The 144,179-nt window shown below is 34.5% G+C and overlaps 7 protein-coding genes and 2 long non-coding RNA genes across 9 annotated transcripts; 6 read left to right on the top strand and 3 right to left on the bottom strand.

Annotated features, from left to right (window-relative positions):
• Positions 1 to 20,592: 20,592 nt before the first annotated feature.
• Positions 20,593 to 20,931, bottom strand: LOC109153917. The gene has a single exon (XM_019301813.1). It carries the CDS (start codon positions 20,929 to 20,931, stop codon positions 20,593 to 20,595), a length of 339 nt encoding a protein of 112 aa, XP_019157358.1.
• A 6,407-nt stretch (positions 20,932 to 27,338) lies between these two features.
• LOC109153916 lies at positions 27,339 to 27,905 on the bottom strand. Its single transcript, XM_019301812.1, has one exon. It carries the CDS (start codon positions 27,903 to 27,905, stop codon positions 27,339 to 27,341), a length of 567 nt encoding a protein of 188 aa, XP_019157357.1.
• Positions 27,906 to 62,210: 34,305 nt separating this feature from the next.
• On the top strand, positions 62,211 to 68,858 carry LOC109153915 (probable LRR receptor-like serine/threonine-protein kinase At1g34110). Its single transcript, XM_019301811.1, has 4 exons — positions 62,211 to 62,988; positions 67,456 to 67,671; positions 67,760 to 68,509; positions 68,686 to 68,858. Exons 1-4 carry the CDS (start codon positions 62,211 to 62,213, stop codon positions 68,856 to 68,858), a joined length of 1,917 nt encoding a protein of 638 aa, XP_019157356.1.
• Positions 68,859 to 68,896: 38 nt separating this feature from the next.
• On the top strand, positions 68,897 to 83,002 carry LOC109153949 (probable LRR receptor-like serine/threonine-protein kinase At3g47570). The gene is made up of 3 exons (XM_019301836.1): positions 68,897 to 69,766; positions 69,882 to 70,351; positions 82,988 to 83,002. The coding sequence occupies exons 1-2, from the start codon at positions 68,992 to 68,994 to the stop codon at positions 70,223 to 70,225; spliced, it is 1,119 nt and encodes a 372-aa protein (XP_019157381.1). The 5' UTR covers positions 68,897 to 68,991; the 3' UTR covers positions 70,226 to 70,351; positions 82,988 to 83,002.
• On the bottom strand, positions 72,857 to 77,945 carry LOC109153914. The gene is made up of 2 exons (XM_019301810.1): positions 77,466 to 77,945; positions 72,857 to 72,967 (listed from the first exon to the last, which is right to left on the bottom strand). Exons 1-2 carry the CDS (start codon positions 77,943 to 77,945, stop codon positions 72,857 to 72,859), a joined length of 591 nt encoding a protein of 196 aa, XP_019157355.1.
• Positions 83,003 to 100,843: 17,841 nt separating the features above from the next.
• Positions 100,844 to 101,165, top strand: LOC109153900. The gene is made up of 2 exons (XR_002049631.1): positions 100,844 to 100,900; positions 100,981 to 101,165. It is a non-coding gene; the product is annotated as an uncharacterized LOC109153900 (long non-coding RNA).
• A 10,948-nt stretch (positions 101,166 to 112,113) lies between these two features.
• LOC109153898 (probable LRR receptor-like serine/threonine-protein kinase At3g47570) lies at positions 112,114 to 116,673 on the top strand. The gene is made up of 6 exons (XM_019301796.1): positions 112,114 to 112,944; positions 113,183 to 113,398; positions 113,485 to 115,467; positions 115,543 to 115,891; positions 116,154 to 116,188; positions 116,499 to 116,673. The coding sequence occupies exons 1-4, from the start codon at positions 112,242 to 112,244 to the stop codon at positions 115,887 to 115,889; spliced, it is 3,249 nt and encodes a 1,082-aa protein (XP_019157341.1). The 5' UTR covers positions 112,114 to 112,241; the 3' UTR covers positions 115,890 to 115,891; positions 116,154 to 116,188; positions 116,499 to 116,673.
• A 640-nt stretch (positions 116,674 to 117,313) lies between these two features.
• On the top strand, positions 117,314 to 118,864 carry LOC109153899. Its single transcript, XR_002049630.1, has 3 exons — positions 117,314 to 117,356; positions 117,445 to 117,559; positions 118,778 to 118,864. It is a non-coding gene; the product is annotated as an uncharacterized LOC109153899 (long non-coding RNA).
• A 14,401-nt stretch (positions 118,865 to 133,265) lies between these two features.
• Positions 133,266 to 135,532, top strand: LOC109153913 (probable LRR receptor-like serine/threonine-protein kinase At3g47570). Its single transcript, XM_019301809.1, has 4 exons — positions 133,266 to 133,383; positions 133,485 to 133,628; positions 133,774 to 134,352; positions 134,832 to 135,532. Exons 1-4 carry the CDS (start codon positions 133,266 to 133,268, stop codon positions 135,530 to 135,532), a joined length of 1,542 nt encoding a protein of 513 aa, XP_019157354.1.
• The last annotated feature ends 8,647 nt before the right edge of the window (positions 135,533 to 144,179 follow it).

Below are 144,179 nucleotides of genomic sequence, written 5' to 3'. Positions count from 1 at the left end.
ATTCAAGTATGTGTGAATGATGCATGTCGGTAAATTGACATTGTATTTAAATTTGACCTAAAGGCGGATTTAAATGCAAACTTAAGGTCTATAAATTATAGTCTGAATAAAGGTTTGTTACTCAAAGCAATTGATATGTGAGATAACTGTTTGCAGTGAACACTATCGTATCACGCTATAATGGTGACAGTTTTGATGTCAGTAGTAATAGCAGCAAGTTTAAAAAAAGAAGGTCAAGCATCCTATGAAGGTGCAAGGTAATGTTCAGAAAGTGCAAAAATGCTATTCTGTAACAAACCTGGGCACAAGAAGGCTGAATGCCTGAAGAGGAAAGTTTGGATGGAAATAAAAGTATACATTCAGTTTCAGTATGCTTTGAATCCAATCTTGTTAAGGTTCCTTCTAATACTTGGTGGTTAGGCACTGGTGCTACAACACATGTTTATAACATTAAGCAAGATTTTTTGATGTTTTAACCTCACATGGAAAATGAAAGTGTCTTTTCATGGGAAACATGATGAAAACTAGAATTGAAGGTATTGGAACTTACAGAATTAAGCTGGATACATGTTTTTGCCTTGATCTTGAGAATTGTTTGTATGTCCCAAATTGTTCTAGAAATCTTGTTTCAACAGCTAGGTTGGAAACATTGGGTTTTTACTTTAAGATTGGAAACAAATGTTTGTATCAACAAAACAAAAACCTTTATGGTTCTGGTGTTTTGTTGGATACACTATACTGTTTCAATCTTAATGATGACTTTGTTAATTCCTTGTTTAATGTGATGTTTGTGTTAAAAGGAGTGCGCCAAAAGAATCTTCAGCTGACTTGTGGCATAAAAGGCTTGGTCATATATCCAAAGAAAGGATATTGAGACTTATTAAAGTTGGAATTTTGTCTCAATTGGATTTTACTGACTGGAATGGTGCATGTGTCGATTGCATAAAGGTAAAGCAAGTCAGACATGTATCAATACACTCAGCCACAAGAAGCTCATGATTACTTGATTTAATACAGATATCTGTGGTCTCTTTTGATGATCTGTCTTGGAGCGGTGATAAATACTTTATTACCTTTATTGATGATCATTCTGGGTACTGTTACATCTATTTACTGCGTGAAAGATCTCAGTCTGTGGATGTCCCAGAGACATTCATATTTGAAGTTGAGAGTCAGTTAAATAGAAAGGTAAAGACAACTAGATCATATAAAGGTGATGAGTATTATGGGAAAACATCAAAAGTTGGGCAAATTCTCGGCCCATTTAAAGAAATTCCTCGAATCTAAGGGCATTTGTGCATTATACACAATGCTATGCACACCACATCAAAATGGTGTGGAAGAAAGGTGAAATCGTACTCTAAGGGAAATGGTTAGGAGTAAGGTAAATAACTGTACATTGCCTGTTTCATTGTGGATATATGCATTAAAGACAACAGCATATTTACTCAATAGGGTTCCTAGTAAGGTTGTTTTTTTTAAAACACATTATGAACTGTGGACAAGAAGGAAACCTAGTTTGAGGCATCTTCACATTTGGGGCTGTCAAGCTGGAGTGAGGATATATAATCCACATGAAAATAAATTGGAATCCAGAACCATTAGTGGTTATTTCATTGGATATCCAGAAAGGTCTAAAGGGTACATGTTTATTGTCCTAATCATAAGTACAAGGATTGTTGAGTCTGGTGAAGCTCGCTTCATTTAAAATGGCGAAGTCAGTGGGAGTGTGGGAGCTCGTAATGTTGAGATTAAAGAGTCATTGATGGTTACAGATTCATCAAGTGATCCTTTTTTCATGTTGTTGTTCCTATTGCTGCAGTGCAGTGTAGCCTTATGGAAATACTTTGGAACAACAACAACTAGATGCTCAAATTCCACATGAGGAAGCTATTGTAAATGAAGATGAGGTTGAAACTCAAGATGATGATCAAGTGAAATCTCAGCAGGAAGTGGCATTAAGGAGATCTACTAGATAGAAAAGATCAGCCATTCCTGATGACTATATTGTTTATGCACTTGAGCATGAAAGTGACTTGAGCATTGATAATTATTCAGTCTCATTTAACCAAGCCATGCAGGATAATAATTCTCCTTGAGAATTATTTTGGTTTTGGTGGCTCATTCTGTTCTTGAGCTCCACCAAATGGTTGTTAAAATCGCCTTTCTGAATGGTAAATTAAAAGAGGAAGTATACATGGATTAGCCGCAAGCCTTCATGGCCACAGGAAAGGAAAATCTGGTATGTAGATTGAAGATGTCGATCTATGGATTAAAACATGCTTCTAGACAATGATACTTGAAATTGTCATTTGGTTTTGATCACTGTTGATCAGTGTATCTACATAAAGGTTTAATGGAAGCAAGTTTGTAATCCTAGTATTACATGTTGACGACATTCTTCTTGCTGCTAATAATAAAGGGATGTTGCGTGATATTAAGGAATATCTTTCTAAGAACTTTGAAATGAAGGATATGGGTGAGACTTCATATGTGATTGGAATAAGAAATATTCTGCGATAGATCACATGGGATTTTAGGTTTATCCTAGAAGACTCACATTAACAAAGTTTTAGAAAGATATAAATTGGAAAACTGCAAAAGAGGGTCCTGTGATACTTACAAGGCACTAAGGACCACATGCTCACCTATAAAAGGAACGAATAACCTGGAGGTTATAGGTTATTCGGATTCAGACTATGCCGGATGTTTGGATACCAGAAAATCCACATTCGAATATATTTTTTCCACTTGCTCATGGAGCAATATCTTGGATGAGTGTGAAGGAGCCTGTCATTGCTACTTCCACTATAAAGGCAGAATTTGTAGCATGCTTTGAGGCTACAATTCAATAATCATGGCTGCGTAATTTCATTGAGGATTCATTATGATAATACAACAGCTATGTTCTTCTCAAAGAACGACAGATATACTAGTGGTGCCAAGCACATGGATTTGAAATTTCTGTCTGTTAAGGAGAAGGTACAAAATCAAAAGAGTATCAATAGTGCATATTGGCACCGATCTTATGATCACGGATCCGTTGACTAAGGGATTGGCGCCCACGACCTTCATTGGCCATGTTGGAAGGATGGGCATACTGGTAAAGTCCTTGTATAACGGTTAACTCTGCCATACATGTATAGATTTATGTTTGATAGCACATCAGGTTGATGATACTCTTAGATATCTATTCAGGTTTTGATTTTGTTATGGTTGATGTTGATCACTTATTTATGCATAATTCAGAAGTGATAACAATGGTCTTGTTTAAGACATAAGGAATAAGGTACTTTCGGATTTTACTTTATTATTATGGTTCGAATTCTTATTAACTGTGATACATGAAAGGGAGCGGGACGCTATGTCAGGCCTGTAACCGCCATGATTCGGTTAATAAAGTTCGATAAGGTGGTGACTTTTACATTTTCATATTAAGTGAGCTCAAATTAAGGATTGAAAATTGTAAAGTCACACATATATGAATCAAGTGGGAGATTATTGGAAATAATTTATTCCTAACATTGATTCATATAATTAAGATGTCATGCTCATATGAATCAGTGGGAGACTGTTAGAAATAATTATTTCCTAACAATGATTTATATAATAAAGGTTGTAATTCCATAAGGTACTCACGTTGATGATCAGTGATGTGTAAAGGCGGAATTACTGGGTGAAATTCCCTCCCTCTCATTCTGTTAAAATTTAAGTTTATAAGGGTTAAAAGATGTATAATGGATAAGGTTATGGGTTTCACAATCCTAAAGGGATTTCTATTCCTAAAGGAGGTCACATTCCTAAAGAGATTTCTATTCCTAAAGGAGGTTCCCCATTCCTCTTGAAAGAGAGTTTCTCATCACATCTATAAATACCCAGGAAAACTCTAGGGATCTTAATAGTTTCAAATCTCTAAGTTTTCTAGTCTCTATATCATCAGGAGGTGAATAAGGTATATGGATTAGAGAGGTGAAGCATTATATTCTTGATTCATTCAATTTAGAGATTACATCTTCAATGGAACCAAGTAAGTTCTATCTTTTCCATTTAATTAAAAATCCATGATCATGAACATTGTTTAGTTGATTGATTTGATTTACATGCGATCATTGTTAATTGTGCTTCCGCATTCAAGTTATAGCGCATAAAGGATTATTTAACAATATTATCTCAAAACATACATTAGAACCAATCATGACCGGATTTTAAGGGCGTATAAGATGGGTAACAGCACAAAGTCTCAATTTTTAGAAGGTCCAATATTTATTTTTGACCTAGCTACTTAATTTAAATTGGAAGTGAATTGAATTGAATAGGAAGTGTGATTTTTGAATTGGTGTTACATCCTTCATACTTATTTAAAGTAAAGTCATATATTTTACGGTATTGATTTTAAAGATTGCGTTTATACTTTTGATAGGGTCTCATTTATTTATAAGAACGGGATCACAAAATTCAAAAAAGCATCCCTGAAACCAATACACCCTTAATTCATCTTGCAGTTAAATAAGTGTGATTAATTTATGAATTACGTAAAATACTTTAAAAGTTGATAAAAAAAGTAAAAGAATATGATTTTTTAAATTTTTTGGGTGATAAGGGTACATATTTTCTTTGTTCATAGAGTGAATATTTCTTTTGAATAAGAGTCAATAGAACATCCAACTACATGTGAAACTGAAATTGAGTCATTTAATTAAAAAATGCAAATAGATATTTAAATAATTCAAAATAGATAAAAGACTTTTTTTTTTTGTCTTTAGTGATGACTAATTGAATCCTTATTCCTTTTGTTTTGGGATGCCGATAAAACCTATAGCCATTAGCCCATTACTTGAAAATGTAAATTAGAAAGTCATTATGCGACTAGTACAATTTAACCAACAAGGTATTGACAATAACTAAACTTGTGACCTATAAGTACAAAAATCATGTTCTACTTGATCACCCCTTTCGAAATAATATGAAAGTGTGAATGAGATACCGTAATTCTCTACTAATTTAAAACTTATTGAGATCTTAGTATACCCTCATTTTCACAAATTCAGTGGCAAACAAAGACTTGATTAGTTCCAACTTTCCATCCCTATTTTCCTAGAAAATGGAAATTTTCTCATTTGGAGAATTCCCCGAATGGGGAAAGGAAATTTGAAAAAAAAAAAAAAAAAAAAAAAAGAGGAGTATTTTTTGGTCATATGGCATTTGCATGACATCTTACTAAAGACTAATTTCACATGTGTTTTCCTTCTTTCCATTCTAAAGACTCTTTTCTACTTTATACTCTTTTAGAAGTTTTTTGGTCATATGGCATTTGCATGACATCTTACTAAAGACTAATTTCAATTTGAATTGAATTGTGTATATGGAGTTTAACTTTACCTCAAAAAAAAAAAAAAAAAAAAAAAAGAAGAGATATATATAGATCCAAAACTCTTTAACATAGTGCACATATACAAGAGCATTACGAAGTTGATGATAAGAGCAAAGGCGTGGCTTCTTTCGATTCCGCCCCTACCAACTGTGTGCAGTTCTACCTCACTGGTCATCGGTGGGTCACCCTCTTACCAATTATCCCAAAAATTTTATATCCGATGCACTTGTTGTAATACTTGAATTTTCAGAACAATTTTTTTTAAAAATTTTTTTTAAAAAGAGTAAATTATTAAATTAATGATAAAACTTATGAATAAGTGCTTTGTCACTGTCTTATACGATACAAACGTGATTAGTCTTGACTGTCCCGTTTGTTCTTCGGTTAGGTATGAGAATGTATATATGATAATGGTGGGATGTGTATTTTTGTTCCAAGTTCTTTCCCCGTGGAATTGGATGTTGCTATCATACACTACCAATCCAGTTTCGTTTGTTCATTGGTTTCCAATACCTCCAATTTGAATAACGTACGAAACTGCTAAACCACAGATGGTGGAGTAGGTAAAAACACAACAGTGTTACGTACGTTGACAATCAATCAAACCAAATTATGTACAAATAATAATGTGTTTTTTTTTTTGGAAAAGAAATAAGGAATAAGGGTCAAATAGGCCATCAAATTGCACAAGATAATACAATTAGACCACTGAACTCAAAACCAACAGTTGGGTCCCTAAACTAATCAATTTCAAACAATTCTTCCAATTTAAAGGTTTCTAACAGGTCAACATGTCATCATCCCAAATTAATTATTTTTTAAAAAATAAAGTTTAAAAATTAATTATTAAAAAAAAACAGAATTCAGTTTTTGGGTTCAGTGGCCTAATTGCATTATCGTGCGCAGTTCGATGGCCTATTTGACCCTTATTCCAAGAAATAATAATGTTCTTCTCCCAAAATGTTGAATTCCCAAACCCCAAGGGCCCCACACCCCGACTCGACAGATCATTTAGGAGAATGTAAATCACGGTGACTTAATGACTCTATCAGCAGATATGACCAAATACCGGTGCGTACAATGAATCTATCCACTTTGACCATAATTCCACACTGCGATGCCGTTGTCCGAACCTGCCAACAAATAATAATGTTGATAACAGTACTCCGTAATATTTAGTGCATGGATTATTCCCTACCAGAAACATTTTTTTCTTCTTTCTTTCTTGTCTTATTTGTTTATTTTTATATATGAAAGATAGACGTGTGTTGGGGGAAATTAAATTATTAAACGTTTTAAAATAATTTTGTAGTTTATAATATGAATAAGAATCCACAATATATAAATGGAGAGAGAAATTCATTTTTACTTTTAATTTAATCATATTTAATCTTATGGATTTACTGGCATTGCTATATTTGGTTACTTGTTACAATTCTCATCCAATTGACTTTAATTTTTAAGACCATCTCATAATTTTACAATCTTAACATGTATTCCCTTATTGTTGAAAAATGTTCATAAACCAAAAAAAAAAAAAAAAAAAAAAAAAAAAAAAAAAAAAGAATCAAATTTTCATGAAAAATGTCTATAAATTGTTTTGTATTATGTTGTTTATATAAACATTTTTCAGTAGGAAGAGAATGTATTATGTTTTTTTATAAATGTTTTTTTAATATATATATATATATATATATATATATATATATATATATATATATATATATATATATATATATATATATATATATATTAAACTATTAAAATTTTAAAAATTTTGTGTTGTTCACATTGACTAGGGATATTAATCAGGCTAGCTCATTCGGTTTCAGGTAGGCTCAACTATAACTTTTAACATTTTCAAATTAATTAACATTCTAAACTTTCAATTTTGATACACTAGCACATTTACACTAATAAATATAAACTTATACATCATTCAATCAATATAAATCTTCATCTCTAAATTCTACCCAAAAATAATTAATATATTTATACTATAATGTAATAATTAAAATAAGTGTTTTTTAAAAAAAGAATTATTATTTATTTTGATACAAAATATTTTATTTTGTAATAAATTTATTAAAATTATAATTACAAATTTATTAAAAATGAGCTTACATATAAATTATATATGTAAGTGGCTTGAGTTATCGAGCTAGCCCCACAAAATTTTAGACGGCTCATTTAGACCATCACACTAATCGATTTTGGGTTTATCGAGTCAGTCCATCAATTTCAGACTAAAACACGCCCTAAATTATTAGTTTTTAAAACGTTGACCCCCCAAACTCGATGCGTCGAGTTTTCTACTGCATTGTAGGTTGTAGCCCTTCGAGTGTTCTTTCCAATGGCGCAAGAATCACCTGAATCGGACATTCCTAGCATGAGATATGATTAATTAAAATACTAAACTATCGCTAATTTGTGCGAGAATTTTTACTTTTTGCTCTTTTGTTTCACTTTTGCCTTGGTTTGCCCAAGTGATCAAGACCATTGAAGACACCACTCTTTGGCTTCACCTTGGAAGTATTTTAGCCACCTCTTTAGCTTCACCTTGGCTCCCATTAACTCGAGATTCATTCAAAAAGCACCGAAAGACATACGATTGTCTTTAAATCAATGATTTATGCACCTAAGGATATAAACAAATGAATTAAGGCACATTTTGCATACAAAACCAAAGTATCTTTCACTCAAAATGGGTCTATATATGGGGTAGAAATATGGACATAAACACAATTATCGAACTCCCCACACTTAAACCTTTGCTTGTCCTCAAGCAAAATCGTTGAACAAATCACAAGTCAAACACAAAAATTATTCATACTCTCTCTTGCACAACATAGCATACCACAAACCAACTTGCCACAAAACAACATGCCTCAAGAGTCATCTCAGTTTGGCACATAAGATCCATTCTCAAGCCAATAACCAAGCACCAAAATTATTTAAGCGCGTGAAGATCAAGTGTGCACAAATACTAAGTTGAGATTATACAAAACACGACTTTGTATGAGATCACATAGGCTTGCCTTTCATACTCCCACTAGCTCAATTCTAAGAATACATGCTAAGATCAAGTAGCTAGGTCTTTATTAAGCTTGTAATGAGGCTACGAGTGAATGACTAACAAAGAAGTGGAAAGGAAAATAAACAAAAGAGAGAATTTCACACTTATTCACAATTGGACTAGAAAAGACATGACAACTTTGAACAAGGGAGTAAATTACAATTGACACACAGCAGCTCTCTAAAGAAGTGGATTTTAAGCATAACTTTCAACACAAATTGGAATCAGACTTCAAGCTTTTATTATTCTTTTCTCAAATTCCTTTTCATCACTTTTTCAATATTTTTTTTTCATTTTTTTTTCTTTTCTTTCAACCAAGCAACGAACCAATTTATCCAAAGAACCAAGACTCCCACATCGAGACAAAATTATCTAGAGGACTGCTAGCAAAACAACTATAATAAAAATCTCTTCTATGAAAAAGAACAAATGCTATATTCTCTCAAGGGTGGAGGAAAACAGTTTTGACTAAAGGCTAGGGTTTCATGATGGGGGTTAACACAAAGAAAAATAATCACAATGAAGGGATAAATGCTTAGCACTTGTTAAACAAATAAAAGGCTCAAAGGGGACACAATGTGTTTTAACATATATAAGGGTAGGCTTAAAGGCTATGGGCTAAACAAAAATGGCCTAGATCACTTCAAAACATGCGATACTTAGACTTCGCTTAGGGAGTAATGAGGCAAGTTCTAGCAAAACAATCATGACCAGAATCTCACATAAGCCTTCACTAGCAATGCATAACACACAAGATCAAGAATTAATCTAATTATTGAGTGCTTAACAAGAGTATTGGTAGGAGAATAAATCAATCATGTGTTACACCTCAAATCATCAATCACAAATTGAATTGCAACAAGTACCACCAAAACTAACCACAAACCCACAAGAGAGAGCAATTGTAACTACATGCTATGACAAGTAACTTATTAACAAAGAAAACATGAGTCATCCAAGCAAAAATTTTGAAAATTACCCCAAATTTTGGCTCTTTCCCCACACTTAAAATTTTGCATCGTCCTCGATGTAAAACCAAAGAAAAGGAGAACAAGCAAAAAGAGAAAAATAAAAAGTAATAAAACAACACGAACTAAAAATATGCTAAATAAAAGACTAAACTACACAGAAATAATAGAAAGCAATAAACAAATATGAAAGATAACATGGGGTGCCTCATATGAAGCGCTAAGTTTAACGTCGCTAGCTCGACGTAACCTCTTTTGGAGTGCTCAACCTGGATGGACCACGAGACTAACATCATCAGTAGCCTCGATGAAATGCTCCACATAAGTCTCGAGTGCCGCAAGTTACTCCTTTCTCAAGGTCTCCCAATTTTTTATCTTAACTTGTATAACATGAGCTTTATCCCCAAATAAGATATTTGTTTTGTCAGCAAGCGTCTCTACCATGAGACTCCTCTTATTATGTGCACCTCCATTACTAAATAAACTCTTCCACATTTCATGCTCCTTGAATGGCATCTCAAGCTTTTCATCTTCATCACAATGCTTGCTATCAATCATACCAACACTTCCTAACCACATGAGATTTTGGTTCATCAAGAACACTGAATGCAAATTTCTCTTCTCCAAAATCAAAGATCATTGACCTCTTCCTTGCATCAATTATAGCTCCAATTATGGCCAAGAAATGTCTCTCCAAAATGATTGGAACATCAGGATCTTCTTGAATATCCATCACAATAAAATCACAAGGCACAAAGTACTTATCTACATGGACTAGGATATCTTCAAGAACTCCAATGGGGCTCCTAGTAGACCGATCAACTAACTGCAATGTAAGTTGGACCGGTTGTCGATCTCCCAAATTCAACTATTGGCAAAGAGATAGTGGCATGATATTGACACTAGCTCCTAAATCACTAAGTGATCTCTAAATGGTGTAGCCTCCAATAACACAAGGAATTGTGATTTTTCCCAGATCTCTATGCTTACTTAGACTCTTTCCTTCACCACGTGTCAAAACCCGGTACTCTTGTGTCATAGCAACAATCTCATAATCCCCAAATTTTCTTTTCTTGTCAAGAATATCCCTAAAAAAAATTTCATAAGAAGGAACTTGAGGAAACAAATCAAGCAAAGGAATTGAGACATTCAAATTTTCAAAAACATCCAAAAACATTTTCCATCTACTCTCCTTAACTTGATTTTGAAATTTTTGAGGGAATGACAATGGTGGTACATACCTCCTCTCGTGTTTCTCTACCTCATCACGGTCTTGTTGGTTTGGCTTCACAGCAGCTGGCCTAACTTCTTCCTCCTCAAGTTTCTCTTCAATCTCCACATCAACGATTTTATTTGAAATTGATGTGTCAATTGGAAGAGATGGTTCTCCAAGTACCTTCCCACTCTTTGTGACAATGGCATTGACTTGCTCCCTTAGATTTCGGGGTAAGCGGGCAACTTCCAAGTGACCTTGGTGCTACAAGTTGAGGCTTGATTTGCAAGTTGATTTGCTAGCATGCATCCTATTATGGGCACTTAGTTGATCCATCCTCTCAATCACTTGCTTGAATCTCTCCTCATTTTGTAGTTGGGATTTTAGTAGCATATTCACCATAGCTTCCAAGTTTGATTATGGTGGGGCTTCCAAATCAGGTAATGGTGGTCTAGGTTGAGATGACATACCTTGGAATTGCTTCTCTTGGAAACCTGGTGGTCCTCTATTGCCAAAATGTTGGGGATTTGCAACCCCCATTGGATTGCTCCATGAAAAACCAGGATGATTTCTTGAGAAATTTGGATTATAGGCCCCTTGAGGTTGAAAGATCACACATCAAAGCTTGTCCCAAAGGTGTAGAAGGAATAGAAACATAACTTACATTGTGATTTTGAAGAGTGATTTGAGCTATCTTTTGGACCATGGAAGCAACATTATCCACCTTAGCTTATAAGGCTGAAATTTGCTCCACCTCATGCATTCCTCCTACAAGTTTTTGTGAAGATCGCTCTGAGTACCATGTTGATCCATTCATAGCAATCTTCTCCGCTAGTTCTTTGGCCTGAGTTGGTTCCAAAACCGTGAATGACCCACCCGAAGAAGCATCAACTAGGACCCTTGAGTTGTCAGGCAAACCTTCATAAAATGCCATCATTAAATCCCAACTTTGGATCTCATGGTGTGGACACTGCCTTCTCATCTCCTTAAATCTCTCCCAAGACTCAGTTAGAGATTCAGTTGCCAATTGCTTGAAGTTTTGAATTACTCTCCTCATCTTTTCAGTCTTGGAAATTGGGTAAAATTTCTTCAAGAATTCCCTATGCAATTGGTCCCAAGTAACAAAGTGATTAGCTAGAAGTGAGATGAGCCAACCATGAGCTTTATCCCTTAATGAGAAGGGGAAAAGATGGAGCTTTATGGCTTCTTGAGGAATTACATTGATTTTGAAGGTGCCACAGATCTGGAGGAATTTTGTGATATGAGCATTTGGATCCTCCGTTGGTGCCTCTCCAAATTGATCGGAAGCAATCATATGTAGAATGGCTAGCTCGATTTCAAAGTTGTTGGCCTCCACACATGTAACATTAATGATGTCATGCTCCTCAACATCGGGAGCAATGTAGTCAGACATGGCTCTCCCCATGAGTAGTGGTTGATTGACTCCATCATCATCCCCCTCTCCATTGGGGTTCAGATTGATTTGGTTTCCATGTCCCTGTGTCATCCTTCTTTGATTTCTAAGAAACTTGGCTCTCTTTTCAATCTCAAGGTCCAAAGGCAACAATCCTTCTTTCCCAAAGATCGTGTGCGTATACAACACCAAGTTCTTAGATCCAAAACAAAATCACAACTCAACAAAAGCAACTTGTTAATGGTTAGCAAAAATAAAATAAAGTAAAGATGGATTAGACTCCTAGAATAAAACTTTCACTAATGTCAATACTTAAATGACACTTCCCCGGCAACGGCGCCAATTTGATTGCAGTATAATTCTCAAAAAAATAATTACCTGGAGTAATGAGTTATCGATCCACAGGTAAGTGGGGTGTATCAAGCACTAGCTACTAATTTATCCTTGTGAAGCTAATCCTAACGAAAATCACGGATGGTTGATTAAAAGCTAATTTAAAGAACAAAGTAGCAGGTTTGTGAAAACAATAGAGAGAGAGAGTGAGTTTCTTGGGATTCAAGTATTTAATCACTTAGTGTCAATCTTAAGAACAATATTAGATCTGGGTTTAAACAAGTGTGAGAATGCAAACAGGGGAAAGAGTTACTCTCGTAATCTATAACCTAAGTGAATATTCACTCCCCTGATATAAACACTTAACAAATTAAGAACAAACATTCATAATAAACTCTTAACTACTACCATCTCCCGATGTGCAATAACTAGAAATTAACTCCCTAATAAATATGTCTTCTCCCAAGGTGCAATAGTTAAGTGCAATTGTGAGTGCTCTCAATTATACCCTAACTCCTGTTAAGACATAAAGATAGCTGTGAAACAAGTAATCATGGCGGCTAAATACTAGCATCAACAATATGAGATCACAATTGCAACACAGGTAGAAAACCTAAATATAAATATATTAAAGAATATGAGAACTAGGCACATAGGTTCATAAACACTTTTACTCAAGAATCTTTAAAGTGTTTTATCCAAGCATGACTAAAATATTCATAGCAATAATATAAAAGAGTTTACAAGCAACAAAGAAAGTAAAAGAAAAGGTAAAGAAATTCTCCTGAATCTTCCTAACCTTTCTACTTCTTCCAAGATGACTTGTAGCTCTGGGTGTGATTATCTTCTCTTTTCTTGCTCCAAAAATGCTGCTTGATGCCCTAGGGTTGAGGGGATATGGGCCTTTCATAGTGGGAGCTCAATAGGAATAGATTGTGAAATTTCCGCACTATTTTACAAAATCTCGCCCAGAATTTTTGACGCGTCGAGTTTTCAGCAACAATCTTTGTGCAGCATTCTGAAAGTTTTCAACGCATCGAATTTTATGCTGCATCATAGGTTATAGCCTTTGAGTCTTCTTTCCAATGGCGCAAGAATCACTTGAATTGGACATTCCTAGCATGAGATATGATCAAAATACTAAACTGTCGCCAATATGTGCAAGAATTTTTACTTCTTGCTATTTTGCTCCACTTTTGCCTTGGTTTGCCCAAGTGATCAAGACCATTGAAGACACCACTCTTTGGCTTCACCTTGGAAGTATTTTAGACACCTCTTTAGCTTCACCTTGGCTCCCATTAACTCGAGATTCATTCAAAATGCACCGAAAGACATACGATTGTCTTCAAATCAATGGTTTATGCACCTAAGGATATAAACAAATGAATTAAGGTACATTTTGCATATAAAACCAAAGTATCTTTCACTCAAAATGGGTCTATATATGGGGTAGAAATATGGACATAAGCACAGTTATCACAACTGAACAATAACTAATGTGTAAATCCATGGACCAAACACATCCTAAATCTTGACTCATTGCAAACTTAGTGCATGGTTTATAAGGAGAGATGAAGATAATTAATTTGTAGAAGGTCATCGATCAAGCATGGTTATAGTAAAGTTGGAACTTTATCTCTTAAAAGACACAGGAGTTAAACTTCCAACTTATTGACATAGAGCATCCAGTAGAGGTTTTTGGGGAGTTTTTACACAATTGGAGAAGAAAGAAGAGATGAAAGAGAAAAAAAAAATTACAGTAATTAAGTTTTCAGTGATCTCCGCAATAAGAAAGAAAAAAGAAAAATATTGTCCTTTGCACCCCGATGGCGGGTGAATAATCTTTATATATTTTGTTTTCCTAATAGTTTTTTTTTTCCTTTTCTTTTTCTTTTTCCCTTTGTTTTGTTTTTTGTTTTTTTTTTTTTTTTTTGTTTTTTTTTTTGACTCCTAATTGGACTTTAAAAAGTAAAAACTTAGCAAAAAAAAAAAAAAAAAACTCCACTCTTAGAGTTACTCTTAGATTCAACTTCAAAGAAAAAAAAAAGAAAAATGTAAAAAGGAATTTACATTATATTATCAAAAACGACAAATTCATTATGATATTACGCTAAAATCACTTTAGGGATTATATTTCACTCTCGCAACATCTAAACTCAATATATGTATTATTAGAGAATTTTGAGAATCACTCTTTCTCCCATGATCCAGTTAACCTATATTAACTTAGTAATCCAGTACATTTATTCCCGTCTCGAAAGGTAAATAAAGGATTCTCTAATTTTTTTTTTACATCTTTTTTACTTTACAAAGTTTTGATTACCACTTTTCAAGTCTAATTCTATAATAATGCCACAACTCATGACTTTCGAATTTTCCTTTAATCAATTAGCTAGTTTGGATTAGATTCTTGTAATTTTTGAATTGAAAGCAATTCCACAAAGAACTAAACAACAAAATTAAAGAAAAGAATATTTTAAAGAAAAAAAAAAAATACAAGAAGAAAAAGTAGCATAATATCAAGCTGGCCAGCCTGCGTATGGATCTCTACCCTTTCTGGAATAGGCATTCTTGCTGCTGCAACTGAAATCAGCCATCTTATTATGGAAAATTTCTTTCCCAAGAATTCAAACTAAAGCTAAAATGATATATTCTATCCGATCTATCTACTCCGTATACATCAAAGATTAATTTTGTTTTATTCTAATAAAATTGCTATTGAAATCTAAAAGGATTCATACTTAGAAAATTTTATCAGGACACTTATGGACCGATATAACTAAAATTAAAAAATACTTGTAATGCTTATAAAGAAAAACGTAAATTATATCATAGTTAAATCCAACCAATGAACTAATTTACTATACTTCTTGCTCTTACAGATATATTGCTCGCTTTAACATGAATAAGATTATAAGAGATTAAATGAGATGATTTTCTTTCTCACCTATAGGGATTCAAGAGAGATTACATAAAGATGTGAGGAGTTTTCATACATATAATAGAGTGCAGGACATAGGAACCAACTTATGCAATTAGGGAATCCTTCCCTCTTTTGCAACAAGGGGGGGGAGGGGGGGGGGGGGGTAGGGGTCCCTTCCCTCAATCCCTCTTGGTTCAAAATAAGAAAATTCATTCATTTTTATCTAATTTTTTGATGTGAACTTTTTTCAACAGTATACGTTTTGAAACGCTATTAGATTACAATTTTTTGTGTTTGTTTTTGTTTTATGCTTAGGTGATCTCAACTTTATTAGGTTAAGTCTAAACCCACAGAAACTCATTCTTAGAACCACTGCTGAGGTAAATCGCGAGCCGAACAATCAGGCCACCGACCCTAATTTTTATGCATGCATAAGATATCCCATCCATATTTTTCATCACCTTGGACCTTTTTCTATTCATGTTTTAACTCTTAAAAAACAAATGGATAATGTATAAAAGATGAAGGAGAATGCCAAACAAATTTAAACAGAGAATGTAATTGAAATTCAAGAACCGTTTTAACGCGCGGTGCATAATCGATTATGCACCGCGGTGCACGATATAATAACTGTATGTAAATGGCTTGGGCTATTGAGCTAGCCCACTAAATTTTGAACTGCCCATTTAGACCATCGGACTAATCGATTTTAAGTTTATCGAGACAGTCCATCAATTTCGAACTAAAAGTGACATCATTAACCCTGACACAACAAAAAAAAATCAAACTCTAATGCTAAAGAAATTAAATTTCCATTATGCTTTGACTATAAGGTGTGTTTACTTTTTGAAAAAAAAAATCTTTTTTTTTTCTGAAAAATGGAAAACAAAAAACACATAAACACACAAAAATAAATAAATAAAAGAAGAGTTTTTAGCACTACTAGTTTCCATATTCCTATTTCGAAAGATTTTTCCATTTTAATTTTTCAATTTATCGAAGGATATGAAAAATATTCTTTTTGGTTTAATTTTTCAAATGTTTCCAAATACAAAACCATACATGCATAACTTCATGTATAATCACTACTCGTGTCATTTACCCAACCACCTATTGATATACATCGTCTACCACCACCTACATATTCTATCACCACATATATCTACTTATCTTAGTATCACTACTATTGTTTATATATCTATATATCCACCACTATGATTACATATTATATTTTATGTTTTTACTCTACCAATGTTATTAGAAATGACAATATGTTGGTACTTTTCTATTTAACAATTTTCAAATTTGAAATCGGAATACATTTAGAGTTATCCAAACATAAATGAATATTAAATATATATGAGAGGGTTTAAATGAGAACATACTTGCATTTAAAAATGAGGATTGATCTGATCCATCTATTTGGGCAAATCAATGATTGAGGATTACTCAAAAATAAGGAGAAAAAGAACAAGGCTATTTTTATAAATATTACAAACTTGAAAGTTTGTAATAATTATAAAATTGACCATGTGCTTTTTTTAATACAAAAAACCTCAATGATTAATGAACTCTAATGGACATCTCAATTCTCAAATCAGTCCTCACATTTTATAGGAGAAGGATGTTCTCATTAGAATACACACACACAAAAGTTAAATGAAATGTGTTGCGTAATTAAATAAATGTCCAATGTTAAAAAGTAATTGTATAATTACTTTATCAAAACAAATAAATACTATAATAGTCACATATAATTGGTAATTAAATTGTTGAATTTTATATCTATTTATCATATTGTATACTTACAAAATATTCATATAATATAGTAAGTAATTGAAATTCTCATCATTTTTGTGCAAACTTCAACAATTTACATTATCAAATATATCATTATATGTAGTTGACTAAAAAACTACTTTATTTTGTTGAAACTCAAAGAAATAAAGAAAAAAATATGAAATTTATTTTTAATCATTACAAGATTTGAGTTTAAAGTTTTATATATATACCCTTTCAAAAAAAAAAGTTTTATATATACCAAAACTATATCAAAAAAAATTATGCAGTTAAGAAATACAATTAAAAAATAAATTTCAATACAACCCATAGAAAAGGAAAAAAAAAAAAAAAAAAAAAGAGAGAGAATAATAATAACAAATTCTTAGAATTGAAATGGTGTAGGCAAAACTAAGAAAAAAAAATGATAAAATTAGATGGTATTTGTAAATGTACAAGAAAGTACGAAAGCTTTTTTTTTTAAAGGAGCCGTCATGGCATTTATTCAAGATACTGCGAAATAGTGTGAGGCGGGACAGAGTCCCAATACATAGTAGCATTCTAACATGGAATAGGTAAAGCTAAAGTATGAGCTAAATAATTCTCTGATCTAGGTATGTAAATAACTGAACAAAAATTAAAAGAAACGATACGCGCCCTGCAGGCATCTATGGCATAGCCAACATACGACCGAAGAGAGGTCGCTGAGTGTGAGAGGTATTGCTGTAGTGTCAAGCAATCCGTGAATAATTGTATAGAGTGATCTCCACGAGCCCATAACCATGATAGTACTTCCTTATACGCAAGTGCTTCGGCCATAAGTGGGGACTGACAATCTGGTAATAGTATAGTGCAAGCCGATACATACTCTCCTCCTCCAGTCAACAACACCGCCCCAGCGGTAGCCATCCCCGTGTGTCGCGAGAAACTGGCATCGAAAAAGCATTTGCCCGGCGCATGGTCTTCCGGTACCGGTGGTATATTTTCTGTCGTGGGCAAAAGATGGGGTGCAGCCAGCGTGTTTTCGACCGAGACAGCAGGTTGTTGCGCCAGCATGGGGATTCGGACAGAATGCGCTTGCTACCATGCACGAACTCCGGCAGCGGCTGCGGCAATCACCTTTCGCGGACGTGGGAGGCATGCATCCCACACCGCTCCATTTCTGGCTCTCCAAATGTAATACAAAATTGCAGCTGCGTGGATAATTTGGTTAGTGTCTAAAACATTTAATAGTTCACTAAACCAATCATAGAAAATATTTGTGTTGTTCATGGGGATTGGAAGGTGGGATTGACTCCAAATGGCCTTAGCATAGTCACACAATACTAGAGCATGCATTGTGTGTTCATTAGTCACTCCACACATTGCACATGTTGGTTGTATATCCACTCTCTTTATAATCAGATTTGTCATAGTGGGGAGGATATCACCCAATGCTCTCTATAAGAAAGTTTTCCATTTGGGAGGTATTTTGAGCTTCCATAGGCCTAGCCAATTATCAAATCCGGTCGTAGTATGGTCATGCTCTCCAATAATAGCTCTGTAGCCATTCTTCACAGTATAGTTTCCTCCCTGGTCCCCATACCAATACCACATATCATCATAGTCTGGTGATATTGGTATTTTCAAAATCCTGGGTATATCAATGGGATCAAAAATATCTGTCAATATATCTGGATCCCAAGTCTGTGTCTCCGGGTCCACTAAACCCTTGACAGTCGCACCATTCAAAAACACAGGCTTTTCTGTCTGAATCTTTGGCTCATGTTGATCCTGCAACCATGGATGGTCCCATATTAAAGTTGTATCCCCGTTTCCAATTCTCCTCCTGATCCCCTTACATATCATATCATGGGATGCCATAATACTGCGCCAGCAGTAGCTTGGATTATTCCCCACACACGCCTCATAAAAAGTCCCTTTAGGATAGTACCTGGCTTTATAAACTTTTGAAACTAGAGACTCAGGCTTAGTGAGTAATTGTCATGCTTGTTTACCCAACATTTCCAGGTTGAAAGCATGTAACTCCTTGAAACTCAAACCCCCATACTTCTTTGGTATACACATTCTATCCAAGCTTTCCAATGGATGCCACGGTCATTCCCAGATCCCCACCAGTAACGATTCATGGTTCGCTCAATGGCTGTACATATCCCCATTGGCAATAAGAACACGCTCATTGAAAAAGTAGGCATAGCTTGAGCCACACTTTTCAATAAAACTTTCTTGCCAGCCTGTGTTAACAGCTTCTTATTCCAGGATACAACCCTTTGCCTGATCTTGTCCTCAATATACGAGAAGGCTGCCTTTTTGTTTCTTCCTATAAAAGAGGGTAGCCCCAAATACTTCCCATAGTTGGGAGCTTGGTCCACACCTAAAATATGTGCCACATCATTCCTGTCATCATCTCTCGTGTTCTTACTGTAGCAGATGCTTTACTTATGATAATTGACTACTTGGCCAGATAATCTTTCATATCGTGATAAGCACTGTTTTACTACCTCAGCTTCCTGAATTTTTGCCTTAAAAAACAATAAGCTATCATCAGCAAAAAACAAATGGGATATAAGCGGTGCACCTCTCGCAACTCTACAACCATGAATTTTTCCTTGGGACTGCGCCTGTTGTAGCAATAATGATAAACCTTCAGCACGGATAATAAAGAGATATGGGGATAAAGGATCACCCTGTCTAAGCCCACGCATCGGAGTAATAGGCAAACTACGAGAACCATTCAGTAAAATATTATAAGACACAGTGGTCACACATAACATTAGTAGCTCCACCCACCTATCATCAAAGCCCAACGCCCTCAACATATTACGTAGGAATGACCATTCCATACGATCATATGCCTTTGCCATATCCAACTTCAATGCACCCCATCCCGTCATACCACACTGTTTCCTGTTTAAAAAGTGACCAACCTCCGCCGCAACCAGAATATTATCAGTTATTAGCCTGTCAGGTATAAATGCACTTTGCGTATCGGAAATTATCTCATTCATAAGGGGCTTCATCCTGGCTGAGATCATCTTTGCCATAACTCTATAAATCACGTTACTCAGCGCTATTGGTCGGAGGTCCGAGACTAGCTCCGGATTCTTCTTCTTGGGGATTAAAACTATATCAGTATCATTTAAATTAGTTGGGAAAGAACGAGTATTCAGACAATTCACAACAAATTCTGACACATCCTCACCCACCACATCCCAATAATTCTGATAAAAACCCGGATTCATTCCATCCGGTCCTGGTGCCTTATCAGGAAACATAGCTGTCAACGCAGCCTTGACCTCCGTTTTGTCAAAAGGCCGTAACAGGTCATCATTCTGTGCTTGTGACACCCGTGGCATAATACTTTCATAAAATTCTGTATCACTCTCAGTATGATCCGTAACAAAGATACGTCTGTAATAATCAACTATAACAGCCCCCATAGCCTCTCCCTCCACCTAATCCCCATCATCATTCATAATTTTAACAAGTGTATTCTTCTTTTTACGGTGAGAAGCCTACCTGTGATAAAATTTTGTATTCGCATCCGCTCCCTTTAGCCAGTGCTGCTTTGCCCTTTGTTTCCAATACGCATCCTCCTGTATTTCAATTTGATCCAGACACCCCTCCAACCACTGGTATTCTGCTAATGATGCCTGATCCATACACCCCCGTAAACGTAGTTGCTGTTTACGAAGATTCATTGCCTGCTCACCGAACTTATGAAATCTATCCCCTCCCCATCGTGATAGTCTGTCTCCACAGAGTTGAATACAACCTTGTAGCCCCTTATTCCTCCCTTCTAACCAGGCTTTCTCCACAACCCCCCTGCAACCCTCATCATGTAGCCAAGCCATCTCAAAGCGGAACCTTCGTCTCATTCCATTCCGTCTTTCCCGAAGATTCAGAATCCCAAGGAAGAAAGCAGAATGGTCTGATTATCGGGTCAGAATGTTTAAGACACTGGCATCCCTAACTACATCACGCCATTCCTGTGTTACCAACACCTTATCCAGCCTCTCTTCAATCCAGTCCACAGTCCCTTCACCCCTCTCCCATGTATACGGGTACCCCTGCATTGGCAACTGGGCCAATCCACACTCATCTATGGTTTCTCCAAACCCCCGCAAAAGTGCCTCTGGATGCGGATTCCCTCCTCGTTTCTCATGCTGGTACAATAAATCATTGAAATCCCCTATCATGACCCATGGTAGCTGAGATCGATGTGATAATGATCTAATAAGCTCCCATGACTCATTCCGCCTCCACCGCTGTGCAAAACCATAGAACCCCGTCATTCTCCACTTTTGAAATCCTGTATAGTCACCTCGATATCCACATGATTCTTTGAATAACTCAATAAACTAGCCGTATTGTTCTTCCTCCACAGTAGTGCCATACCACCTCTCACTCCTACATTGTCAACATAAAAAAGGCCATCAAACTCAATTTTCACCCGGAGCCTCTCTGCATGATCCCGGGCCACCATAGTCTCAATTAAAAATACAAAATCGGGTTTCTTACGGGACACCATATCCACTATCTCCTGAACTGTCTGTGGATTACCCAAGCCACGACAGTTCCAGCTCAAAGTACTCATTGGTTCGGGCGGGACTGGGCTCCAGTTCCCGCCATATGCAAGTTTTTTGAACCACTATCCACCACCGCTTCTTCACCAACCTGACCCACCACCGCACGGCGGCGCTTCGAGGAAGCCACCACACCCTCCGCTACATCATCATCTGAAGCCGCCATCCGTATATCACTCTGGCTATCATCGGAGGAGGCTGTTCCCTCCACCCTCTGGCGTGAGCCACTAACCGAACCTGCTCCCTCCACTGGCGGCAACAGCCACGCCGCGCCAATCTGCCTGGGACCCCTACTCTGTCCCGCTCTCATCCATGGTCCATATGGGTAGGATTCCGGAGTGAGACCGGACCTTAGTGCTTTCAAACAAAACTTCTCCAGGTGGCCAAGCATCCCACAGTAGAAACAAAAATTATGTAATCGCTCATATTTCAGGTTAACCCATCCCCACGTTTTGTCCCTACGAATCAATTTCATTCGCCGTTTCAACGGTTTGTCCACCGATACCGCCACTCGGACCCGATAAAAAGTTCTTACCGGTCCACCAACCTGTCGGTTATCACACCGGATGAACTTCCCAACATAATTCCCCACCTGCTCCAATATTGTATTATCAGTATATCCAATCGGTAGGTCGTAAGCTTGCACCCACATGTCCACAGTATCCAATCGTACTTCCCCCGGAAGCATTCCATCCGGAACCTGTCTGCACACAAGGGTATGATTCTCGAATGACCAAGGGCCCTCCTCAAACACTCGTATCATGTCCGTTTCATCATAAAAGGCAAAAAGGAACAAGTTTGCATGCATCTCCGTAACCTTCATCCCCATGACCGGCATCCACACAGACGCGAGCACCTGCTTCATATACTCGACCTTAATAAGCTTAGTAGTCAAGAACTTGCCCACAACCGAATAGACCACCTCTGGTTCGTCGTCGACCGGCTGCCCAACCCCTCCGGCCATCACCCCTTCTTCTTCATCCTGCAACACAAAGTTGGCCCATCTTTCTGTCATTCTCGTCACACCACCATCACCCTGAGATGCCATGCCGGCGTGCGGTGTTGTCTACTCCGTCAGAACCTCGCCGAGACCGTGTTGCCACCGTGCTTGCGATCGGAAAAACACAGAAAACCCTAATCGGGAGAGAAGTAGAGAGAACCCTAATCGGGAGAGAAGTAGTATTTCTTTCAAATATTGTAGTAACACAATATTAACAAATTAGAATTTTTTGCACTTTTGGTCCCACGACTATGGCGCCACTAACAACTTTGATCCACGGCTTTTAAAACTTGTAGAATTGGTCCACGACTATGACTTTCTTAGCAAATTTGATCATTCCGGTGCATTTTTCGTTCAATTTTTGCCAAGAATTTTTAGTCTCCATTTTAACATAGGTAATATTGTCTTTTCCATCTCACAAACTAATTACATTAATAAATAAATAAACAACTAAAAAATTTTGGCGTTTAGCGAGGAGGGTGAAACTGAAAGTGGAATTGGAATTGGAATTGGGTGACTTTTAATTCAATCACCGTACCACTGGCTGTGTTTAATTTATTTATTTATTTATTTATTTATTTATGTCATTAGTTTGTGAGATGGAAAAGACAATATTACCCATGTTAAAATGGGAAGTAAAATTTTTCGGCAAAACTTGACCGAAAAATGCACCGGAAGGACCAAATTTGCTAAGAAAGTCATAATCGTGGACCAATTCTACAAGTTTTAAAAGTCATGGATCAAAGTTGTTAGTGATACCATAGTCGTGGGACCAAAAGTGCAAAAAACTCTAACTAATTACATTAACAAAGTTTTAATTGCAATTAATTATAAGTTAACCATATTAGATTTAACGGTGTTAAAGAAAAACTTAAAAGATGAGGGTAAACATTAAAAAGAGTTAATTTTATTTTTGGTCCTAAATTTATAGGTGTCAGTCCACTTTTAGTCATGTTTTTTTAGAACATCCACTTTTGATCATAGTATTATTGTGGTATGACCATTTTTGGTTCTCTATCAACAAAACAATTTAAATTTCGTTAAATACAAGGGCATTTCGGTCTTCAATTATGAATTTTTTCAATAAAAAAAAACATAAAAAAATATAGCGGGTCAATCTACTTTGTATAAAAAAGATCGAAATGTTCTTGTATTTAACAACATTTCAACGATTTTGTTGACGGACAACCAAACATTGTTATGCCACAATAATACTAAGACCAAATAAGGATGTTCAGATAAAAAAGAACTAAAAAATTGTGTTAACTTCATTAAAAATTATTTGTATTAATATTAATATAAGAAAGAGAGTTTAGGTACAACTTATTAATGCAATCTATTACACTAACACAATTTATATTTCCTTTATAACCCTAACATTATTGGTTTTATTATATTTTGTAGATATATAGGATCATATGAGAACACAGTTTTACATAAAAATGTGAAATAATAATCTTATCCGTCTATCTGGGTTAATCAATGGAAAGGGAAAAAAAATAGTCAATTTTATCAAAGTTTGTAATATTTATAAAGTAAAGCCCATATTTATCTCTTTTTTTTTTTTAATGCTACTAACTCTATTACATTGTAGTATTTGTTTAAACATACTTTCTCAACCTAATGAAGCACACAGAGTCAACAACGCCTCCACTGATGCTCGATCTCATAACCTTCCATATGAGAGGTCACTACATGCCATATTTATTTTCTTTTTTTTATTCAGCCATTAATCAACTAGATGTACAAATAAGATTAATTCACATTTTTTAGAAAAAAAAAAAAAACATTATTCTTACTTGAACCTGCCATATAATGTGACCAATAAGAGACCAATTCTTTTGGTAAAAAAGGCAAACTAATGTTAACTTGTTGAATTAGAATGACCAAAAACTCTAATTTATGTTTAAAATGTAGTGACAAATATTCTCATTATTTGACCAATTAAAATTTTTTGGCGAAGTTTGATCGGAATGACTAAAATATAAAAAATTACATAGTCAAGGTACTAAATTGACACTTTTAAAAGTTAGGAACTGAAATTAATAAGACTCTTATAGTCATAGGACCAAAATTAAAATTTCCTCTTTTCAAATGTAAGATGAAGTTTCATAGTGCATATCTTGATATGTTTAGGTGCATTCGATTTGAACCAACTCCCAAGCCCCTACATTGTAACAGACTCAATAGTATTAAAAAAAAAAAAAAAACTCCCGAGCACCTATACATACGTATATTCGAGTTCGGGTACATGTAGCTTAAGAACTTAAACCAGAGTTGGATAGTAATTTCAACACACCAATCATATCTAGGAAGAAGAATATTGCTATTGCTGGAGAAGCAGCTAGCAGTAGAGCATCGGATAAAATCAGAAATAATGGTGTAATAATGATCAGAGTTTTGGATGCAGAATGAATTGAAGAAACCAAGAAGGATTGAGTTCAGATTAATGTAACGTGAAGATGTTTTTTGGTGGTGGTGAGTTGCAGTATTTCTGCATATTGTCTGTACCCATTGATAAAGCTGTGAAGCTTGATTTTGTGGAATCTCCATCTGCTCTCATCTATCTGCAGAGAAAAACAATACCCAACACTTATGATCGAATCCTATAGTCACAGTGTGAGACTTTCAACTCCTTGTGAGGATGGTTCCTTATAAGTATCAAACACGAGTCCTTCTACCTAATGAGCTATCGAGTCACGATAATTTAGCTCATTCATAATCTTTATAGAGTCAGGGTAAGGCCTTGGGGCGAGGAATTTCGATCACCTTTTGCACCAAAGAAAAATAATACAAGGCTAATATTGAAAGCTATAAATAAATTAAATTTTGGGCAAAGAGGCATATGTATGTTTACTATTTTGCCCCTAATTATTATTGTTGTTGTTGTTACTTATTATGAGGGACTTTAAGTTTGAAGTTGGCAAACGAATCTTACATAATCTATTTGGGTAAGGATCAAAGGTTGTCACCATTTGCAACAATAAATGTTACATTCATAATTGTTTATCAACGAGGTACCACCGAAATTGACTAGTAATACATCCATATTTTAAAACCATAAAAATTACATCTTCCTTTTTTTTTTTTTTTTTTTTAAAAAAAAAACGTACTAAGTTCATACTTATATGTATACACGTACTATATATAGCAACGTCTTTCGGAGAGTTGCCCTTTGAATATGACTATATAAAGACTTGGTTAAATTAGTCATATCTTGAAGAATTTGGTATAGATATCATGCAATATACTACTAAAAAAAAAAAAAAAAACAAACAAAGAGAGAATGAAATACACACATGGATTATTACTATACCAAAAAAAAAAAAAAAAAAAAAACAATTTTTTGGGCATACAAATCAAGTATCCTTACCACCGTGAGATAATTCAAATTTGATCTTGGTTGCGCCCACCAAGCAGCCAAGCTCGACTCTTATTCAGAAGAAAGTGAGTCAGACCCTGGATAAGAGTCAAATTAAATATCCGACCTTGCAGTTGCATTATTATAGTTCGTTTACCAATTGCTCCAATTTTTGTGTTAAAAACAACACTTTTTTAAAAAAATTGACACCCGCTCAATATATATAGTGCGAATGATTATTATTATTATAAATAAATGAGACAAGTTTGTATTTTTTAAATAATAAAATAAAATAATTATATATTTGATTTTAAAAAGTATCGTGACGTCATTCTATATACAATAATCAATATTATTATTATTATTATTATTATTATTATTATTATTATTATTATTATTATTATTATTATTATTATTATTATTATTATTATTTGTCACAAGAGGAATTTTGCAAAATCTTTTCATTTTGAAAATTGAAAACTATTTCTCAGATAAACAACGTAGGACTTTGACATAGGTAACGCGTCAATGCCGACACACACATGTCTAACGCCATTGGATAACCAATTAAAGGAAAAGCTTTTCTCCTTTCCCCCTTAAGTCCAATGACATTTGTACACCTTAATTATGGTTCCTCCATTTTGTCACGTCCAACAATACCATTCAATCCCACTCAATAATTAATTGCTTTTAAAACCAATAATTAAAAAAAAAAATCACATTTACCAATATACAAAAAATTAAGTAGGATTTTTAACTTCCCACATACACCTTTAATTACGGTAAGGACCATCATGCCCCAATCGATAGATGCTAGACATTTGCTTACTATGCATCATTATGAAACTCAATCACGGATTATTGTTTCAAAACTTCATCCTTGTGACCAACTGAGCTGTTCATGCGAACTAAACAAATTAAATTAATGTATTATTAACTAGTTGACATTGCAATTCTTACTATGAAAAATGACTGATTACGAACTAATACCATGAGTTCTGGACATCTTTTAAAGAGTTCTGGGTAAGATTTTCTTTGGAATAACAGTCAAATTCTAGAAGATTGAACCTAAATTAGTATTACGTACAATGATGAAAGAAAAAAAAAATCAGAGTTCATACAAATCACTAGTAGTAATAATATTATTAATTACTTCCCTCTCTATGAACATATACAAAAGGAAAATGAAGATGAAGTACAAAAACAAGGTTGAATATTGAGGTCCATGGAACCCTAATGGATAATATAATTCAAGAAAATGAATATATTAAACAGCATTTAAAAAAAAAAAAAAAAAAGGATTAAAAACCGGCATTAAGATTCAGAAGGAAACTCAGAAATGCTTTGAAGATTCGGTCTCCACACTCCGACTCTCCCTCGCCGTCGATCTCTCGGCGCCGACAGCTTCTCCGACAGAATCTCACTCAAATACTGATCCGACGACGTCGACACCACAACGTTGTTGGCCACGGCGGCGGCAATATCCTTGCACGACGCCCCGCCGCCGCCCTGTTTCCTCGCAACCTCCGACGATCTTTTCCTCCTCCTCGCCGACGACGACGACGACCTCGTCCGCGATTTTCCCGGCTCGGACGGCGGCGGCGGCGCCACCGGAATGAGGAAGTAAATCTTTCCCCGCTGGAGCTGAGCGTCGGGCGGGACTACAATGATCTTGGGACACGCCGCCCTGGCCTGATCGTCGTCCGGCGACGGCGACGACGGCTTCTTGAGCACGTGCTTGGGATGCATTTTCATGATCTCCGCCGCCTTGACGGCGCCGCTTATCTCCTCCACTCGGCCGTTGGCGTGGACTATGCGGATCACGTCCAGAGCTCCGCATGGAAGAATGCAAGATATGCAACACCGCAGAGCGTTCTTCATGATCTCTCTTCACTGTTATTCCTCCCGGAGAAGAAAGAAAGAGAGAGATCGGAGAAAATGAAAAGAAAGACACAGAGAGAGTACTAATAAAAGAGATTTCTGGTTTCTGTTTTTTGTATCACGTCAGATTATGTATAGACGCCATTTCTTATAAAGACGGCCAATAAAATACATATATAATTTAACGTGATATCTCAAAATACATTTTTCTTTCTTTCTTTCTTCTTTTTTTTTTTCTTTTTTTTTTTTTTTTTTTTTTTGGATAGAATGATAAATGTGGGCTGCACGAGCAGCTCAATTAATACTTGGATAATAAATTGTGGGTTCAGACATAGGATCGAGCTCTGACAGTGGGCTCTTGTGGACAACAACGAGGGGCCATTGGATGATGAAATTTCACCATTTTTGGAATGATAAACGTGATATCCCAAAATACTTAAATTTTTTTAATGGTAGAATTATAAATGTGGCTCTCACGGACAGCTCAGTTAGTTTTTGAGTAGTACATTATGAATTTCAACATTTAATTAAGTCCTGACAGTTGGAATGTGCGAGTTACACCGAATATGATGAGCTCTTGTGGGCATTAGGTGAGGTAGTCTTGAGACGAGGAAGTTTTGTCTTTTGTGGGTAAAAATGATAAATGTGATATCGTGAAATTCTTAATTCTTTTTCGGATGGAATGATAATAATGAGAAAAGGAGAGAAAAAGGTGTTGGGGGTTAGCAGCATTCATCACTTTAGTACTATAGATTTTCGGCACAAAGTAATGATGGTGGATTTTATTATATATGCTTTGTGGCCTATCTTTTTTTCATCCCCTTTTTCTTTTCATACAAAATAACATTGTTAAATTAACTGTCATTTCATAAAAAAAAAATTACTTTATATTTTTTTTTTCAAAACTTAAATTAATTGATTTTAGCGAAATAGGTCAAATAGGCCCATGTACTAGATTGTTCATCTAGCAACATGAATTAAAATATAGTCCATCTAGACTATTATACTCTTAATTATTTTTCATAAATCATTTTTAACAAGTTTCTAATAACTAACCCATTTAATTTGCTTACATGAAAAAATAAAATAAAAATAAAATGCTGACATGTTATTTTTTTCATCTAATTTGCTGCTTTTGTCATTTTTTCGACAGAAAAATTCATTTTTTTTACGTATTTCAAGATTATGTTGATTTCTTCTACAAATTTTCCAAAAAATAGTGAATCTATTTTTTCCGTCGGCTGTGAAATAAGTATGTTACCGCTTTTGTGGTTTTTGAACCCATTTATTGACATTGGTATTGGTTTTGATTTTGGTTTTGGATGGTGCGTTTATAAGGCTATTCGGTACACACCTGAGATTGAAGAGCTTGAAAAAAAGCTAGTTAATAGACCAAGGGACAACGATGATCTGTATATTGCTCTTCATTTGAGGTATAATAACTAACAAGACCCAAAAACTTAATAGTGACCTGCAATAACAAGTCAATAATGCACCGGCGGAGCTCCGACGAAGGCGTGACCAACAAGTCATTAGAAAAGGAGACCAAGGCAACAAACCAGTCGCCTTCTCCATCGTTGGAGATGGCGACCAGTTGATCGCCTTCTTCGTCGACTGGAGAAGGCGACTCTAGTTGACGGAGACCAGTATGGTCACCTTTTTCAGCAACTTGCTGGTCGCGCCTTTACCGGAATGTCACCGAAGCTCCACCAGTGTATTATTGACCTGCTATTGCAGGTCTCTATTAAGTTTTTGGGTCTTGATACACTAAATTAATATGTTGATGTGTCTAATTACAACTTTCAAAACTTCGGGGCCTAATTAACTTCTTATATGAAGTTCGAGGGTGTATTTGACCATTTTTCTTGATTTTATTATTTATTATAAAGTAATTAAAATAAATCGCATGAGATGGTAAAAAATTTAAAACACAATTAATAATGCGTGTAGCGGAGAATCTATGGCATGCATTATTGCAAATTAAATGCACCTTGTTCTTCTGTACTTTGCCTTTTGGATTCATCATTTAGGGGACCTGCAGTTCCTATTAATTTGCTCCTAATTTACCAAGTTCAATAATGTGATTTGAATATATACACGTATGAGAGGATGTTGCCAAACGCATGACTCCCTAGCAAGGTCCAGACATACATATACACGGACCATATAATAATTCATACATTAATTATATATATATATATATATATATATATATATATATATATATATATATATATATATATATATATACATACATACTCATTTCACTAATTTCAAATTCAATAATAATTTTTTTTGAAAAACTCATAATTATGTTCGATTCCGTGACCACCCATCTGGAATAGTAACAGATCAGATGTATTATCACACTACATAGTAGTTGGTAAATTCAATAATAATTAGATGCATTATTTTAAATATATGTTTGACATATTATATCTATATCATATCGTGCCAATGGATGAATTGATTTGTAATTAAAAGTAGGGCTGGGCATTTCGGTTCGGATAAACCGAACCGAAGTACCGATCGGTACTCGATTTGGGTAACCCGATCGGTTCGGTTCGGTTAAAACCCGAACCGAATCGAAGAACCAATCGGGTTTTTATTTTATTTTTTTATATAATAAATATATACAATGTACTTAGATGTCTTAAGTGTGGTTTGAACCCTTAACCACCAAATTTGAAGTCAAGAGCTTTACTCATTAAGTTAAAGGCACATTTGTATTAATATTTACATTTGTATGTTAATAAAGGTATATATTGTTTTATTAAATGTTGTAAACTTCAATTGTAATAGACAAAATTATCCCTACTACATTATTGTTAGACTAAAATACCCTTATACCGTTATAACATAGTTATTATTTAATTCTAAAACTTTCATAATTCTATCATTATTATAATACACCTATATCTAATTATATATGATATCTTTTTCCTATTCTTTAATTATCATTTTATTAAAATCATTATATAATTAATTTAATTGTTGATTATATTTTAATTAAATTTCTATGAATAGTAAATCATATATGTGTGTATATATATATAGGCATGCACACTCACTAATATATGTGACCGGTTACTAGATTAGTATTATATATATTTTATTTATTTATTGTAAAAACAAAGTATAAATTATATCAAAATTGTTTACATTATTAATAAACAAAATATCAATTTTGTTCATCTTTATTGTTTTCAAATACGATGATTAAAATTTACTAATTTAAGGAATTGTGAAATTTAATTTGAACTATAATTTGTAATTACTTGCATTTATCAATTTTTTAATGTTGGGCATAAATTTTCGCGCATCACTCGTACAAAATGCTAGTATTATATATACATATTATAATAATTAATAATTTTAACTCCTCAAGTCCTCATATCTCAACTCTAAGTCGTAAGTCTCGATCAACATTTAGCATTTTAATAATTCTTATTTTTCAAATATTAATTATAGATGGATGATTCTTTATATTGTCATCAACAAAACACTTCAAGTGACACTCCAAGTGAGCCAACTGAACAATCAGGCAGGTAAAAAAGGAAACGTTTATTTAGTGGACTTCTACCAAAACCGAACCGAAACCGAAACCGAACTCTTTTTTAAACCGAATGGTTTAATTTTTTTAAAACCGAAAAAAACCGAACCAAAACCTGAAGTGCCCAGCCCTAATTAAAAGCATTAAATTAATTAGCAAGTTTGCCATGATAATTTTACATGTGTTAACGGTTTGTAAGGTATCTCTCTTAACTTTATTATAATTTAGTAAATTGAAAATGAGTTAAATGGTAAAAGATTTAATTTGACATAATGTATCAATACTATACTCTAGGGGAGCTGGATAAGACTGGATGTCGAGTCTCGATTATGTCTTATCCAATAAGCAATTCTCGAAAGCATGTTGGTGTATATACACATAGTATTGTGAAGGTTCGGAAAGTCGAGTCCAACATTTCGAGATGACTACTATGCAAGTATATAAAAAAATAAAGTTCCATCTTCGCTACTAGTTATAACTTATTGGCGCCCGCAATAGTAAGCGTTTGATCCTGAGTTCCATCTTCGCTACTAGTTATAACTTATTGGCGCCGGCAGTAGTAAGCGTTTGATCCTGACTATTGACATTAGAGCATGGGTGAAGACTCCGACAGCTGAGCAGTTTTTAATGTTTATTTAATCATTTATTTTGGTGGGGTGGGAGAGAATAGAGACATTTCAATCATGAACTTGGAATTTGACAATATATTGTTCAATTATACTATTTGGAGTAGGTGATGATCATGGGGACGCTAGAGCAATAGGGTCCTTTCTTAACAAGAATGTTAGGAAGGAAGAGGTAGGAAGGTTGTCTTTGGAGTGTAGCAAATGGAATTGAATAACTTTTAAATACTAATATAATACTTCTAAATATATATAAATAAAATACATCTTGTGTGTCGAGGGGTTAAAATATACACACATAAGTAAATTAATTGTTTTTTTTTTCTCCATGACATTTTGATCAGAGAGAGTGGGTTTATCTCCTTTGATTCAAATTCAGAATGCTTTATAATAACTTATTATTCCAAAATGCTAAAATTTAAAAAGCTGCACAAAGTAACTTTTACGATCAGGACTACGTGGTTTAATGGTATCCGGGTTGGACTTCCAATTGGAATATTATGAGTTCAAGCCTTAGTGGAGGCGTTATTGGTTCTTTGTGTTTCAGTAGGTTGAGAAAGTATATGAACAGATACTACAATGTAATAGAGCCAGTAACTTTCAAAAAAAAAAAACTTTTACGATCAGTTTTTTGAGAAAATCATTTTACATGTAATCAGCTATATACATCTTTCTACAATCAGCTAATGCTATCAACTAGTAGTCAAACTCACTAATCCAATAAGCTAACAGTTATATTTACCAAACACCATATCATTTTTAGAAAAAAAAAAAAAAAGTTGGTTGTGATCCTCCAAAATCCTCAACCAAGATCATGTTGGATTGTGGTTTTCACTGGAAAGTGAGGTGTGATGTGGATTTTAATCTTTGAATTAGTTTGACTAGTGTGTGAGGTTGCTTGTCTTATATAGAAATTTCATCCCTCAAGAAGATGAGTTTTTGGCCAAACCATGTGCTTTTATATCATTACCAAAACACCTTTGAGTCAACAACATATATATAAATATGTATACAAAAGAGCAAATCTCATTTTGATCCATTCCCAGATTCAAGCTAGTTTTTGCAATAATTTCTTTCATATATTTTTTTAAATAAACAAATAAAATTCTCTCATTGAATTGTGGGTTTTGGCCCCTCTTTGTTTGGAGTTTAGTACCATATAATAAGCTTTATTATTATTAAGAAATTCAAATGCAAGATCATGGCACAAAGAAAATGATGCACTCTTATCCATCCAAAGGAGTTGTTACATATGATTGATTTGATGTGCATTACATTTCATTTGGACCATTTTCTTGGTGGGTCCGAAACCGAAGCTTTGCTAGGTAGCAAAATAGAGATTGAAATTGCACAAGTTAATTGTATCATTTTGAGTAAAATTTGCAACCAATGAATATGGTCTGTACGGAATAAATCTTGTTTATGTGTAATAGTGTAAATCAAACATAAGAGGTAAGAATTTGATCGGTAAAAGTACTTACGAAATTTCTGTATTATAGCATTTTGTTCAATTTAGTCCTTATATATTTATTTTGTTTAATTTAGTCTCTGTAATTTTAAAAGTGGTGTAATTAAGGACAATAATTAACGGTGTTAATATTACCGTTAACTTAAGTTACGTGGCGCTGACAATATTTATATTCATACTCATATATTACTTTATAATTATTTAAAATTAATTATTTTTACCACAAATATATTAAATTCGTATGTCCAAAATAAATAATTATAACCATGTTACTAATGAGGATTGGACAATTGTCTTGAGTTTGACCACTTTTTAAAGTAGAGGGACTAAATTGAACAGTTTGATCAAGAGGGTGTTGACAATAATCAAATCTGTGACATTTAAATACAAGAATCATGCTCTATCACTAGACCATCCATTTTGAAACAAGAATATAATTAGTACAAATCATTTACAATTAATGGTGTGTTTGGAAACATGGAAAATGAATTTTAGAAATCATTTTCCAAGTTTTCAGGCTTTGTTTGGCAAACCTAGCTGAAAAACTATAAGCTAGGAGCTGAAGCTGAAAATGAGCTGAAAGCTGAAAAGCAATAAGCTCGGAGCTGAAAACTGAAGAGTTTTTAAGCTAACTGTTATGATTGAAAGTGTTTGGTAAACATAACTTTTTGATAAGCTGATAAATGTAAAAAGACTAAAAAGGACATCTTCATAAAATTTAAATTAGTTTGTTTACATATTAAAATTTAACAATTTGTCTTTAAAAAAAATTAACATTTTGAAATAAAACTATTAGTATAATCATGATCTAGCATCTCATAATGAAGTAGTAATATTGTTGCAAATCTCATAATAATTATAATAATAACAATAATAACAATAATAACAATAATAATAATAATAATAATAATAATAATAATAATAATAATAATAATAATAATAGGCCATCGAACTGCACAAGATAATGCAATTAGGCCACTGAACCTAAAAAAACCAACAATTAGGTCCCTAAACTAACAAATTTCAAACAATTCTTATAATTTCAAGGTTTCTAACAGGTCAACAGGTCATCCTCTCAAATTAATTATTTTTTAAAAAATAAATTTTAAAAAATAATTATTTTTAAATTATATATAAAAAAAACAAACTCCGGCCGGAGACAACCGTCTTCGGCCAGTTTCTTCGTCTCCATGGTCAGAGACGAAGAAACCGGCCGGAGACCTTTTTTTTTTTTAAATTTAAATAATTAATTTTAAAAATTTATTTTTAAAAAATAATTAATTTGAAAGGATGACCTGTTGAAAATCTTCAAATTAGAAGAATTGTTTGAAATTAGTTAGTTTAGGGACCCAATGGTGAGTTTTTTAGGTTCAGTGACCTAATTGAATTATTGTGTGCAGTTGAATGGCCTATTTGACCCATATTCCTAATAATAATAATAATAATAATAATAATAATAATAATAATAATAATAATAATAATAATAATAATAATAATAATAATATTATTATTATTATTATTATTATTATTATTATTATTATTATTATTATTATTATTATTATTATTATTATTATTATTATTATTATTATTATTATTATTATTATTATTATTATTATTATTATTATTATTATTATTATTTGCAGTGAAAGTTTCGGATAAAGGAAAAGAGAAAAATGTTTTAATTGGGAAGGGTAAATTATGTCATTTCTTTAAAATAATAAGGATAAAGTTAGGAAGCTAGGAGCTTATTTTGAAAAGCTATCTAGGTTCTGGTTGGCAGAGCTTATTTAGGAGCTTATAGCTTATTTTAAGCTTCTAATAAGCTATAAGCTATGTTTGGTAATGTTCCCAAAATAAGCCCTTGTCTTAAAATAAGAGCTTATTTTGGAACGCTACCTTAGGTAGCGTTCCAAAATAAGCTCCTAGCTTTCTAACTTTTATTTTTCCATCTTTATCCTTATTATTTTAAAGGAATTACATAATTTACCCTTCCCAATTAAAACCATTTTCACTTCTCCTTTATCCGCAACTTTCATCGCAAATATTATTATTATTATTATTATTATTATTATTATTATTATTATTATTATTATTATTATTATTATTATTATTATTATTATTATTATTATTATTATTATTATTATTATTATGAGATTTGCCACAATATTGCTACTTTATTATGAGATGCTAGATCATGATTATACTAATAGTTTTATTTTAAAATGTTAAATTTTAATATGTAAACAAACTAATTTAAATTTTATGAAGATGTCCTTTTTAGTCTTTCTACATTTATCAGCTTATCAAAAAACTAATTTGGGAAAAGGGTCAAATAGGCCCTCGAACTTTAGCTTAAAAGTCAATTAGACCCCTAAACTTTTTAAAGGTGCAATTACACCCATCAACAATTCATTTAGGTGCAATGAAGCCCGAAAACAAGTTAATGACCTGCTATCACAGGTCATTAGGGTTCATGCCACATTCTGGCAAAAAAAAAAGTGACCGGCGAAATTTCCAGCACAAAAAAAAAAAAGTGACCGCCGACCGAGGAACGGTCGCCGCCGGTCACTTTTTAGGCCGGAAATTTCACCGGTCACTTTTTTTTTTTGTTTTTTTTATTTTTTTGTTGTTTTTTTGTCAGAAATTTCGCCGGAAGGTGGCGTTAACCCTAATGACCTGTGATAGCAGGTCATTAACTTGTTTTTGGGCTTCATTGCACCTAAATGAATTGTTGATGGGTGTAATTGCACCTTTAAAAAGTTTAGGGGCCTAATTGACTTTTAAGTTAAAGTTCGAGGGCCTATTTGACCATTTTCCCAACTAATTTTACCAAACATTTTCAATCATAACAGCTAGCTTAACAGCTCTTCAGTTTTCAGCTCCGAGCTTATAGCTTTTCAGTTTTCAGCTCCTTTTCAGCTTTCAGCTCCTAGCTTATAGCTTTTCAGCTTCAGCTCCTAGCTTATAGCTTTTCAGCTTCAGCTCCTAGCTTATAGCTTTTCAGCTAGGTTTGCCAAACAGAGCCCTAGCGTTCTAAAATAAGCTCTTATTTTAAGCTAGTAGCTTATTTTGAGAACATTACCAAACAGAACTTATAGTTTATTAGGAGCTTAAAATAAGCTATAAGCTCCTAAATAAGCTCTGCCAAACAGAGCCTCATTGTTTGGATGTGCCTGGAAAATCAAGTCAATGGAAATCATTTTCCGTTGACTTTGGAAAATAGGCTTGTTTTGGAGGAAAATAACTTCCCATTTTTTTTAGGAAAGTCATTTTCCAACTTTTACACCAACATCACACCACCACCAACATCATTAACACAATACCACCACCACCATCACCACCACACCACAACCATCACACCACCACCACTACCACCACCAACACCATACGACCGCAACCACTACCACCACCACCACCATCAACACCATACCACCGCAACCATCGTCGCCGCCGCCACCGCAACCGCCGCCGCCACCACCCCACCACCACCATCACACCACCGCCACGACGACGACCATACCACCGCCGCCACCACAACCACCATACCACCGCAACCACTGTCGCCGCCACCACCACCACCACCATACCACCGCAACCATCGCCACCACACCACCACCACCACCACCACCACCACCGTCATACCACCACCAGTTATTATTATTATTATTATTATTAATATTATTATTATTATTATTATTATTATTATTATATAACAAATAACACCACTACCACTACACCACCACCACCACCATAATATGTTTGATATATTATTAGTTATTTTTTTATTATATTTAAAATTATTATTATATTATTATATATTATTATACATGCTGTAATATTCTAAATAAAATAATTAAAACGTTTAATTATACAATTCTACTCATTTTCCAGAAAATGAACCAAACACACAAAAATAGTTTTCCAGAATGCAACCAAACACGGAAAAGGAAAATATTTTTCCAAAAAATGACTCATTTTCCAAAAGTCATTTTCCTTCTTTTCAAACGGACCCTAAATGTTTGTAATATTTAATCAAATTATTTACATTCCAATTCTTTATAATATTTAAATTAGTATTATTATATAAAGTTTTATGAGAAATTTTAAGGTGTCAATTGATGCCTTTTGCATCGGGTGGTTGTACGGGGTATTATGATAATGGTTTTTAATTATGCCCATAATAGTCATATATATTGTACATGATACAAAAGATATAGTGTTGATATGATTAACATTGCAGAGTTCCTCCAAAATTTATATGCATATTTAAAGATTGCATTATTACTAATAAACACAAAAAGATTAAAAAAACATTTAAAGAAAATAATTAATACAATAATAATTGATTTAACCAACAAATAATAAACAAAATAGGTAAAATAAGATATATAGAGAAGATATATGGTTGAAATTAACTTTGTAATTATTTTATGAGCTTCATGTAACAATTCATTTGGTTGGAGGGAATTGCAATATTCTCATTTTTACAGAATTAAAATATTATATCCCCCTTGCTATTTTTAACTCCATAGTGCATGGGGAGAAAAATAGATACCCTTTATACAAAATTATCATTCTCTTCTCTAATCTAAAATTGATGCTTCATTTCCACAAAATTAGAATCACATGTATCCCAGCAGTATTATCTCAAATCGTATGATTAAGTAAATTTTTAGAGCTATTAAATATGTTCTAGTGATTCAAGTTTATATCGAAAGTAAACAATCAATCTAAAAACTGTAGGCATATTCAAAATAACAATTGCATTACATTATAGCTTTCACATAAATTTACTTGTCACTTAATAATAATAATAATAATAATAATAATAATAATAATAATGCCAAATACCTTGTGGTTTGATGGCAGTGCTATGGCCCTTCCAAATGGAAGGTCAGTACGTTATTGGCGAGAGGAACCCACAGTTACTCTCCAAGGGTGTATAATGGATAAACTCTCCTTATGTGTAATATAACACACAGATAACATAGGAAAGGTAAATCACACTTAAAATATGTCGTGCGATGGACTCGACCAAGATGGTGTTGGAAAGAATCTAACTCGTCATCTTTAGGTATGATAATCATGGTCCACTCACTTAGCCATTCTCCTTTGGGAGCGTTTATTTTTATCTAATCTAATCTAAATCTAAAAATCTAATAAGGATGAATAAAGGTTGGTACTGTACTATTTAATGAATAAAGGTTGGTACTCTTTGTTTATGTCCATTTTCCGTTATATATATATATATATATATATATATATATATATATATATATATATATATATATATATATATATATATATATATATATATATATATATATATATATATATATATATATACACATTATACTACAATAAGAGTATAAAAATACTACATTGTATTAGAGCCAGTAGCATTCAAAAAAAAAAAAAAAAATACTACAATAAGAGTTGTACATATTATAATTTTTTTGGACAAAAATAGCCCTATTACTATTATCATGCATATCCACCCACCGTATATATATATATATATATATATATATATATATATATATATATATATATATTGAAAGCTACTAACTCTATCATATTATAGTATCTGTTCATACATACTTTCTCAACCTATTGAAGCACCTCCACTGCGCAAATTATGCCCTGAAAACGTGTTCACCATGAATGGTGAACACAGGTCCAAACGACACCGTTTTTACGGAAAAAAAATTTAGTTAATGTGCTGTTAACGGCGCGCGTTTGTTCAAATTATGAATTTTCTGTTATGAAATTATGAATGTACTTTAAATTCATAATCTCATAACAGAAAATTCATAGTCGCATAAAAGAAAAACATTTATTAAATTATGAATTTTCTGTTATGAGATTATGAATTTACAGTTATGTAATTATGAATTTTCTACAAATACATAATCTCATAACAGAAAATTCATAATTTCATAACAGAAAATTCATAATCGCATACCAGAAAATTCATAATCTCATAACAGAAAATTCATAATCGCATAAAAGAAAATTAATAATTTCATAACTGCACATTCATAAATCCATGCCTGCACATTCATAATTTATGAATGTTGAAGAAACTTGTGCGAAGAGAAAGTGAAACCGCGAAATGTGAAAATGAAGAATAAAAGTCACGCGATTAATTAATAATAATAAAAGATAATGGTACACCGTTACCGTTGGGACCGTGTTGACCATCTATGGTGATCACAGTTCCATGGAATAACGATTGCCTTTACTGAGACTTGATCTTATAACCTCCCATATGGGAGAGTTATTACATGCCATCTGAGCACAAGGTGCTTAACATATAATAAATAAATTTGATTTCATTAACATTTTAATTTGTAAGAAAGTAAGGATTTGTTAGTTTATATATATATATATATATATATATATATATATATATATATATATATATATATATATATATATATATATATATATATATATATATGTATGTATATAAAGATTGTTAGTTATTTTCTAAAATATAAATATCAAAAATTTAAACATAGTTTACATTATTGTTGTTGTTGTTATTATTATTATTATTATTATTATTATTATTATTATTATTATTATTATTATTATTTATTATTATTATTATTATTATTATTATTATTATTATTATTATTATTATTATTATTATTATTATTATTATTATTATTATTATTTATTATTATTATTATTATTATTATTATTATTATTATTATTATTATTATTATTATTATTATTATTATATTATTATTATTATTATTATTATTATTATTATTATTATTATTATTTATTATTATTATTATTATTATTATTATTATTATTATTATTATTTTATTATTATTATTATTATTATTATTTTATTATTTTTTTTTTTTTTATTATTATTATTTTATTATTATTATTATTATTATTATTATTATTATTATTATTATTATTATTATTATTATTATTATTATTATTATTATTATTATTATTATTATTATTATTATTATTATTATTATTATTATTATTATTATTATTATTATTATTATTATTATTATTATTATTATTATTATTATTATTATTATTATTATTTTTTTTTATTTTATTATTATTTTTTTTTTTTTTTTTTTTTTTTTTTTTTTTTTTTTTTTTTTTTTTTTTTTTTTTTTTTTTTTTTTTTTTTTTTTTTTTATTATTATTATTATTATTATTTTATTATTATTATTATTATTATTATTATTATTATTATTATTATTATTTTTTTTTTTTTTTTTTTTTTTTTTTTTTTTTTTTATTATTATTATTATTATTATTATTTATTATTTTATTATTATTATTATTATTTATTATTATTATTATTATTATTATTATTATTATTATTATTACTACTACTACTACTAGTAATTCACCCGCGCGATGCACGGGAAAAAATTATGTTATTATAAATATAAATAAAAAATAGAAAAACTAAAATATTTTAAATTATTTAATATAATAATATTTTTGAGCTTCCATTGGTCAAGTATTTATTATTTTTATAGAATACAAAATTACAATTAAAATTAAAACTAATATTAAAATTATAATTTTATATGGTTAATATAATCTCTAATTATGTGCATATTCAAATAAACTTATAGAGAGAATTTACATAATTACATTGATTTATTCTTAATTGTATTTCATCTATATTATAATTTTCACAATACGAATAATAACTAAGATAATTACATTTGGAAAGCAAATTTCAAATTTTGTATGTGTAAATTTAAACTCTAATTGAACACATTTTTTATATGATTATATAATATATAACTATTTTATTTTTCAAAAGTATATTTTTTATATGATTATTATATAATATATAGCTATTTTATTTTTTAAATGTTTTTTTTTTAATAAAGGATGTTGTGACATTAATTGTAACATTAATTATTTCCCAAACCATATAGCTTTATTATATAAAGGATTATTATTATTATTATTATTATTATTATTATTATTATTATTATTATTATTATTATTATTATTATTATTATTATTCCTAATAGTTTAATTTTAAAATGTTAAATTTTAATATATAGACTGGCTTATTTAAATTTTATGAAGATATCATTTTTAGTCTTTTTATATATATTAATTTATCAAAAAGTTAATTTTATCAAACACTTTTAAGCATAATCAACTAGCTTAACAGTAATTCAATTTTCAACTTCTAACTTATAACTTTTATGTTTTCAACTACTTTTCAGTTAGGTTTGTCAAACATAACCTAAATGTTATAATAATTTTATTTTATATTTTATATAATGGAAGATGAAAACATATAAACTAGGACGTTACAAGAAACGGATCCATGCCATATTATCTGTCATAAGTCATGCAATTTAAATGTTTCATATTTGAATTTCACATCATATATAAATTGTTCGCAAGGACGGAGCGAAAGGGGGCAGGGGCAGTTGCCAAGTACCCTCACTTCACTCCCACCTCATATATAACCTTCGTATGTATATATGTATATATAGTACAAGTTTTAGTATTGGTATAAAAAAAAACAGATAAATATTAACAAGAAGTGAGTTAGATTAGTTGGGACAAAGCATTTGTTTAGTTATAATTATGGTCATGGGTTCAAATCTTTGCATTAATAGATTTTCACAATTTTTTGACTTCAACACAATCACGTTTTTAATAGTTTTTTTTTTTAATATTTAATACACACAGACATATATATAACATTCTTTTATATTAATAATGAGATGTGTAATTTATAATGTGTTTTTTATTCAAATTATTTTATCAAATTAATTATGTTTCATATTTTGTTATGAATATTTTTATAAAGTTTCGATGATTTTTATTTTTTACTCATATCCAACAATTTTTATACCTATATTTCTTTGATTTTTTTTCTTCAAATTATCTCTTTTGTTTTAACGTTTCGCCTTCATTGGAAAAAAAAATTTCTGGATCCGTCCCTGATTGTTCGAGTGTTTAAATTAGTATTTTATTTGCAAATTACTAGGTAGTGTGATGACATATTTGTTACCATGCATTTTAAAAAAGGAATAAGGTTCAAATTGGCCACTGAACGTAACCTAAAAATGCAATTAGGCCACTGAACGAAAAAAAAGTGCAATTAGGCCACTGAACACTCCAAAAATGTGCAATTTCACCTGATAGCAGATTACCCTCAATTTTAGCAGGTTATCTGCTTACGTGGCAGCTGAGTTGGCATTTTAAATAAATTTTAATAATAAATTTTTATTAAAAAAAAATTTAAAAATAAAAACGACTTTATTTTATTTTTTATTTAATTTTTTTCAATTTTTTATAAAATTTATTATTAAAATTAATTATTAAAAATTATTTAAAAATTATTAAAAATGCCAACTTAGCTGTCACGTAAGCAGGTAACCTGCTAAAATTGATGGTAACCTGCTATCCGGTAAAATTACATACGTTTGGAGAGTCCAGTGGCCTAATTGCACATTTTTTGAGTGTTCAATGGCCTAATTGCACTTTTTTTTTCGTTCAGTGGCCTAATTGCATTTTCAGGTTACGTTCAGTGGCCAATTTAAACCTTATTCCTTTAAAAAAAGATTAAGAAAAATATAGAATAGATACTAATTGTAAAGAACCATTAAGTATTTTAAAAAAAAAAATTATTCTTTTGTTTCATTCCTTTGAAAGTTACTCTAATAAGTAGATTTTATTCTTATTTTAAAATTTTCATATATATTTAATGGTGTTTTTTTTTTTTTTTTTAAATGACTAAACTTAGATGTAGTTCATAACGTACGTTTAACATTTCAAAATAATAAATTGTGCACATTTTCGAATAGTGTGGTTAATTTTGTGCACATCTTCAAATAGTAATTGTGATTTGTATCTAAAGTGTTTCAAAACAAGAAAAAAAAAAACTAATATCTAAACTAGATGGGTAAGCCTTCAACATTACTTACCTCAAAATCCAATGCCCAATAAGTTAGAAATTTATATTATTAGTATACTACAAAGTTTTTTTTTTTTTTTTGGGATGATAAGGAAACTTGTAGTAATTATTTGAGGGTGTGCACTAGATAAATTCCACCTTGTTACTCTAACCGGCAAAGAACCACAAGAAAGTAATCAGCCTTAGTTGCTTAGTGACCGGCTCAAACCAATAATGTCAATAGGCGACTTTCAGTGTGGGTTGAATTTGTAACCTTGTTGTTATTAAATCCCGCCGGCCTTTTGACCTTAGCGGACAAAGGACAAGGAGATCAACCAACCTAGGATGTTCATAGCTGATTATATCAAACCAAGAAAGCCAATACACCTATCACGCTGACAGTCAAACTTCTAACTTTATAATTACCAAATTTAATTTTATAACCCTAACTGACAAATGACTTAGATTGTTCATAACTGATCAGTTCAAACTAAGAAAGTGAATAGGCAAGAAATTGTAGTAAACAAGGCAGCAGGCAAGTCTTATCAAGGAGGTCGGACCCAGTGATAAATGGGAGAGAAATGGAAGTTAGTGGGCGACATGTGAGGGGAAGGGAGAAGGAGGGTCCTCTCCATAAAATCTAAGACTCATGGGGTCTATATCCTTACCTCCTCATAATTACACTCTGATTAACACCCTAAAAACACAAATCCCTCCCATTATTATTATTAGATTAGAAATCCCACAAACTGATCTGATCTGATGGTAAAAAGGAAAAGGAGACGAGATGGATATCATCGTGGGCTGTCTCTTTACTTTCCCTCTCAATTATTGGAGAGATATGATTTTCGTTGCAGCTAAGGTATAACAGATAGAAATGAGTCATTCATTCTTAACTAAAGGTCAAGAGGGTTTGATCTTTGACATTTTTGGGTATGGAGCAGCCTTAAATCTTTAAGGCAGTTGTCCCACCCAAAAGAGGTGCCCTACAATTCAGCGAAGGAATTAGTCACTGTGTCCGACAGTAAAAAGCTTAGATATATATCCAAAAAAAAAAAAAAGCTAACGTATAATAGAGAATTGAACTAAAAGGTGTCCTTTCTCAATGCATGTATGTATGTTTTCTATTCTATACTTGTTCTTCCCATCATCTCTTCCCCAAAGAGATGTAACCAAAAGTAGTCGGTATTACTTGACTCGTTGTCATAATCTCTATTGAGATCCACTTAGTCGGCCTACATACCCCATTTTGTACACTCATCCCATGCTGCTCAAGTGCCCTCACCTTATCCATCTCTTTCCTCTGAAAATTCCCTTTGTTGCTCTTCAATTCTCTCACTCCATGTGTGCATAGTTAATACAACATAATATAATAGCACGGAGTATAGGTTTACTGGTTGACCATCAATTCAAAATGAGTTAATAGTTTCTCAATTTGTAAATGAGATAATAACTTTTAAATTTGTTGGTAATTGTAGAGTCCAGAGTTTAATTCTTCTTCGGAGAAAAGTACCTTATTGTGAGTCAAAAGGAGTTACTAGCTTTTCAATTCGTTGGAAGTTGGTTTTAGATTCTAGATTTATGATTGAGGGTGTTGGCAATTCAAGAATTGAAATCATGACTTTTAGATACGAGAATCACATTCCACACATTTGGCTACCATTTTCAATGCAAATTGTATTTTTATATTCTTCCAAAAGGATGTAAATCATGGTGACTCAACTGAACATAAACCATAGAGGCTAGACCGGTGCTCACTGCACACAAGGAGCCCCCTCACTTATCATGTATATTTTTATATTCTTTCATAAGGATGTAAATCATGGTTACTCAACTGAACATGAACCATAGATACTAGACCAGTGCTCACTGCGCACAATGAGCCCCCCTCACTTTGAGAGGTTCACTGCGCACAATGAGTCCCCCTCACTTTGAGAGGTTACTAGAGCAGTGCTCACTGTGCACAATGAGCCCCCCTCACTTTGAGAGGTTCACTGCGCACAATGAGTCCCCCTCACTTTGAGAGGTTACTAGACCAGTGCTCACTGCGCACAATGAGCCCCCTCACTTTGAGAGGTTCACTGCGCACAATGAGCCCCCCTCACTTTGAGAGGTTACTCCCATACTGCCGCTGATGAGACTCGATTTCTGGTCATTTTTCCAAAGTTTCACTTTTATGACCAGTTGAGCTACCCATGTATATTTTAATTCATGTAATAGATTTTTTTTTTTTTGATGGTATTTGTTTATGGAAAATGTTTTTCACCCCTACTATTGACGCTATCTATTAGTCACTTTTGGATTTAAAAAAATGAAAACTATTTATTCTCCTATATTACTAGTAAATTTGTTGACTCCGTTCTGAGTCTAATAGGGAGACCTACTTATAAGAGTCCCTAGAATGGTCTTTTGTTTTTCATTTTTGTATTTTTTTTTTAGGTAATCACATGTTTCCTTAACTAGTCGAATAGAAATGACACACTGAGATTAATTATGTTTGTTGGAAAAATTAGCTTAAAATGGCATATTAAGCGGCTATTTTGTGGTACAATTATCAGTGGGTTCCACTACCGATTTGGGTCGGGTCAAAGTGGATTCGGATTCTTCGTAGTAAGACGAAGAGATTGATATATTGTACGCTCAAAACGGATAATGGGTGAATGAGATATTGATTCTCAAAGTAGACCCATTTAAGTTGGGAAATGAAGGGAAAATGTAGGACTTTGTCCCACATTGGTTTGGAAACAAGATTTGCCCCCCTTATATACATGAGCTCCTTTCAAGCTTGTAGAATTGTATAGCATAGAGGCTCTCTCGCGCGGGGGGGGGGGGGGTGCAAATCAAAATCCAACTAGAGGACATGAAAAAGGCTTGAAATCAAGCCCGAGCTCGCGTGCGCCGGCACCTGCGGGCACGAATGTCGTCCGGAAATGGGCATAAGTTATGCCTAACTTCGGTATCATTTTCCATCTGTTATAGTCACTTGGCTCGGCCGAAACCGAGAACACCACTCTCGTGCTACAGAGAGCACGAGAGGTGTACTTTCGTATTGCACCGTGCACCGAGAGCAAAACTCTCGTGCAACGGTGAACACGAGAGGTGTGCTCTCGTATTGCACCATAGCACGAGAGGTGTACTCTCGTGGGGTACCACAGCACGAGAGTACATCTGAAACCCGAAAGTGCAGAAGATTAAACTCATCTGTTACGGAATTAATACTATTTTAATTCCAATTTTTAAATTCTGAGTTTAATCCTACTTAGTGGTGACCGTTACAGGTGTTACACAATTGGTTTTAACACCAATTTAATGGCCATGTTGAATGCTATCACTCCAACATCCCTATATAAAGAGAGGTAGAAGCAGTAGCATTTTAAACAGTACACGAAACTAAGGAATTCCAGTAGCTTTCAGCTTCAAAACTTCTGTTTCTACTCTCTTCTTTTGCCAACAGTGTTCATACTGTGCTTTGTTTGCCGGGTTCCTTGTTTAGGTGCTTAAACAAGGAATCGTAGCACGTTTTATCCTGGGAAACCTAGGCTACAACGCTCCTAGCACTTGTGGGAGGTAGCAAATAAGGTTTTAAGGAAAAGAACCTTGTGTTCGAACTCGTGCTAAACCTATACCCCAAACACTCAACCTTTTCCTTCCCAGTTTCTGTTTTCCCATATAATATTAATCTTTTCGTAGGATTATAATTTTGGGAATTTTCAACCATATTACCCAACAATCTTAAAACCTTATATCCGTTTCCCGTTGGTTGTTTATCTCTAATTTCCTAGAAGAAATGGAGAATCCAGTTTTGCCAGCTCTCGGGGAGGAGAATGTTATTGAGAACAACAGTGGTGGGAATGGCAATAATGTTGCTAATTCTCAAGCTACACCAGTGAACGTTGGTTCACAAGATGGTGGGAGCACCGAGGGATATATTCCCATGACTCGGGTACCTACGGTACCGAGTGGTTCGGCCGAAAAACCGGAGAAATTCACTGGTATCGATTCGAATTTCAAGAGGTGGCAGCAAAAGATGCTGTTCTACCTGGCAACTCTCGGCTTGACGAGATTTTTGACCGAGAAGGTTCCCGAATTAAGGGAACAGGATGCCCAATCCGTGATGGCAGTTGGCTATTGGAAGGATTCGGACTTCCTATGCCGAAACTACATCCTAAACGGATTATGTGATGCGTTATACGATGTATATCGCAAGATTGGCACAGCGAAAGCGCTGTGGGAAGCTTTGGATCATAAATACCGAAGTGAGGATGCCGGCGCAAAGAAATTTGTGGTTGGTCGATTCCTTGACTTCAAAATGGTTGATTCCAAAACCGTGCTAAGTCAGGTTGAAGATTTACAACTAATCTTTGATGAAATCCGTGACGAAGGCATGACGTTGAGTGAAGCCTTCCTAGTGGGATCTGTTATCCACTTGCTGCCTCCAGGGTGGAAGGACTTCAAGAATTACCTTAAGCATAAGCGAAAGGAAATGAACCTGGAGGACCTGATCCAGCGACTCCGAATTGAGGAGGGGAACAGGACGAATGATGGAAGAAATTCTGTCACTATTGGTGCTAAAGTCAATGTTGTGGAGCATGCTAAAAACTCCAAGAAGAACAAGAAGGACAAGCAAAAGCTAGGTCCGAAAGGAGGCATTACCAAGAAGAAATTTCATGGAAAATGCTTCAATTGTGGCAAGACTGGCCACAAGTCCTCTGAGTGCAAAGTTCCAAAGAAGAAGAACAAGAGTTCTGAAGCCAACATGGTTGAGGAAAGCAATCAGAAGGAGGTCGAGATTAGCCTCTCGGCTATGGTGACCGAGGTGAACCTCGTGGACTCTAACCCACGAGAGTGGTTCATCGACACTGGTGCAACAAGGCATTTGTGTTGTAACCGAGAGATGTTCAATACCTTTGAGACCGTTGAGGGCAAGAAGGTTTGGATGGGAAACTCTGCTCAGTCTGCTGTGGAAGGCGTGGGCAAGGTGGGTCTGAAGATGACTTCCGGGAAGGAACTAACGTTGAACAACGTGCTGTATGTTCCAGAGCTGAGGAAGAATCTGGTGTCTGGCTCACTGTTGAACAAGCATGGCTTTCGCATGGTGTTCGAGTCAGACAAGGTTGTTTTGTCTAAGTTAGGAATGTTTGTAGGCAAAGGTTATGTAACTGATGGGCTTTTTAAGCTCAATGTAATGCCTATTATCATGAATAAGAGCAAAGTTAATTCCGTTTACTTGCTTGAGTCTTCCAATTTGTGGCATGGTAGACTAGGTCACGTTAATTATAATTCTATACGTAGATTAATTAACATGGACCATATTCCTAATTTTCAAATTAACACAAATAACAAATGTGAAATTTGTGTTGAGGCAAAATTAACAAAAGTACCTTTCAAATCGGTTGAAAGGGAAATCGAACCACTAGAATTAATCCATAGTGATTTGTGCGATTTTAGATAGATACAAACGAGAGGTGGTAATAAATATTTTATCACGTTTATCGACGATAGCACACGTTATTGCTATGTGTATTTGCTTAAAAGCAAAGACGAAGCCTTGGAAAAATTCATTCTTTATAAGAATGAAGTTGAAAACCAACTTAATCGTAAGATTAAGAAAGTTAGAAGCGATCGAGGTGGTGAGTACGAAGCACCTATTGGTGACTTCTGTGCGAGTGTAGGTATAATACACGAGCGTACTGCACCTTACTCACCTCAATCGAACGGTGTTGCCGAACGAAAGAATCGTACATTGAAAGATATGATGAATGCGATGCTTATAAGTTCGGGCCTACCTCAAGACGCGTGGGGTGAGGCTATTTTGACAAGTAATTACCTTTTAAATAAGGTACCCCACAAGAAGCTTGATAAGACTCCTTATGAGCTGTGGAACGGTAGGAAACCTTCCTACCAGTACCTGAAAGTGTGGGGGTGTCTTGCCAAAGTTTTGGTGCCAACACCTAAGAAAGTAAAGATAGGTCCTAAGACGGTGGACTGTATCTTTATTGGCTATGCACATAATAGCAGTGCTTATCGGTTCTTAGTACACGAGTCCCATAATCCGGACGTACACGAGAACACGATAATAGAATCAAGGAATGCATCTTTCTTTGAAAATGTATTTCCTTGTAGGTCCAATGAGGGACCAAGTTCGTCAAAACGAACATTTGACGAAGCTATGGATAATGATAGTGGGGAATCCGAGAGAGAACCCGAGCTCGAGCCAAGACGCAGTAAGCGGGCGAGAGTTGGAAAATCATTCGGTCCTGATTTTCTAACTTACTTGTTGGAGTATGATTCGAGTACTCTAACTTGTTTATTAGAAAATGAACCCGATTTTCTATCTTGTTTGATAGAAAACGAGCCTCGAACGTACGGAGAAGCCGTGACTTCTACAGAAGGACCAATGTGGAAAGAGGCTATTAAAAGTGAAGTGGATTCTATTTTACAGAATCACACTTGGGAACTTGTTGATCTTCCTCCGGGTAGTAAACCCTTAGGATCCAAGTGGGTCTTTAAAAGGAAGATGAAACCCGATGGTTCCATCGAGAAGTATAAGGCTACGCTTGTAATCAAGGGTTACAGGCAACGTGAGGGCCTTGATTACTTCGACACGTATTCTCCCGTGACGAGAATAAATTCCATTAGAATGATACTTGCTATAGCCGCGCTGCGGAATTTGGAAGTTCATCAAATGGACGTTAAAACCGCTTTCCTAAATGGCGAACTAGATGAGGAAATCTATATGGAACAACCCGAAGGGTTCGTGGTTCCGGGCCAAGAAAGGAAAGTGTGTAAGTTGGTTAAATCGCTATATGGTTTAAAACAAGCGCCTAAGCAATGGCACGAGAAGTTTGACCATGCGATGTTTACTAATGGATTTAAAATAAACGAAAGTGACAAATGTGTCTACGTTAAAGAAACGATAGACGGTTATGTCATTCTTTGTTTATACGTAGATGACATGCTCATCATTGGTAGTAATGATCGGATGATCAAGTCTACCAAAAACATGTTAAATGCGAGATTTGACATGAAGGATATGGGTTTGGCTGATTTAATCCTCGGGATCAGAATCATTAGAAGACCTGATGGTCTGGTGTTAAGCCAATCACATTATATTGATAAAATCCTTGAAAAATTTAACAAGGATAATCATCAAGGGACTAGGACGCCATTGGATCGAAGCATTCACCTAACTAAGAACCACGGGGAGTGTATTTCTCAAGTAGAATATGCTCGAGTTATTGGTAGTTTGATGTATCTAATGAGCTGTACTAGGCCGGATATTGCCTTTGCGGTTAGTAAACTCAGTAGATATACGAGTAACCCCGGTGCCATGCACTGGACGGCAATAGTGAAGGTTCTGAAATACTTAAGGTATACTCGAAACCTTGGACTGCACTATGGGAGATATCCTGCTGTGCTTGAAGGGTATAGCGACGCTAGCTGGATATCCGATATTAAGGACTCCAAGTCCACGAGTGGCTACGTGTTTACACTAGCCGGTGCAGCCGTTGCATGGAAATCCTCTAAACAGACTGTGATAGCTAGATCCACGATGGAATCTGAGCTGATAGCCTTGGACAAATGTTGTGAAGAGGCTGAATGGCTACGCCATTTTTTAGAGGATATTCCTAATTGGGAAAGACCTGTACCTCCAATGTGTGTGCATTGTGATAGTCAAGCTGCAATTGGGAGAGTACAGAATCACATGTATAATGGTAAGTCTAGACATGTGCGTCGTAGACATAATACCATTAGACAACTTCTCACAACTGGTGTTGTCTCGATTGACTACGTAAAGTCAGAAGACAACATGGCGGATCCGCTAACCAAAGGGTTATGTAGAGTAGCTGTGGAGAAGTTGAGACGAGGAATGGGTCTAAAGCCCTTGGTATAAGTTCTATAGTGGACACCCAACCTAGCTGGCACCTAGGTTCAATGGGACAACTAAATTATGGAACGGAGCGTGTCACTGTGGGGGTCTCGGATTCCCTACCACTCCTCGTTAGAAACAGTGGCTCCCGCACAAGGTTAGCATGTTAAATGCTTTAGTGATTCGAATGTCGGTTGACATATGTGAGTATGCGGGATACTCGGGAAAGAATCACCTATGTGAGAGAGAAGTGAGGGTCGCTTCAAAGGAGAATTGACGGGCACAATTCTTCACAAACTCTTGCAGAACCAGGAATGGTGACCCACAACCAAAATGGGCACAATCATGAGAACAAAGCATGGTTGGGAGGTTCCTGTGTGAGATATGTCATCGTCTACACAAACGGCAGTCGGTTCAAAGACATCGCGTTCTACCGTACAGCTAGTAGAGTAAATGTATCTTCACGAGGGAAGGTTCAAAGGGTGTGACCCTACCTATCCTATGCAGGGATCGACCGTTGAACACAGTTGTTTCCGTTTTAAAACTACCCCGAAAATCAATTTTCATTCATGTGGGGGATTGTTGGAAAAATTAGCTTAAAATGGCATATTAAGCGGCTATTTTGTGGTACAATTATCAGTGGGTTCCACTACCGATTTGGGTCGGGTCAAAGTAGATTCGGATTCTTCGTAGTAAGACGAAGAGATTGATATATTGTACGCTCAAAACGGATAATGGGTGAATGAGATATTGATTCTCAAAGTAGACCCATTTAAGTTGGGAAATGAAGGGAAAATGTAGGACTTTGTCCCACATTGGTTTGGAAACAAGATTTGCCCCCCTTATATACATGAGCTCCTTTCAAGCTTGTAGAATTGTATAGCATAGAGGCTCTCTCGCGCGGGGGGGGGGGGGGGGGGGGGGGGGGGGGGCTTGAAATCAAGCCCGAGCTCGCGTGCGCCGGCACGAATGTCGTCCGGAAATAGGCTAAGTTATGCCTAACTTCGGTATCATTTTCCATCTGTTATAGTCACTTGGCTCGGCCGAAACCGAGAACACCACTCTCGTGCTACAGAGAGCACGAGAGGTTGTGGTGCACCGAGAACGGTGAACACGAGAGGTGTACTTTCGTATTGCACCGTGCACCGAGAGCAAAACTCTCGTGCAACGGTGAACACGAGAGGTGTGCTCTCGTATTGCACCATAGCACGAGAGGTGTACTCTCGTGGGGTACCACAGCACGAGAGTACATCTGAAACCCGAAAGTGCAGAAGATTAAACTCATCTGTTACGGAATTAATACTATTTTAATTCCAATTTTTAAATTCTGAGTTTAATCCTACTTAGTGGTGACCGTTACAGGTGTTACACAATTGGTTTTAACACCAATTTAATGGCCATGTTGAATGCTATCACTCCAACATCCCTATATAAAGAGAGGTAGAAGCAGTAGCATTTTAAACAGTACACGAAACTAAGGAATTCCAGTAGCTTTCAGCTTCAAAACTTCTGTTTCTACTCTCTTCTTTTGCCAACAGTGTTCATACTGTGCTTTGTTTGCCGGGTTCCTTGTTTAGGTGCTTAAACAAGGAATCGTAGCACGTTTTATCCTGGGAAACCTAGGCTACAACGCTCCTAGCACTTGTGGGAGGTAGCAAATAAGGTTTTAAGGAAAAGAACCTTGTGTTCGAACTCGTGCTAAACCTATACCCCAAACACTCAACCTTTTCCTTCCCAGTTTCTGTTTTCCCATATAATATTAATCTTTTCGTAGGATTATTATTTTGGGAATTTTCAACCATATTACCCAACAATGTTCGCATTGAACAAATTTAATGTCACTGCAAAAGATGTTTTTAATGGAATTCGAATTCAGTGACTTGCTTTGATATTAATTGTCAGAATCAAACACTTATCACTATACTTAAAGTTATTACTAGTAACATACGCGTAACTTTATTTCCTTATACATGCATAAGACTCATCACCATTCTTCTAAAGGTTGAACCCCAACCCTAAGGGCCCCCACACTCCGACCCGACAGAGCATTTAGGAGGATGTAAATCATGGTAACTCAATTGAACATGAACCACAGAGGCTAGACCTTTGCTCACTGCGCACAAGGAACCCCCCTCACTTTGTCCCTGGTCATTCTTCTAAAATTTTACCTCTATAACCAGTTGAGCTGCGGATATAATACTCATCACCATGTTTCATATGTTGAACTTCATCGTCCAATTCCAATCATTATTGTATGGACCATGGTCCACACAAGTTGTGTGGACCATATTTTGTCTACTATAAAATAATGTACATTCAGTACAAAAATAATGTACATTCAGTACAAAAATAATGTATATTGTATACAGGGGATATACATTATTTTTGTTGTGAGTGTACATTATATTGTATAATGTACATTCAGTACAAAAATAATGTACATTTAGTATATTAAAATGTACTTTTTATTATAGTCCACGTAACATTGTGTGGACCATGGTCCATACAATAATTTGCCGTCCAATTCTTCACCCAACAAGATGTGCTAAAAAAATTGAATGTGGTTTATATGATCTACATATTTTCACATGTTTGGATGAAATGATTTTTATGGGCCAAAAATATTAAGACTATATATATATATATATATATATATATATATATATATTAAAGCAAACAAAAGCTTTATTAACGGCAAACAGCCCGACGGGAGGCAAAGCCTCTGAGATCATACAATAGAGCTAGTTTGGCTTTTACAGGCAAGCTATCGAAAGAACAAAAAATTCTTGAAGAGCTAAAACTAACTCCAGCCACTGCAAGAGCATCGGCAACTTGATTGGCCTCCTGATAAATATGCCTAATCGATGATCCCTAAGAACTAAGACAAGAGCAAGCGAAGAGGATGGCGTCCTTAATCTTCCACGGGATTCTTGATGTCCCCGACGAAGCCAAGTCGGCGAGGGTAAGGGAGTCAACTTCCACCATGAAAGGCCTTATGGCAAATGTAGCGCACCACTGGATGGCAAACTGCAACGACAAAGCCTCAGCTTCCAAAGTCGACGACGCATCAAAACAAGTTCCCTCGACTGCACCACTCTCTGAGAAAACAGCGTCCGTATTTAGGTTCAATCTTCTCGCTGGCGGCGCGAGCCATTTGACCCATGTAGAGAGAGATAGAGAGAGAGAGAGTAGAGAAACATGTAGTCTAAACTTAAAAATTAAGTCAATAGTTTTATTTCTACGAGAAAATTGTCAAATAGGTCCTCGAATTTTAGCTTAAAAGTCAATTAGGTCCCTAACTTTTTAAAGGTGCAATTACACCCATCAACAATTCATTTAAGTGCAACAAGCCCAAAAACAAATTAATGACCTTCTATCACAGATCATTAGGGTTCAGGCCACCTTCCGGAGAATTTTCCGGAAAAAAAAAAAAAAAAAAAGTCACCGGTGAAATTTTCGACAAAAGAAGTGACCGGCGAAATTTTTGACAAATCTGGGTCGATTGCTGGTCACATTTTTTTTGTCGGAAAATTCGCCAGAAGGTGGCCTGAACCCTAATGACCTGTGATAGCAGGTCATTAACTTGTTTTTGGACTTCATTGCACCTAAATGAATTGTTGATGGGTGTAATTGCACCTTTAAAAAGTTTAAGGGCCTAATTGACTTTTAAGCTAAAGATCGAGGGCCTATTTGACCCTTTTTTCTATTTCTACCCTAATATATGAGCATATGAATCCTTTTAAATTGAAAATGGAACAAGGTTTAATACATTTGATTTGGATATATGAATCCTTTTAAATCCTTGTAAGGTTAACCGTGGTTCATGGTATAACAACTCATCTACATGCATGTCCTCACATGTTTTATTTGGATTGCGTATTTTTTATGGGGCAAATAATATGTAGAAAGGTATCCACCTTAGTAAGAAATTATAAGATATGTTCTTATCTTAATTAAATACTATTCACAGTGAGCATACATATTTATAATATTTTATTCTTTAATGTTATATACAATAAAAAATTTGACATATATTAATTTATGAGTGACCTTTTTGAGACTTATTAATATATATGGGTGGGATACACTAATAATTTTAATCCGATCAAAATAAATTTGAATTATCTCAAGTAAGAAGATGAAAATCATGTATATGTTCAAAATAGTTAATTGATGAATTAAAAATCAATTCTCAAAATATAATGTACCTTTAAAACTTGAGAAATTTTGAAAAATTCCTTATCCAACATTAATAAGAAACATGATTATTGTCGGACCGGGGTGTGGGGGGCTCTTACGATTGGGGTTCAACCTTTTTGGAAAGAAGAAACATGAGTATTGACTAGTATATATACAACCATTACGCTAGAAGTGGTTTCAAACTCATGACCTACTCTGATACTAATTGTCAGATCAAACGCTTACCACTGTGCCAAAAGTTCTAGTTATATATCCTAGTAGCGAAATTGCAACTTTATTTTCTTGTACTTGCATAGCAGTAAATACCATGCTTCGATATCAAGATACTGGCAAATTATATCGTGCACCGCGGCGCATAATCGATTATGCACCGAGCTTCAAAACGATGTCGTTTTGTTTAATGAAAAAAAAAAAAAAACGGCACTCGTTTGGCACCGTTCAACAAAAAGTAACTCTGTTATTCAGTTTCATTTTGTATACACTGCATTTTCAGTTCAACACAACTACAGTTTCATTTCGATATAACTACAGTTTCATTCGATATTTATACACTCAAATATGTGAAAATGTTATTTAATTTTATTTTATATACACTATAGTTTCATTAAAACACAACTACACGATCATTTCGATATAACTACATCTTCATTGCACAATATACACTTAAATATGTGAAATGTTATTCAGTTTCATTTTATATACACTGCAGTTTCATTTCACCACAACTACAGTATGATTTTGATATAACTGCAGTTTCATTTGATAATATATAAAATAATACGTGAGGCAGTGTCGGTTTAGATACACTATAGTGTCAGTTTAGATACACTGTAGTTTTAGTTGGTAATTAACACACACAAAAATGCGCGCTTTATTAACATTAACGGCGCGCCATTTCTTTACTTAAAAAACGGTGCCGTTTTGACCGCGTCCACGATATAACGACTGCAAGATGCTAGAGTCAACCCTCCAAACTTTCTCTCAACAATGTTGCAACTTTTAATTTTGAATTCGCCCAACAAAAATTAATATGAAATAAGATATAACGATATTATGTGATATAATATATATATATATATATATATATATATATATATATATATATTTAAAGGATAATATAAGCTTGTGTACGATGATGACAATTTATAATTGAAAAACATCCCTAGGCTTGACATATATGTTATCTTGTCATGACTTTTGTGACGTGAGGATTATCACATCGCATATCAGTGTGAATATTGGCATCATGTTCACGCACTTTACATGATAATACTCCTACTTGATAAATGCATTGTTCGCCGCATAATATTCAATATATTCATGATAATGCTTCACTCAAAATGCACCATAGTGATTGTAGGTTTTTTCAGAAAATTAAGCATGCTTTATTTAGTGATGTGATAATAAAATTCATATATTTATATAGCAACATCTTTGAAAAATCAACTTATTCCTTGAATCGGGCGAAGTCAAACCGACAAATTGAATTTTGCTTGGATTAATTTTATCTCATAAAATGAGTTAAATAATGTATAATTAGTACATAATCAAATAATAAAAATGAATTTATCGAGTAATGTCACATCAAGTTGGGAAGAAATTTTGTTTAAATTTAAAGATAGAAATATAAAATTACTCCTATATGAGTTTAGTTTCTGTTGAGGCTTCACTCTTACATATCTTTTTTGTAATATTTATGAGACATCCCAAGTCACATTGAACATTTGGACTACTTTTTTTTATTTTTTATTTTTTTTTATTATTTTTTTTTAGTGTTGAGCATATAATATATAAACATAAATTTGTAATCCAACTATCAGTTTAGATTTTTAATTGAGATGGAACACATGCTTCAATTTGGTATCAGAGCCAACCCTAAGCCAAAGTTCATGGGTTCGTAAATCTCCGCGTCGATTCACGTGCTGCATGCTTGGAATTAAGCCATCAAAAGTAAATGTGCAATTTAACTATTAGTTTAGACTTTTAGTTGTGATGGAGCACATGCTTCAATTCTTTTGCACTAATACAATAGAATTTTGGTTGACAATAATGAAATAATGTTAACATTTCTCATTAAATAAATTGTGTCCACTCAAGAACTCTATAGGTGCCTCATCCATGCATTTGTGGAAGGTGGTGAAGCTGATGAAGCTATCAACAGTAGCTTGACTTTAAATACTGAAATTGATGATGTGGTTAGGGATTGTTTGTCTTCAATTCAAATGGATTTTTTATGCCCATAAAAAATGGCCACTAAGAAAATGAGATCTTTGGCCATTGTTTATGCCCCATTAAGAAAATGAAACCTTGGTGTCATCTTCTTTTCCTAAATTTCCCATAAAAGATGAATAATAATGTAGCTATGCTTTTCTCAAAAAAAAAAAAAAATGTAGCTATGCTTAGCATGTAATATATATTTGACATCCATATTTAACTATTAAGATATACAAAAACTTATGTAAGTCCGCTTTACATGATATAGATCTCAAATATATAATAATTTTAGTTAAAATGTAATACTTTTAAATACGTTAACAAATATTATATTTTAATTGAAAAGTATTTGTTTGATTTTTAAAAGTATTAGCTAGTGAAAATGCAATAATTTTCAAGAAAATGTAATATTTGTTGACTGGTAAAATATATTAGATTTTGGCTAAAAAGTATATGTATTTTAAGTGATACAGTCTCAGATAACACCAACCAATCAATTCAAAGTAATATGGTCTGATTAGTTTTTATTACATTTTCTTCCTTTTGTCCAGTAGTCAATGCATGACTACATATAAGGAGAATATGTACACTCATAAGTACAAATGCCATTTTACCAAATTTCTCACTCAAATATTTTTATTTCTAAATTTTTAAAAATTACATACTAAAAAAATATGCAGTGTCATATTTGATGGGATTTAAAAAGATTTTTTATTTTTTATTTTTTAAGCAAAAAAGGCCATAGTTTGGCAAAGTCTACTATGGCTTTAAACTGAGGACTTGTTGGGCTTAGAGCCTTACAGATCAAACATCTTATCTGCTTTCATTTGAATGAGGATAGCATGTTTTCCATCATCAATACTTACAAATAAATTTGTGGGCTTTCTAAGTCCATCTTTAATGTCATGCTTTTGCAATTTCAACCCTTTTATTGGCTGTAATTATGGGCGGCAAATAAATTATTGTGTGGACGATGGTTCATACAGTTGTGTGGGTCATTTTATCAAATAATGTACATTTAATACATAAATAATATATTTTTAGTATATTAAAAATGTATATTGTATTAAGAAAAAATAAATTGGCCATGTTTGGTAAAATGGCTGTTTAGCTGATAGCTGTTAGCTGTTAGCTGATGATTGTGTTAATTAGAGGGTATAAATAGTTGCTAACATTAGCTGATTGTGGAAAAGTGTTTGGTAAATTAGCTGTTAGCTGATAGCTGTTTGGTATAATTTCTTTTCTCAAAAAGCTAATTGAAAAAGTTGTTTGGAGTAACTTTTTGAATTTTAACCTTTTGGAGTTGAAAAAAGCTAATTAACCAAACATTTATATTGATATTTTAACTAAATCAAACAATTAATAGTGGTCAAATAAGCTAAAATTGGCCTATAGGTCAATTTTTTACCAAACAGGGCCATTATCTGAGTACTGTACAATCAGTACATGGATAATGTACTTTTAGTATATTAAAAAGCTACTTTTTTTGTTATGGTCCACACTAATTTATCATTATTGTGTGGACCATGCTATCAAATAATGCACATTTAATACACAAATAATGTATTTTTAGTATATTAAAAATGTACATGGTATTTAGGAAAAGTACATTATTTGAGTACTGAAAGTACATTATTTTGTATGATCAACAATCAATGCACAAATAATGTATTTTTAGTATATTAAAAATGTACTTTTAGCATATTAAAAATGTATTTTTTGTTATGGTCAAACCACGCACCTTAAGCACATAAACAAAGCATCTTAAGAACACAAACCACACACCTAAAGTTTTAAAATGACGCACCTTAAGTTTTAACAATTGACGCACCTTAAGCATACAAATCACGCACCTTAAGAAGGAACCAACACACCTTAAGAAAAAAAAACTACGCACCTAAAGCTTTAGGCCGACGCACCTTAAGTTTCCACAACTGACGCAGTTTAAGCACACAAACCACGCACCTTAAGAAGGAAAATCCCACACCTTAAGAAGGAAAACCACACACCTAAAGCTTTAGATCGATGCACTTAAGTTTTAAACACCTGACGCACCTTAAGCCATACAGTACAAAAACCACGCACCTTAAGATGGAAAAACCATGCACCTTAAGAAGAAAAATCACACACCTTAAATTTGACTTAGATACAAAATAACCAAATTGTCATCAATTTTTTTTTTTTAATCATTGTTAATCCTGGACGTTGATTTAGGCAAGATCAATGGCTCAGATTCTATTCCCATTAATAAAATGACTTACGAATAATAGAATAGATCTAACTTTAGAAATGTTATTTTTTTTATTTATTTATTTTTTTTTACGTATTATGTGAACCATAAACATGTTGTATTAAGATGAGTCAAAAGACTTTGGCTCTGTTTGGTAAATGGCTGTTAGATGTTAGTTGATTAGGTTAATTAGATGGTATAACTAGTTGATACCATTAGCTGATTGTAGAAATATGTTTGGTAAATTGACTGTTAGTCGATAGCTGTTTGATATAATTTATTTTTTCAAAAAGCTAATTGAAAAAGTTGTTTTGAGCAACTTTTTGAATTTTAGCATTTTGGAGTTATAAAAAGCTAATTAAACAAAAACTTATATTGATTTTTTAACCAAATCAAATAGCTAACAATGGTCAAATAAGTCAAAATTGACCTATAAGCTAATATTTTACCAAAGGAAAATACATGTATTCTCATTTTATACTCTCAATTTTTACTCCTACACTTGATGTAGACACTTTTACAAAGACCCACATAAAAAAAATGACTTAAAGCTTACTATAGGGAGTAAATTTGATAGAGTAAGATTTGTGAGTATGTAGAAGTCTTTACTAAATAGGGCCTTTGAATTGTATTAAGATTCAGGGGAAGTGTAGACTTGGCTAGCTAGGCTTTATGATATGGATGGGCATGAGCTAAAACTGATTATATTTACGCAAATTATATTGTGGACGTAGGTCTATGCATGTAATAGTATGGATTGTGGTCTATTAAAATAATATTATATATAGGTTTATGTAAACCATACCGATTAATTAATCATCATTAAACTATACAAATGTGAAAATGTGACATTGTCAAACACAAACAAGTATACCCCTAGATCGGGCAAACGCTATTTGTAGTAAAAAACGACTAAGTCAACAAATGTTTCCCCTTAGAAGGATCGGAGAATAAAGGAAGACAATATTATATTTGGTACATTAAAAAATATTACACTATTTAAATAAATTAGATTTCAAAGTATCCTGCTAAGCACTTTATGCTCAGATACTATATAGTGATGACCTATTCTATGTGGAAGGTCATGAAATTGAGCCTTAGTAAAGACGTAATTTCATCAAGTTGAAAAAGTATGTTTAAACAGATAATATAATGTAAAAGAAGAGTCAGTATATTTTCTAAATTTGTAAAAACTCACCTGATACCCACTATGAATGTCCACTGTTTATTATCTTATTAATTAAAAACACTTTAAAAATAATAATAATAATTATATTATTTTTACATAGTAAAATTCACTAGTTATATTAAAACATAAATAATAAAAACATTCAAATATGATAACTAAATTATTTTTTTTTTCAATGAAACTTATTAGTTTATAACTAAAAATAGTAAAAATAAAAATTGACAAGAGTTATAAAAATTTTAAAAATTAACTACATACCTAGTACTTACTTTACTATTATGTAATAATAATAATAACAACAACAACATATTGAATCGAGTTGGGTTCTATATGCATTTTGTATATAAAAGTGCATTCAACTCGACCTTATGTGAATTTTTTTTATTTTTTTTTAAACTCATCACCTAAAAAACTCTATCCATACGGAGTGATTTTTGTTGGATATTCGCGAGACAAATTAAAATTCCAATCCCTAAATTAGGGATAACAACTTCAGAAAAAAGTACGGAGTATTACCCAACCCCTAGATAGAAAAGTTATATTGTGGACCTAAGTTTACCTTGCAAGGTGGACCTAGGTCCAAAATACACAATTTACCTACTGAATTTAGGTCCAAAATATACAATTTACATACTGAATATTTATAATTTATATATTGAATGTTCACAATTTTATAAAAGATAAATTGTGAACATTCAGTATATAACTTGTGAATATTCAGTATGTAATTTGTGTATTTTAGACCTGAGTCCACCTTATAAGGTTGACTCGGTTTCATGGTATAACTATTGCTCCTAGATTGGGCAAATGCTATTCTTACGCAAAAACGACTAAGTCAACAAATATTTCCCCTTGGAAGGGTCATGACATGGAGAAGAGTCGACTACTTTTTATGCTTCCATTTTCCATTATTCTCTTCAGGAAGACTGGAATATTTAATATTTGGATTCGGCTATATATACTTAGATTGTGGGTGATTAGTTTCTCCAGGCAAGTCCTTAGCTTGTTCAAATATACTCATCATTATCTCTTCATGGAGAAAGCATTCTCCTTCTTCTTTCTTTTTACCATCTTCTTCTTCTTCCATTCTCCCACAAACACTTTCATTGAGTGTACTAAAAATATCAGCACGGATCAATCTGCTCTTATCGATTTGAAAAATCAATTTACTTTAGTTAATCCAGATAATGTTTTGGCTCGAAACTGGTCCACTACAATTTCTGTTTGTTATTGGATTGGAGTTACTTGTGGATCACGCCATCATAGGGTGATTGCATTGAATCTTCCAGGTATGCACCTATCTGGACAACTTCCCACATCTTTGGGAAATCTCTCATTTCTATCTCTTTTAGACATGAGTGATAACTTTTTATATGGGAATATACCTAAAGAGTTGGGTTATTTGCATCGGTTACAAGTGTTACTTCTGTCCAGCAATAATCTTACGGGTGAGATTCCACAACAGTTAGGGAATCTTCGTCGCTTGGAGATGCTAGATATGAGTACAAACAACTTTGTTGGTTCGATCCCAAGTTCTATTTTCAACATCTCAACACTTAAAAGCATTAACCTTAATCTAAACCATTTATCTGGTACTCTTCCGAATAACCTTTGTGGCAACATTCCAAATCTAATTGAACTTCATTTAGAGCGTAATAGACTTAGTGGCCCACTACCAACAAATTTATCTTCTTGTTCATGGCTTCAATCGTTGGTGTTGCAAATGAATGAGTTCACTGGATTTATACCAAGAGAAATTGGAGGGTTAGAGATGCTCAGACTACTAGCTCTTGGAGTTAACAGGTTAACAGGTACAAATTCTTTGCTTGTCATTTCTATAATTACTTTATCAATACTCTTTTCTTTTGTTTGTTTTTTTTTTTCCTCAATTATAGAAGTATTGAAAATATCAGAAAATTCTCTATTTTCAATACTCTTGGGGTAGCACTAGCTATTATATGCAAATTAAATTCAAGAAAAATAAAGTTGTGCATTTGCTACATAGTATAATAACTTTTGATGTAATTATAAATGTGTTTAAGTTTTGAAGAGGTATTTATAGAAAAATATTATATTTTAATCTTATCTAATTAGCACACCAACTTTAAAAGTCTTCGTATTTATGTCTTCCTAACTCATTTATTAAGTGTTAGTATACATTACCTTTCAGATTGGAATTATAGCATCCTTTCCCCGGATGCCCAAAAACTTTGATGTTAAAAAAAAAAATATGCATTGCAATGTGTGCGTGTTAGAATAATGAACATTCCGGGAGCAAGATAATATATTTTATGAGTTAGAATAATGTAGTTTATGTGTTAGAATAATGTACTTTAGATTTTAAAAATAATGAAATTTTTGGAGTAAGATAATGTATTTTATGAGTTAGAATAATGTACTTTGTGTTAGAATAATATATTTTATGAGTTAGAATAATGTGTAATGTACTTTATGTGTAAAATACTGAAATTTATGGGGTAAGATAATGTATTTTATGAGTTAGAATAATGCATTATATGAATTAGAATCAGGACCGTTCCAATAAAAAGTGGGGTTCTGTGCAATATATTAATTTGGGCCATTGTTTTCAAGTAATTTCTATATATAAATAATAATTGTTCAAACATTTTGTAATACTTCAAAAAGACATTTGCCAGTAGTGTCATTCACAACCAAGAATTCCAGAAAGAACTCTTCTATATTTTAATGGGGAAAAAGGTCAAATAGGCCCTCGAACTTTAACTTAAAAGTCAATTAGGCCCCTAAACTTTTTAAATGTGCAATTACACCCATCAACAATTCATTTAGGTGCAATGAAGTCCAAAAACAAGTTAATGACCTGCTATCACAGGTCATTAGCGTTCAGGCCACCTTCCGGCGAAAATTCCGATAAAAAAAAAAAGTGACCGGCGACGACCGTTCGTCGGCCGCCGGTCACTTTTTTTTTTTTGCCAGAAATTTCGCCGGTCGGTTGGCGGTCACTTTTTTTTTTTTTTTTTTTGCCGGAAGGTGGCCTGAACCCTAATGACCTGGATAGCAGGTCATTAACTTATTTTTGGACTTCATTGCACCTAAATGAATTGTTGATGGGTGTAATTGCACCTTTAAAAAGTTTAGGGGTTTAATTGACTTTTAAGCTAAAGTTCGAGGGTCTATTTGACCCTTTTCCCATTTTAATGGGATATGTTGATATATCCACACATCTTAAAATCAAATACATTTGTTCTTGGTGAATGACATCAGGAGTACAATCTAATATCACTGAAAAATATTTTGGTTTATCACTATGTCCAACATCATCTAAACAACTATCAACATTCTTATTATTTTCATTGTCACAATATACCTATCATCGTTGTGCACATTATCATTTAAATTTTTTCCATCTCACAATCATCTTGATTTTCTATATGAAGACTAGCTCATTAGCATCCAACAATTTTTTTCTTAGCATCATCTTTTTGCTCATCTATTTGAGTTTTGTTTTATTTTTTTATTTTTTTGTAATGAATCTTTCAAGATCTCCCTTTTGAGATTGAGCTACTTGCTCAATTCTTCTTTTCTTTTTACGCTTCTCAAACCTAGATGAACATTATGGAGAGACATAAATTACAATTTTCTCAACAAAAATATTTAAATAATTAAATTAATTCAATTACCGGCAAATTGTGAAATTGAAATTGGTGTAGTCTCTCTAGTCTCTTATGTCACTTTGTGTCTTTGTCTGCTGCTAGCGCTATATTAGGGAATAGAGATTTAGGGTAGGTTTGTTGAGTTGTTCAAAGCAGCAATATACTACATTTTTTTTAAAAAAAAATATGGGCCTCCAAAATTTGGGGGACCTGTGCGCCGCCCCTGGAAAAACTTGCCCAGGCCGGTCCTAATTAGAATAATGTATTTATGTGTTTTTGAATCGTGGTCCACAGAACTGTGTGGACTACGATCCACCTCATAATGCTCCGATAGAGTTATATTTATAAATATTCCAATCTTGAAAGCCTTAATAATTATAAAATTAACCTCACATTTTGTTATTCTAACTCTCAACAATAAATATGTGTTTGGTTTAGATTGTGTAATATAATATTACCTTGTTTGGTTAATGGTTATATTTTAGATTATACAAATCAATTTACAACAATGTTCTCAATAATATATATATATATATATATATTTTATGTGTGTGTATTTATTTATTTATATCTATGAATGTATATCAATGCTTAAATATTACCCAAAAAAAAAAACTAAATATATAAATATACACACATGTATATTTGATTATATAAAATATATTAATTTTATTATTATTATTATTATTATTATTATTATTATTATTATTATTATTATTATTATTATTATTATTATTATTATTATTATTATTATTATTATTATTATTATTATTATTATTATATAAGGATTAGTTAACAAGGGCAAAGTTAGAATAATTCAAGGTAATCTAAGATTTCCTAAGAAAACGGGGGTAATCACATTACCTTGAAACATTACCGCCACATTAGCTTTCAGGTAATATAACATTACCAAGTAATCTCATAACTTGAACCAAATAAAGTAATATAACATTACCAGACTCAGATTACCTAGGTAATCTAAGATGACCTGAACCAACGCCCCCGAAATACGACTAAAATCAATCCATACTTTTTAAGGGAGGGATGGGTTCAAAAGTGTTTAGGGAAAAACTAAGAGCATCCATAATAGTGTAGGTTTATTTTTATGGTTTTTTATATGCCATGTAGGAGTGAGAAGGGGAGGAAAAAAAGAAAAAAACAAAACAAAAAATAAGCGTGCCACAGTTTTTTTTTGTTTTTTGTTTTTTAATTTTTAAAGTAAGGCAATCACGCGCCCGATTGGGCGCGTTCCCATGGATTGAGTTTGGCTTTACTTTTTCTCTCACATGTGGGTCCCTCAAAAAATCTAAACTTGCAAGAAAAAAACTACCTCAAAAACCCATCCACACACTAGTTAAAAACCACCCTTGGTTTTTTGGTCTGCAAAAACCAAATAAAATCCACAATTTTGAATGCTCTTAACTCTTATCCTTACATTTGAAAAAAAGTGAACATATTAGGTTAACTTTTTTTTTTTTTTTTTTTTTTAAGCGATGACATTTTCATAATCATCATCAACTTTACTATATTCTCGACTTATCAGAAATATTTTGGGAATGCACATTTACTTGTTACAAAGTACACGTTTACAATTACAAAAATTGCACTTATAAAAATGTGAAAGTGCATTGCACTCAGGGCTTTAATTTTATAGTTTATGATTGAGCTTTTTTGTTTTATTTGGTTTAGCAATTCACTTTTTACTCCTTATATTTTAATGTTTACGATTTAGATTTATAATTCAATTTTTTAATTGATTTTTAAAAGTTATCCAAGAATGCACATTTAATTGTTACAAAGTGAAGTTAACGATAATTACGAAAATACCACTACACTCTTTTTAAAATTTTGATCTAATTTGTCCGATTTTTATAAATGTGATGTATAACGGTGCACAATGGTACATTGGTACACAAGTTCACATTTAATTGACAGAGGTTCTCACTTGAACCTAATTCTATATATATATATCTAAACATTAATATCTAACATATATATATACACACACATATATATAGTCACCTAGTATAAAGTGGTGCTTGGTTACTTGAGATATTAATTAGGTTGTCTTTATCCCTACAATATTCTTTCACTTTTAAAATTGGGTCCCACTTAGACAATATAAAATTTGTAATTTTTTTTTATTGTTTTCTCTTCATTCCTGCAATACTCTCTTACTTTAAAAAATAATCATACTTTCACATCAAGTTATATATTATAATAATAACAAAATAATAATAATAAAATAATAAATAAATAAAAAGAAAGTACAAAAAGGCTACCGCATGCTGTCATGCTACATCCTTTTTTGTACATTTCAAGCTTACAAGAAATGCAAGTTTGCAGTACACATAATCATCTAATAATAATAAAAAAATATATATATATTTTTCACATAGCATTTCATATCAGTTTGTAAGCTCCATTCTTTCAAGAATAAAGTCAGCGTTATATATGTGTGTGTGTGCGCGCGCGCGCGCGTGTAAGATAATTTTGTCATCACAATATCAATTATATATCACACTATAAGAAAATTATACACTAGATTACTAGACATAAAGTTGTTTTTGTGCTTATTCAATTACCTTTAATTTGACAAGAATGCTTAATTTGATTTGTAATTGACATTCTATTGTATTGCCTCAGGTGAAATTCCACAAGAATTTGGCAATCTTCGCAATTTGAGGATTTTGAATCTTCGAGCGAACCATATTACTGGAGTTTTACCAAAGACCATTTTCAACCTTACTTCACTTCAAGTAATGCAATTGCTGACAAATAAACTCATTGGATCCATACCTAGGGAAATAGGAAACTTAACTTCCCTTCAAGAGTTAGATCTTTATGAAAACTTTTTATCAGGTTTGTGAATTTGTTGTTTAATTTACACAATCCCTCATCCATACAAAATTATTTACACTTTTCATACTCGCTCTTTGATATTTTGCAGGTACAATACCCCAAGAAGTTAGAAGGCTTAATGAAGTAGAGGTTCTTGATTTTCATTCCAATAATCTAAGTGGTTTGATTCCTGAAGTCATATTCAACATCACAACACTTAAGATTATTGACCTTTCAATGAATCACCATTGGGGGAGTCTTCCTTCCACTATAGGGTATGCATTACCCAATCTTGAAGACCTTTATATATCTGACACTATGCTAAGTGGAGTTATACCTCAAAGCCTCTCAAATTGTTCTCAACTCTCACATATAATTCTTGGATTCAACTACTTGACTGGGTCCATTCCAAAATCTTTAGGAGATCTTAGGTTCTTGAGTTTCTTTTCAGTTGTTAGAAATGATTTATCAAGTGAGTCTTCATCACCAGAATTAAGCTTCATAACTTCTTTGACCAATTGTAGAGAGCTGTACATTTTGGATCTGACTTATAATGATTTTCGTGGAGTAGTTATTCCCAAATCCATTGGAAATTTTTCTTCCTCACTACACAACCTTGGGCTAGCGGGTACTGGGTTAAAGGGGTCAATCCCAGAAGAAATTGGCAATCTAAGTGGTTTACAAACTATAGAAATGGTTGGGAATGACTTGGGAGGAGTTATTCCAAACACATTGAAAGGGTTACAACGACTTGAACGTTTGTACTTGGGCTATAACAAATTAAGAGGACCAATTCCTAGTAGTTTTTGCAAGTTGGAGAAATTGGGGCTGATGTATTTGAAGGAGAATCAAATTTCAGGTCCCATCCCTGAATGTTTAGGGAACCTTACTTCTTTACGATATATACAACTTGGTTCGAATAGATTGACGGGTAGAATTCCTCCAAACATATGGACCATGAAAGACCTTTTAGGGCTTGGCCTATGTTCCAATTCTTTGAGTGGTGCTTTATCTCCTGATATTGGGAATTTAAAGGTTATAACCTCCATATGTATGTCGGAAAATCATTTTTCTGGCAGCATCCCAAGCACACTAGGAAGCTTGCAAAATTTGATATCCCTCTCCCTAGCAAAGAACCATCTAAATGGACAAATACCAGAGACAATTGCGGGGATGCTAAGTTTGGAATCACTAGACTTGTCTCATAACAATCTCAGTGGTCCAATTCCAATGTCTCTCCAAGCCCTTAGATATCTCGTCCACTTTAATGTCTCTTTCAATAGCTTAAGAGGCGAAATCCCTTCCAATGGTTCGTTTAGAAACTTCACGAGCCTATCCTTCATGAATAATGAAGCATTATGTGGAGCTCCAAGGTTTCATGTCCCACCATGCCAAAGTATTTCAGCTCAAAGTTCAAACAATGGAAAAAGAATCCATCGATTTATATATATGGCATTGGGAATTATAGCCTCTTTTGTTGTTCTTGTTGTGGGATTAGTGATTGTTGTTTGTCAAAAGAAGATGAAAGGTGTTAGGAATGAAAATGTGGTAGCTGTGAGAACAGTGGAAAGGGTAACATACTATGAGCTTATGGAAGCAACAAATGGGTACAATGATAGCAATGTGCTTGGGGTAGGGAGTTTTGGGGTTGTTTACAAGGGTGTTCTTGAGGATGGAAGAAACATTGCTGTTAAGGTGTTCAAATTGCAACAAGAAGAGTTCCATAGTACATTTGAGGCAGAATGCAAGGTTTTGTGCAACATTCGTCATCGAAATCTCACTAAGGTCTTAAGTTGCTGCTCCAATCCGGATTTTAAGGCCTTAGTCCTTGAATACATGCCTAATGGGAGCTTTGAGAAATGGCTATATTCCGAAAATCATTTCCTCGACATGAAGCAAAGGTTGGACATAATGATCGATGTGGCAAGTGCTTTAGAATATCTTCACCACAATTGTTCAACACCTGTGGTTCATTGCGATCTGAAACCAAGTAACGTTCTGCTAGATGAGCACATGATTGCTCATGTTAGTGATTTCGGGATTGCAAAGTTATTAAGTAGTGATGATGGCGTTTTACACACGAGGACCCTAGCTACATTAGGCTACATCGCACCAGGTGCGCAATTATTCTTCCCTTTCTTTATAGCTTGTGTGACATTTTTGCTTGTGTAAATTATATTAATTTGTCATCATAATAAATTTGACCTAGTTTAATTTGGTATTGATTACAGAGTATGGATCAGAAGGACTTGTGTCAACAAGGTGTGACGTTTACAGTTATGGCATCATGCTATTCGAAGCTTTCACAAGAAAAAAGCCCGATAGCGAGATGTTTTTTGGAAATGTTAGCTTAAGGAGTTGGGTTCAAGAATCGTTGCCTAATAGAGTAATCGATGTAATTGATGCTGAATTAGTTGCACCAAGTGAAGCAAATTTTAGTGCAAATGTGAAATGCCTATCATCTATTATGGAATTGGCTTTGAACTGCTCCGTAGAAACTCCAGTTGAGAGGATGAACATGAAGGATGTGCATTTAGCCCTACACAAGATAAAACTTTTATTGCTCACAAACTAATGTAAGTTATTATGAGGCTTTTATTTCCTTTTTTTTTTTCTTGCCCTCATATCTTCTTGTGCATTGATATTAGTTGTATTAAGGATATTTTTGCAGGTTGTGGATTTACTGAAGATATTAACAGCAGTGATGCTTATTTGCAGTGTTGTGTTTTAAGAAAGATGGTGTTCCCTTTAGACATTAGTTGTCCCTTATTTACTACTACATAAAAAACTTGAATTTTAGTTTTTGATTCTTGTAATACTGAAAGTTTTGGTCCAAACTTTATTCACAGATCTTCACTTATTGGTTTTGACATTAATTGTCCCTTCAATTATACTGTTTGGAGATGCTTTGTATTGTTTATTGGTTTTCACAAACTTTACTCATGCATCTTAAAATGATATAGTTAATAGAAAATTTTATTTATATTTATAAAAAAGTTCTATAGACAAATTAAGATAAATTTAAATTTAAAAGTTTTAAATATTTATATTATTATTAATAGAAAAATTTAATAATAATGATTAAAATTTAAATTTTCCAACTCATTCCACCTAATTTTTTTAAAGGTAACATATTTAAATTCTTTTTACAAATACATGTGACTTTAAAACACATTTATTTCAAAACAAAATTTAAATATGTTAATTTTTTAAAAATTACAAGTATGAATAAATTGAAAATTAAAATTTTAAACCTGTATTATTAATATATATATATATATATATATATATATATATATATATATATATATATATATATATATACATACACACACACACACACACACGAATCAAATGAGAACGCGTGCCCATGAGAGAAATAAGAACCAATCACAGTCGTCCATCTGGATAGATATAATGGATTAGAAATACTTAAAAAAGAAAAAAAAAAACGATAACATTTTTATAAATAAATAAAACTTTGAAGTACAATTAATTGTGTTAAAAGTGCAAGTAACAGTTTCATAGAATGCAGCTAAGTGCAGATGTAATGTATTTAAAGTGCAACAATATAATGTATACTAAGAAACAATATTAAGTGCACCTAAAGTTATAATTAGTTGCATGAAACGTTATCTTTAAGTGCACCAATATGAAAATGTAAATTGCTTACATTCTTAAGTGTAAATTGTTACACTTTTAAGTGATTTTACTTTCACACTTGCATCTATTAGCCTATTACTTGCACATTTAGGACATGTTAGTTGTACTTCAACCCACGGACACGACCACCCAACGCCTGTCGTCGTCGCTCGTCAGAACGAAGACCATAACCTGCGAAATAAATCCGACGATTCTCCGGCAAACTCAGGCATTAAGGGAAAAATTCACAGTCCAAAACCAATGGTAATTAGTTCATTGAAAATATACCTATTAAATTAATCAATAATATCCTGACTAAATAGTAAATAGATATATTTTTGTATGTATATCTCAAAGAATTAATATATGAATCATATACTAAAAACACGATGTATTGAAAAAAATAATATTGATTCAGGCAAAAACAATCAACCACGCAGAGATTGATAAAAGCTTTGATACAAGATACCGAATATTAGAATAATACATAATCATAGTACATGTAATAATCTAACCTTATAGTGGAAGCATATGTTGGTATCGTTGGTATAAAACACAAATAATAATCAAAATTAAGATTATTATTTTTCTGGAAAGAAGGGAAGAAAAGATGAAGAAATTTGGCTAGTGTTTGGTGTTGGGTTTTTGCAAGAGTCAAGTGAGCACTCTTTCCTTAAAACCTTATTTGCCACCTCCCAAAGATGCTAGGAGCGTTGTGGCCTAGGCTTCCCAGGATAAAACTTGCTATGATCCAATGTTTGAGCATTCAAACAAAGAATCCGGCGAGCAAGACAATGGCTATGAACATAGTATGGCTAAGAAGAGGAGTAGAAGCAGAATTTTGAGGTTGGAAAACAAAAGTTTCGTGCAGTGTTCTTGCTGTTCTCACTGTGTGTAAAACTCTACTGCCTCTACCCTCTCTTATATAGGGTTGAAGGAGCCAATAGCCTTTATTATGGCAATTAAAAAATGACATTAAAGCTGCCTTCCAACAGCTATAACAGCAGGCCACTACCTGTGAATTGAATTCAGAATTCAAAATTAGAATTAATAGACAATTAATTCCGTAATAGATGAATTCAATCCCCTCAACAGTCAGAACTTTCGGGTTCCAGACCGTTAGCATACAGGGTTCGGTCTCATCCAGTTTCGACCCTTGCACCTCTCGTCGGTTCTGGCCGAACCAAGTGGCTATACCAGTTGGAAAATGATACCGAAGTTTGGCATAACTTAGCCCGCAAGGCCAGCCAATTTCCGGACGGCATTCGTGCCCCCAGGTGCCGGCGCACACGAGCTTTTTTCAAAGCAATGTGGGACGAAAGCTCACTTTTTCCCTTCATTTTCCAACTCAAATGGGTCTACTTTGAGAATCAATATCTCACTCACCCATTATCCGTTTTGAGCGTACAATATATCGATCTCTTCGTCTCACTATGAAGAATCCGAATCCACTTTAACCCGACCCAAATCGGAAGTGGACCCCACTGATAATTGTACCACAAAATAGCCACTTAACATGCCATTTTATGCCATTTTAAGCTATTTTTTCCAACAACATATAGGATCAAGCACCTCCAGCCATGGTTATCATCTCTATAGCATTGCCTGAAGGATTGTAAGGAACTTTAGAGTTTTGTCTACCACTTGATCTCCATGTGTAACTAGATGGTGTAGTCTGTAAAAAAAATGTGTATATCAGGTGAACAGTGGGAGGACCTATGCTTAAATAGTCTATGTGTCATTATTATAGGCTACGTAACAGAAACCGTTACATTCGTTTTAAACCACAACATAATGAGCACAAATAACCTATTAATTTGCACCACTTAATAGTGACATAATGATGATGGAAACTGTTACACAGTTCACAAGAGAAAAAAATAACAAATGAGCTTTTTATTGCCTTGAACTTGATATAAAACTCGATCTGCGCATCCCTGAATTTTGAGAAAACAATCACTTGCACTAAACTCATGAACTTAGAACTGTAGGTTACAACTAGGAAAAGGAAATAACAGATTCATTGACCGGGAACATTAGCCTAACCACTACTCCCGATCATTTAGGAAAAAGAGAATTACAAACTCGACGACCTGGTACATTTTCCTAACCACTAGTCCAGGTCGTCGATTATATCAACGAAGAATGAAATTACACTTAGAGATTACAAATTCATGGTATCACAACTTTAGGGATCTACTGATAAAACAATATCAGGTTTTCGGAATTTCATATCCTGTCGACCGATCTACCGGTGGTGGTCTCTAGCCGGTACGTACCCGGACGGATCACTATTTAGACAACATAAGGCCCTTCCCAGTTCTGAGCGAGTTTCCCACCTTGTTGGGATTGACTAGCTTCTCGTTTCCGAAGGACGTAATCACCGACCAGGAAATATCTAGGTCGGACTCGAATGTCACGACTTGCCTTGACCCTTTTATGATACTCGGCCACTCTTTTAGCTGCTAGCTCTCTTTTCTCTTCAATGCAATCAAGGTTGACCGCCATAAGGCGCTCATTTTCCTTGGGATCATAAGCCTTTTCTCGGGAAGTTGAGATCCGTGCTTCAATTGGGAGTCTCGTCTGTGCTCCGTACACACGGACGAATGGCGTTTCTCTAGTCGCCTCTCTCAGGGTCGTCCAGCGTATCCAAAGGATGAATGGCAATTCCTCCGCCCAACTACGCCTAGATGAATATAGCTTTTTCTTGAGGCCCTCGAGAATCGTCTGATTGGCATTTTCGACTTGGCCGTTCCCTTGGGGGTAGGCCACTGACGCTCGGATTGATTGGGTCCCAATCGTGGCAAAGAAATTCCAGAAATATTACCGTTCGAACTGCTTTCCATTGTCGATAGTACTATCAAAGTGGGCCGAAGCTCGCAGGCTGGCACGCACTCGCCCGTCATTCGCGCGGGTTAGGGTCATAAAAAAGTAGGACCATAAATAAAAAGTACATTTTTAATATACTAAGGGTACATTATTTATGTACATAAGGTACATTTTTTTAATGTACATTTTTAATATACTAAGGGTACATTATTTTATATAGGAATAAGGGTCAAATAGGCCACTCAACTGCACACCAAATTGCAATTAGGCCATTGAACTAGAAAAGAATGCAATTGAGCCATTGAACAACACAAAAACATGCAATTTAGCCCAAAATGACTTGTTTACCTGATGTTGCAAGTTACCAATTCTAAAATTAATTTTTAAAAATAATATTTAATAAATAATTAATTAAAATATTAAAAAAAAAATTGTTAGCCGGAGACGAATCGTCTGCGGCCGGCTTCATCTCCCTGACTATGGAGACGAAGATCTTTGTCTCCATAGCTGGAGATGGAGGTTCGTCTCCAGCAATGGAGACGAAGCCGGCGGGAGACGATTCGTCTCCGGGAGGCAAATTCTGTTTTTTTTTTTTTTTAATTATTTATTTATTAAAAATTATTTTAAAAAATTAATTTTAAAATCGGTTACTTGCTACATCAGGTAAACAAATCATTTTGGGCTAAATTGCATGTTTTTGTGTTGAATGGCTCAATTACATTCTTTTTTAGTTCAATGGCCTAATTGCAATTTGGTGCGCATTTGATTGGCATATTCGACCCTTATTCCTTTTATATAATGTACCTTGTAACACCCCCGAATTTTACCAACAATTAAAAACTTAAATAAAAGGATCAATAGACTAATCATAAAGCGGAAGCAACATACCCATAAAGATACGAGTGCACAGGCTAAGTCTACAAATCCATAATAACAAAACAAATGTCTAAGGCACACATGCTGCAACTATCTAAGGCTCACAGGCCCAAATCTAAACAGAGGGAAGCAAAGCTACGCTAACTAGAGTCCATATCTAGAGCAATCTCCGGTCTAATCAAAACCTGTAAAGACAAGGGATAACAGCCGGTCAGCGAATAAAGCTAGTAACCCACCAATACGCGTTAAGTATCAATATATATACATAATTATAGACAAAACCATTTGGAACTGAGGAATACAGTATATAGCATTTGAAAACCAAGAGGTGAGATAACAATCAATTATAACACACCCTCAACAAGGATCAAGACCAATAATAACAAGTGACAACCACAACTCTACATGCAACCTACCATTCACAAGGTAGAGTTCATCTTAGACATGATTATAAGCAAGGAAATACAACAACCACATAATGACAAGTTCACGGTCCAACATTATGCCTTAGTACCACCCTTATGGCTAACCCCCGCCTTATCACAGTTCCAACCTGTACCTCCGAGTGCCACCCTGTACTTCTGAGTCCAACCTTTTCTCGGTCTGGGACCGTCATCCCCCACCAATCAGTATACCACTGATCTCAAGTACACGAGGTTACCGTTAAATTCATAGTAACATACCACCGATCTCATGAGCAAAGCTCGAGTAACAAAACCACCAATCTCATTCATATTCACACACAGTCATCATCATCAAGAAGACTAAGGCTCATCAATAGCCTCAATCAAGTATCAACAAAGGGTACAACGATTTGTACAAGATAACTTCATAATAATCAACCAAGAGATTTCAATAAAGACATAAAGCAATACTTAACAACAATGGACTACAATCCAACACTAAATGATTGGCAACACGAGTTGCCAATCCTCAACAAGAAGGAACAAACCATACATACTAGCCCAACAACATCAAACTAGCATGCTCATCAAACGTATAAACCGAAATGGTTCCAATGAACCTTCAAGACTCATATTAGTCCAACGAATCCCAAGGTTAGACCCTTAGCACGATTCAAGACACCAAATCCTAACATGGATTCTTAACACATCGTTCTAGACATACGAAACATCAAGAAGACTCACTAAAGCTCAATAATTCAACAACGGGAGGTCAAAACATCACATACCAAAAGGAAAGGATCACGGGGAACAATTCCCCGCAATTACCACAACGGTTCCCTGCGGCTGGGGCCACGGGTTGGCCCCCACCCGTGGGCTTGCCCACGGGGTACACCCCTCAAGCCACCTTGTTCCCCGCGGGCGGGGCGGCGGGTAGGCCGCTGCCCACCATTCCGCCCGTGGGGTACACTCTGTACTCCAAAATTCTCTTCGGGGAAATTCATCAATAAAACCAAGTTCAAGTCCAAAACACCCAAAACCTCACACACAACAAAGATATGACTTGAACCCAAGAATAGCTCAAAGAAAGGCATTCAAGAACCCTAAATACAAGCTCTAAACATGCATTATCACAAGATCATGCATCAAATCACTCACAACATCAAGAATCATCAAATAGAAGCCAAGAAATACCAATAGCAAGCATAAAATAGGTTTTGTAAAGCATGGGTTACCTTTGTAGACCAAAACCACTTTCTTCTTACCCTCCTAAGCCTCTCCTTGAAGCTCTTTCTCACCCAAGACTTCTTACACAATCAAACCACAAAGAAAACACCAAAATAAGATAAAGATACCTTAAAGCTAGCTAAAATCACTAAACAACTAGAGATCTTACCATTTCCTATGCTAGAGAGGTAGAAAGGTGGAAACTTTAGGTAGAATCTTGCAAAGATAGAGAACCCTTCTTCTAGCTTGGAGAGAAAGCTAAGATTTCTTGTAGAGAGAAGGTAGAGGTTTTAAGATTTGGCTAGCATGGGAAATGAATGAAATGTCTTGCTAGAGAAAGCTTGAACATCAAAACATGTGTGAAATGTCAACTTTACCCTTAGTAAACTTAGGAAGACAAAAGGGTTGAGGTACAGAGCATAAGACAAAAGGTACACTTGGTTGGCTAAAGAGACTAGTCAAATTCTAGTCCCTCGACTATCAAATTTCAGGATTTTTAGAAGAAAATTATCACGGAAAACAAAGATTAATTCCTCAATTAATCACAATTAGGAGTTAGATTTACGGGGTGTCACAACTCACATCCTCTCCCCCTAACAATAAGCTTCGTCCCCGAAGCTTGGGCACAACGAGTTAACCAAAAGGATAGCAATGAACAAAGGTGTGACAAGAGAAAGCAATGAGTAACAAACAAGAGTTCCAATAATCAAGAATAAAGGCAAGGCTTCAAAGCAACGAAGATTACTCCCAAGCAATTTAACAACTAAACCGGGAGTCTAACTACCCTTCACCCGACCCTAAGACTACACAGCTAGAAAAAGGGGTAACCCGAGGTACCTGAGGTAAACAGATCAGGATAGCGCTCCCGCATGGCGACTCCAGCTCCCAGGTTGCTTCTTCCACTCCATGATGGGACCACCATACTTTTACCATTTTCACCGACTTCCTGCGGGTTTCTCTTGTTTTGAAGTCCAAGATCCGGAACGGCCTTTCTTCATAAGACATAGTCCCGTCAAGGGGCACCACTTCAGGCGAAATCACATGTGACGGATTGTGCACATACTTCTTTAACTGAGACACATGAAACGCATTGTGCACTCGTTCCAACTCCATCGGTAGCGCCAAACGATAAGCCAGATTTCCTACCCTCTCAAGGATGTCATAGGGACCAATAAATCTAGCGCTTAACTTTCCCTTCTTCCCGAACCTCATCACTCCCCGAGTGGGAGAAACCTTCAACCAAACTTTTTCCCCAACTGAGAATTCTGCCGGTTTTCTTCCTAAGTCCGCGTAGGATTTTTGTCTATCTTGAGCCATCTTCATTCTACCCTGGATATACTTGATCTTCTCCACGGTATCATGCAAATATTGAGGTCCCTACATCACCGGATTAACCAAATTCTCCCAACATAGCGGGCTTCGGCATTTCTGTCCATAAAGCGCTTCATACGCTGCCATCTGTATGCTTGAGTGGTAACTGTTATTGTAAGAGAACTCAATCAGGTCCAAGTGCTCTTCTCACGAGCCTTGGAAGTCCAACATGCAAGCTCTTAACATATCTTCAATCGTTTCGATGGTCCTCTCAGTTTGTCCATCCGTAGCGGGGTGAAAGGTGGCGCTCAAATTCAACTTTGTCCCCAAAGCAGCTTGCAAAGACTTCTAGAATTGAGACAAGAATCTTGGGTCTCGGTCAGAAACGATATCCCGAGGAACTCCATGCTACTTCACAACCTGACTTACGTACGCCTTGGCTAACTGTGCCATTGACCATGTTTCTTTCATAGCGATGAGCCGAGCCGCCTTAGTTAAACGATCCACTATCACCCAAATCTTGTCCTTGCCTGAACGAGTCACGGGTAATCCACCTACGAAATCCATAGAAATGGAATCCCACTTCCCTTGGGGTACCTCCAACGGTTGCACCAATCCCTTGGATCTACATCGCTCGACCTTTACTTTTTGACAATTCAAGTACCTACTCACGAAATCGGTTATTTCTTTCTTCATGTTAGGCCACCAATAAAGCTTTTTCACATCTTTGTACAACTTGTCACCCCCAGGATGCACCGAATAAGGAGTGTTGTGACCGTCTTCAAGAATCTGTCGCTTCAAACGATCACAAAACGCGGGTACACACCATTGGCCCTTGTATCTTAGGCCCTCATCGTCGAATAACTCAAAGGGCCCCTTCTTTCCTCCGACCAACCCACTCCTAATTTTTGCCAAGTCGGCATCCTTCATCTGTTCGTCTTTTATTTCTTCCATGAAGGTAGGCACGATCCTCAAGTTAAGCAAACGGACCTCCGCTTCCACTTCACCTTGTTCCACCACTTCCAGGTTCATCTTTTGTAACTCCTTACAAAGTTCATCGGCCAAAATCCAAATAGAGTTGATGGAGTGCTTAGATTTTCTACTTAGAGCGTCGGCTACCACGTTTGCCTTCCCCTCGTGGTACTGAATGTCCAATTCATAATCCTTAATGAGCTCTAGCCAACGCCTTTGGCGCATGTTCAGGTCTTTCTGCGTGAAGATGTATTTGAGACTTTTATGATCCGTGAAGATTTTACACTGCACCCCATATAAATAATGTCGCCAGATTTTTATGGCAAAGACCATCGCTGCTAATTCCAGATCATGGGTGGGATAATTCTCTTCATGTACTTTAAGCTGTCTTAAGGCATACGCTATCACTCTTCCGTTTTGCATCAGAACACACCCCAAACCTTTCTTTGATGCATCGCTATAAACTTCAAATCCTTCTGACCCCGACGGTAGAGTTAACACTGGTGCAGTGGTCAACTTATCCTTCAACTCCCAAAACACTGAATCACAATCTTGATTCCACTGAAAAGGAACGTCCTTCTTTAATAACTTGGTTAGGGGTTGGGCTACTTTGGCAAAGTCCAAAACGAACCTCCGATAATATCCCGCCAAACCAAGGAAGCTCCTTACTTCCGCAACTGATGTCGGTACTGCCCAATCCTTTACTGCTAGGATCTTATCTGGATCCACTGAGATACCATTTCTGTTTATCACATGCCCCAAAAAGGTTACACTATCCTTCCAAAACTCACACTTGGAGAGCTTGGCATAAAGCTGTTTCTCCCTCAAGGTCTGTAGCACAATCCGAAGATGTCTTTCATGCTCCTCTTTTGCTTCGGGAATAGACTAGGATATCGTCTATGAACACGATCACAAAATCATCTAGGTGCGGTTTGAACACCCGGTTCATCAAATCCATGAACACTGCCGGGGCGTTGGTCAGGCCAAACGGCATCACCGTGAACTCGTAATGCCCATAACGAGTCCTGAAGGTTGTCTTAGGTACATCTTTATCGGCCACCTTCAGCTGGTGATAACCCGACCTCAGATCGATTTTAGAGAACACACCCGCACCCTTGAGTTGGTCGAACAGGTCGTCGATTCTCGGAAGTGGATACTTATTCTTGACAGTTACTTGTAGCTCCCGGTAGTCTATACACAACCTCATGCCTCCGTCTTTCTTTTTAACAAAGAGTACCGGCGGTCCCCACGGTGAGGTACTTGGCCGGATGTAACCCTTGTCCAACAGGTCCTGTAATTGCACTTTTAATTTCTGCATTTCCCTGGGCGCCAACCGATAAGGGGTCTTCGAGATGGGTGATGTTCCGGGCACAAGATCCACCGAAAACTCTACTTCTCTTGGTGGAGGCATTCCCGGAATTTCCTCGGGAATAGATTGCGCCTTGCTTTCTTTGGCTTCCAAGTTCTCAATGGTGCAATGGAAAACTTCATGACCCTTCTCCACATACTTCTTCATCTTCAGCATGGATACCATCTTGACTTCGGCCTCCACAACGGTGCCTCAATAGAGTACTCTTTTCCCACTCGGTCCTCTTAGTACAACCTTCTGTTCCCCGCAAAGGATCTGAGCCTTGTGCTGCCCCAACCAATCCATTCCTAGGATCACGTCCACCACATCAAGCCAAATTGAATTAGGTTGCTAGGGAATTCCTCCCCGTTGATGGCAATCTTGACATTCTCGAACAGACGGTTACACTGCTTGATTTCCCCCGAAGCTACCTTCACGCTTAACTTCACTTCTACACCGTCGGTCAACCCCAACTTCTCAACCCCAATTGGATGCTCCCGAGTCGAATAGAACTAGAGCAAGGATTGATTGCACCAAAAAGGTTCCGGCCACAACGTCGCTGTCTCCGGCCCGAGCTTCACTCAAAGTGAGGATCTTTCCTCGAGACGATCCCCCCTCCGAGCCCCGAACTATCGTGCTCCCAATCGGTTTTTGCTTCCGAGGTGGTGGCGCTGCAACATTGCTGGGGCAAACCTAAGTGGAAACACCACTCCTAACCCAACGCTCAACGACACTAAAGGTGTTATAGACCTCCGTCACCCTTGGTTTCTTAAGCACTACACCGGCGTTGCTCAGCGCCCGGGCACGGTGGCGAGGCAGTGTCATTGCAAGATTCTACAGAAACAACACGGTTATGGCAAAACACGAGGAAGCTGTACCCGGCGCTTAAAACGAGAAAGTGAAGACTAAGCAAGAACAACAAGATAAGCACAACAAACGATAAGGAAACTCACATCTCACCGCGCGTCCTAAGCATCTTAAGTCCTAACACTTAGGTTCTTAGAGGTCAACTTTGAGTCTTAAATCACACTTAGCTTCTTAAAGTCCAACTCTTAACACCTTAGGCTCAAACCTAGGCTCTGATGCCAACTGTAACACCCCCGAATTTTACCAATAATTTAAAACTTAAATCAAAGGATCAACAGACTAATCATAAAGCGGAAGCAACATAATTCGAGAAAGGTGTTATGCCACACCCATAAAGATACAAGTGCATAGGCTAAGTCTACAAATCCATCATAACAAAACAAATGTCTAAGGCACACAGGCCGCAACTATCTAAGGCTCATAGGCCCAAATCTAAACAGAGGGAAGCAAAGCTACGCTAACTAGAGTCCACATCTAGCGCGCTCTCCGGTCTAATGAAAACCTGTAAAGACAAGGGATAACACCCAGTCAGCGAATAAAGCTGGTAACCCACCAATACGCGTTAAGTATAAATATATATACATAATTATAGACAAAACCATTTGGAACTGAGGAATACAGTATATAGCATTTGAAAACCAAGAGGTGAGACAACAATCAATTATAACACACTCTCAAACAAGGATCAAGACCAACAACAACAAGTGACAATCACAACTCTAGATGCAACCTACCATTCACAAGGTAGAGTTCATCATAGACATGCTTATAAGCAAGGAAATACAACAACCACATAATGACAAGTTCACGTTACAACCTTATGCCTTAGTATTACCCTTATGGCTAACCCCGGCCTTATCACAGTTCTAACCTGTACCTCCGAGTGCCACCCTATACTTTTGAGTCCAACCTTTTCCCGGTCTGGGACCGTCGTCCCCCACCAATCAATATACCACCGATCTCAAGTACACGAGGGTACCGTTAAATTCATAGTAACATACCACCGATCTCATGAGCAAAGCTCGAGTAGCAAAAACACCAATCTCATTCATATTCACACACAGTCATCATCATCAAGAAGACAAATGCTCATCAATAGCCTCAATCAAGAGTATCAACAAAGGGTACAACGATTTGTACAAGATAACATCATAAGAATCAACCAAGAGATTTCAATAAAGACATGAAGCAATACTCAACAACAATGGACTACAATCCAACACCAAATGATTGGCAACACGAGTTGCCAATCCTCAACAAGAAAGAACAAACCATACATACTAGCCCAACAACATCAAATTAGCATGCTCATCAAACGGATAAACCGAAATGGTTCAAACGAACCTTCAAGACTCATACTAGTCCAACGAATCACAAGGTTGGACCCTTAGCACGATTCAAGACACCAAATCCTAACATGGATTCCTAACACATCATTCTAGACTTACGAAACATCAATAAGACTCACAAAAGCTTAATAATCCAACAACGGGAGGTCAAAACATCACATACCAAAAGGAAAGGATCACGGGGAACAATTCCCCGCAACTACCACAATGGTTCCCTGCGGGTGGGGCCACGGGTAAGCCCCCACCCGTGGGCCTGCCCACGGGGTACACCCCTCAAGCCACCTTGTTCCCCGCGGGTGGGGCGGCGGGTAGGCCACTGCCCACCGTTCCGCCCGCGGGGTACACCCTGTACTCCAAAATTCCCTTCGGGGAAATTCATCAACAAAACCAAGTTCAAGTCCAAAACACCCAAAACCTCACACACAACAAAGATATGACTTGAGCCCAAGAATAGCTCAAAGAAAGGCATTTAAGAACCCTAAATACATGCTCTAAACATGCATTATCACAAGATCATACATCAAATTACTAACAACATCAAGAATCATCAAATTAAATAGAAGCCAAGAAATACCAATAGCAAGCATAAAATAGGTTTTGTAGAGGATGGGTTACATTTGTATACCAAAATCACCTTCTTCTTACGCTCCTAAGCCTCTCCTTGAAGCTCTTTCTCACCCAAGACTTCTTACACAACCAAACCACAAAGAAAACACCAAATTAAGATAAAGATACTTTAAAGCTAGCTAAAAACACTAAACAACTAGAGATCTTACCCTTTCCTATGCTAGAGAGGTAGAAAGGTGGAAACTTTAGGTGGAATCTTGCAAAGATAGAGAACTCTTCTTCTAGCTTGGAGAGAAAGCTAAGATTTCTTGTAGAGAAAAGGTGGAGGTTTTAAGATTTGGCTAGCATGGGAAATGAATGAAATGTCTTGCTAGAGAAAGCTTGAACATCAAAACATGTGTGAAAGGTCAACTTTGCCCTTACTAAAGTTAGGAAGACAAAATGGTTGAGGTACAAAGCATAAGGCAAAAGATACACTTGGTTGACTAAGGAGACTAGTCAAATTTTAGTCCCTCGACTATCAAATTTCAAGATTTTTAGAAGTAAATTATCAAAGAAAGCTAAGATTAATTCCTCAATTAATCACAATTAGGAGTTAGATTTACGGGGTGTCACATACCTTTAGTACAAAAATAATGCACTTTTAATATATTAAAAATGTACATAATATTCATGGTCCATACAATAATTTGCCGCGGTTTGCTGCCACCCTTTTGCACTTATTTTTATTTTACTTCTAATACAAATAACGTTCCAATTCTACAAATCTAATAAGAGCCAATAATGTTAGGCCCTTAACTGGAATAAAAAAATGTCGGTAGTAGTTGTTTCTTAAAATAAATGTTTCATATTATTTTGATTTTAGTATTTTTTAATGATTTTCCTTATTTACCCTTTATTATATTATTTTCTTCCCTTAAATAACCCTAAATTTCGTAGGTATAAACTTTAGTAACGGAATATTCCGTTAACTATTTATTATTCTTAACATACTCATTAATTTATATAAGAAAGGTCTTAGGTTCGAACCTCATCCCAATTAGAGTTGGCATAATTGTTAAAACATATATTATGAATATGTTAAAATGTATTAAAAAAATATATATAATATAAAATTTAACATAAACTTTAGTCCAATAATTAGTCCGACTAAATACATAGCATTCAAAGTTAAGCATCAAAGATTATAAATCATGAACTTTAAAAATCATTTGATTTTCTTGAATTTTTTTTTAATTTAGTTTTTTTTTTTTTTTAAAAGTTTAATTAACCTTCTTTTGATTATTTAGAACAAAACTTAATATTTCAATTATGCTTTTGCATTATTGGAACGATTTAGGTCATTATTCTATTAATATTTTTTGTTTTTTTTTTATAATGGTACAATTGTACATTACTTTACAAATATTATACTATTATTTTTTTATTGGACAAAATTGTTCTTACATCATTGTCAGACCCGCGCGGCCTAACTACAAAGTTGTTGATCATAAATACAATTACGCATGGACTCTAAAATGGTAGGACCATTTTCCAAATAATTGACAATGTTAACATCCTACTAGCTCAAATTGAACAAGTTTACACATCAGAATTTGATCACTGCATGAAAACTTCTAAAGAAATTTGTAAGTTAATTTTTACTATATCATTATAACAATATCTATTGTAATCATATATTTTGAATTATTTATGATCATCCTCTATTGATAGCAATTGTCATCGACAAACTCTCAAAACAATTTGTTTCACCAGGGAATGAATTTTTTTTTTTTAAAAAAAAAATCATTGATTTCATTATTGTTGATGAAAAGTAGCTACAATTTATCCTCTACGACACTTTATTACTCTTATTAAATTAAATAAATTAGTAGCTACAACAAAAAATAATACATATGCATTTAATTAATTTAGAATTAGATGTGTATAATGCTTTATTTAAAAAAAATTATTCATTATAAAAAAAATTAAAAGAAATATAATTTCATTAGTTATATTCATTATCTTTATTTTCTACAATTCAAAGATTCATTACCTTCAAATTTATTAACTTATTATATTCACTACATGCATTGTCCATTGTCTTCTTTTTACATTATCTTGTAATTAAATATCAAAGTTATAATACAAAACATGTTATATATATTTATTTACCAAGTATTTTATACAAATATAATAAATATTAATATTTTGTTCAATACTTTCGCATGATAACATACGACACACATCTCACAACACATGAACCACCTTCGTAAAATTGTTGGTAATACTTAATAATGTAATAAATGCTTACACAGGCGTGTGATAAAAATTATTATTATTTAAATAAAATTAGTTGTAACCTATTAGCTCAAACATTGATCAAAAAAATTGAAGAAGGAGAAAGTAAAGACAAGGCAAGAATATCTTGTTTATTCATCTCTCTGTATATTCTCCATACAACTACAAAACATCTATATATAATATACAAATATAACGGAAGACGTAATGAAGCCATTAATCACCTAATCGTTACATAATCAATACTAATAATGACCACACTAAATATATTATTTATAACACTCTCCCTTGGACATTATTTGGCCACAATCTTGCCTCATTAAAAACTTGCTAGAAAAACCCTGTGGGAAAAACCTAGACAATAAGATAGTATTATGGATAGTACATTTAAATATATTCATGCCTCGTTAAAAACTTTACTAGGAAAACCACGTGGGAAAAACCTAGTTGAAGAAAAGAGTACATAATATTTGTAAAAATCATAAATTGTATTAGTTGTCTCATTAAAAACCTTAACTTAAGAAAATCATGTGGGAAAAACCTAGTTAAGGAAAAAAGAGTACAACGACCATCAGCCTTCAAGGCATAATCTTCAGGAATTTTGGGGTTTGTCTATTTAAGTATTTACTTGCAACTTTCCCACATTGACATTACTATATCATAGTCATGTCTCGTTAAAAACCATACTAGAAAAAACCTAGTGAGGAAAAGAGTACATGATATATGTGTCGTTAGTCATCAATCTTCAGGATTGATTCATGTAAAATTATACTCCCCTCAAGATAACAATCTTGATGTCCTATACATTAAATTTCCAAAATGTATAGAGAAATTTTGTAAATAAATATGTACAATTGTCAATGGAACAAATATACTTTATAATAATCTCGTGACTATCCTGGAGCTCACGTGAGTATAAGATTGATACCATATTATCTTAGTCAAAAGATTTCATATTATTTTATCATATGAGTGGCACAATCTTTATTGTCCTTTTATAGGACAATGGGGGTAAATATAGTACAACCAGTTTTGGGACTTGGCATTATGGGGATACAAAAACAGTACCCAAGAAGCCCCATTATATATTAATTTGATGTTTACACCATAAATATTGACTGAGATAATAAATAAGTCCATTATCAACTCTTTATTGAGCACATAATGGTACATATTATTCCTTCTATATGAGGATAATAACCCCATTCGCAACTCTTTAAAAAGTAAATAATGGCACATAATAATACTTAAATAAATCCTCATTTCGGGAATTATAAATCCATTAGGGATTTTTCAAGATAAACTAGAAGATATATTTAGGATACTTTCAAGAGGAAACGATATTTAAGTTTCCCAATCACATATAACATTCCTAGGCATGTTTATGATAATATATTTTCATACTTTGTTCTTGGGAAGAAAATATCTTTAGTAAATTTATTGACTACAAGAAAGATCATAGTTAGTAACTTACTAACTTTTATACTTCTTATTTTTGTGATTTTTGGTCATCACATTTTGAGAAAATTCATCAGGGATTTTAAATATAAATAGCCAGTTACCCATATAAATATGTCATAATTATGTCTATTAACTACATATCTAATTATTTACTGGTAGTTTTATTGAATAGCGGAATATAAAGCCATGACTAATATTGGGTCTCTGCGAAAACCCTCAACTCGCCTTTTATTAGCGAGTTTTGATTTTTATGCCTTAATTGCTCTTTTCTATCAAAACAGTTAGCACGATGCAGGCATTATACTACTATTTTCATTTCTAGATCCAGATTTAAGTATTTATGAACAATAGAGGCAAAATATGTTGTCGACAACTGTAACAGCTTTGTAAATATCTTTTATACACATGGCAATTTTGTATCAACCAAATATATGGCATTTCCCAAGAGTATTTGAATTTGGTTGTTCCGCTTCTCCAGTATTTTAGTTATTTGGTGCACCTACAATTTTACTGGGGATTTTCGCCTTCTAGACGAATATCTTCAGGATAAAATTTCTATATTTCTGGAGTGACGAAATTTCTTCATTAGATCTAGATTTGCAAATTCTTAAACCAATAAATTTCATATGCTTCCGGTAGAAAGAAAAACGATAGAGTTAATTAGGCGCAGTTGGGGATTTCAATTATTTCTATGGACTTAGTCACCCCTTGAGATTTCCAGCAGATTATCTGTTCAACGTTTGAACTTCTGATTCTATAAGACTAGTACATGGGTTTTGAAGATTTTGTATCTCATAAAATTTTCTCGGCATTCAATTAATTTAGGAACCTCAAATCTCCCCCTAATGTCGAGAAAAAGATCTTATGATGCAACCCAACATTATTTCTATTGATTTCTCATGAAGGGTTGCATACAAAAAATATTTGAACGCAGATAGGGAAATGCATCATGGTGTCGAACCACGTACTAGGCGTTTGTGATATGTAGTGGATAAGGATGGTGGTTTCTCAATTCCGGAGGTCCCCAAAATAGATATACGTCGTCCATAATTGCTTAACAAAGCTCTTATAAAAATATGTCTATTGTAAATAATTGTGTCATGGCAATTAGAGAAACAATTAGTGCACTCAACATAGAAATGTATGGAGTGAACTTATCAAAAAAAATATTATTGTTATCGATCAAGTATGCTTTTCTTTAAATCTAAGCAACAATTGAACAAATGCTACATAGTTTCTTAGATAAATTGTCATAGTAAAAGAAATACATAGTGGTATGCAAATGTTATCTTTGAGAAAAAAAAAAAAAAAAAAAAAAAAAAAAAAAAAAACCCAAGATGTTATGTGTGCCGGTTAAATGGCAAGATCATATTTGGTATTTGTCTTTTAAGCCAATGGTGTCTTACATAATTCGTCAGCTTAACAGGGAAAGCCAATACATCTTTAAAAAATTGCTAAAGATGCATGCTCGTAAATTTTTTTTGGAAGAGTATAAATATAAAACTTATAAACCTGGAAAAAAAAAATCCACCTATATTTTGTATTGTGTTAAGGCCACCAAAAAGCACAAAAAAAAACACATAGTCGTATGCAAGAAATCCTGAACACATAATTTGTATATTTACCACAAATGCTATGAAAGCACCCAGTGTTCGTTCATACTACCACTTTAAAGATCACAAATTCATGATATAACTAGCCTTACAAGCATGATTCTTGAGCCACAACTAACTAGCTTTCAAGTAATTCAATAAAATATTCAGGTTCACCGGTCTATTGCAACAAATTGCATTATGAGATGAGAAAAATCTTGTGAGATTTGTAATAGTAATTGTCAGCTCACGAAACCATAACGGTCAGGATTTGGCAGAGTGGTTTTGCACTATCAATTTATCATGACACCATGTCTACTAATCTTTGTAAACACCGCCTTATGGCTGGATTGTGTATGGCTAAACCAGCAATAAACTCGTTAGATCACGGAATGACAACATTGGCATGCGTGGAAAATCAACTATGGTTAGCCCAGCACAGAAATACCAATATTAGTCTCCAAAAGACTTTAGCTACAAGTACATTGGACCAACCACCACTAACTCATAACCCTGTTATCTTGTTGCTTTGAACTGCCAAAAATTGCAATAAAAAAATATATATGTGGCAAACTAATTTTGCTTTGATAATGGGATTATAATATGCATACACACATATATATACAAAAAATGCTAGTCATAATGTATATATCATCAGGTTCTGGAAATGGATAATACAAACACACACATATATGTAAACAGTGGTGCATCAGCTCCATGTAAATAAACACATGAATCAAATTAAATTTGATAAAACCAATTCCAGCACCTACCCCGGGGAGAGATTAAAAGACTGATAGACTCCTTAATTCCTTATCCAAAATATTAGGAAATATAGCATCAGTTCATGAATGTATTGAATTGGAGATTGAGTATGAATACTTAACTTTGAGGTTTTGATCTCCCTTATTGATCTTGTGACCCGATGATGATTTCACCATCAAACTCATGCTGATGAACTGGACAGCGACTGGTTAGCTGCCGGTAGTCAACGCGACTCCTCCTCGGGCGTGACTGATCGGAAGCACGGGGAGAAGGCCCATTTGGTCTCGGGACTACAAAACCGATCACTGGTAGCAAAGGAAAAACACCTCTGGCGCTGCCCGGCGGTCGATCTGGTTTAGATCGCCGACTGATCCCAGGGCGGAGAGGTCGATGGCGGGCGTTGTGGAGCAGGATTTCTGTGTCGCCGGGTCGGAGGTAGTTCTGGACTACCCACTTCATTGCGTAGGCGCTCTTGTCGCTGAAATCGACCGCGATGGCGATCTTCCGTTGCGCCCCCGGCCGGAACTTCTATCTGCCTCGATCCACTTCTATTAAGATATAATAATTTGTGGCTCAAATTCCATTCGTCCACAACCTTCCACGTCGTTGTGCGTGTCTTAATTCTTGCACGTTGTCTGGCCTCTCGCACATCATCGCCGAAGTCATTGCTTCTCCTCCAACATGCCGCATTCCTCTCCCAATTTAGAATGTATAAATAGCTAGGCATTCTTTGTAATTAGGCACATCAATATTGAATTCATTCTTTCTTCTTTTGTCCCCACGTAGACATACATACATATATACATATATATATATATATATATATATATATATATATATATATATATATATATATGCTCTTGTAATCACTTTCTAGTGATAATATATATTTTTTCTTTTATTCCTAACAAGTGGTATCAGAGCGGTTTAATTGAGAATTATTTTCAAAAATGTCGACAGTTACCAAGTTCGATATCGAGAAGTTCGACGGGAAAATTAGCTTTTCTATCTAGAAGGTTCATATGGAAGCCGTTCTAACCCAGAACAGTTTGAAGAAAGCGCTAGCTGGGAAGAAGAAAAAACCGGCTGCAATGACAGATGAAGATTGGGAAGATTTGGATGACAAGGCACGTTCAACCATTCTTTTGTGCCTGTCTAAAGAGGTTCTACGTGAGGTAGTAAGTGAGACGACTGCTTCAGATTTATGGTCCAAGCTGGATACGCTTTACATGGCCAAAACTCTGGCGAATACGCTACGCCTGAAGGAGCTTCTGTACACAATCCGTATGACGGAAGGTACTTCTACTAAATCTCACTTGGATGAATTCAATTCTATTTTATTGGACTTGGAAAATATTGATGTTATAATTGAAGATGAGGATCGCGCTTTTTTATTGCTTATCTCTCTCCCTAAATCATACAAGCATTTCAAAGAAATTATGATGTATGGTAATAGTAGTGATACCCTTACTTTCGACAGTGTTAAGTCAAACCTATTGTCTAAAGAAAAGTTTGACTTTGAAATTAAGTCTGCTGACAAAGGTGAAGGCTTGATTGTAAGGGGTCGTTCACTTGAAACAGAGAGTGATAATAAAAAATCTATATCCAAGTCCAATGGACATAAGTCCAACAAATCCTGTAAGTACTGCAAGAAGCATGGTCATGATGTGACTGAATGCTTCAAGTTGAAAAACAAGCAAGAGAGAGAAAAGAAGTCCGCTGAATCTAGTGTTGTTGAAAGTGATTCAGAAGGCGATGTTATGTTATCTGTTAGCTCCGGTTGCAAACGGAGTGAAACCGAGTGGATTCTGGACTCTGGTTGTACGTTCCACATGTGTCCTCACAAAGACTGGTTCGTCTCTCTAGAACCGATTGATGGTGAAGTTGTCTTGCTGGGTAATGATACCCAATGCAAGGTTAGTGGAATTGGAAGTGTGCAAATTAAAACTCATGATAACGTTATCAAGACTCTTACCAATGTTCGGTATATTCCTGATTTGAAACGCAATCAGATATCCTTGGGCACCTTGGAATCTCTGGGGTGCAAGTACATTGCTGAAGGTGGAGTTCTGAAAGTCATAAAAGGCTCTCTTGTTCTCATGAAAGCTTCTCGTTCTGGAAGCTTGTACATCTTGCATGGCAGTACTGTGACAGGTTCAGTAGCGGTATCCTCATCGATGTCTGATCCGGATCTCACTCAATTATGGCATATGCGTCTGGGGCATATGAGTGAGAAAGGCATGCATCTCCTGAGCAAGAAAAACCTCCTTGGTGGTTCATGTACGGGTAAATTACAATTTTGTGAGCATTGTGTTTTTGGGAAACAAAAGAGGGTTAGTTTCTCTGCTGCTACACACCGTACCAAAGATGTATTGGAATATATACATTCTGATTTATGGGGACCAACTAAATTCCAGTCTATGGGAGGCTGTAGATATTTTATGTCTATTATTGATGACTTTTCTCGTAAAGTCTGGGTCTATTTCCTGAAACATAAAAATCAGGCATTTTCTATTTTCAAGAAGTGGAAAATACTTGTTGAGACTCAGACAGGTAAAAAAGTCAAGAAGCTCAAGACAGACAATGGCTTGGAGTTCTGTGAGTCAGATTTCAATGACTTCTGTGTGGCAAATGGAATCGCCATGCACAAGACCTTGCCTGGTAAACCCCAGCAGAATGGTGTTGCCGAACGTTTGAACAGGACTCTATTGGAAAGAGCTCGGTGTATGCTCTCTAATGCTGGGTTATAGAAACTGTGTGATTTTTGAGCCGAGGCCGTTTCTACTGCTTGCTATTTGGTAAATAGATCTCCACATTCATCCCTTGATTTCAAAATTCCAGAGGAAGTTTGGTCAGGTAATCCTGTTGACTACTCTATGTTAAGAGTTTTTGGATGTCCTGCTTATGCTCATTCCAGTACGGGTAAATTAAACCCGAGAGCTGTCAAATGCATTTTCCTTGGTTATGCTTCAAAGTCAAAAGGGTATCGTCTATGGTCTCCTGATTCTCAGAAAATCATTCTGAGTCGAGATATCACTTTTGACGAAAATGCACTACTTTCTTCTGGAAAAGTTCCTAGTACAGATGAGACACAAAGTACTGGTGAGAAGGTGGAGTTTGAGTTCAGGCCTATTGACCGTATTACTACCACTGATGGTAATACTAAAGGTGATGCATCTAATAGCACAGCACCTCTCGTCGAGCCACAACGAGAGTATTCCATTGCTATGGATCGTCCTAGGAGGATAATCAAAAAACCTACTAGGTATGCTAGTGATGATGAAACCAACATAGTTGCTTATGCTCTTTCAATTACACAGGAGGTTGACGGTGATCCATTCTGAGGCTCTTCCTGCTGCTAAGTTCAAGCAGTGCTTGAGTTTAGTCGGACTGTTCCAGTTGTTAATAATTCCACAGTGAATTTGATCCAAGGTGGAGATTGTTAAGATATAATAATTTGTGGCTCAAATTCCATTCGTCCACAACCTTCCACGTCGTTGTGCGTGTCTTAATTCTTGCACGTTGACTGGCCTCTCGCACATCATCGCCAAAGTCGTTGCTTCTCCTCCAACATGCCGCATTCGTCTCCCAATTTAGAATGTATAAATAGCTAGGCATTCTTTGTAATTAGGCACATCAATATTGAATTCATTCTTTCTTCTTTTGTCCCCACGTAGACATACATACATACATACATACATACATACATACATACATACATACATACATATATATATATATATATATATATATATATATATATATATATATATATATATTCTTTTATTCCTAACAACTTCCAGATTCACTAGTCTGGACAGTCGCAAGGAGTTTGCTGGCCTCGGCTCATCCGTGGCGATGAACAAATGAATGGACGGTCGGTGTCGCAAAACCCAGATCCGGCTTCGGCTTGAGCTCCGACCGCATCGCCTCCATAGTGGAATCTGCCAGCGGATGATTAGCGAAGGATCGCCGCAATGTGACGAGCCCAACCGTACGATCCAATCCTCGATTGACCGATTGGATGAAACGTATAAGGAGAATGCTATTCACAAGGTTTCACCATCACAAGTTTTTACAGGATTGAAACCTTAGAGTTTACTAAAGATATCTAGGGAACCCTCGTCTAGGGAGCCCTCGTCTTTGCCGTCAGATTCATCAGATGATGTAGTACAAAGCTCTGATAACGTGTTGTAACCTATTAGCTCAAACATTGATCAAAAGAATCGAAGAAGGAGAAAGTAAAGACAAGGCAAGAGTATCTTGTTTATTCATCTCTTTATATATTCTCCATACAACCACAACAGATCTATATATAATATACAAATATAACGGAAGACATAATGTAGTCATTAATCACCTAACCGTTACATAATCAATACTAATAATGGCCACACTAAATATATTATTTATAACAGTAGAGATGTTGGTGGAGGGAAAATTATGTTGTGGACACGGTTTTAAAATGGCGTCGTTTTGGTTCAAAACGACGCCGTGTCAATTAAAAAAAAAAAAATAGTTTCTTTCGTCGTTAAGGCGTTTGTTTTCAGAACTCTATGTTTATAATTACTGAAATCTATGTTCATAATTATAGAACTCTATGTTCATAATTTTTGGATTCCATATTCACAATTATTGAACTCTATATTCACAATTACAGAACTCTATGTTCATAATTATATTATAGGATTCTATGTTCATAATATTTGAAATCTAGAAGACTATGTTCATAATAACTGAACTCTATGTTCATAATCATAGAACTCTATGTTCATAATTTTTGAACTCCATATTCATAATTATTGAATTTTATATTCACAATTACAGAACTCTTATCTTTATAATCACAGAACTCTATGTTCATAATTTTTGAACTCTATATTCATAATTCTTGAACTCTATATTCACAACTGCAGAACTCTATATTCACAAATTTTTATGTCGCTGAATTCTTTTGACAAATTTTTTAAAAAAAAAAATTATTGGAGGGAAAACGGTACCACTAACAGCACCGTTACTCTTGAAGTGCAGAACACTGCCGTTTTGGAACCGTGTCCACCTTGCAAGGTGGACACGGTTCCACGACAAATTATATCGTGCACCAGGGTGCACAATGCATTGTGCGCCCTAAGAGTTTGTGTGTATTATGTTAAGAGTTCATGTCTATTATGTTAAGAATTTATGTATATTGTATATTATGTGAATTATGTTACAAATTTATGTATATTCTACTATATAATTATTTACATACCAAATAAAAAAAAAAAAAAACAGAAATGGGAGTGCAGTTCTTCAGCATAAGCATAACAATTGTTGATGGAGGAATGCGGGTAGGCCCAATTAATGTCAATTGGGATACAAAGTGGAGATTCAGGAGTTAATTAGGTCCAATGGTAATTAAAAGTTAAAACTTGTGGACAATGTTTATGGGCCTAAACAAGAAGACAAGAAAGTTATAGGAGGACTGGGGCAAATTAATAATGTTGTGTGGACCATAACAAAGAGTACATTTTTAATATACTAAATGTACATTATTTGTGTACTGAATATACATTATACAATATAATGTACACTCAGTATACAAATAATGTACATCCCCTGAATACAATGTACATTTTTAATATATTAAAAATACATTATTTTTATACTGAATGTACATTATTTTACAGTATACAAAATATGGTTCATACAGCTTGTGCGGACCATGGTCCACAAAATAATGATTGGAGTACTGGGGCAATCATTATTGTGTGGACTATGGTCCATACAAGCTGGGTGGACCATATTTTGTATACTATAAAATAATGTACATTCAATTCAAAAATTATGTACTTTTAATATATTAAAAAGAGTTAATTCCAGCATTGGTCCTCTGACTATCGTGATTTTCCACAATTGGTCCTTGACTTTTAATTCGGACAATTTAGACACCTGACTATCAAAATGTTTCCAATATTGGTTCTTCCGTCCAAACCTTGTTAAGTATCCGTTAAAATTGTCTTTTAAAATGTATTTTGTATTCAGAGAAAGTACATTATTTGAATACTAAAAGTACATTATTTTATATAATGTACATTCAATACACAAATAATGTACTTTTAGGATATTAAAAATGTACTTTCTTTCATGGTCCATACAATACTATGTGGACCATGGTCCATACAATAATTGTCGTACACTACTCGTACTGGGGTGTTGTTTTTGAATGTGAGTACTGGGGTGTTGTTATTCAGTCGTTATATCGTGGACCGCGGTCAAAACGGTGTCGTTTCTTTAAATAATAAACGGCACGCCGTTAGTGTTAACAGTGCGCGCGTTTTTGTATGTTAATTACTAATTGATACTACAGTGTATCTAAACCTACAATGTCTCACGTATTACATTTATATTATCAAATGAAACTGCAGTTATATTAAAATGATACTATAGTTATGGTGAAATGAAATTGCAGTGTATATAAAATGAAATTGAATAACATTTCACATATTTGAATGTATATTGTACAAAGAAGCTGTAATTATATCAAAATGATCATGTAATTGTGTTTTAATAAAACTATAGTGTATATAAAATAAAATTAAATAACATTTTCACATATTTGAGTCTATAAATATCGAATGAAACTATAGTTATATTGAAATGAAACTGTAGTTGTGTTGAACTGAAATTGCAGTGTATACAAAATGAAACTGAACAACATAGTTACTTTTTGCGAAAGGGTGCGGAACGAGGTGAAACGGATGCAGTTTCTTTTCACTAAACAAAACGACGTCGTTTTGATGCGCGGTGCATAATTGATTATGCACCGCAGTGCACAATATAATGTGCCGTTGTTATTGGGGTATTGTTAATTTTGGTCATATGACTATTGGATTGGGTTGTTGTTAATATTAATCCACGATTTGCAAAACCAATCGTTATACCGTGCACCAGGGCGCACATAGCACTGTGCGCCCCACGCCTCCCAAAACGACGTCGTTTTGTTAAGTTGTTAAAAAAAATCCCCTGATTCAAATGCACATAAACTCATAACAGAATACACATAATCTAACATAATAAATAATACACATAAACTCTTAACATAATACACATAAACTTTTAACTGAATACACATAATAGATTTGGTTAACATAATACACATAAACTCTTAACTGAATACACATAAACTCATAACACAATACACATAAAATTTTAACTGAATACACATAATGAGATTTTGGTATGTTCGGATGGACGGAGTGATGTCAGCATGAAACGCGTGCGTTTTGTGCCGTGGTGCACGATATAAATTGCCTTGCAAAACTGTCAATTTAGTACGTTAACTATTCAATCTTTATCAATTTTGATCACTTCGACCAAATTTTTGGTCAAAACTCACCGGAAAAAATTAATTGACCACATTATGTTTAATTACAAGGGTAATTTCGTCTTTTTATCTTTTTATCTGTCATCTCCATAGCTGCCCTCCTCCTCCATTGAAGCCCAAGCACTGCTATGATCAAGCGAAACGGCGTGGCATCCTTCGTCGCAGCCCAAGCACTCCGGCGGCCATATTGTTCCATATCAAGTGGTGATGGGAAAATTAAGGAATTGGATTTTATTGAGTGTTTTCAACCAATGAAAGGTCCATATAGATCCACTTAGGTGATATTATATTATGTTATGTCCATTTTGAAGCTTCAATTTTCCACAATTTAGTAGAAAAAAACTAGAAGCATTCGTCCTTGGCGGACGGAGATGATGAGGACGAAGAATTCTCCGATCAACATTCAATTCTCGGTGAAAGAGATCGGAGAGTGTTCAGATTCAGATGAGGTAATTAATAAACTTGAGGAGGAATTAATTCAGAAGAAATGAAAGATCGTTCACCTGCAGATTCAGAGGAACAAGGAAGACCCAATGGTCGGAGAGCGACGGCGGGAATTGACGGCATAAATAGGAGATGAAGACCCAATGGAGAAGAAGAACAAAGAAGAAGTAAAAGACCAAAATGTCCTCATTATTTTACTATTAGAATTTTTCGGTCACTTTTCACCAGCGATTAGGCCGGATTGGATGGACTAAAATTTATAAAAAATTGAATAATTGCAGTACTAAATTGACAGTTTTAAAACTTGTGGATTGAAATTAACAACACATCAATAGTCATAGGACCAAAAGTGAAATTAACTCAAAGTTATAGATAAAATTTGTTTCTGTTAGGAACAAGTGTATTTAGATTTTGATGATACCAAACTGTCTTAGATTGTAGACCCCTATTTTTCGCTTGTTAGATAAGTCTCTTATGACATAGGCATGAGATGTTAAACCATGCACGAGACTAGTACAATAGGTCTACATGAAGATTTGAAGATGATCGAAAGATGCCTCCAGACGAAAGAAGGATTAAAGCAAGTCTCGGATGAACTGCTTTTACAAAAGGAATCTTCGTCTAAGAAAGAAGGACGAAAGATGAGGACAATCTTTCGTCTCTCGTGAACAAGTCAAGGACAGACTTGTAGAAAGACAACACTCATTAAAGGAAACAATGAGAATGTTGTCTATCACTCAGATGGGCAAATCATTCGGACAAAAAGTGTCCTAGGAATGATTTTTACTAAAGACAAGGAGCACTAAAAGACTTATACCATCTTGTCAGATATCAAGAACAAAAGCCATAATGCTTTTAGGCTCCAATGGCTATACAATACAAGTGCATTAAATGCCTTTTGCCCACGAAGTAATACACACTGTTATTAGGTTTGAAATTTTCATCTCCCTCCAACGGATGGGTTTTTCCACCTATAAATACCTCTTTTCACCATTGAAAAAGGTGTTGGTTAACTCACTCTTGCAATCTTAAGAAAAGCTCTTCAAACAGTCTCATCTCCAAAAGCTTTTCATAACCAGTGTTAGTTGTGAAGTTTTTCAAAGGCATATTCATCCTCATACTTCACAACTAGAAGCTGTCTTGTAGTTTTCTCAAGTGAAGACCAATCCAGACGTCAAGACAAGCTTCAACCTGTTGGAGAAACATCAGATTATCTTTCCAACATCTCAGCTTAGGAAGGAGTTGATAGAGGCGGAGTAAACTCGATGAGTTGAAAAACCTTTCAAGTGGTTGTCCGGCTTAGTGATCAAGGAAGTCAGCTTGACGTAGTTTGTACTAGGAGTGATAGTACAAACCCTTTCATCACAAGTTGTGAAAGAAGAGTGGAGTAGGCACAGTTGGCCGAACCACTATAAAAATCTCTCTGTCCATCTCTTTTTACTTATCGCTTTTACTTTCATGCTTTGCATATCATATCACATCGATCAAACGCTAAGTTTTACTAACACGAAAGCGTGCAAGGAATATTTAAAACAAACACTATCTCCGCTGCGTATATCTCCGAAAGGAGATTATTCGAAAAGAATCGATTAGAGTCTATTCACCCCCCCCCCCCCCTTCTAGACTCTCTCTGACCCTACCGGGACCAACAGTTTCAGAAGTGGATTTAAGGGCTAATGTGCAAATGTAGGAGGAAAGATGTACAAAGTGAGACAAGGCGAAAAGTTAAACAATGTTTATAGTTACTTCGGCTCGGGTAGTTCGGATTACCCGAACCGAACCGAAGTGGTTCGGTTCAGTCCTAAACCGAAGTACCGATTGATACTTGGTTTAGGTAATCTGATCAGTTCCGTTCGGGTTTAGAACCGATCAGTTGTTCTATTTTTTTTTTTATATAATAATAAATATATATAATGTATTAAATGTCTTAAATAAGGTTTGAACCCTTAACCACCAAGTTTAAAATTAAGAGCTTTACCCACTAAACTATAAACACACTTGTATTAATGTTTACATTTGTATGTTAATAAAGGTATACATTTTTTTATTAAAAGTTGTACACTACAATTGTAATGGACAAAATTGTCCCTACTACATTCTTGTTAGACTAAAATACCCTTATACCGTTATTACACCGTTACTATTTAATTCTAAACCTTTCATAATTCTATTATTATTATTATTATCATACACCTATATCTAATTATCTATGATATCTTTTTCCTATTCTTTAATTATTATTTTATTAAAATTATTATGTAATTACTTTAATTGTTGATTATATTTTAATTAAATTTCTATGAATAGTAAATCATATATGTGTGTGTGTATATATACACTACTGGAAATTCTGAAATTTCCGACCACCTGAAAATGATCTTAAATTAAGTTGATATCAAAAAGTCCAAAAAGTGGTCGGAAATAGCAACAAAGGTTTTTCCGAATACCAAAAGTGGTCGGAACAAGACTTTCAACTTGATTTAAGATCACTTTCAGGTGGTCGGAAATTTCAGAATTTCCAGTAGTGATATAGGCACGCACACGCACCAATATATGTGACCGGTTACTAGATTAGTATTATAGATATTTTATTTATTTATTGTAAAAAAAAAGTATAATCAAAATTGTTTACATTATTAATAAACAAAATATAAATTTTGTTCATCTCTATAGTTTTCAAATACGATGATTAAAATTTACTACTTGGAATTGCGAAATATAATTTGAACTATAATTTGTAATTATTTACATTTATCAATTTTTTAATGTTGGACATAAATTATCACGCATCACGCCTACAAAATACTAGTATTATATATAAATATTATAATAATTAATAATTTCAACTCCTCAAGTCCTCATAACCATATACCACTTGGACTTTTTGTTCTGTCTGCTGCCCCGAGGTATAGCATCGACAGAAGTTGGTGCTGCACTCAATCCACTACCAGCTACAAGACCTGGACCAGTAAAAGGATGAACAACAAATTACTATCACTGTGAATGATGCAATACAAAACAAAGAAGAGAGTTACAATATGAAAATGACTAAAACCTGGAATTGGCAGATTGGGTTTCTGATACTTGATAGAAGGAAGAAAAAAAATGGAGCTTCCTTACAACCTATTTCATCATAGAATTCAGATTTATGATATCCATGTGGGTCAAATACATCAATACTGAAGCAGGACACTATCTCATCAATGCCTTGATATTGCACCGCATGCCGCAAGAAATCAGGGTTTCTATAGTATTTCCTTCATCAGTCATCACCACTTGTCTCTAATGATTGAGTTTGAGGTGTTTGAACACTTGGTGTATGGCCCCGAAGAGTGCCCAGTGGACTTTTAACTTGTGATTCAGCTAAAAGGAAAAAAAAAGGAAATATCATCATGTAACGCTGCTCAATATAATGGCCGTACAAAGATCAAAACTCTCCACGAGAGGATTGTGTTATCAGAATTCTAAACAATCAATTCATACTATATAGTTCATACAAGCAAGAATGCAATACTGTTATATATACTGCCATCCTTCAATAGCAAGGCATACACTATTAACAGTTTCTAGTTATAATATTATGTTAACAACTATTCTATGGGTTCAAATTTGAAAGCAACTCATTTACTAAAATTTTGATATGTTCAAGATATTTACTTAAAGATTACTGTTTTTTACTAATCTAAAGTAAACGTTTCTATGTTTTCAGTGGAGATCATGATTTATTTGTATGCTCACTTTCAAATGAAGCATGGACAAAGTCATTGGGTTATTCTATAGTTGATGATTGGCGACCATGGTTTGTGAACAACCAAATTGTTGGGTATGTTATAAAAATACACTATAGATTTATGTTATATGAAGTATAAGAAAAACTAACAAAAATCATTCAATTGTCATGTGGCTATACAAGGACCTTCTCTAACAACATGACATATGCCAAAATCAAGGTAATAATTTACTCATCTTTTGTTTACTAGCTCAAGATATATTTGTTTGTGTATAGACCTAAGTTCATATTTTGTAACAGGGATCGGGCCACAGTGCTCCAGTATACACGCCCCTTGAATGCTTCATCATATTTAAAAGATGGATATCTTATGAAAAACTTTAAAATTTATATAACTATGGTAAAATATATCTTTGCAAGTATGTTTTAAATAAATAAAAAATATTGTACTAGATTTCTATTTTGAAATCTTGCACATACTCTAATGAAGTTAATTGATCAAGGGGTTAAAACCGTAACTTTTTTTAAAGAGTTAAGGATGCATATTGCACCAATAAAACATGAGTGACTAAAAAAATGTATTTTTCTCTTAAAAGTATTACATATTTTTAATAAAAAGCATAACATTTTTTTTATCATAAGTATATATTATATTTTTTCTCATAAGTAATAATCAATCCATTTAACCCTGATTATTATTACGTAGTATAATTTTTCTAATAAATAATTGTTTAACCACTAATTAAATATTACGTTTTGATTTAAAAACATTTCATTTTTCCTCAAAAGTATTACAATTTTTCTTATAAATAACAAACAATTCAATCTTGAATTGTCTGTCTCATACAAGATTCACCTTTGTAAATTTAGGATGTCAATATTACACAATCTATTATAGTAAATGAGGGTATGGTATTTGATCCTTTTGGTTAATTCTTATATAGAGTGGCCTAATACTGTATTGTTTTCTTTTTTTAATACTACTCACTCTGTTACAATGTAGTATCTATAAGCTAATCACTTCTCATTTGAGAGTTATTTCATACCACTAGACCACAAGGTCATTGGCCTAATGCTGTATTATAATTGATGGAACAATATATTCCATATTATTATTATTATTATTTAAGAAGAAAGATGCAGCCAAAGAAAAAAGAGTCCGGCCAAGAAAATAGGAGCATTATGTGTCCTTAATATTAGGAGAGGTTACAATTACAGGAAGGACCTTATATAAAGGCTCTGGAATCAGACATGGTGGCGGGTCATTCAGTCCTAAAGAACCTCATTCTTGCAATCTACTTGTAATACTTTAGCTTATTCCATCTAATACCATAGCACAATTCCATGCAATTGTTTGCCTTTTATATATTCATTATATTTTAAGCGAATTAGTTGATCCATATATAATTGCATACCTCGGATCAATTAATTCCATTGGTGCTCTTGTTGAGAGTTGATTAAACACTCAAGTTTAATTCGCTCTCTTCGAACTACTCAAACTCAAACCAATGGCACCAATCCAAGATTTCACAAACAAAGATAACCGTATCACGTACGAGAAATCTTGCATCTGCTTCCAACATATCCGACACCTTCATGAATCATAAAATTATTTTATGTTTTAGTGCAGATTGGTGGCTCCTTCCATACAGTTTTAGAAGGATTATTTTTGTTTACGACTGCTTCGTCACTAGATGTAATGGATCAGTATTATATTGCTGGCGTGACGGACACCGGAATAAGCAAGTATTGGCAATAGTTATGCCGTGCAACCGAATGTACCATGTGCATGGTGCATACGACGCAAAACGACGTCGTTTTGACTAAAAACGCGCGTCTCACTTAAAAAAAAAAAAAAATTCAGGTTTGATTCTCGACAATAGCATTATTGTGGATATATAGTTATGAATTTCTGGATATATAATTATAAATTTGTGGATATATAGTTATGAATTTATGGATATTTAGTTCATTCATTGTGGATATTTAGTTCATTCATGGTAGATATTTACTTCATTCATTCACTGTGGATATATAGTTATGAATTTATGGATATATAGTTATGAATTTATGGATATTTAGTTCATTCATTGTGGATTTTTACTTCATTCATTCATTCATTATGGATTTTTACTTCATTCATTCATTCATTGTGGATTTTTATTTCATTCATTCACTGTGGATATATAGTTATAAATTTGTGGATATATAGTTATGAATTTCTGGATATATAGTTATGAATTTCTGGATATATAAAAATGTTATTGCCGGGAATCGAACCTGATTTCATCTTTAAGTGGGACGCGCGTTTTTTTAACCAAAACGGCGCCGTTTTGCAACCGTATGCACCTTGCAAGGTGCATTCGGTTGCACAGCATAATTTGCGAAGTATTGGCACTTTGGTCGCATGGATAAGCAAGCTAATACGGTATTTAAGCCAAGACTCTAACTCTACCACAAAAGCTAGTTCATGAGTGGAGGTCTAGCCCCAACTTAAGTACCACTCCACAATCTCTTGTGGGGCTGATATGGGATCGTATCATTGCCCACCCGTGGTGGCTTACTCTAGACGGCTCACACTCCGGACTTTAGCCTTTTTCCCCCTTTGGATGGCTTCACTCCGGACCTTATCAAGCCCTTATCAAGAACCGGTAGCCCTTTTCTAGGTCACCCCCTCTGCTTGGCCGGCACTGGATGAGTGGACGGCTTCACTTTGGATAGCTTTCACTCCGAACTCTTCCCAGTTCCCTTGTAACCTTATCAAGCACCGGTTAGCCCTTTACCACCACACTCTGGCTTCTTAATGAAAACACCAATGATACGGTACTCAAGCCAAGACCCTAACTCCACCACAAAAACTAGCTCATGAGTTGAGGTCTGGCCCCAACTTAAGTACCACTCCACAATCTCTTGTGGAGCCAATGTGGGATCGTATCACAAGCACCGACGAACGGAAAAAACCGTTTGAGGGTTCGATCTCATCAACCAGACAAGGAGGAGTTGTAGCAGAGCTGCCCGGGAGTGGTGTCCTGCGCCGATATCCTAACATTTTCGCCACGGGACGCGGTTGTATTATCCGGATTGCCGTAGTTCGACGTTCCCGGCTGGAGGAGCGACAGGAATGTCTCCCGGGAAGCCGACGCCGCGACGCGTGAAAACATCTTGCATCGCCGGACAACACGGTGGATCAAATATTCAGATGGCGGAGCTTTTCAAGGCGAAAGAGCTGGACGTGGAGGACCTGGCGGTGCTGTTGGGCGCGCTTTCCATCAGCGTCGCTCACTGTTTCAATTTCCAGTACCGGCTAAACGATCCGGTGAGACGGCACGGTGAAGGTAGTCATGCATGGGAACTCATTGCCTGAACGTGATGAACACAATCCCAATTTTTTCAATGCTAAAAAATAAGTATTGTTGTTGTTGTTATTATTATTATTATTATTATTATTATTATTATTATTATTATTATTATTATTATTATTATTATTATTATTGTTGTTGTTGTTGTTGTTGTTGTTGTTGTTGTTGTTGTTATTGTTATTGTTATTGTTATTATTATTATTTAACAAATTGATGTGGCCAACTGCTAATTTATTCGAACAACGGTATAATTTGGCAAGCTCCATGCTGCCACTTACATAATATGATGTGGTACGCTCTGTGCTACCAATTGTATTGCAACGCAAGTCCTGCGCTGCCACTTAGATTAAATGGTAATAAGCTCCGCGCTACCTTCTAAATTAAACGGTAAGCTCCGCGCTACCTCTTACAACAACCGTTACTACGAATAAGTGTGGTGTTGGTCACACTAAATTAAAGGAAGATAGAGATTTTCGAACCTATCTTCAATTTTAATTTTATATATAAATCAATACTAATGGCATGACCCACTAATCATACGTTATTTAGCATGCAGTGAACAACTTTTGTGAACTCTTGGGTGCTCCGTGCACTTAACCGCAGCTCTTGGGTGTTCCATGCACCTAACCGTGACTTTCATATGATCTTCAATGCTCCGAGCGAGGAAGGTCATAACTTTGATGCCCCGTGCACAAACCGAACTGACACCCACCTCTAGATGGAAGTATTGATTAAATCATTCAATACATATTGTTATAGTTTTACCGCCTTAATATTAGGAGAGATTACAACTACAGGAAGGACCTTATATAAAGGCTCTAGGATCAGACAAGGTGGCATGCTCATTCAATCCTAAAGAACCTCATTCTTGCAATCTACTTGTAATACTTTAGCTTATTCCGTCTAATACTAGAACACAATTCCATGCAATCGTTTGCCCTTAATTTTTTATATTTTATGCGAGTTAATTGATAAATTGATCCATACATAACTACATATCCCGGGTTAATTTTCTCCATCAGTAATTACACACAAAACTATCAATACTGAAAATTATGAAATTTTCGATCACCTGAAAGTGATCTTAAATCAAGTCGAAAGCATTGTTCCAATCACTTTTGGTATCCGGAAAAATCTTTGTTGCTATTTCCGACCACTTTTTGCTTTCGATTTGATTTAAGATCACTTTAAGGTGGTCGGAAATTCCATAATTTCCAGTAGTGTATATAAATTGTAAACGTGAGTAATTATTATTATTATTATTATTATAATATTATTATTATTATTATTATTATTATTATTATTATTATTGGCATAACTATGTTCGTAAAACCCAGCTTAAAAAGACTTATTTGTGTGCGTAAGTCTGCGAAACTAATTAGATGAAGAAATTTCATAAATAATGTTGATTTGTACATATGCAATAATTCAAAAACTTTTTCTTGGAAACGCAAAGATTATAAGTAGGGACAAATAAACTTCTTTTATGACCAGTTATAGGCGTTAGTCGTGCTCCGTGTTATACACTCGCTACTTTCCTTTCAATTTTTTTTTTTTTTTTTGAAAGTTACTGGCTCTATTACATTGTAGTATCTGTTCATATACTTTCTCAACCTACTGAAACACAAAGAACCAATAACGCCTCCACTGAGGCTCGAACTTATAATCTTCCAAATGGAAGTCCAACCCGGATACCATTGGACCACATAGTCCTGGTACTTTCCTTTCAATTTAGTTTCCTTATAAATATATTATTGGAATAATTCTCAAATAGACCATTGAATTACACACAAAAATATAATTTAGTCAATTAACTCAAAAATATTATAATTTTTTTTGAAAGGAAATAGTATTCAAACTTTTATTAAAGCAAGTATTCAATACACAAGGGAACCGATGTTAACCAACACAAGGGACTAGTTTGAGAACGGGTCGCCCTAGCTATGACATGGACTAGCTTATTCATTGATTTAGATAGAAACTTGATAAACACTACTTAAAAATATTATAATTTAATCCTTGAACAATTTAAAATCTTGCAATTAAATCGAATTTGACATGTTCTATCTGTTACTGCTGACATGGTGGTCATCATATTAAAAATTAAAATTAATCAATTTTATAACTAAAACAAATACAATCTTTTTCATTTTTATTAATCAAAATATAACTATAACCATGTATTTTTTTTTAGATTAAATTCCAATTTTCGTCATCGACTAGTGTGACATTCGCACCCTTAATCCTTTTTTAATACTTTTGTTTGCACGACGAAAAATACAATAACTTTTGTTTGTTTTCCAGAGGACCCTGTCAAGGAAGCCAAGACATGAATTATTAAATTAATAAGAAATGAAAAAGTTGGGATCCGTCAATGACGAAAATAAGAAGAGATAGGAAAGTTGCGTATCCGAAAATTTAAAATTTGTTTACACTTTGCACCCAACTAAAAACATACAAATAAATTAAATAAAGTGGTATGAAAACTAACTTTATTGTTAGAAAAAAAAAACACGTGTAAATGAGAAAGTAAAGAACACGTTATTTTAACAGTTGAAAGAAAAACTGAGAAACGGGAAAGCATATAAGCAATGTGAATGTATGTGCAATATCTTCTATCCAACCAAATAAAGAGGGAGAAAAAGGAAAAAAAAAAAAAAGTTAGGAATTAAATGTTTTATTTTTTATTTTTTTAAATCAATGGATCTAATTTGATCCAACAACAACGAATTTCAATTATGGTTGAAAAATTGCAAGGCACTACTCGGGCACTCGGGGGCGGCCGATTATGGTGATACGCTAGACAGTCGGCCAGCATCTAGCGCCTAAGCACCGATTAACCGGATTTTTGCAACGCTGGATTCAAGTAAATGGAAATTTAAAGTGAACTTTAGAATGCAGAAAGTTTACTATTATCGTACTTTTTGGATTTCTTAATATGTAAAGAAAATAACACTTTTGGTCCTTGAATTATTTTACTTTTAGAAGTTTGATCCCTGTTAATTGATTTGAACAAATTTAGTCCCTTAATTATCCATTATGTTGCATTGTTAGTCCCTCTTGTTATATAATTATCAAAAATTCATTAGCAAACTCTTTTTTATGAGCTTTTTTTTGTCATTTATAATCCATATACATTGTTAAAGTTTCACTTGTTTCATGGAAATATTATTTTGAATAGTGAATATTAATTTCAAATAATAAAATTAAGAGTTAATTATCAAAATGGTCCCTTAACTATAGCAAAATTACCAATTTGGTCCTTGACTATTTTTTTAACCAATTAAGTCCCTCAACTTTAAAAATCTTAACCAATTTGGTCCTCCGTTTGTTTGACCGTTAGTCAACCGTTAACTTGGGACCAAATTGGTAATTTCGCTATAGTCAAGGGACCATTTTGGTAATTAACTTTAGGGGTGGGCAATTCGGTTCAGTTTTCTCGAACCGAACTGTACCAAACCGAACCGAACTAGTTTGGTTCGGTAACATACCGAACAACCGAACGGTTCGATAACAAACCGATCCGAATTGTTCGGTAAAAAATTGAACTGAACCGAATACCGTTTGATTTTTTTTTTTTTTAAAAATATAATAATAATAATAAATAAATAAATAAATAAATAGTAAATCCAAGTCCCTTGCTGCTTGCTCTGCCGTTTAGCTCATATTCTCACGGGTATCTCTCGTAAATGTTTGATTTGATTTCTTTATGGTTTGTTATCAAAAGTTCTATATTATGTGTTATGCCGTTTGCATAGTCCATATCCAAAGTTTAATATATAACAAAATAGCAATCCAAAGTTCAAACGGTGTTCGGTTCGGTTCGGTTCGGTTTTTACCAAACAATTCAGTTCGGTTCGAGTTTTTACCGAAGAATCTATTACCGTTCGGTTGTTCGATATATTACCGAATCTAACTAGTTTGGTATGGTTCGGTTTGAGAAAACTGAACCGAATTGCCAACCCTTAAAGTTAATTACCAAAATGGTCCATTGACTATAGCGAATTACCAATTTGGTCCCAAGTTAACGGTTGACTAACGGTCAAACAAATGGAGGACCAAATTAGTTAAGATTTTTAAAGTTGAGGGACTTAATTGGTAAAAAAAAATAGTTAATGACCAAATTGGTAATTTTGCTATAGTCAAGGGACCATTTCAGTAATTAACCCTAAAATTAACTTCATATGTTAATGTATTTTGACAATTATATAACAATAGGGACTAAAAATGTAATATTATAAATAATTGAGGGGCTAAATAAGTAAATTTATTTAAATTAACTTATAGGTACCAAGTTTCTAAAAGTGGAACAATTCAAGGGATAAAAGTGTTATTTTTAGAAAGAGCTCCGTTGATTGCGATACAACTAACCAATAACATTAACGCTGCTGGTTCGAACAAAGTGCATATTAATAGTGTCCTGAACCTTTTGAGCATGTTAAGTACTCAATCGTTATACCCTGCACCACGGCGTGTGTCAAAACGATGTTATTTTGTTAAGTTGTGTAGGAAATCGACGCGACAGTGTGTATATGCATTATGTTATACAATTATGAACATTTTGGTATACAATTATGTATATTATTTTATACAATTATGTATATTCGAACACACAATTTGTTTTAACAGTTAAAGTTTATGTGCATTCTGTTATACAATTATGTACATTTTAGTATATAATTATGTACATTTTCAAAACATGATTTTTTTTTTTTTTTTTTACAAGTTAACAGCAAACACGGAAAAGCGGAATTTAAAAAAAAAATGCAAAACGACGTTGTTTTGCACCAGGGCGCACATTCCTGGTGCACGACATAAATTGCCATAAGTACTTGGTAGAACATTTTTGGCAGAGTTATTTAGCGGTTGTTATACAGTGGATCATGGTCCATAGTGCTATGTGAACCATGATTGTTAAATGAAAATGTAGTTGAATTAAAATGATACTTTAATATTGCTAAAATGAAACTAGTGTGCGAAAAGTGAAACTAAAAAACAGAGCTCATTCAACAACGTATTGTCAAATGAAACTGTAGTATAATTAAAATGATACTTTATGTTGTTAAAATGAAACTAGTGTGTGAAAAATGAAACTAAAGTTCAGAACCATACAATAACATATATTGTCAAATGAACGTGGAGTGCAATTAAAACAATACTTTAGCATTATTATAATTAAACTAGTGTGTGGAAAATGGAACAACAAAATAGAGCTCATACAATAATAATGTATATTGTGAAAATGTGAAATGAAACTATAGTAGAATTAAAATAATACTTTAGTATTGCTATAATGAAACTAGTGAGACATTGAGTGTGAAAAATGAAACGGAAAAACAGAGCAATATTGTTAAATTAAACTAAAATGTAATTCTTTCAAAAAAAAAATTAAAATGTATTAAATTGATACTTACTTTATGGACCACATTACTACATGGACCATGGTCCACATGCAGCAAAATTTGCCATTATTTAAGAGATTTATAACATTATTTTAAATACAAATAAATTATAAATTCTATTTGGTGAAGGAAGATTGAATAATTTAAAATAAAAACCTATTTTGGAAATTAAACCAATCCTCATTACAATTAAAAAAAAAATGACACTCTACCTCTCTCAATTAAAATTGTTGGATAAAATACCATAAAATAAAATTTTAAGTGGTTATTTTGTGATACAAATATTAGTGAAGTCTTCTTTCGATTTGGATCAGGTCAAAGTGGATTTGAATTCTTCGAAGTGAGACGAAGAAATCGATATATTGTACACTCAAAACAAATAATGAGTGATGAATTGGAAAGGAAAGTGGTTTGCACTATCTAGTATATATACAATATCCTTTTAGAGATAGATTGAATTGTATAATTTAGAGGTTCTCTCTCGCGTGCAGGGAAAAAGGAATGCAAATCAAATCCTAAAATGAGTCGATCTGAAAACCTTAACTCGTGGGCCATTGTGCGAAAAGTTAATTAGGCATCATTTGATTACTTTTTGGTTTCAACGGGAAAGTTAAAATATTATTTTTTTGGATGTAACTGATAACCGCTAATTCTTAGTACTTTTATGTGCACAATTGATATCAAACTAACTCATATGATTTTATGTTAATTATATTGGAAGCTAGCTAAGTATGAGCTTATTTGATTTCTTGATTTGTATTGACTCTTGTATAGTTGTGGCCAAATTATGCAATAGGTAGATGGACAAGGTGTTTTCACTATGAGAATAGAGCAATACCATAGCCGCTCCTCTCATTAATCCATTCCGCCGCTCCTCTCATTAATCCATTCCGTCACCACACTTTTACACAACTTTTAAATGGCGCCGTTACTGGATGGGGATCGAACTCGTGTTTCTCGCGTGACAAGTGGGATAATCACCACTATACTATATATTAGTGTTCGCATCTCTTTCCACCCACTCTTGTCAAAGGTGAGTTGGATTAGTAAGAGGTGTGACTATGATATTGCTCTTGCATAATTTGGCCATAACCATACAAGAGTCAATACAAACCACCAAGCTTACAACTAGACCCATCATCATGTCATTACACTAGTTCATAGTACAATTCAACCACATAGCACTAATCACAAAAGATGACTTAATCCAATCCCTAATTATATTGAATCTACCTAGACATGAATTGAAATTAAAGACATTTGCAAGTATGAAGGAACACAATAAAATGCAAGGAAATTAGCAAGAAAAACATAGCTTGTAGTAAAAACTATCAAAAATTAAATCTACAAATTGCAACTTTGCAAGATGAAATCTGGAAATGTTCTTCAAATTAAATCATCTTCAAAATTAGTTATTTTGATTATATATGCAATTACTTAGATATTTCCATATATACTTTTAATTATTTTCATTTACAAGAAAGCCCACAGGTGCTATCTGCCTATCTGAAGGTGCACTTCCGTAGAAACTCGTCTTGTGATTCTAGCAAACAAAATGACCATAATGAGGTAAATTAGTTAAAGGTTGCGCATAGTTTACCAGCTCAAACCAATAAGCTAAGTTTAATAGAGGGAGCTAAATTTGAAACCTTGTTATCAAACCAATTGTTCAACTGAACTTTTTTAGTTATTTTTAAAGAGTGGTTTTAATTTTATTCTTTTTTGTTAATATTTTATTAAATGTATACACAAATTAATAATAATAATAATAATAATAATAATAATAATAATAATAATAATAATAATAATAATAATAATAAAACTTAAACAGTATAAATCAATATGAAAGTTTGTCAAGGACCTTGTAGTCCAATGACACAAAGTTGCTTCCTTATATGGGAAGTTGTGGATTCGAGCTAGCCTCATTGGAGGCGATAGAAAGTAACTATGAATAGATACTACATTGTAATAGAGTCAGTAGTATTAAAATAAATATGAGTTTATTTTCATTTTCTTTTCTTTATATAAGAAATAAACTAGTGAATTTATTTAACAAATTTTGAAATTCAACCTAATGATAAACCACCTAAATAAGCAAAATATTATGCTCATACTTCAATTTTATACTCTCAACTTCTTCTCTCACTAACAAATTTTTTATGTAAATAATTTTTAAGAATCTACGTAATAAAGTTATCCAATCTTTATTTGTCTAGAGTATAAATAAATTATAATAAGAGTAAGATTTTGGAGTATTAGTAATATAACTCCCTAAATATATTGTCATGGTGTGATTGGTGTCTACTGCTAACGATGGCTTGCATTTTTTTTATGTTCCCTTTACCTTTTTGACTTGTTATGAACAAAGTCAAGTCATTGTCAACACGAAACACGATATAAATAGTACTACATTAATCCTACATATATTTCTAATTTCTGTTTTTTTTTTTTTTAAATATTTTAGTTGATAAAGAGAAACTCACAATCACTATTTAAGGGGTAAACAATAGGTCGCTCCTATGGGATGTTGAACTTGTAACTTTGTGGGTATTAAATCCATAACCTGACCAACTTGGTTGAGATTTGCCTACCAATAAAAATATGTGTAAAAAAAAAACAAATTCAATCATTTACTTCAATTATTAGGAAAGGCAATGACTAGCTAGGTAGACCTCAACAGTCCTCCAAACTAAACCAGAATGTTTATGCCATCTCTTCTTGTTATTTATACCTCAACTCGTAGCTCATTAGGATTACCAGCCAAAGTCCTATCCACAGCTCTTCAATTCATTAGATCTCCATGGCTACCCTTTATTCTTATTTGTTTCTTTTTGCAATCTTCATCATCCATTTCGCCTCAATTTGCTTTGTTCAGTGTACTGGAAACATTAGCACTGATGTATCTGTTCTTTTGTCTCTCAAAGCCCAACTCACTTTGCATGATCCAAACAATATCTTAGCCACCAACTGGTCTACTGCCACTTCTATCTGCCATTGGATTGGAGTTCACTGTGACTCGCAACACCATAGGGTGGTGGCATTGGATATTTCAAATATGGGTTTGTTAGCCCAATTTCCTACCTCCTTGGGAAATCTCTCCTTTTTGTCCTCCCTGAATATGAGCAATAATAATTTCATCGGAGAAATTCCTCAACAACTCGGAAATCTGCATAACTTAAAGGTGATAGACACATACTGTAATCACCTTACAGGTTCAATTCCAAACTCAATCTTCAACATCTCTACACTTGAATATATTGATTTTTCAAATAATAGTTTGTCAGGTATTCTTCCTCCAAACATATGCCATCAACTTCCAAATCTCAAAATACTTTACTTATATATGAATGGCTTTAATGGTCCACTCCCGGCAAATTTATCTGCATGTTCAAAACTTGGAGTTTTGAGTTTGGCATACAATATGTTTGATGGGTTGATACCTAAAGAATTGGGGAAGTTGGAGATGCTAGAGAAATTAATTATTGGTGGTAACAATTTAACAGGTAGTATTCCATGCATCTTATTTGCTCTATATTGACTTTATTAAATTTCTTAAGTTATATAACTTCAATTAAGTCAATTCTATCTATTCCCCTCAGCTATTGTTTTTCTATCTAGACTAGATACATCCAATTATGGAGAGTAAATGTATAAACTGTGGCTAAAGTTACAAATTATATTTTACAAGGCCTCAAGTTGAGACAGAGCATGTAATTAGTACAGTTTATTGTTTCATAATAGGAACAATTCCAAATGAATTGGGTAATCTCCATAATTTGAAGAACTTTGGCATAGAAAGAAACCAGATTGTCGGCTCAGTACCAACATTCATTTCTAACATGTCATCACTTCAAATCTTATATTTGGCGGCCAACAAGCTCATGGGATCCATACCTAGAGAGATTGGGAATTTATCATCTCTTCAATTGTTAGTGCTTAGTGAAAACTACTTCATAGGTACGTTTGAAAAGCATATTATTATTCTAAAAGTAATTTTAAAAATTCTATTGCAATTTTTAACTGTATGTTGTGCTATGTAACAGGTATGATACCTAGAGAAGTTAGCTACCTTTCAAAATTGGAATTCATTAATTTCCAAGTTAATAATCTAAGTGGTACTATACCTGAAGGGCTCTTCAACATTACTACATTGCGTAAAATTGGTCTGGGATATAATCATCTTTTGGGTAGTATTCCTTCAACTATGTGCTCTGCACAAACCAACCTTCAAAAACTTTTTCTAGTCGAAAATGTGTTAAGTGGAGTCATTCCTCATTCAATTGAAAATTGTTCCCAACTCTCTGTTATATCTCTCAATGATAACCATTTCAGTGGCTCCATTCCAAACTCTCTTGAAAACCTTAGCCTTCTCCAAACTCTTGTAATGTCCAGGAATAAACTAGCATCTGATTCAGAATTAAGTTTCATAACTTCTCTAACAAAATGTAGAAAGTTGAAAACACTAGATGTGGGTAGTAATAGCCTACATGGAACTCTTCCTACATCCATTGGTAATCTGTCTTCCACTCTACAAAACTTCTATGCACACAATTCAGGGTTTTACGGCACCATCCCAGATGAAGTTGGCAATCTAACTGGCCTAGACACTATAGAAATGTCTGCCAATGACTTGAGTGGAACGGTTCCAACCACATTACATAAGCTTGCACGTTTGAATTTGGCTGAAAACAAATTAAGTGGTCCACTAACTGGGAATCTTTGTAAGGTGCAGAATCTGGGAGCAATTTATTTGAGCGAAAATAGAATTTCAGGTCCCATCCCAGAATGCTTGGGGAACGTTACTTCTCTACGATATATCGACCTTGGTTCAAATAGAATGAATGGTATAATACCTTCAAACCTTTGGAACCTGAAAAACCTCTTGACGCTCAACCTGTCCTTAAATTCCTTTAGTGGGGCTCTACCTTCTGAAATTGAAAATCTGAAGGTTTTATATCTCCTCGATTTGTCAAACAATAACTTATCCGGCATCATTCCCAGCACAATAGGAAGCTTACAAAATTTGATAAACCTTTCTTTGGCACAAAACCAAATACATGGACAAATTCCGGAGTCAATAAATGGGATGTTAAGCTTGGAATCACTAGACTTGTCACATAACAATCTCAGTGGTTCAATTCCAGTTTCCTTGCAGGCAATTAGATATCTGCACCATTTGAATGTCTCTTTCAATAGCTTAAGTGGTGTAATTCCATCAAATGGTCCTTTCAAAAACTTCACAAGCTTATCCTTTCTATCCAATGAAGCATTGTGCGGAGATGCCAGGTTTGGAGTTCCACCTTGCCATAAAAGTGTAGTTCAAAGGTCTAAAGCAAAAAGAATTCTTCGATATATTTTGGTGGCCTTGGGAATTACAAGCGTTATCCTAGCTTTGGTAGTGGGAGTTGTGTTGATTACTTGTTGGAGAAAAAAGAAGCATACAAAGAATGAAGAATTGTTACGTGTTAAAGAGGTGGAGAGAGTATCATACTATACACTTTTGCATGCAACAGATGGATATAATGAGAGGAATGTGATTGGTGTTGGGAGTTTTGGTACAGTGTATAGAGGGATTCTTGAAGATGGAACAATTTTGGCCATAAAGGTGTTTGATGTGCAATTGGAAGGTGCATTCCAAAGCTTTATTGTCGAATGCAAGATAATGTTCGACATTCGCCATCGAAATCTTGTTAAATTGTTAGGCTATTGCTCAAACCCAAATTTTAAAGCCCTGGTTCTTGAGTACATGCCAAAGGGGAACCTTGATGACTGGTTGTATACTCAAGACCGTTTCTTGGACATCAGTCAAAGATTGAACGTAATGATTGATGTTGCATATGCACTTGAATATCTTCACTATGGTTATCCAAAACCCGTGGTTCATTGTGATCTGAAGCCAAGTAATATTCTCCTAGATGAGGACATGGTTGCTCATGTTGGTGATTTTGGAATCGCAAAGTTGTTGGGTAGTGATGATAGCATTGCATACACAAAGACCCTTGCTACATTGGGTTACATTGCACCAGGTGAAGATTCTTTTGTCATTGTTTCTGTTTTCTTTCCCTTTTCCTAATTTGATTTTCTTTAAATATTTTCTATAGAGTATGGATCTGAAGGCATAGTGTCGACAAAATGCGACGTCTATAGTTATGGCATCTTATTGATGGAAACATTCACAAGGACAAAGCCAACCAATGAGATTTTTTCTGAAAATCTGAGCCTAAAGATTTGGGTTAAAGACTCAATACCCAACAGAGTAATTGATATAATTGATGTAAATTTACTTGCCCAAGATGAAGAACCCTCAAGTGGAAAAGTCAAGTGTTTGTCATCTATCATGGAATTGGCCTTAAGGTGCTGTTCAGAATCTCCAGCAGAACGAATCTGCATGAAGGAAGTGGTTGCAGGCTTGCAAAAGCTTAAACGTCAACTTGCATGCTGTATATAGTTGTAAGTGATTACAGATTCTCAACTACCTTTTAGTTTCATTATTTTTCAGTTTTTTATCTTCGTAGTGTTAGGTCCATTTTCTTAACAATTTTGAATTATTCAGTCAGTTAGTTATTTTAACTCATGGTCTTATAAACATCCCTCACCTTTCTCTCTGTTTTTCCAATGTGATATTTTTACACATGCTTGGTTTGCAACTTGCAGCACTGGATTTCATCGCATGCCCAACCGCCAATGTAATCGCTATCATCTCTGGTGTCAGGATTTAAAAGAGGCTGTCGGCCAAGCAAGAAGAGGGTGGCAGCCAGGGCCGGATTTTAGGCTGTGCAAGCTGGGCTACCGCACAGGGCCCCCAACTTTAGAGGGGCCCCAAATTTTAAAGGTCCAATATTTAATTTTTACCTAGCTAGTTTATAAATAAAAATTAAAAGTTTTTAATTAAACTTAAAAGGTTCCATGAAGAGATGGTAAGAATGTGTATTTGTTGTATTTTAACTTGGAGGTCAAAGGTTCGAAACTTACATGTATTAATTTTAAAAATTGTAATTTTAGTAGGGCCACATTTATTTACTAGAACAGGGCCACCAAAATTTAAAATACGGCCCTGGTGGCAGCAATTTTGTTGGAAAAGAAGAGCATAGCAGGTTGGATCGGAGCAGTATTGAGGAAAGAATAAGGTGTGTTTGGTTCAAGAGTTTAGCTATCAAGAATGAAATCAAAGTCATTTTTATTGTTTGCAGGTTTCTAGAACACTACTATGAGATTTGATTACCCACTTATTTAGAAAATTTATTTCCTAATAAAATAAAAGTTTCATTCTATTATTCCCCCTCTTAATTGGTAATTTGATCTATATGTTTGGATTAGTGTTTTTATTTTTTTGTTCATATTGGTACTTTGGATGTCTTTATATTATAATAAATTGTCTTGATTTTTTGTTCTTGTATTTTTAAAACCTTTATTTCCATTATAAGAGCATACATAACCAAACAACAATATTAGTAATCATTCTAATTCTACCATACTACCAAACATGCAAAATACTTTCACCAAAATCCATTACCATTACCAAGTATTTGATTTCCATTACGATTCTGATTCTCATGTGCGAACCAAACAGTACACCCTAAGAGATGATTATTAATGAAGGCCAAAATTAAGGTTCATTCAAGGGGTGTTGGTCCAAGCATTTATAGGCCGGCATCCAACATGCACAATGCTTATTGCATGGACCGTGGTCCACACAACTTGTGTGGACCACAATCCTAAACGACGCCGTCTCTTCTTTAAGAAGAGACGGCGACGTTAACATTATCCTAAACGAAGCAGCTTCATCGAGAAGCAGCAACAATCCTAAACGAAGACCGACATGTGTTCAGAGCTTCGCCACTTCGTGCCTTCGTCCTCTCCACTGCGCTTCGTCCTCTTGAAACGAAGGAAAGCTTCATTCTTGCAGATTCATAGGGTATTGTTTCTTATTAGAGCTTCAAATACATGAATATACATTTTTTTTTCTACCTAGGGTTTATACCTTAATATTGATTTCTACCTAGGGTTTATACGCCGCTTCGTCCTCTCCATTGCGCCTTAGCTTGTCGTCTCCATTACGCTTCGTCGTCTACACTACTGAAACGAGAGAAAACCTTCATTGCTGCACAGATTCCTAAGGTATTATTCTTATTAAACACACACCCACTCCTATTAGAGCTTCAAACAACATGAATGTACATTATTTTCTACTTAGGGTTTATACCTTCATAGTGGTTTATACCTAGGGTTTTTGTTGCATTTTGTAGATCCATTTTTCTGTGATTTATTGTTGTACACTGTACTTTTCTGCATTTTGATTGATTTTTAATGGCGAAAATTATGAAAGTTATGAGCATAGTTACTGCATTGCATTGCATTCTGGCTGCCCCTATCATCCCTGTTACCAGAGTGAATCATTTGAAGGACTTAGGTAGGCATGGAGTTCAATTATTTAAGCTTTCCCTTCTTGCTGTTTCCATACCAAAGTTGCATGATATGTGATAATGCGTTATTTAAATTATTATAGAATGAAGTATTTTTAGTTCTTTATGTGCTGTAATTCCGGAATGGAGTAATAGAATTTATAATTAAGTTCAAACAGTGTTTGGATTAAGAGATTTTAAGAGTCCTTGCATTTGCAATCTGTTGTGAATGATCTTTTCTAATGGTATAATTAGAGTCTAAGGTCCTCGAAGTTCTAATTTGATTTTTGCATTCAGTATTCGATTCTGTTGCTTGGTTGTAACACAATTGTTAGATAGTACTTCTAAGGTCTTACCTTTTCTTTATTGTGTTCTGTGTTCATTGTTGTCAATTCTGAGTTGTAATAATATAGTGGATAATTAAGAGGTTGCTCTTTAAGAATATAACTTTAGACAGAATGTTGAACTTCAATTATGAGTTCTGACTTTGCATCTTTGTAGTCCCTATTCAGTTCTTTTGCCATAATTTGTTGAAAATGTACATTATTTTAGTCTCTAGTGTACATTATTTTATATTGTTGGTGTTTAAGTGCATCAGAATAAAAATTTCATTTAATCTGAAAATGTACATTATTTTTTTCCTTAGTGTGCATAATTTTTTCTCATAGTGTACATTATTTTATAGTGTTGGTGTTCACGTGCATCAGAATGAAAATTTCATTCAACAAAGTAAAATGTACATTATTTTTGTCCTGAGTGTACATTATTTTTGCCCCTAGTGTACATTATTTTACAGTGTCCAGTTTAAGTGCATCAGAATGAAAATTTCATTCAATCTGAAAATATATATTATTTTTGCCCTTAGTTTACATTATTTCCTTATTAAGAATAGACATATATATTAACTTTTATTTGTTTCTGAATATATGTGCAGGCCATTTTCCTAAGATCTTCATGCATATTACTGCTGCCAATCAATGAGAACAAAGAGGAAGTGCTTAAGAAAGCAAGAGAAATCTATGTTTCAAAATGACATTGAATGTTAACTGTTGGTACTTGAAAAGACAATTATTTAGTTTTGAGTAAGACAAATGTGTAGTTTTGAGTAGCTTGATTGTTGGTTTATTGGAAAAATGTTGAAGTGACAAATAATGTTTAGCAAATTTGAGTACGTTGCTATAGCTGGGGGAATATTAATTTTTGGTTCATTGGTTTTTTACTTTTTTTAACAAGGTTGACAGGTGCATTATGCAGTGACAAAATGATGTAAATTTTGTCAAACTTTGATAGGGGCAAAAATAATGTACACTAAGGTAAAAAATAATGTACATTTTCATATTGAATAAAATTCTCATTCTGATGCACTTAAACACCAACACTGTAAAATATTGTATACTAGGGGCAAAAATAATGTACACCAAGGACAAAAATAATGTACACCAAGGACAAAAATAATGTACATTTTCAGATTGAATAAAATTTTCACTCTGATACACTTAAACACCAACACTGTAAAATAGTGTACACTAGGGGCAAAAATAATGTACACTAAGGACAAAAATAATGTACATTTTCAGATTGAATGAAATTTTCATTCTGATGCACTTAAAACACCAACACTATAAAATAATGTACACTAGGATAAAAAATAATGTACACTAAGTACAAAAATAATGTATAGTTTCAGATAGAATGAAATTTTCATTCTAATTCATTTAAACACCAACACTGTAAAATAGTGTACACTAGAGGCAAAAATAATGTACACTAAAGACAAAAATAATGTACATTTTCAGTAAATTATAGCAAAAGAACTACATAGATGGCCTAGGCCTTTCAGTGGACTACTAATTGCACCAACTGGTTGTATTCAAACTCAATAATCAACTCACCAACCAATTTTAAACATAAAGAACATAATATTTTAGAATAAAGTGCATCACTCCAAAACATCAAACATGGAATTTTAAATCAAGTCTATATCCTACAAAATTCTATTACAACTACAGTCAATTATCATTTGAAATATTTTGAGATCCCGACCTAACACAAACCAACTGAACTACTACTACCACTTGAATAAACAAGATATCCACTACCAACAATCTCAGAAACAACCTGTTGAACTGCAGCCATTGTGTTTGATTCAATTGTCTTGCTATAATTCATTCGAGCTCTAGCTTGATTATGCTTCTTTTGCGATGTATTAACCAACCTTCGGTTACGGTCTCCTTTCACACCTCTACGTACAAGATTCTGTATTACACCACTTGGTAAGGGTGTTTCAAATTCTTCTAAATTAATAGGACCAACCTCAACTTCAATCATTCTTCTAAAATCATAAAATCCGCCTCACAAACTTGACATGCTTTGCAGTTATCTTGACTTCAAATAATTAATTAATCTTTGGAACTTCATACCCATTTGTATAACCCAAATTGAAGATGCAACCGTAAACATATTTGAACCGGATGAAATATCCATGATCCTATCTTCAACAACTCTTTTTGTCCACCTTCAACATATATATTGGTTAGGTATTGTTCCAACACAGTTAATGTTGAGAATACGTAGACAATGTGAGCATAAGATTCCCATCTCAGATAGAAATTTTCAGATTGAATGAAATTTTCATATTGATGCACTTAAACACCAACACTGTAAAATAATATACGCTAGGGGCAAAAATAGTTCATTGTAACATAAGATAAACACAAAAAAAAAAAAAAAAAAAAAAAAAAAGAAAAAAATAATACAATACGAATCATTGCAACATGATCATTTGATAATTGATACACAACTACCAATAATTAAAATAATACTAATTAATAAAAAAAAACCTTGAATAGACGAACTTTCATCAATAACATTTGAAGAACTTGCAAGGACTACGGTAAGTGAGCTCCTATCAATTGCATCCCTAGAAGTGACATCAATTGAAAGGTAATGGAAATTATGCATGAAAATAATGTACATTATACATTAAAATAATGTACATAATGAACACATATAATGTACACTATGCAAACGACTAAACAAACCCTAATCACAACACATTCACTGCAATACACGAATCACAAACATGGATTTGCATGACTAAGAACAACACCAATTGGATAAATCGAATCAACATTAACCAAAACATTCAAATCACTTACAATACATAAAAAATATACACAATAAATTAAATTGAAAAGACATGAAAAACGAAACATAAAATGTATAAAAATAGTGCAAAAACCTGTAATATTATCCTCAAAATCATTCGCATCGTCTATTCTATTGTTCATATCACCAATACATCCATGATTAAAGATGAATATTCAATCACAGACCACGACGAAGAAGCAAATCGCGAGAGGAATGAAAACCACAGGAAAATCGAAAAAGCAAATCTATAGAGAAAGAGAAACCGTAGCAAAATTGAAGGAAAGAAATCAAAGGAAATCGCGAAGAAAATCGAGAGAGAAACGCAACAAAAAGGGAAATCGCCGGAGAAGAAAGGAAAAAATGACAAACGAAGTTACTAACGGCGTTAAGCGAATAGCAGCGATTTTTTTTTTAATATGGCAAAACGACGTCGTTTTGTGGCTTGGTCCACATCCACACAATAATTTGCCCAACATGCAAACATTGCATCTCCAAACTTCAATAGTTACTAAGCTAGCAATGATTCTCCCTCCATCTACTTCTTTCAATACCAACTTGTATTACATATATCAGTTGATCAGATAAAAAAATCATTCTTTTCAATGATATGTAGTCGGTTTTTTTTCAAATTTAACTGTCAAAAATTAATTTTGAAAAATTACAGTTCAATGATAGTAACGTACTGGTATATTCAATTTAATTTTCTTGGACATAACATTGAACAACACGCAACAAAGTTCTCACTACAAATGATTTTCATGGCCGAAAAAAAGTACCTGCAATATTATTTGAAGATATTAAATTACCCTCAATTACAAAGTAATACTATTGCAATGCCATATTAATTAGGAACAAAAATACTTCCTTAGAACTCATGAACTAAAACTACAGTTTATAACTTTTTTCTATAATTTTCTTACATTTCAACCTTGACTTTCAAAATTTTATATCATGTAATTACTATATATGATAGACTGATCCCAAGAGAACACACCTCAAGGAGAAAACTAAGAATCAATTTCAGTCTTACATATGTGAAAATCGAAAGGATCATATTATATTTATAAAAAAATGCAGTAACGTTTTTGTAATTATCAACTTCACTTTGCAAACTTCAACACTTAAATATGCAATCTGTAACAACGTAACTAAATATGCAAACATGAATAAATTTTAAAAAATCAATGAAATAGCTAAATTTTAAATCTAAGTCGTAAATGTTAGACCCGCCCTAATTATCACCAACTTTATTTTGCAACTTAGAACGCTATACTCTGTACATTACGTTATTACAAAGTACATTTTTTTTTTTTTTAATTTTTATTGATTTGAGCTGTTCATTTAGATTTGATCAACAACTCAAATCTTACCCCATTTTTCACCTGAGAGCCTTTTCGCACTTGAACTTATCCCCCTATATAAGGAAGGGTTCAGGTGCGCGGAAGGGTTCCCGTGCAGTTGTGCGAAGGACGCACCTTAAGCATTAAAATGGCGCACCTTAAGTATACAAACATTAAGCATACGAACAAAACCTTTTAAGAACACTGATGGACAATTTTAATATTTATGTCCTCGCAAGTGCACGAATCAGTTATAGTGATAGTATGCATTAGCGAGGGTCGAACCTGTGGGGAATTGATAAAATGCAATTTAACAACTAAACTTAAAAAGAAATAATTGACTTGAAAATTTAAAGTACCAGAATAAAATGCCAAAGATAATGATCAATTTAAATGCAATTTGAATCAAATCTCAGGAAGCTAAACGAATGAATAATTGAATAAAAAAACAAGTAAATTACCAATTGTACATCACAATTAACTGCAATACTCCATTCTCCAAGTAGCAAGAAAACATACATTGCAAACAAGTTAATAAATAAATAAAGAACTAGAGATGAAACCCGTGTTACTATTGAGAAAAGCTGTAACCAAAATTGCCCAGAAATTTGTTTACAAAGTCAAAACTGAGAAAGGAATTCACTACTGCAAAATTATAACGCCAAAGCCGAACAAACATAAATAAAAACAATGCTTAACATGAAAATTAAATATAATAAAGCTTAAAACTAGAATTTGATAAATTAACAAAGTGAAATAGCGAATTACAATTTGAAGAAAGGGAAATAGAACCAGGGACAATGTGCTGCTATCAAGGATGTATTTCGCTGCTGCTCAATTCACTGCTACCACGCCGAACAGTTTTCACGCCCAGAACTCGTCGCCAATCCGACTTGGCACGGAGATCAACTCCTTTGTTTAGACCGAGGATTTACCGGAGTAATTATTTTTTACTTCAATAATATAAATTGGAACCAATAAAATCCTACAATTATTAAAACTCATACTGACAAAGTATAAATAAACTATTATTATTATTATTATTATTATTATTATTATTATTATTATTATTATTAGGTTAGGAAATTATTGGACTGACAAATTTTAATAACAAAATTAATTTAATAACAAAAACAACAACAAAATTAAACAGTATTATAAAGCTAAATATAACAATATTAAATAAAATTAGATATAAAATTAATTAATTATTGCAAATTAACTATAAAGAAATTATTAAAAATAATGTTTATCAAACACAAATTACGCACTTTAAGAACACAAACAACGCACCTTAGGCACACAACAAAGCGCCTTAAGAACACAAACCACGCACCTAAGGTTTTAAAATGGTTCACCTTAAGTTTCACACAGCTGACGCACCTTAAGAAGGAACCCACGCACCTTAAGTTTTAACAACTACTAACATTAAGCACAAACCCAACGCACCTTAAGCACAAAACTCACGCACCTTAAGTACAAAATTCATACACTTTAAGCACAAAACACACGCACCTTAAGCACAAACGTCACGCACATTAAGTTTCAACAACTACTCCCCTTAAACACAAAACTCACGCACCTTAAATTTGACCTAGATGCAAAAATTACCAAATTACCACCACTTTTTTTTTTAAAAAAAATAAATTTTTGGTAATCTTGGACGTTGATTTAAGCAAGATCAATGGCTCATATTTAACTGCACCACCGCACGTGAGACACTCAACCGCACGAGAACTGAATTATATATATATATATATATATATATATATATATATATATATATATATGTATATATATGTATATATGTATGTATTAAATCAAATGGGAACAAGTCCTTAGGAGAAAACTAAGAACTAATCTCAGCCTTACATCTAAAAAAACTCGAACAAATCATATAAAAAAAATGCGATGACATTTTCGTAATTATCACCAATTTTACTTTGTAACTTAGTACACTATACGCCTATACTCTGTACTTCTAATATTTTTCAAGAATGTATGTACTTTATGTTGTTACAAAGTACATGTTTAATATTAAAAAATCATTTTGCAAAATACGAAAGCACAGTACACTTAGGATTTGAATTTTAGAGTTTATAACTGAACTTTTTTGTTTTATTTGATTTTGAGGTTCACTTTTACAGAGTTTAGTGTTCCAAGTTGCACGGTAAAATTGATGATAATTATAAAAATACCACACGAGACAAACATGGTGTGTTCTCATCTCACACACACACTCACTATATATATATATATATATATATATATATATATATATATATATATATATATATATGGAGAGAGAAAGAGAGAGAAAGGTTTCGGTGAATATATACTCCAGGTAAAAAGTGATGACTAATCTGATTCATTTATTTGAGTAAATCAATAATTGAGTGTGACTGAAAATTAAAGCAAAAAAAGAATATAATGAAGTTAGTTTTATAAATATTATTAAAACCATTAACAATTGATGGACAATTGTGATCCTTCCTCACTTTTCACAAAAGAATCATGTTCACATTTAAACCTCTTGATGTGTGTTTATTTCTAATTACAAATTAAGTCGTAACCTTGCTCAGCACGTTGTCTAGATTGCCCATTTTCCCGGTGTTGGTTTTTTTTTTTTTTTTTAAATAAAAAAATTAATTGTAAAGATACTAGGCCAAAGTAAGAAAGCTAAAAAGTAGTGGACGTACAAATTGTACGTCCACTACTTTTTAGCTTTCTTAATAGGAAACCGTGTTGTCTCTTACGATGAAAATTAATAACGTTATTTTTAAATAAATTCATAGAAATTATCATTTCCATATAGAAAGGGAAAAAATGTTACAGACAATTTTTATATGAAACATCATCCTCAACTAACGCCATCAAATATAAAACCTTATAATAGTTATAAGATTCGTAAATTTTCTACATTTATTTTAATTATATATATAATTTCGCTCTAATTTTCATTCATTGAACCTTGTTCTATGACACGTTGCATTTGTTTGTAACTAAGTTTTATTAAGGATGTGAGTAGGACAGAAGGGGTCTATGGTGGCCTGACCTAATTTAATATTATGAAAAATTGAATTAAAATTAACTTCAGTTAAACCTCGTTACTCGAACAAGATAAACAAAATAAGACGGAGTGAGTACAATCTAATGTCATGTCTTTTGCAGCATATCGCAACCAATAGTTGGATCAAAATAAAAATGAATATATATAATACTCCCCTGTCCCATTTTGCCTATCATATTTACCATTCAACGGTCAAATTAACTCTTTTTTCGTTGTTTATTTTCTTTAGTAATTTTTTAATTTTTAAATTTATTATTTAGTGTTTTTTTTTAAAATATTTTGTATTTAATAGTACTTTTAATGTATTTCTAAATATATAAATTTTATATGTAATAAATTACTAACAATAAACTTCATATTATGAAAAGTCAAATTAAAAATAACTTTAATCAAGGTAGATGTTTATTATGGAGTATTTTCTGGTTGAAGGATATATTAAGAAATCGTTTACCATTGTGGACCATAACAACTCTGAACTCTTCCTCACTTAGAATAAATTTTAGTAATATTTTATGTCAATTTGGTCCGAAGGACCGAAACTGATACAACCCTGAGGTTGTATGGGTTGCTCTTCTTCGAGTCAAGAGCCAAACTCCATGGTTGTGCTTCGAGTGACAGCTCAACTCCCATTGACTATACTTCAAGTGATTGTCTAACTCCCAAAATGTCTCCAGACATCCATAAGTATATTCTTCACTGATATTCTCCAAATACACACGTAGCTATTTATACTGATAATAAAACTACTCACCACCCCTTTAACTGTCCACTACCCCATTACTTGTATAACTACCTATTACATGCTTAAAATAGTGGTTATCCCACTATATAATAATAATAATAATAATAATAATAATAATAATAATAATAATAATAATAATAATAATAATAATAATAATAATAACTCCAGCAACACCATGGGTGTATCATTTCTGCCCCCATTAAAATCACCTTGTCCTCAAGGTGATGGTAGGTACACAGTGGATTATTGTAATTTTTCATGGTGTAAATCAAAAGAGTCTCTCAACATCGCAGCTTGATCGATCCGCGGTATCCTTAACCCACCCATACACCTATGGGTTAACGAGCCAGCCATATACAAAATCAAGGGCTGGTTTGGCTGCTTTCATATCAAGTTCGTTACTTTAATATGATACCCTCCATTGATGCACTATGGTTGTACCAATCTCTCCCTTCAGAGATTCATGGTACTTTTTCTTGTATGGCAAAGGAGCAGGTGGCGCGCGACAATAACATAACATAAGGCTTTGTGGCTGACGAAGACACCGGCGTCGTACACGGCACTAGTTTAACGTAGGCCTCATTCATGGTGATCCAGTGCCTCATTGTCTCCAAATTCCTTGACGCTGCCATGCAAATCCATGAATTTTTTTTTTCATCAAGACTGGAAATAATTTTTTCCAGTTTTGATACTCTCAACAAGAGCACCAATTGATACAACCCTGAAATGTTGACCAAAATTTGGTTTTTGTTTTTTGTTTTTGTCCCAGAAATAATTTTTCTGGGTTGATACTCTCAACGAGAGCACCAATTGATACAATCCTGAGGTTGTATGGGTTGCTCTTCTTCGAGTCAAGAGCCAAACTCCATGGTTGTGCTTCGAGTGACAGCCCAACTCCCATTGACTATATTTCGAGTGATAGTCTAACTCCCAAAATGTCTCCAGACATCCATAAATATATTCTTCACTGATATTCTCCAAAACACACGTAGCTATTTATACTGATAATAAAACTACTCACCACCCCTTTTACTATCCACTACCCCATTACTTGTATAATTACCTATTACATGCCTAAAATAGTGGTTATCCCACTATAATAATAATAATAATAATAATAATAATAATAATAATAATAATAATAATAATAATAATAATAATAATAATTGTTAGGAATATAGCGGAATAATGCGGAAGCAAAGAATCGAAAATTGAAAATTATAGAAGTTAAATAATAGGGAAAATATAAATAATGACAAAAGCATTAGGAATAAGGGAAATATATATATTATAACATAAAAGAATAGAAAGAATGAATATAATATATATATGCTACGTAAGAGAAAAAGACAAAGGAATAAATATATGAATTGATGTAAGAATTGATGCCTGATTACAAAGGAATTCTAGCCTATTTATACATTTCAAACTAGAGACAAATGTGGGTGATTGTAAGAAGACCCAAGAAATTAGGTGAAGATGTGAAACATGGATGCTAGTTTCATGGTGAGTGGTCTTCATGATTTTGAGCCACACAATTTGAGCCACATATTATATCTAACAATCTCCACCTTGGATCAAATTCATTGTGAGAATTAACAATTGGAACAGCCGACTAAACTCAAGCACTACTTGAACTTAGCAACAGGAAGAGCCTCATAATAGCAGGATGGATCATCATCAACCTCCTGTGCGACTGAAAGAGCATAAGCAACCAAGTTGGTTTCATCATCACTAGCATACCTAGCAGGTTTTTTAATTGTCCTCCTAGGACGATCCATAGCAATGGAATACTCTTGTTGTGGCTCGACGAGAGGTGCGGTGCTAGTAGATGCATCATCTTTAGTATTACCATCAGCAGTAGTAACACTATCAATAGGCCTGAACTCAAACTCCACCTTCTCACCAGTACTTTGCGTCTCATCTGTACTGGGAACTTTTCCAGAAGAACGTAGTGCATTTTCATCAAAAGTGATATCTCGACTCAGAATGATTTTCCGAGAATCAGGAGACCATAGACGATACCCTTTTGACTCAGAGGCATAACCAAGGAAAATGCATTTGACAGCTCTCGGGTTCAATTTACCCGTACTGGAATGAGCATAAGCAGGACATCCAAAAACTCTTAAGATAGAATAGTCAACAGGATTACCTGACCAAACTTCCTCTGGAATTTTGAAATCAAGGGATGAACATGGAGATCTATTTACAAAATAGCAAGCAGTAGAAACGGCCTCGGCCCAAAAATCACGCCGTTTCCATAACCCAGCATTAGAGAGCATACAACGAGCTCTTTCCAATAAAGTCCTGTTCAAACGTTCGGCAACACCATTCTGCTGGGGTTTACCAGGCAAGGTCTTGTGCCTGGCAATTCCATTTGCCGCACAAAAGTCATTGAAATCTGACTCACAGAACTCCAAGCCATTGTCTGTCCTGAGCTTCTTGACTTTTTTACCTGTCTGAGTCTCAACAAGTATTTTCCATTTCTTGAAAATAGAAAATGCTTGATTTTTATGTTTCAGGAAATAGACCCAGACTTTACGAGAAAAGTCATCAATAATAGAAATAAAATATCTACAGCCTCCCATAGACTGGAATTTAGTCGGTCCCCATAAATCAGAATGTATATATTCCAATACATCTTTGGTACGGTGTGTAGCAGTAGAGAAACTAACCCTCTTTTGTTTCCCAAAAATACAATGCTCACAAAATTGTAATTTACCCGTACCTGAACCACCAAGGAGGCCTTTTTTGCTCAGGAGATGCATGCCTTTCTCACTCATATGCCCCAGACGCATATGCCATAATTGAGTGAGATCCACTTCAGACATCGATGAGGATACCGCTACTGAACCCGTCACAGTACTGCCATGCAAGACGTACACGCTTCCAGAACGAGAAGCTTTCATGAGAACAACAGAGCCTTTTATGACCTTCAAAACTCCACCTTCAGCTATGTACTTGTACCCCAGAGATTCCAAGGTGCCCAACGATATCAGATTGCGTTTCAAATCAGGAATATACCGCACATTGGTAAGAGTCCTGATAACGTTATCATGAGTTTTAATCTGCACACTTCCAATTCCACTAACCTTGCATTGGGTATCATCACCCATCAAGACAACTCCACCATCAACCGGTTCCAGAGAGACGAACCAGTCTTTGTGAGGACACATGTGGAATGTACAACCAGAGTCCAGAATCCACTCGGTTTCGCTCCGTTTGCAACCGGAGCTAACATATAACAAAACATCGCCTTCTGAATCACTTTCAACAACACTAGCTTCAGCGGACTTCTTTTCTCTCTCTTGCTTGTTTTTCAACTTGAAGCATTCAGTCACATCATGACCATGCTTCTTGCAGTACTTACAGGATTTGTCGGACTTACGTCTTTTGGACTTGGATCTAGAATTTTTATTGCTACTCCCTGATTCAAGTGAACGACCCCTTACGGTCAAGCCTTCACCTTTGTCCTCAGACTTAATTTCAAAGTCAAACTTTTCTTTGGATAATAGGTTTGACTTAACATTGTCGAAAGTAAGGGTATCACTACTATTACCATACAACATAATTTCTTTGAAATGCGTGTATGATCTAGGGAGAGAGACAAGCAATAAAACAGCGCGATCCTCATCTTCAATTATAACATCAATATTTTCCAAGTCCAATAAAATTGAATTGAATTCATCCAAGTGAGATTTAATAGAAGTACCTTCCGTCATACGGATTGTGTACAGACGCTCCTTCAGGCGTAGCGTGTTCGCCAGAGTTTTGGCCATGTAAAGCGTATCCAACTTGGACCATAAATCTGACGCAGTCGTCTCACTTAACACCTCACGTAGAACCTCTTTAGACAGGCACAAAAGAATGGTTGAACGTGCCTTGTCATCCAGATCTTCCCAATCTACATCTGTCATTGTAGCCGGTTTCTTCTTCTTCCCAGCTAGCGCTTTCTTCAAACCGTTCTGGGTTAGAACGGCTTCCATCTGAACCTTCCAGATAGAAAAGCTAATTTTCCCGTCGAACTTCTCGATATCGAACTTGGTAACAGTTGACATCTTTGAAAATAACTCTCAATTAAACCACTCTGATACCACTTGTTAGGAATATAGCGGAATAATGCGGAAGCGAAGAATCGAAAATTGAAAATTATAGAAGTTAAATAATAGGAAAAATATAAATAATGACAAAAGAATTAGGAATAAGGGAAATATATATATTATAACATAAAAGAATAGAAAGAATGAATATAATATATATATGCTACGTAAGAGAAAAAGACAAAGGAATAAATATATGAATTGATGTAAGAATTGATGCCTGATTACAAAGGAATTCTAGCCTATTTATACATTTCAAACTAGAGACAAATGTGGGTGATTGTAAGAAGACCCAAGAAATTAGGTGAAGATGTGAAACATGGATGCTAGTTTCATGGTGAGTGGTCTTCATGATTTTGAGCCACACAATTTGAGCCACATATTATATCTAACAATAATAATAATAATAATAACTCCAGCAACACCATGGGTGTATCAGAAACTGATAAAAAGAATAAAGTTAGACATCAAAACTGAAAAAATATTGAGAGATACAAATGTATATTAGTCAATGGTAAAAGCCAATAATGGTTGTGACGAAGTTGATTCTAGACAACTATGATAAAAACTTCTAAGGGTAGAAACGTAAGATGTTAATGAAAATGGTTTTACGATGATTATGGTGTTTGAGATATATTGGTTGAAAGGTTGATGGAAAGTTGACGTTGAAAATGATGTTTTGAAAGTGGCTATAATAATTGAAAAAACACAAAATGTTCGGAAAATTAACTCCTGTAGATTGAAAGACTAAAAAATGAAAATATCAATATTCTCGGATGACAAAAAATGGTATAATAAATCAAAATAAATATAAATCAAGTTTACTTTTTCATATATCATCATATGCAATAATTCTCAATTTTTTCTTGATTGAAAACGCACAGATTAGACTGGCGTTAGTCATGTTCCATGGTTTACCCTCATCCACTATTTCACTTTCCATTTAGTCTGACATTTGTGATTTACATTTACCTAAGCCATTTTTTTATACCACACTTTGTAATTCACATTAAAGTTTGAAAATCATTAAATGTGAAAGTAATCTGATTTTTGGGAATTAAAAGTTGTATTTATCTTCATTCATTGATTAGGTCGGTAACACCAATTATTTATACCTTAGCTCATAGCTCATTAGCAACTACCAAGCAAATTAAAGTCATATTCATTAGATCTCCATGGAGTTAATACCCAAAATCGTCCTCGATTATAGTGGTTTTTCTCAATTTCGTCCTAAACGACTTTGGTGACCTAATATCGTCCCAGACTTTTGTGTTTCGCGCAATTTAGTCCCAGACTTTTGTGCTTTTGCTCAATTTAGTCCATCATTTGTTATTCTGTCCATTTGGTGTTAAATAAATAGACAATTAAGTAATTTTAATATTGGCATCTCTTTACTCATAGACATGTGAACTGCCAAATCCCTTTTTTTTTTTTTTTTTACGAATTACTCCCAGAATTACTCCTAAAATTGCGAATATAAAATTTGATTTGCAGGTCCGGGAGTAATTCTGGGTGTAATTCGTACAAGAAAGAGGAATTTCGCACTTCACAAGTTGAAAGTAAAGAGAGATCAATATTGACATTATTGAATTGTCCCTTTATTTAACACCAATTTGACGGGATAACAAATGGAGGACGAAATTGAGCTAAACACAAAAGTCTGGGACGATATTAGGTCACCAAAGTCATTTAGGACGAAATTGAGAAAAACCACTATAGTCGAGGACGATTTTGGGTATTAACTAATATAAGCAAAGTACCTATGCGGTCCCTATACTATAGTATTTTGCTCAATTTGGTCCTTTTATCTTAATTTTGTTCAATTTAGTCCCTGTACTTTTAAAAGTACAGTGAAACATTTAAGGACAATAACTTATATTTATGTATTTATTTTGGACATATTAATGTAATATATTGGTGGTAAAAATAATTAATTTTAAATATTTATAAAATAATATATGAGTTGGCATGTAAGTATGATGACATGACAGATATAATATAATGTCAGCGCTACATTAGCTATTGTCCTTAATTGTTTCCCTTTTAAAAGTACATGGACTAAATTGAACAAAGCACTATAGTACAAGGACCTAATAGATACTTTATCTATCTATTCTTTTGTCTCTCAAAGCCCAACTCACTTTTCATCATCCAAACAATATCTTGGCCACCAACTGGTCTACTGCCACTTCTATCTGTCATTGGATTGAAGTTCACTATGACTCACAATACCATAGGTGGTGGCATTGAATATTTCAAATATGGGTTTGTTAGGCCAATTTCCTACCTCCTTGGGAAATCTCTCTTTTTTGTCCTTCTTGAATATGAGCAATAATAACTTCATCGGAGAAATTCCTTAACAATTCGAAAATCTCCATAACTTAAAGGTGATAGACACATACCGTAATCACCTTACAGGTTCAATTCCAAACTCAATCTTCAACATCTCTACACTTGAATATATTGATTTTTCAAATAATAGTTTGTCAGGTATTCTTCCCACAAACATATGCCATCAACTTCCAAATCTCAAACTGCTTTACTTATATATGAATGGCTTTAATGGTGCACTTCCGGAAAATTTATCTGCATGTTCAAAACTTAGAACATTGAGTTTGTCATACAATATTTTTGATGGGTTGATACCTAAAGAGCTTGGCAAGTTGGAGATGCTTCAGAAACTAATAATTGGTGGTAACAATTTAGCAGGTATTATTCGATGCATCTTTCTCTATATTGACTTAATTAAATTTCTTGAATTAACTTAAATTTAGTCAATTCTTTTCCTCTCGATCGGCCATTTTCTAGATACATATATCCAAGGAGAGTAAATGTATAAACTGTGGCTAAAGTCACAAATTATATTTTACATAACCTCAAGTGAGATAGAGTATTTAATTTATACAATTTATTGTTTCATAGGAACAATTCCACGTGAATTGGATAATCTCCATAATTTGAAGACATTCAGCATAGAAAGAAACCAGGTTATAGGCTATATACCAAAATTCATTTCCAACATGTCATCACTTCAAATCTTGTCATCGAGGACCAACAAGCTCATGGGATCCATACCTAGTGAGATTGGAAATTTATCATCTCTTGAAGTTTTATTGCTTGGAGAAAACTACTTCAAGGGTACGTTTGAAAAGCCAATTAATGTTCCAAAAGAAATTTAATAGGCCGGTTATCACTCACTGGATAGAATTTTAATTATTGTATGTTGTGCTATATAACAGGTATGATACCTAGAGAAGTAAGCTACCTTTCTAAATTGGAATGGATTGATTTTGTCAATAATAATCTAAGTGGTACTATACCCGAAGGGCTCTTCAACGTTACTACATTGCGTACAATTAATCTGGCAAATAATCATCTTTTGGGTAGTATTCCTTCAATTATGTGATCTACACAAACCAATCTTGAATATCTTATTCTAGCCAAAAATGTGTTAAGTGGAGTCATTCCTCATTCAATTGTAAATTGTTCCCAACTCTCTTTTATATCTCTCAATTATAACAATTTCAGTGGTTCCATTCCCAACTCTCTTGAAAACCTTAGCCTTCTCCAAGTTCTTTGGAATGTCAGTAAATGAACTGGCATCTGTTCCTTCCTCGCCACAATTAAGATTCATAACTTCTCTTACAAAATGCAGAAAGTTGAAATCACTACTTGTGGGTGGTAATATTCTGCATGGCACTCTTCCCAGATCCATTGGTAATATGTCTTCCACTCTACAATTCTTTGCTGCAGACAGTTCAGGGTTGTATGGCACCATCCCAGATGAAATTGGCAATCTAACTGGCCTAGAAACTATAGAAATGTCTGCTAATGACTTGAGTGGAACAGTTCCAAAGACATTACATAGGCTTGCACGTTTGTATTTGGCAGGAAACAAATTAAGTGGTCCATTAACTAGGAATCTTTGTAAGGTGCAGAATTTGGGAGAAATTTATTTGAGCGAAAATGGACTTTCGGGTCCCATCCCGGAATGCTTAGGGAACGATACTTCTCTAAGATATATCCACCTTGATTCAAATAGAATGAATGGTATAATACCTTCAAACCTTTGGAACTTGAAAGACCTCTTGACGCTCAACCTGTCCTGTAATTCCTTTAGTGGGGCGTTGCCTTCTGGAATTGAAAATCTAAAGGTTTTATATATTCTAGATTTGTCAAAAAATAACTTATCCGGCATCATTCCCAACACAATACGGAGCTTACAAAATTTGATAAACCTTTCTTTAGCACAAACCCAAATGCATGGACAAATTCCAAAGTCAATAGATGGGATGTTGAGCTTGGAATCACTACACTTGTCACATAACAATTTTAGTGGTTCAATTCCCACGTCCGTGCAGGCAATTAGATATCTGTGCCATTTGAATATATCTTTCAATAGCTTCAGTGGTGTAATTCCATCAAATGGTCCTTTCAAAAACATCTCAAGCTTATCCTTTCTATCCAATGAAGCATTATCCGGAGATGACATTTTTAGAGTTCCCTACCTTTCCATAAAAGTGTAGTTCAAAGGTTTAAAGCGAAAAGAATTCTTTGATATATTTTGTTGGCCTTGGGAATTACAGGCCTTATCCTAGCTCTGGAAGTGGGAGTTGTGTTGATTACTTTTTGGAGAAAAAATAAGCATATAAAGAATATTGAAGAATTGTTACGTGTTAAAGAAGTGGAGAGAGTATCATACTATACACTTTTACATGCAACAGATGGATATAATGAGAAGAATGTGATTGGTGCTGGAAGTTTTGGCACAGTGTATAGTGGGATTCTTGAAGATGGAACAATTTTAGCCATAAAGGTGTTTGATGTGCAACTGGAAGGTGCATTCCAAAGCTTTATTGTCGAATGCAAGATAATGTTCGACATTCGCCATCGAAATCTTGTTAAACTGTTAGGCTTCTGCTCCACCCCAAATTTAAAATCCCTGGTTCTTGGGTACATGCCAAAAGGGAACCTTGATGACTGGTTGTATACCCAAGATCGTTTCTTGGACATCACTCAAAGATTGAACGTAATGATTGATGTTGCATATGCACTTGAATATCTTCACTATGGTTATCCAAAACTCGTGGTTCATTGTGATCTGAAGCAAAGTAATATTTTCCAAGATGAGGACATGGTTGCTCGTGTTGGTGATTTTGGAATCGCAAAGCTCCTGGGTAGTGATGATAGCATTGCATACACAAAAACCCTTGCTACATTGGGTTACATTGCACCAGGTGAAAAATCTTTTGTCCTTAGCTTGTTTCAGTTTTCTTTAACTTCCTGACGAGTTGTCGTAGGCTCCCAAATTAAAACCTTACAAACGTAGTAGCGGGAGTAAGGATCGATCCCATGAGGAGTAACTAGTTTAAAATATGTGCTCAAATTAAAGGAAGGGGGTCTGAAATATATCGAGAATAAAGATAAATTAAAAGAGAATTTAAATAAACAAGTAATTTAACTGAATGAATAAAGCAATGAAAATAATATATCGAAAACACTTATAATAAGAAACCTTGGTTAGTAAAGATCCACCACCGGAATTTAACATTGATCATTGATTAATAAAGTAATTAATATGCAATTGAATATTTGTCGTGAAATTATTTCATTTCCGTTTTCCCTTAGTTGTAGGTAACTAAAGCACACGCGGTTTAATTACCCCTAACTACTAAATAACCTAAGACAAGCGCTATAGATTTAATTTAATAGCAACAATAGGAACTAGGAAAACCGACAAACTAAATAACACAAGCACAAGCGGTTGCATTTAATTTAGGAAAATATTCTTCCCGAGTCCAATTATCACTAAGCCGTCAATAATTAACCCAGTTGCTACTGAATATTAGAATAATTTGTAGCACAACATTATCTAATATAGCAAATAATTATATCAAGTAAATAACTAGTAGGCCTCCCTAGCAATTAAATGATACAACTATTCAAATAACTTAGAAGAATATTTAATACCCAAATGCATAAAAATTATATAATAAAAATAAATAAATAATCTTACAGCATAATCATATCAATTCCGAAGCTTCAATTCACTAAACCAACCTAGAAGAAAATTAGCTGCGTAGAGCCATTGATACGAGAAGAATATATGTATATATTGTGAGAAAAAGACAAGCTATCTGTCCTTACAAAGCAATAAGCTATTTATACTAATCATTGAGAGATTAATGCGGATGTGTTTGTGGCCGTGCTACGTGGGTGATGCCGCATAATTTGGCGAGTGGAAGATAGAATTGACATGCTGCTTGGTGCTGCGCCATTTACGCATGAAAGAAAGAAAGAAACAACAACATATAATGTTAGTTTTGCTTTGGACGTACGTCCCTTTGTTAATAAAATAATTGGACCCTAATTAACATTAACATATTTAACTAAATAGCATTATAAAACATTTATTTATTTAATTAATTATTAAACTCTAAAAAGAAATAATTAATATATAATAGTAAATAATTAATAAAAAATTATTATAAAGATGTACCTAAAATATGGGTGTAAAATACGCCTATCAAATTCCCACACACTAAAACGTTTGCTTGTCCCCAAGTAAAAAATATTATTTGCGAAGTAAATAAATAAAATCCCCAAAACTCATAACATATCATGAACAACAATCTGAAGCACCCTGCAATTAATAAGATAACACCCCTGTCTGAAAATTGAGAAAACTAAATAAGTAAGCCCTCACAGGAATATCACTCATCACTCAAGTGTTTGATGGGTATTAATTTCACTCAAGTTCATTCCTATAAAATTGCTCTACCATAGGCTTGCATATCTTCTCAATCACCACTACAAGAGTCATGCATGACACAAATCATAAGGACTTTCCACAGGTTGTAATGGGGCTAGGGTTAAGGTAGGGAATATTTAGGAAAGTAGCTTAAACAAAAGCTTTCAAACTAGTGGAGCAAATAAATACAAATAATCCAAGATACTTGCTCAACACCAAGTATAGAATGCTTCCTCAGTATTACCAGAATTTCCCCTTACTTCATTTATTTAGAAGTAACTTCAACTCAAAATCAATTGCTGATTCTTTCTCATTTTCTCATAAATTTTCAGCAATATTTTTCTTTTTCAAACATATATTCTCCATTTTTCCATTTTTTCATTTTTTCAATTTCCATATTTTTTTGGAATCATGAATTGTCTTCGTTTTCTTTTTCATAGAAGACCAGTGACAAATCGGCAATGAAGATACAACCCACCTCATTCTCCATCATATTAACACAAGAAAGTGACCTCCCCCACACTTCATCCTCACAACCTCACGTAGATTACACGAATAATTCAAAATTTTCTCCACTAGTTATTCAGCTGGGTGAAGGCATTATTTTTAAATATAAAAGGCTTGTAATGTTGTTCAAAAAAAAAAAAAAAGAATGGCCATAAAGCTCAAAGTGGTTAACAAGAGGAAATAAATCATAGGACAAATCGGTTATTTGGCTAGTGAGGCTCAAGATCAATAATGGCCTTAATCACACTTGAATCATGCATGGTCTAATTAGCTTTCAAAAAAGAATCAAGGCAAGTTCTAGAGAAACAAAATTATGGAAGAAATCGCACAATAGAAAGAAAATAAGACCGAAGTGTCAGTCAATGGCTCAGAACACTCACATGTTTATTGCTTACTTAATATAGCCACTACATATCAAACAGGAAATGCTAACAAACTAATCACAATTTGCCAAACTATTTATTCAATCATATTATGAATTCCAAGAAGGGGAAAAAATATATATATACATATATATATATATATATATATATATATATATATATATATATATATATATATATATATATATATATATATATATATATATATATATATATATTAGGATTATATTCAATTACAAACAGCCCTTAAAATATAAACGTGTGGATTGATTAGGATCGTTAGATTTTGGAATTGGATGAATATGATTTATTTAATTATTTATGCAGATTTTATTTGACTGTGCACATGTTTTTATGTTAAGGGGGTAATTTTGAGTTTTTACTATTGTTTTAATTGGATCAAATTACAAATTATAGGAATTCAATCAGCCTTAGATATTTTATTTTTCTTGATCTCTCTCTTTACCGTACGGTTGCCGAAGAAGACTCTCCCACGCTGTTCAATTCGCATTATTCATCAGGCATCAATGGACATACTTAATTAATCCCAAGATATAAATACAAGCGTACGGGGTGCTATGCCACACCTGGGCTAGAGAACCCAAGTGCACAGGCTAACTAACTAATATCCTCAAAATGTAATTACATAAACGTGGCACGCAGGCCAAAGGAAACTATCTACTTCTACACTCCAAGTTCTAGCGCGCTCCAGTGACTTAATCTCCTGTGCCTGAAAGCCAAATATATCTGTTCAGCGAGAGATGCTGGTAACCCACTCCAGCGCGTTGAAATACAATACATATAGCAATATATATAGATATACGAAAACCATTTTGAGCATGAGAATATATCCTACGAACTCTAGCTTTAAAACCGGGAATGACTCGACAGATAAGGCTAGACACAGGCACAGTTATAACGAGCATATGCAGTTCACAATAGATAAGGCAGATAAGGCAAAGCATAAACAATAATCATAACCCAACATGAACAATCCCCAATATAAATCCCATAGTCACATCCCCCAAGACACTCGTAATCATAACTCATCCATATCACAACACATAACACACTTTGTTGGCGCCACAGGACCAATCGCATGCCCATACATGAGGGTCAGCGCATATAGCTCTGACACGGCCCCGCAGCACCCTGCCCCGTCTCACCTTACGGAGGAGCCGATCGCAACCGACTAATGAACCGCAGCTCATCATAATGTTTGATCGCAACCAAACAGTGGACCGCAGCCCACGAGAGTGTATTGTCTGACTGTAGCCAGGAATTCCCATCTGACTACAGCCAGCCTCTGAACCGCAGCTCAGGCAAGATGTCATCTGATTGCAGCCAGGAATTCCCATCTGACTACAACCAGCTTCTGGACCGCAGCCCAGGATACCGTCATCCGACTGCAGCCAGGAATTCCCGTCTGACTGTAGCCGGCTTCTGAACCGCAGCTCAGGATAACCAATCCGATCGCAACCGAATTGGGGTAACACACACATAACACATAGCAAGCACATGCAACCCACATTACACATTAGGAAGGGGGAGAAAACGTATAACAAAACCTATGCGTGATCCATCACTTACTAAGAATAGTCCTAAGGGGTTCATACTTCTTCCACCTAGGTCAACGGGATACCAATTCAACTAGCATGCAATATAATAGACTCATAAACCTACGAACGGTACCCGAAATATCAAACTAGACATAGGCACGACAAGCGGGGTCCGTTGGGACACCACGGGGATCGGGGAAACATCAAACGGGGAAGCCGGGGTCCCGAGGGGGAACAAATTCCAGCGGGTAGCCGGTGGGTGGTGGTCCACCCGCCGGCTGCCACTGTTCCGGGCAGCGGGTGCCCGGCGGGCAGCTGCCCGCCCGCCGGCTGCCCGCGGTCGGGCTGCCCGAGAACGCCACGGGTAGGTGGCGGGTCCCCTACCCCCACCTACCCCCCACTGACTCTTTTCACCACTTTTCGTCCCGGGAACCGTTGTGGAACCCGAAACCATGCTTGGACACTTTTCAACGCAATTAACGACAACACGTAGACAATTAACGGATCAAATACGAGAACCGAACGGCACATAACCTATCATGCTTTTCTAAACATAATCAACACCCAAACATGCGAATTCCCACCCGATAATCCAAGAATAAGATCATACGATACAACATAGGGTTCTAATCACTTTTATATCAACAAGAATACGATTCATCTTCTAATTGCAAGATTCGGTAAGAATAACACATAAACATCGAGGATGCCAATTAATCATCAAGAACATCATAATCATCAAGAATAACACATAATCATCAAAATCCCAATTAATCATCAAGAACATCATAATTATCAAGAAACTCCCAATATCAAGATTATCAAGATTCCCCATGGAATCATCAAATCAACATCAATAACAATTACCATAATTTCGCCATTCACAATAATATGGGGGAAACCCTAAGGGGAAATCATAGCTATGAAAATAGGTTTTGTTGAGACATGGGTTACCTCTTAGCCTTAATTAATTCCTTGGCTATGAAGGATCTTTCTTTAAGCTTTCTTGCTTTCTTGATTTCTTCTAAGGGAATTCTTGGAGCTCTCCTGGGGTGGTGGGGCGTCTAGGCGTGTGGGGGTTCTAGGTGTCTCTTAAGTCCCCTATTTATATATTTGGGAGTCCTGGTTAGGAACTAATATTATAGGCTTGCTAATTCTATTCCTTTTGGAACTAAGGATTGGGTTTAGGGATAAGGGTCCATGGTCCATAGTGGACCATATTAATTAATTAAAGGAAATCCTAATCGTAGTCTGAATAGTAAAAGGCCTACTTCCTTTATTCCTAATAGATAACTAGGTCTAGGATTCCTAATTAGAATCTGAATAGTAAAGGGTTTACTTTCTTTATTCCTAATAGGCTTAGGACTCTAATTTAGGCAAGGGTCCACGGTTCATGGTGGACCTTTATTAATTAATTAAAGGACTCTTAACCGAATTAAATCATATTTAATTATTTATTAACGGGATTAATTTAATAATTAATCCGGGATTGAAGGCCGTAACACGGGGTGTTACATAAGGCCCGCTCCAAATGTTATTAATTTCTTATTGTTATTCACCCCCGTGAATGGGACAAATACTAGTTTGTATTTGTATTAAAAAGACGCCAATACTATTAGTTCACACACAAATGAAATATAATGCACAAAGTGTAAAACTAGCATTTTCAAACATCTCTGCGTTCTTTGGTTCTGTTTGTGCACACACCTATTAGTACTAGTGCACACATAGAATGCCATGAATTTACTACATGTATCAAAAATTCCCACTGTCATGTGTGCACTCCGTCTTTAGGCGTGTGCACGGTAGATACCCATATATTATGTTGCCTACTCATGATCACACCCATATGTAATTGGTGCGATATACCAATTTGCAGCCGATGATATTCATATGTGGCGTAGCCGGTATTAACTGTCAGGTGTTGTTATGCAGATGCGCGTTGAATTCTTGATCCATGGCGTCCTGTCATTGCGGGTGGCCCACGACTTGGGAATAACAAGTTGGGTCCGTAGTTGCGCTCAGGGCGTAGAACTGCTCGCCTGTGCCCCGGGTCTTGCGGCGGCGGGTGCGCATTGTGTGCCCTTTTTCTTGAACTGGACCTAGGTTAGTGTGGGTCACAATAGTGGTGGGAGGAGCCTCTATAGCCATAGGCCCCGGCTCCTGTGCCAGCGGTATTTCAATGTTCACCAGCGGGCTTTGAGTATGAACCACTACAAGTCCGACACCCCAGGGCGAAGTAGGGGCTGCTTTGATCTGACTGAACCTGTAAAGAGGACGTCACAGCAAATGAAAAAATAGATTCATCAAACCGGGCATGACGACAGATAAAGATTTTCCCCGTGTTTAGGTCCATGCAACGATAGCCCCTAAATGAAACCGGGTAACCTAGGAAGACACAGGGTGTTGACCGATATTGTAACACCCCTAATTTTAAAAACTTTTCAAGCTTATGAATTAAAGGCAAATCTATTATAAATTCCCAAACAGAGCATAAACTAAACATAATAGTCGGGGTGCTATACCACATCTGAGCCGGAGAACTCAGATGCACAGGCAAAACTATCCAAACATAAGAAATCCTCAATTCCACATTCAATACAACTTCAAGGCACGCAGGCCGATAATTGAACTAATCTAACTAAGTCCAGGATCCGACTAGCGCGCTCCAAGGCTAAGGCTCATTACTTGAAAAACATTCGGTATAACAACTATCAGCGAATAATGCTGGTAACCCACTCCCACGCGTTAAGTACAATATAGGTAGGTATAAGAAACTCATTTTGAAACTGGAATACATATATACGTAAGATATACTTAAGAAACTCTAATTTAAATCCGAGAACAGACTCAGTCAAGCAACAGTAGATACATTCTATGCAATTAGACTCAACCATAAAGATTCTGGCATGCATCCTAGGGTCTCACGACTGCGCAATATCAATCATATCAACATCCAGTTATCATTACAGTCAAACAATCAACAATAAGACACGCATTGGTGTACACACATATGATGGTGCCGCAGGACCATTCACATGACCCAAACCTTGAGTTCCATTGCCAAGGGGTCAGTGCATATAACTCTGACATGGCCCTGCAGCACTTTAACTTGTACTGCAGCACAAGGAGATTGATCGCAACCAATCAATGAACCACAGCTCATTTATATCATAAACGTTTGATCGCAACCAAACGGTGGACCGCAACCCTATTATCATGTATATCTGATCGCAACCAGATTATGGACCGCAGCCCTATATATATATATATATATATATATATAACAGCCGATTGTTCTCAACCAATCCAACTGCCTGTATAGTCGATCGATCGCAACCGGTCGGGTTAATACTTGGTGGTTCTCAACCCACCAGATAGTCATTATAGCCAATTGATCGCAACCAATTGGGGTATCATGCACAATCAACATAGAAGCCAAACAACATGCAACCCACATTAACACATAACTAAGGGCGAATCATCGGGGAACACTTGTCCTAATATAACTCATACGTAAAAAACCATATTAAACCACTCATGACACTCCTATGGGATCATACACCTTCCTCCTAGGCCAACGGGATACCAATTCAACTAGCATGCAATACACAAGACTCTTTTATCCTAAGAAACATCAAACTAGACTCACATACGACAAACGAGGTACAACGGGACACAACGGGACACGGAGAAACATCAAACGGGGAAAAACATCATGTCCTACACCATCTTTCCAGCGGGTGGAGGCCCACCCGCCGGTGGCGGACTACAAACCAGCGGGTGCCCGGCGGGCAGTCGCTTTCCCACCGGCTGCCCGTTGGGAGTTGGGCAAGGGGCAGTGGGTAGGTGGCGGGCACCCCTGCCCCCACCTACCCCCCCCCCTCACTGACTCACATGTAATATTTTGGTCCCGGGATCCTTTGTGGAACCCGAAATCGTGTCCAGACACATTCAAACACAAACGACAACACCACGTATTCAAGTAACGGAATTAAACAAAGAATCACACCAAATACTTCCTAACACGATTCCTAATCATGCCAAGACTCAACACCCCATCATGCAAATTCCCACCCAAACATACCAAGAATAACATAATACAAAATCCGTGTTATTACCCTGGGGCTCTAGACATAATCAAAACACAAGATCATTCATATAACTTATCGTAGTATAAAGGACATCAAGATTATCGCATAAGCATCAAGGTTAATACATAAACATCAAGATTATCATATAAACACCATATAAACCTTAGGCAAAGCTCTATCAAGACTCAAGCACAGAATCATATATCAAAGGAGGCAATGAATAATATATAGCGAGAAAAATAGGTTTTGTTGAGACATGGGTTACCTCTTAGCCTTAATTAGAATCCTTGGCTACTAAGGTTCTTTCTCTAAGATCTTCTCCTCGTGGGTTCTCCTACGTTTGGTGACAGGGGAATTCCTGGGGATATCTTGTGTGGTAGGATCAATTATGGTGGTGTTTCTAAGTGCTTCCTAAGTCCTTATATATATACCTAGGAGTCCTAACTAGGGTCTGAATACTAAGGATTCACTTATGCTATTCCTTAAAGGACTAAGGATTTGGTTTAAGGATAAGGGTCCATGATCCATGGTGGGCCACCTCAATTAATTAAGGGGATCCTAACCCAATCAAATCCTTTCTAATTATTATTAATGGTAGTCAATTAAATAATTAATCCGGGTTAGAGGCCGTAACACGGGG

The sequence above is a fragment of the Ipomoea nil genome, unplaced genomic scaffold (genome assembly GCF_001879475.1).
Source record: "Ipomoea nil cultivar Tokyo-kokei standard unplaced genomic scaffold, Asagao_1.1 scaffold2565, whole genome shotgun sequence".
NCBI lineage: Eukaryota > Viridiplantae > Streptophyta > Magnoliopsida > Solanales > Convolvulaceae > Ipomoea > Ipomoea nil.
This window is presented reverse-complemented; position numbering and strand designations above follow the sequence as displayed.

What these genes read in the sequence shown, in the direction of transcription:
- LOC109153916 (XM_019301812.1), bottom strand. Translation starts at nt 27,905, where the DNA reads ATGAAGAACGCTCTGCGGTGTTGCATATCTTGCATTCTTCCATGCGGA.
- LOC109153949 (XM_019301836.1), top strand. Translation starts at nt 68,992, where the DNA reads ATGAATAATGAAGCATTATGTGGAGCTCCAAGGTTTCATGTCCCACCA. An exon ending in ATTAGGCTACATCGCACCAG is followed by an intron (nt 69,767 to 69,881) that starts GTGCGCAATTAT and finishes TATTGATTACAG; the next exon opens with AGTATGGATCAGAAGGACTT.
- LOC109153913 (XM_019301809.1), top strand. Translation starts at nt 133,266, where the DNA reads ATGTCATCACTTCAAATCTTGTCATCGAGGACCAACAAGCTCATGGGA. An exon ending in GGCAAATAATCATCTTTTGG is followed by an intron (nt 133,629 to 133,773) that starts GTAGTATTCCTT and finishes TAACAATTTCAG; the next exon opens with TGGTTCCATTCCCAACTCTC. An exon ending in CTTGACGCTCAACCTGTCCT is followed by an intron (nt 134,353 to 134,831) that starts GTAATTCCTTTA and finishes TGGGAATTACAG; the next exon opens with GCCTTATCCTAGCTCTGGAA.
- LOC109153898 (XM_019301796.1), top strand. Translation starts at nt 112,242, where the DNA reads ATGGCTACCCTTTATTCTTATTTGTTTCTTTTTGCAATCTTCATCATC. An exon ending in TGGTGGTAACAATTTAACAG is followed by an intron (nt 112,945 to 113,182) that starts GTAGTATTCCAT and finishes GTTTCATAATAG; the next exon opens with GAACAATTCCAAATGAATTG. An exon ending in ATTGGGTTACATTGCACCAG is followed by an intron (nt 115,468 to 115,542) that starts GTGAAGATTCTT and finishes TATTTTCTATAG; the next exon opens with AGTATGGATCTGAAGGCATA.
- LOC109153917 (XM_019301813.1), bottom strand. Translation starts at nt 20,931, where the DNA reads ATGGCTTGGCTACATGATGAGGGTTGCAGGGGGGTTGTGGAGAAAGCC.
- LOC109153914 (XM_019301810.1), bottom strand. Translation starts at nt 77,945, where the DNA reads ATGGCTCAAGATAGACAAAAATCCTACGCGGACTTAGGAAGAAAACCG. An exon ending in TCCTGATCTGTTTACCTCAG is followed by an intron (nt 72,968 to 77,465) that starts GTACCTCGGGTT and finishes TTTTTTTTACAG; the next exon opens with ACTACACCATCTAGTTACAC.
- LOC109153915 (XM_019301811.1), top strand. Translation starts at nt 62,211, where the DNA reads ATGGAGAAAGCATTCTCCTTCTTCTTTCTTTTTACCATCTTCTTCTTC. An exon ending in TGGAGTTAACAGGTTAACAG is followed by an intron (nt 62,989 to 67,455) that starts GTACAAATTCTT and finishes GTATTGCCTCAG; the next exon opens with GTGAAATTCCACAAGAATTT. An exon ending in GAAGGAGAATCAAATTTCAG is followed by an intron (nt 68,510 to 68,685) that starts GTCCCATCCCTG and finishes GGGAATTTAAAG; the next exon opens with GTTATAACCTCCATATGTAT.